Below are 119987 nucleotides of genomic sequence, written 5' to 3' on the forward strand. Positions count from 1 at the left end.
CCCTTCCCATTTTTGCAGACTGTCACTGCCATCAGTGCACTGGACCATTATGGACTATTAGTACGGCATATTTGTCTGGGTGAATCCTGAGGGGCCCGTGTGGTGACCCACAAGGACAGAGTGAGACACAGTCACTATTTGTGAGCCTTTAAAAGGCAAAGGCTGAGTGGATACACCGGTTCTTTTTTCATTTACATTGTTGATGTCTGCATGAGTTTGGATCTTTGATTTGTGTGGGAAGTAAATGCATTTAGCTCATTTTGCTACTTCATTTATACCACGAAATTGTGCAATTTGGAAATGACATGATTTTATGATTATGTTAGATAAGGGTCTACCATTTCATTTAGCTTTTCTACCTAATCTTTACTATTTATTGTACATGTGAGTGAGCTGTCACTCAATAACCCCCTCCACTCACACACACACACACTGAAAATATAAAGTACAACACCTCTTCCTGCATTGACTAAATACTTATTTAATATTTAGCCATAATCTTTTACATTCTTCTCTTATCTTGGGTAAGTTGAAACCATACATTTAAGGGGGATCACAAACAGATAAAATAATGCGTGTTTTGACTGGTACCTGTGAGCGTCCCAGTGCTGTCCTCTATCAGCACCGTCGAGCATGTTGGACGACTTTTACTTCTGCCAGGACAGAATCATGATGACTGTCACAGAACCAAGATAAAAGGCTGAGTTAGACTGAGGTATTCTTACAAATCATTAGACCTGTAGCCAATGTAGGGACACATTCAGATGGCAGGCGTGTAACATGTGGGAAATTAAATTTCATGTCACTGATGCTGTTGAGAGTGTCATAATAACATCAACTCTTGGTCGTAATGTGGATGTGATCAGTGTGAAGGTGGCCTGTGCAGACTGTGCTACAATAATGAAAATGAATCTCAGGCTATGACAACCAATAAACACAATGAGTGTTGATCAATCGAGCCCTTATATTGGTGTTTATCATTAGTGGGCACACTCAGATTAACTATCATTTATTTTATTTACTATAAAACAGAAACAATATAACAACTTCTGCTATGGGAGCAAAATATTTATTTGTTATTGAGGAGAAATCTTTTACATGATTGCCTTATCTTGGGTAAGTTAAAACCGTACATGAAAGGGGTGATCATTGGTTGAAAAATGAGGAGATAAACAGAGAAAATAAGGCGTAATTTAATGGGTATCAGTGTAACATCAATCCTAGCATCAACAAAGTGAAAAGTGCAGCCAATAAAAAGGTTTGACACCGAGACGATCTGAGGAGTGCAGGTGGAGATGGCTTTCTGTGTATTTTCCTTTGAAGCCTTCAGACAAACAGTCAAAATCTTCAGATAGGAAAATAAAATAAGACTAAAAGGAACAAACAGTGTAAAAAATGCAAAAAACAAGTCAGATATTTGTTCAATTAATGAAACTGAACAAGCTAGTTGGATTATTAGGTAATAGTCACAGAAAACTTTATCAATAACATTTCCACAAAGGTTCAGATGGATCACAAATGAGAATAAAACAAAAACATTCATAAATGAATAACCCCACGCAATTAAAATGATCTTACAAACTCTTCCTGTGTTCATAATGAGACTGTATTGTAAAGGATAACAGATAGCAACGTACCTGTCGTAGGCCATTGCTGCTAAACTGCAAAACTCAAGTGATGCAGATGCGTAAATATAACACATCTGCAGGAAACACCAGGGCACAGTGACTTGGTGAGTATCTGAAAGCATTTGAGACAACATAAGAGGATACAACGATGCACTGCCATTCAGTTCATTCACAAAGAGGTTACACAGTAACATGTACATGGGCTCATGCAGCTTTTTGTCCTTGTAAATAATCAGAATTAAAACCGAATTCATCATCCAAATAGACAGAAACCAGAAGAGCATGATGCCGAAATACACATATTTCAACTCTCCAGTATCACCGTAGGCTGCAAGCACAAAATACATGGTCTCAGTTTTGTTCTCCATCTTTCATTCTCTTCTGTGTGTGTGTGTGTGTGTGTGTGTGTGTGTGTGTGTGTGTGTTTGTGCGTGCATCACAATAAACCCTGAAGTTAACAGGAAAATTAGTCCAGTGGTGATGATGCTTTTGATCCCTTTAGATTGAACATCATCTCAGAATTACATCAAAATAAGTTCTTCTTAGAATTGGTTCAGATGCTTTTCCTCCTCTCTGCATGATTTCATGTGTCAAACATATAACATTAAAAAAATTAGATTCTCAAGTGAAATCTTTCCAGTGAGTCTGTCAGACGTGGATGTCTTCATGTGGTGCCCTCCACTGAGCAAGATGAGGCTCCTCTGAATTTATACCCTGATGTGGGTTGGACAGCTCTGCAGAGACACTGAAAAAGGTCTGAAAATAACCTGTTGCTCCACAGGACAACTGTGATAAAGTTCAACTCTGTTTTATTACAATAAGAGAAACAATTCAATCCATCTTTGGTGACTTCAGACATCAAGAAAAAGAACTGCAGGTTGTTACAAGGAACACCATCAAAATCTGGTTCTTGCTTTAATTTCTGAAAGGGATTCTGCAATGATGACTTAAGTGCTGCCCCACTGAGGGTGTTAATGCTCAGGTCTTCTTCAGTCTGGCAAAAGTGGGAATATTAAGTGATGCTACAATACCAAACATGAATCCTTTGTGGAAACAGCCATAGAGATCATTGGCCAGAGGCATGAAGACTAATATGGTTCTTGTTTTATGATGATCTAAATGTATGGATATGAAGTGCACTTCATGTGGGAGTGTTAGATGACAGTCACTTCAGAAATAATCTCTAATAGGACTCAGTGCATGAATTATGATGGTCTGTGTTGTTACATTGTTACCATCAACAAGGGGGTTCCGCAGGACTCTGCCCTATGCGCCCTCTTCTTATAACGTTGACTTGGGTCCCAATGTGTCAGATGCTAATCTGCTTTTCCATGCTAATGACAGTTATTGATGGCTGTGGATCATCTCTTTTTCAGGCTATTGAAACCCAGCAGAAGTCATTACTTCACCTGAAACTTGTTCAGTGCAGATGAGACCAAGTTAATGTTGTTTCCAGTGTTAGGAAGTGTCCATAAATGAGTCCCTCAGAAAAGCGATTGAGATGGACCACGTATAATGAATACCTGCTCGTCTCAAATGATGATATCTTAACTTTCAGGACACATGTGGTAGAACTTGTGCAGCTAAGGTGAAAATTGGATTATCATTTTCGGAATAGCCTTTATGTTTTTTATCCAAAAACGCGGACTGTCTTTTCACTTTTATATAATCTATGTTGGATTATGACGGCCTTTTCTTTATGAATGTTTCATGTCAGTGCCCTTGGATGGTTGACACCTTGTGCCGTGTTTTCCTGAGGTTCATCACTAGCCTTGAAGCAACAACACATCTCTGAGTTTTACTCTCTGGTGGACGGCAACCTAAAGGATCCATCTTATTCATGTATTGTGCTATCATATATAAGCCAATGATCAAGCTAGTTATTTTTATTTGTAGCTTCAGGGCAGAAAAGTGCTGATCTTCATTCTGTCCGAACACGCCATCATTTGTTGCCTTCTGCTCAACATCCTTTGATTGAACTGGGTTAATTGGGATTTGATTACTTGGTACCTTTTTGGTGTTGTATGTTGCAAAAAGACTGGAACATGACTGGGTTAATTTCACTGAGCACTTTTAAAATCCACAATTCAGTTAATGAGTCTGACTCCACAACGTGCTCTTGTTTTCAAAATCTGCTTGTAAATTGTAATCTTTTTTTCTTTTCATCTGTGTTTTGCTCATGTTTTGCTGTGTAATTATTTGATCTTGTCATGATTCCATTGGAAAAGAGGCTTCTTCACTCAGTGTAAATGAAGGTTAGATCAAGAAAAATATATTATTTTATGCAAGTTGGACATGAAATGATTTTATGATTATGTTAGATAAAGTTCTATGATTTCATCTAGCCTGTCTACCTAACTTTTATTACCGTATTTAATGTACATGCGGGCGAACTGCCACTCTATAGTTCCTGTTAACACCACCCACCAAATATAATATAACACCTCTTCCTGTAATAACAAAATGTTTATTTGTTATTGAGACAAAATCTTTTACATGCTTGCCTTATCTTGGGTAAGTTGAAACCGTACATGAAAGGGGTGACCATGGGCTGAAAAATGAGGAGATAAACTGAAAAAATAATGCGTACTTTTACGGGTACCTGTGAACCTGTGAAGTTAGTCCTAGAATCAACAATGTGAAAAGTACAACCAATGAACAGGTTTGACACCGAGACGATCTGAGGTGTGCAGGTGGAAGCAGCTTTGCGCGCATTTTCCTTTGATCCCTTCAGACAAACAGCCAAAATCTTCTGGTAAGAAATTAAAACCAGACAAAAAGGAACAATCACGGTCAAAAATCCCAAACACAATTCAGATATTTGCTCAATTAATGAAACTGAACAGGATAGTTGGGTTATTAGGTAATAGTCACAGAACACTTTGTCAATGATATTTCCACAGAGGTCCAGGTGGATGAGAAACAACAGCAATATAAAAAAATTAATAAATGAATACCCCCACACAGCTGAAATGATCTTACACACTCTCCCCGTGTTCATAATGAGACTGTATTGTAAAGGATAGCAGATAGCAACGTACCTGTCGTAGGCCATGGCTGCTAAACTGTAAAACTCAACTGATATAGATGCGTAAATATAACACATCTGCAGGAAACACCAGGGCACGGTGACTTGGTGAGTATCTGAAAGCATTTGAGACAACATAAGAGGATACAACGATGTGCTGCCACTTATTTCATTTACAAATAAATTACAAACTAACATGTACATGGGCTCATGCAGCCTTTTGTCCTTGTAAATAATCAGAATTAAAACCGAATTCATCATCCAAATAGACACAAACCAGAAGAGCATGATGCCGAAATACACATATTTCAACTCTCCAGTATCACCGTAGGCTGCAAGCACAAAATACATGGTCTCAGTTTTGTTCTTCATCTTTCATTCTCTTCTGTTTGTGTGTGTGTGTGTGTGTGTGTGTGTGTGTGCGTGCATCGCAATAAACCCTGAAGTTAACAGGAAAATTAGTCCAGTGGTGATGATGCGTTTGATCCCTTTAGATTGAACATCATCTCAGAATTACACTAAAATAAGTTCTTCTTAGAATCAGTTCAGATGCTTTCCCTCCTCTCTGCATGATTTCATGTGTCACAGAACAATTTAAACATATAACATTAAAAAAATTAGATTCTCAAGTGAAATCTTTCCAGTGAGTCTGTCAGACATGGATGTCTTCATGTGGTGCCCTCCACTGAGCAAGATGAGGCTCCTCTGAATTTATACCCTGATGTGGGTTGGACAGCTCTGCAGAGACACTGAAAAAAGTCTGAAAATAACCTGTTGCTCCACAGGACAACTGTGATAAAGTTCAACTCTGTTTTATTACAATAAGAGAAACAATTCAATCCATCATAGGTGTTCAAGTTCAAGTGAGAATATTAAGTGATGCTACAATACCAAACATGAATCCTTTGTGGAAACAGCCATAGAGCTCATTGGCCAGAGGCATGAAGACTATTATGGTTCTTGTTTTATGTTTAATATTTAGCCATAATCTTTTACATTCTTCTCCTATCTTGGGTAAGTTGAAACCATACATTTAAGGGGGATCACAATCAGATAAAATAATGCGTGTTTTGACTGGTACCTGTGAGCGTCCCAGTGCTGTCCTCTATCAGCACCGTCGAGCATGTTGGACGACTTTTACTTCTGCCAGGACAGAATCATGATGACTGTCACAGAACCAAGATAAAAGGCTGAGTTAGACTGAGGTATTCTTACAAATCATTAGACCTGTAGCCAATGTAGGGACACATTCGGATGGCAGGCGTGTGGAATGTGGGAAATTAAATTTCATGTCACTGATGCTGTTGAGAGTGTCATAATAACATCAACTCTTGGTCGTAATGTGGATGTGATCAGTGTGAAGGTGGCCTGTGCAGACTGTGCTACAATAATGAAAATGAATCTCAGGCTATGACAACCAATAAACACAATGAGTGTTGATCAATCGAGCCCTTATATTGGTGTTTATCATTAGTGGGCACACTCAGATTAACTATCATTTATTTTATTTACTATAAAACAGAAACAATATAACAACTTCTGCTATGGGAGCAAAATATTTATTTGTTATTGAGGAGAAATCTTTTACATGATTGCCTTATCTTGGGTAAGTTAAAACCGTACATGAAAGGGGTGATCATTGGTTGAAAAATGAGGAGATAAACAGAGAAAATAAGGCGTAATTTAATGGGTATCAGTGTAACATCAATCCTAGCATCAACAAAGTGAAAAGTGCAGCCAATAAAAAGGTTTGACACCGAGACGATCTGAGGAGTGCAGGTGGAGATGGCTTTCTGTGTATTTTCCTTTGAAGCCTTCAGACAAACAGTCAAAATCTTCAAATAGGAAAATAAAATCAGACTAAAAGGAACAAACAGTGTAAAAAATGCAAAAATCAGGTCAGATATTTGTTCAATTAATGAAACTGAACAAGCTAGTTGGATTATTAGGTAATAGTCACAGAAAACTTTATCAATAACATTTCCACAAAGGTTCAGATGGATCACAAATGAGAATAAAACAAAAAAATTAATAAATGAATAACCCCACACAATTAAAATGATCTTACACACTCTCCCCGTGTTCATAATGAGACTGTATTGTAAAGGATAACAGATAGCAACGTACCTGTCGTAGGCCATTGCTGCTAAACTGCAAAACTCAAGTGATGCAGATGTGTAAATATAACACATCTGCAGGAAACACCAGGGCACAGTGACTTGGTGAGTATCTGAAAGCATTTGAGACAACATAAGAGGATACAACGATGTGCTGCCACTTATTTCATTTACAAATAAATTACAAACTAACATGTACATGGGCTCATGCAGCCTTTTGTCCTTAATAATAATCAGAATTAAAACCGAATTCACCATCCAAATAGACAGAAACCAGAAGAGCATGATGCCAAAATACACATATTTCAACTCTCCAGTATCACCGTAGGCTGCAAGCACAAAATACATGGTCTCAGTTTTGTTCTTCATCTTTCATTCTCTTCTGTTTGTGTGTGTGTGTGTGTGTGTGTGTGTGTGTGTGTGTGTGTGTGCGTGCATCGCAATAAACCCTGAAGTTAACGGGAAAATTAGTCCAGTGGTGATGATGCGTTTGATCCCTTTAGATTGAACATCATCTCAGAATTACACTAAAATAAGTTCTTCTTAGAATCAGTTCAGATGCTTTCCCTCCTCTCTGCATGATTTCATGTGTCACAGAACAATTTAAACATATAACATTAAAAAAATTAGATTCTCAAGTGAAATCTTTCCAGTGAGTCTGTCAGACGTGGATGTCTTCATGTGGTGCCCTCCACTGAGCAAGATGAGGCTCCTCTGAATTTATACCCTGATGTGGGTTGGACAGCTCTGCAGAGACACTGAAAAAAGTCTGAAAATAACCTGTTGCTCCACAGGACAACTGTGATAAAGTTCAACTCTGTTTTATTACAATAAGAGAAACAATTCAATCCATCATAGGTGTTCAAGTTCAAGTGGGAATATTAAGTGATGCTACAATACCAAACATGAATCCTTTGTGGAAACAGCCATAGAGCTCATTGGCCAGAGGCATGAAGACTATTATGCTTCTTGTTTTATGTTGATCTAAATGTATGGATATGAAGTGCACTTCATGTGGGAGTCTTAGATGACAGTCACTTCAGAAATAATCTCTAATAGGACTCAGTGCATTAATTATGATGGTCTGTGTTGTTACATTGTTACCATCAACAAGGGGGTTCAGGTGTTCTCCTGGTAAGAAATTAAACCCAAAAAGGAATGAACATGGTCAAAAATACAAAAATCAGGTCAGATGTTTGTTTTATTAATGAAACTGATCAAGTTAGTTGGATTATTAAGCAAGTCACAGAAAACTTTATCAATAAACTTTCCACAAAAGTCCAGATGGATGAGAAATGAAAGTAATACCAAAACATTAATAAATGAATACCCCCACACAGCTGAAATGATCTTACACACTCTCCCCGTGTTCATAATGAGACTGTGTTGTCAATGATAACAGATAGCAACGTACCCGTCGTAGGCCATTGCTGCTAAACTGCAAAACTCAACTGATGCAGATGCATAAATATAACACATCTTCAGGAAACACCAGGGCACGGTGACTTTGTGGAGAACTGGGTCCTGTTAAGCTCGTTCCTTTTTATTGTTAGTAGAACCCCTTAAAAAGAAATTATGTCAAGACCCAATTATTTTCCTCATAAATTTTAACAACACCACACACTCCATATCATTGTATGCAGATGAAACTCTGTTATATTTTGATAGATGTTATGGTTTAGTTTGATCAGGACCCGAATGCAGACAGGAACCAGCCAACTAGGTCTCACAAAAAGGGTTTATTGAAACAAAAAAGCCTCAAACGCAGTAGGGAAAAACACGCTCGGCACAGGGAAAAGATCCTGCTCGTTCCTTTTCCAAAGAAGGGAGGCATGGTGACCACAACACTGATGAAACATTCAGACACTGGTGAACAGAAAGTAAAATAATTTAACAATATTTGTAAATGGCATGCGAATAGTCTACTTTTAACAACTATTCCCTACTCACCATGGTACTTTTATGATCCCCCCAAGTGCAGTTGAGAATGGACTTCATGACTTCAAAGGATTGTCAGTCTTACCACCTACCTGAAAAATCTTTATTTCTGTACATTAAATTATGATCATCTACAGTGTGAAAGCATATGAAGTCACATGGAACGCTCCTCTTTCGACCCACCCACTGCAGTTTATGCTGTAAAATAGAGGACAAAAAAGAGGCTTGTTTTTTTTTTTAACTAGCACACTATATCAGAGGTGATACAATGGACTGGTAAAAGATTTGTTCCTCAATTGACTATGCTTCTAAAAACCTATCTCATCATCAGGTCCATTTCAATTATATCCACAGGACTTGCCTTGTTTCAAGAAAAACCTTTTTATTAAAACGTTGAACATCTCCAATCTGCACTTAGACTCACAGACTCCTATATGCATATGTCCTGCAAATGCAAGGATGTGAGGCTTTCTTTGGTTTGATGTGTGTACTACTCTGTCTAATGTCCTGGATTTCACTGCACCATGTTCTCTCACTGTGCTTCTTTTGAATGATACTACTCAACAAAATGGCATGCTGGAAAAGCCACATCCTTTTGTCAAACATCACTGCATCCAAAATGATGCTGGCTTAATGCTGAATGCCTCCACACATACATTGACATATGGCAAGAATCCATGGTGTTAGAGCTGATACTACTGTGACATGACAATTGATAGCAGATATGTTGCTGAAAACCTTTATTTGCATTTAAAAAAACAAAACAAAACATAGATTCTTAGAGGCCTGGATATAGGGGGGTGGGGGTGGGGTGGGGTGTCACCACTGGGTAGTTTCCCCCTTCTTGTTTTCTCTGTCTTGTTCTTGCTCTTCGTTTTCTTTATTTCTGGTTGTGATGTACCTGTGTTGTTTTCTGCTGTACTTATTTACATTTGAAAATTACATTTGAGCATGGAAAGACAAACAGCCAGTCACATTTACAATCTTCCCTAAAGACACTGTGGATTAGCCATTCCACCCTCTTCCCCAAATGCATGTTTTTTGAATATGGGAGGAAACCGGAGTTCGCGGTGAGAAACCAGGGTGACACAGAAAGAACATGGAAATTTCACACAGAAATGACATTTGAACCCTGCTGGGAGGTAACAGTAATAACCACTGCAAAACTGATTCATCACTGTGCCACTTTTTTCTTTATGAAACAGGAATAGGGGGAAGGAATTGTTGCTACATGAAAATATTTATCTTGTGGCCAAGCAAAAATCTTTTACATGATTGTCTTATCTTTGGTAAGTTAAAACCATACAAGAATGGGGTGATCATTGGTTGGATAAGGAGGAGGTATATAGATAGAATAATCCGTAACTTATCTGGTATCACTGCAGCATCAATCCTGGACTCTGAAAAGTGAAAAAGGGTGCCAAGAAACATGTTTGACAATGAGACAATCTGAGGAGTGCAGGTGGAGACGGCTTTCTGTGTATTTTCCTTTGAGGCATTGAGACAAACACCCATAATTTTCACATATGAGAATGAAATAAGACTAAATGGGACAACTATTGTCAAAAATGCAAATATCAGATCCGATATTTTGTCAATTGCTGAAACTGAACAAGCTAGTTGGATTATTAAATGGTAGTCACAGAACACTTTGTTGATGACATTTCCACAAAAGTCCAGATGGATAAAAAATGAGAATAAAACCAAAAAATTCATAACTGAATACCCCCACACACCTAAAATAATCTTACACACTCTCTCCGTGTTCATAATGAGACTGTATTGTAAAGGATAGCAGATAGCAACGTACCTGTCGTAGGCCATGGCTGCTAAACTGCAAAACTCAAGTGATGCAGATGTGTAAATATAACACATCTGCAGGAAACACCAGGGCACGGTGACTTTGTGAGTATCTGAAAGCATTTGAGACAACATAAGAGGATACAGTGATGTGCTGCCGCTTATTTCATTCACAAATAAATGACACACGAAGATGTACATGGGCTCATGCAGCCTTTTGTCCTTGTAAATAATCAGAATTAAAACCGAATTCACCATCCAAATTGACATAAACCAGAAGAGCATGATGCCAAAATACACATATTTCAACTCTCCAGTATCACCGTAGGCTGCAAGCACAAAATACATGGTCTCAGTTTTGTTCTCCATCTTTCACTCATGTGTCACATAGAAACTCAGAGCTTAGCAGTTCATCTAGTCCAGCAATGATGATGTTCCTTATTTCCTCACACAATACCCCAGTCCAGGATTATACCTCCAATAGAGTTTTCTAAGAAACAATTTCATTGATTCTCCCCATTGTACAGTTTCATACTCAGCAAAGACATTTTCATAAAAATAAAATAGATACTATACTGTTTATAATGTAAAACAAAAATTAGAATTCAGATGTTTTAAAGCTTTCCCAACACGTGAGTAATCAATGGTCTCTGTATGGCGCTCTCAGCTGGGCAGGACAAAGGTTTCCTCTGATTTTGTACTTTTACTGATGTGGGCTGGACAAAACCGCAGAAGTGATCTGCATATTCCACTTCTATGGGTGAATTTAGAAGATTACATACCTATAATCATTATTACAGTTCCATTTTAGCAACCTGATGATCTAAAAGCTACATTTATAAGTAACAATACAATAGGCGCCATGACAACTATGCTACCAGACAACTTTACCTTCCAAACTATATATCAACAACTACAACAAATAGTTATTTTAAGTGTTAAGCACCACACTGATCAGCATATAAAATGAGATGAACTGTGGTTATTGAAAGAACACTAAATCCAAGACTGAGACTAGCAGCCTGGAAAGAAGACCAATAACTGACTGTAAACTTGGACTTGCACTTACATCCAATGTTCCCTCTAAGCTGCGCACTTGCGCAATTGCGCACTGCTTGCACATAGAAAAACTATGCAGCGCACAAAATAAAATTCAACAGAAACGTATTAATTAATATCTAATTTTAGAACTGATATAATCTAGTTAATTAGACCAGTAATATTGTTTTCTTTATTGTTTTTTGCTGCCAATCATAGCATTGACAGTGTTTGCGTATGTGCTCTGCCTTTACTCGCCGTGCACGTTAGCTAGCTAACAACAGTGCAGCGGAATTAAGAGACGCAAATGCTAATCCCTTATCATGGCGAAACGAACGGACAGAGACACATCCACTCATCAAGCCAAAGTAAAAAAGAAATGCGGTTCTTTTAAGCTGGAATGGCTGTCGAAGTATGTACAAATAGAAGAACAAGCGGTGAAACTGAGTGACTCTTCCTATGGTTAAAGCAGGACTCTCATATATAACATAGTACACGTCTCATGAACAAGAAGATTTTTGCCTTTTTCATTTTATGTGCTTCTGTCATTTGATTCTTTTAATAAGCCATGTAACTTGCTATGATCCAAGGTCTTGAACAAACCTGATACTGGTGTGGCCACAGCGTACCCATCTGATGTTGCTCACAGTGGTCCTCAGTGTGCTCAGGGAGCTTGTGTGTCTGCTCAGACACATGAAAAATTAGAGGGAACATTGCTTACATCCACAGAGTCTTCCCAACCAACCAACCAACCAACAACCAATCTTTATTTATATAGCATCTGTTACAATACAAATTGTTTACAATACAATTGTTGGCGCTTTACAGAATTTTAGGGCCTGACCCCCACCAAGCAACAGTGGCAAGGAAAAACTCCCCTTTAACAGGAAGAAACCTTGAGCAAGACAAGGCTCAGATAGGGGGAACCTCCTGCTGATGGCCGGCTGGGTAGAGAGAGAGGAGAAGGGGGAGGACACGTAGAGGAGAGAATAGGTAGAACAAAGTAATACATTATATTAATTAAAATAAGCTGCCGGTAGAGTCGGGTTGGGTGGGTCAGCGGGGTTGGAGGTCAGTAGGTCAGTAAACGGCTTATGAAGGCGTCGATACCTGTAGATGAATGGGGGGGGGTGCAGAGAAACTACTAAACTACTAAATAATATCACTGATCTACTTGGTGAGGAGAGGAGAGGAGAGGAGAGGAGAGGAGAGGAGAGGAGAGGAGAGGAGAGGAGAGGAGAGGAGACCATGACCCAGTGGGGTGACAGAGGCCTGTCAGGTGATCATGTTTCTGGACCCCGGAAGTCTCGGCCTATAGCAGCATAACTAAGATGTTAACCTAATGATTAGACGACCCCCTAAGTATGATCATTTGTCTGTCTAGGATAATAACTGAAACTACAGAATTAGTGATAATAAGCTTTAAAAAGAGGGACCACCACCCCGGTCTGCCAATCCAGCGGCACTGCCCCCGACGTCCACGCGATGTTGCACAGTCGAGTCAACCACGACAGCCCTACAACATCCAGAGCCCTAAGGAACTCTGGGTGGATCTCATCCACCGAGGAGTTTTTTGACTACCTCGGCAACTTCAGCCCCAGAGATATGAGAGCCTATCCCCAGGTCCTACTTCCTCACTGGAAGGCGTGTTGGTGGGATTGAGGAGGTCCTCGAAGTATTCCTTCCACCGATCCACAACATCCCAATGTGAGGTCAGCAGCACACCATCACCACTATACACAGTGTTGACAGTGCACTGCTTCCCCTTCCTCAGATGCCTGATGGTGGTCCAGAACCTTTTTGAGGCCATCCAAAAGTCGTTCTCCATGGCCTCACCGAACTCTTCCCCTGCCCGTCGCCTCTCACCATCGGCAACTCCAGAGTGGTAGAGAGTCCAACCCCTCTCGAGAAGACTGGTTCCAGAGCACTTGCCGTGCGTCGAGGTGAGGCCAACTATATCTAGTCGGAACTTCTCAACCTCGCGCACCAACTCAGGCTCCTTTCCCACCAGAGAGGTGACATTCCATGTCCCTAGAGCCAGTTTATGCAGCTGGGGATCAGACAGCCATGGTCCCAGCCTTCGGCCGCTACCCAAAACACAATGCACCCGACCCCCTTGGCCCCTCCTGCAGGTGGTGAGCCCACGGGAAGGGGGTCCCATGTTGCCTCTTCGGGCTGTGCCCGCCGGACTCCGTGGGCAGAGGTCCGGCTACCAGGCGCTCGCCAACGTGCCCCACCCCCAGGCCTGGCTCCAGGAGGGGGCCCCGGTGACCCGCATCCGGGCAAGGGAAACTTGGCACCAATGTTGTTTTTCATCATGAGGGGGTCCTGGGCTACGCTTTGTCTGATCCCTCACCTAGGACCTGTTTGCCATGGGTGGCCCTACCAGGGGCATATAGCCCCAGACAACGGAGCTCCTAGGATCATTGGGACACGCAAACCGCTCCACCACGATAAGGTGGTAGCCCAGGAGGGGACCTCGACCTGTAACACGAGGAATATGATAATTAAGATGGGTAGGAGGAGTACATTCATTTAAGCTAACATGCTCCTCCTGAAGCCAGGTCTCAGTAAGACAGAATAAATCAATGTGGTGATCGGCTACCAGGTCATGCACTAACAGGGAACGTGGAACGCAGAGTACCTCTACTATAGTGTTATATATGTTATTGTTGGTGGATGAGGGTTCTACGGAAACAGCAGAGAGATGAGTAAGACTACAACTCTGCATCCTGGTCTGGACCCTGGTTTGTCAGGTCAGTTTTGGTCAAATAAATTTGGCCAAGTTACTAGAAATGAGAGAGGCACCATCCCGGAGGCCAGATTGGGGAGGGGACCAGAGAATATCTACGGAGTCCGACATTGTTTTTGCGTAATTGCACACCGACTATATGTTAATTTTGGTGACCTCTGACTGACGAAGCCAGGTGTCCTTTGCTCCGACGTGAACGTTATCGAATACATGTTTACTTCTCGTCAGCAGCTTTAAATTGGCTTCTGTGTCACCCGCTCTGGCCCCCGGAATGCACCTAACTATGGTCGCTGGAGTCGGCTTCACGTAGCGCAAAACAGAGTCGCCAATTGCCAGAGTCGGTTTCTCAGCGGGTGTGTCGCCGAGTGGTGAAAAACGGTTAGCTACGGGAAGTGGTTGGTGGTGCACCGTGGGCCTTTGGTTTGGGCTATGCTTCCTGTGAACCGTCACCCAGCCACCCTGGCTAGCTGGATGCTCGGCTGCTGCCGGGGGACAGCTAGCTTTAGCTACGCTAGTCACCTACCTTCTCCTGGCTACCTGATGCAACTCCAGACAACTCCAAGCTACGGAACCGTGTCTCAAGCTTGCTAAGTTTTGCCTCCAGAGCCATAAATAAAATGCACTTTCGGCACCTATTCCCTTAACTAAAGGAGGCAGAAGAGTAACTAAACATTTCACACACTGAACAGACACAGGGTGAGACACCCAGTGAAACAGATGGTGAGGCCATGCTAGTGCTAATGATCGGTCGAATCGGCAGAGTCCTGTATTTGTTTAATATGAATTATTTCTCCTTGTTATCAAGTATCTAGAATTTCCCGAGTATTCAATTTCAAATAAAGTGAATCCAACACACACCGTGCTCGGTGCACCAACAAATTCTATTAAGAAGACAGGAAGTGATGCAATACGTTACCCGACCCTTATCTGCAAAGATGTCCCTATAATGCTCTCATCTTTTGAATCATCTCTGTCCAGTTACGACTGAAGAAGATTGAATTTAGGTAGAAGTAAAAGCCCATGTTGGTGCTGAAACTGTGAGGGTCAAGTGACCAAATGGTGAGGTTTTTGTAAACAATGCCATCACAAGACTCATCCTCAAGACCAGGAAGCTCTGGTCGAAAGCACATAAGAACAAAACTGCATCAGCTATGGTTTTTCAGAGGTGGCAGAAAATAAAGAGTATAGAGAAGGATGCTGGTGTGATGCCAGCCTGGTAAAATATCTGTATTGACATAGTTATTGACTGATCTCAGCCACAATAGGAATTACAGAGAGAATTGGTGTTTGCAGACCAGTCAAGTTGGTCAGCACAGCCAAGTAAATTTTGGTCTGGTTGATGTGAACACATCCTACATTGATGAAAACAGGCTATAACATAGGTCTGCACTTCTAGAAGGTGACTAACATATCTTTGGTGGTGTTGAGGGGGAAATGGTTTGATCTACCAAATAATAGTTTCTCACAGAGAGCCCAGATTGATGGATAGCTGCAGTGGTGGTTGACCTTCTAGGACTTTTTCCTATGTAAATGCAGGATCTCTGGAGCTCAGCCAGAGCGTCCATTGTGTTCTTGGTTTTGTTTATTACACAACTCCTTCCAATTCCGATTTTTCCATTTGGTCAAACAGCCAGCAATGGTAGGAGTTCTGGTTCTTTTGAACTTATTCCATTTCAGAATGTGGAGGCCAATTTGCTCCTGGGATCCTGTAGTGCCACATAATTTTTTAAAGCTATTCCAATGTGTGCTTCAGCAATCATTTTAATTTGTGGATTACAAAGAGTTGAGATTATTATCCTGTGCAGTGGGCTTGTCAATCTATTCTTACGGAAACGGTTTTGTCTTAAATTAAAACCTTTCTTTGATTAAACCTCCATTGTTTGTGTGCTGAATTTGGGTCCAGATTCGTTATGTGACACCTTTTTAGACTTTTTTTTTGACAATATGGAGTTGAATTTTTCATATCTACATTTCTGACTATTTAACATGTATGTAAAATTTTACATTTCTTCTACCATGTGAGGGCTGGTGTGTGAGGCCCAGTTTATAAAAGGGAAATGATGTGGAGGAACAAAGTTTGGAGTGCAAAATCTTTAATGTTATAGGAAGCTGGTGGATATACACGAAATGGCTAGCCGATTCAGGCAACCAAACAGCCAAGGAGCATTTGAAAATCCAGAAACAAAGAACAAACCTTTATTACACAGAAGGGAAACAAGAAGTAATGTGAAGTAAAAATTTTATGCAGAGCTATACTAATCTGGAACATCATTAGGTTGAATTAAATGCTAAATGTTTTTTGTAAGATTTAGAGCTTCCGATGCTTGAGCAAGAAGAGGAACAGCCCCTTGGGGAACCAATAACTCTGATTCAGTTGAGAGATGCTTTAGCTGGACTGAAAAAAGGCAAAAAGTCTCTGGGATGGAATAGGAGTCTGGGAGAGTTCTATCCCAAGTTTTCGGAAGAGCTGGGACAATCAGTTTTGTCTACATTCATAAAGTCATTGAGGAAAGCCTTTTACAGTGACATGAATGCTGCCTTGATAACTTGAAGGCAAACTCCTGGCAAATGACTAAAACTGTAGACCACTGTCTATCCTAAATGCAGAAGTAAAAATCTTTGCCATATATTAGCCTCAACTTTAGAGCCACAGAACTATGCTACTATGCAAATTATGAGTGATCAGAGGGGGTTTATGAAATCCAGGCTTGCTACTGACAACAAATGGTCTCTGCTTCATGTAATTCATGCTACGGTTGCCACTGAAATCTGTCTCAGTCCACAGTGCTGGAGTTGATACGATTCTAACATGACAATTGAAAGCAGATAAGATACTGTAAATTTTTATTTGCAATTTTCTTTCTTAAAACATAGCCTCTGAAAGGTCCAGATATGAGGGGTGTTGTCATCACTAGGGTTTTGCCCTTTCTTCTATTCTCTGCCTTACTATTCTTTGTCTTTATTTCTATTTGCGATAGGGTTCATCTTGGAGGAGTCATCGTCTCCTCACAGAGCCAGCATGGAAAGACAAACAACCAGTCACATTGAGATTCTTACCTAAGGACACTGTGGATTAGCAATTTCACCTACCAACAAAATACATGGCACATAGAAAAAAAACATTGAAACCCATGATTCATCACTGTGCTACGTTTTTCTAGAACAAACAAAACAGTCATTGCTATGTGAAAATATTTATTTTGTGGCCAAGCACCAATCTTTTACATAACTGTAACAGTAATAACCACTGCAAAACTGATTCATCACTGTGCCACTTTTTTCTTTATGAAACAGGAATAGGGAGAAGGAATTGTTGCTACATGAAAATATTTATCTTGTGGCCAAGCAAAAATCTTTTACATGATTGTCTCATCTTTGGTAAGTTAAAACCATACAAGAACGGGGTGATCATTGGTTGGATAAGGAGGAGGTATATAGATAGAATAATCCGTAATTTATCTGGTACCGCTGCAGCATCAATCCTGGACTCTGAAAAGTGAAAAAGGGTGCCAAGAAACATGTTTGACAACGAGACAATCTGAGGAGTGCAGGTGGAGACGGCTTTCTGTGTATTTTCCTTTGAGGCCTTGAGACAAACACCCAAAATCTTTACATATGAGAATGAAATAAGACCAAATGGAACAACTATTGTCAAAAATGCAAATATCAGATCCGATATTTTGTCAATTGCTGAAACTGAACAAGCTAGTTGGATTATTAAATGGTAGTCACAGAACACTTTGTTGATGACATTTCCACAAAAGTCCAGATGGATAAAAAATGAGAATAAAACCAAAAAATTCATAACTGAATACCCCCACACACCTAAAATAATCTTACACACTCTCTCCGTGTTCATAATGAGGCTGTATTGTAAAGGATAGCAGATAGCAACGTACCTGTCGTAGGCCATGGCTGCTAAACTGCAAAACTCAAGTGATGCAGATGTGTAAATATAACACATCTGCAGGAAACACCAGGGCACGGTGACTTTGTGAGTATCTGAAAGCATTTGAGACAACATAAGAGGATACAGTGATGTGCTGCCGCTTATTTCATTCACAAATAAATGACACACGAAGATGTACATGGGCTCATGCAGCCTTTTGTCCTTGTAAATAATCAGAATTAAAACCGAATTCACCATCCAAATTGACATAAACCAGAAGAGCATGATGCCAAAATACAGATATTTCAACTCTCCAATATCACCATAGGCTGCAAGCACAAAATACACATTCTTAGTTTTGTTCTCCATCTTTCACTTGTGAAATCTTTGCAATATATCTAGTCCATCCAGTTGCTCAAACATTCTCAGCATCAGCATCAGATGTAAACATCTTAGTCAACTGAGGAGGACAAAATCTACCCTGAACTTATACTGTCACTGACTTGGGTTTAGTGGAGGGGAGGGCCTGTTCTTCATAGTGTAAAAATTTTGTTTCAAAAAAATTCCCTTGGCTGACATTATGGAAAAGTTTTTTCAGTGCATTCATGTCATTTGCTGGACCTAGCAGAAAGATACGATGATCATTTTCAAAACAATATAAACTAAGTATATCTTTGTTATTGATCCCAGAGGAAGCAAGTGCAATGATATGAATCATTAGAGGACCTCAGATGCTCAAATAATTAGCCAGGGTAGAAATGAGGACCACATGTTCAAATATTATGTAAAAATGTTGCATTGTGGTTTTTCTGATGTCATGTCTGATGTCATCCAGATCATTGCTACGTGTGGTTGGCAAAAAATTCAAGGCTATGATGATTACAAGACTAAGTCAAACCTTTCTAATACAATCATATGACACATATGTAATTTTAACACTATTATAACAATTTTTTCATTTTCTTGACTGCATTATCCCTTATCCCTTCCAGGGTCATGCAGCGGGCGCTGGAGCCTTGCCCAGTTACATGTGGACTAAGGCAGGGTCTACCCCTGGATGAATCACCAGCTCATCACAGGGCCCTATGTGAGCAATTGTGGGTCCGGTACCTTGCTCAAGGGTACCATGGCATTACTCTGAAGGTGTTCTGGCACTTCACCCTACTAACAGAATACCTGCTACATTTTAGCCCGCTCTGGGTCTTGAACCAGGAATCCTCCGCTTCCCAGACTGAATTACCATCGCCCCAATCAACTTAACATTATTGGACTTGAAACGGCCTGGACATACTTTTTTTTGATTGAAATATATATCTAAGAACAACCCAAAACATTATCACACACAATTACTTCAGGATACAGCTTTTCTTATTGAGTACATTTATCAGTAAAGACTGACAGGACAAATCTGGGTGATGTCCTGTGAGATATCCTGATGTTTTTTTTTTTTAAGCAATGATGATAATGAAACAACAAACATCCCCTGATGTAACTTGATGTCTATTATGACACCATGTCACAGATACACAGAAGGACAAAGGGACAGAGTAAACATGATGATTAAACCTCAGAGTCATTAGTCCACTAGATGTCTGTATCCCCAAGACATCAAATTATTGTTGTTATGCTTTGGGACCAGGAGTCTCTATACAGGACAAAAATGTATAGTAACTCCCACTGACCCCTGACAGAAATCTCTAGTCTCCAGAAATGCAAAACAGAAAAAAACTCACACAAATGAACATGTGTGTCAATGTGACATTTAGATTTAAGCTAGGAAAAAAGCAAAAGTTAGTTAACTTTGTAACTATGGTCTGATATAATCTTTTAAAATATGCACTGTAATCCCATGTATACATCCAACCATCAACTCTACTAATATATGATTATTCCTAATCAGGATCGTAGGAACACTTGAGCCTATCCCAGCCAACAAGAGCTAGATTTGGGTTTCCAACCTTTTGCATTGATGAGATGATCAATAATTATCTCGATCAATCAACCAATCGTTTTATATATAAAGCGTCTGTTACAATCAAAATTGTCTCTAGGCACTTTACAGAATCTCAGGGCCTGACCCCCAACAAGCAACAATGGCAAGTAAAAAAAAAACCTTTAACAGGAAGAAACCTTGAGCAGGAGCTCAATAGGGGGACCTTCAAATAGGGGGACCTTCCTGCTGATGGCTGGCTGGGCAGAGAGGGAGGATAAGGGGATGGGGGCAGGTAGACGAAAGAATAGGTATTGGCATATAGGCAATAGGCATCAGCAATACCTGTAGATGGACACACAGAGGTGGAGGAGAGGGAGAGAAGCAAAAAACTGTCTGCAGTTTACATTTATATTGTGAAATATTTACATCTCAAATCTAAAGACAAATACTCAAGAATTGATTTTAAAGTATTTTGGTTTCATTAGCCAGTTTTAGTAATAGAGGACCTCCCCTACCTCACCCATAACAAAACAGCGGACTTTTGTCATCCTGGGTCCATTGGAAAAGAGAACTCCTGACAGTAGACACTGGTAGATAGCCCTTCTCTACAGGCCTGGTTCCTAACCCTCAGTGCTTTTCCACAACACAGTGCAGGCTCAAGGTTGACTTGATACGATATGGTACAGCCACGTCTATTTTCCATTACACTATGGTACCTTTTGACATTGGTGGTATCTTCAAAACACAGAGCTGTATCGGTTAAAGACAAGATCTACATTCGGCCTGCCACCAGGCTCATCCAGTTACCCGAGATCAGCGACATGGAGGATCAACCGACAGGCTTCCCTTCAGAGTTCAAATGTCTTGAAGACACATATTCGGGGGTGGCTGTCAATGTTTGTTTGTACTCTTGCAAGAGCCTTAATGCAAAAGAAAGAAATCGTATCTCCTAAATCCTATCTTACCATAAAATCTTCCTTACAGTTGGGGGCACCTCCATATGTTTTACAGTCTGCAAAATCAAAATGTAGCAAGGCTTTATGGACAATACACACTGATTATACACACAGAACTTAAAATACTCACACGGCACAAAACTGTGGCACGTAAAAAGCAACATTAGCTTAGTTTATCGAATGTTACTGACAGGCTGAATTTATGTTTTTCCTGAGAAACTAAGCAATCACAAAATACAAGGGGAAGATGGAGTTAGCACTGGGGGTCAATAGTCAGCTCATTGTTTATAGGAAACAATGGTACTATTCTTTAAGGTTGCTTGCCGTTCGGTGCCACAAAATAGCCTCTATTTGATCAAAAATGTCCAGTCCTTTTTCACCTAATTTGTTGATTGTCTGGTAATCATCAATCATGTTTTTAGGTTTTTTGAGCTTTTTTGTCGTATGAATGCAATGCGCGAGCACCCATCAGGGACCTCCAAATAAACCTCATTTTGAGTCTCAACATTTAGCTCCATCTTCTCAAATCTGCCACACACAGCTAAAAATACAGTATCTCATTGTTTGACCGGGGTACCATTTTGCATTTTTTTCTGTAAAGTTAAGAAATTACAAAAGTTTTGAGCTTCCTGAAACCCATTAATCTGGTGATTCTTCGGTGAAGTCAAACCTCTAGTCAATCAGACCATTGACTGACAATAACAGAAAAGTACCTACTCAGCACGCTTGTAACCGCAGCCAAATAGGTCCTAAAAAGTATCTACTCGGCCCCAGTAGCCATAGTGGAAAACCCTCCAAACCATTCCGTGTCAAGTCTTGCTGAGTAGATACTAATGGAAAATTGACAAGAGTAAGAGGGAACTTAAATATCAAAGAGTCACTCAAAAAAAACATAGTTGGCTCATTACAGCCTTACAAGTACTGTAACACTTTGGTGTTCTGAAGTACCTGGCAGAGGCAGCTAGATGGATGCAGGTAGATGATGGTCCTAGATGAAATCATAAGACCTGAGGTCATTGAAAAGCAAACAGTGATTTGTATAAATACATAACCTGAAGACTAGCATCATGAATATTTCTGGAATTTAATACCAATAATCCAATCTTTAAGGCTGCCCTTGTGGTTTCTGGCAGTAAAATATTGCAAATACTGTACTACAATATTCTAATGCATTGAGGACCATCATCTACCTGGAGCTCATAGGCACATGTATATCATAAAATTTTAAGTGATCAAAAATTACAGTACCATTATGTCTGTAATTTGTGTTGATCTCTATTACTATCACATTGAAAATTAAAAAGTTTTACTTCTTTTATACTGATATTGAGACACAACAGAAACAATGTTGTTGTCCTTTTTTAAAATTTCGGCAGGGAATTGATCTCTGGAGCTCTAATACATTCTGATTGGAGTTTAGCAGTGCTGAACCAACAATAAAAGCAGTTATGCTACCTGTCCAGAGCAGGTAAGGACAAGGCGTTTAAACGACATTAATGTTTTTGACCGAGACGCACAAAATGACGAACAAAACTAATATATTTTACTTATCGGGATTAAACGACCTAACGACAAACAGAGGCCTTATTTTCACCTTCATCTTTTTGTGTTACAGTTTGATTTGGATTGTAAATGGAGCTCTTATCTTGGTCATTATACTGGAGGAAAAACTTCATGAACCCATGTACATATTTCTGTGTAATTTATGCATTAATAGTCTCTATGGGACAGCAGCTTTTTACCCCAAGTTCTTATATGATTTAGTGACTAACAACCATACCATATCTTATGCTGGTTGCATGTTACAAGTCTTTGTTATATACTCATATGCTGCAACTGATTTCTCAATTCTGGCCCTCATAGCTTATGACAGATATTTGGCTATATGTCGCCCGCTGGAGTATCACTCTTTAATGACTAAACATAAGGTTGTTTTGTTGGTGTGTTTCTCCAGACTTGTGCCTTGGCTTTGTCATACCACTGTGACGATAATGACCTCACTACTGCAATTATGTGACTCCCACATCGACAAACTCTATTGTGCAAACTGGTCAATTGTTAAGCTTTCTTGCAATTCAATAATGACAAACAATATTGTAGGATACATTTTCATTTTATTCTATTTCTGCCATGATGTTTTCATTATGTGCTCGTACGTGCCGTTGTTAAAATCTGCTGTGAAATCAAGAGACGGGAGGAAAAAGTTTACGCAGACATGCGTGCCACATTTGTTCTGCCTGCTTAACGTAACAGTTGCTCTGCTGTTTGACCTCATGTATGCCAGGTATGGATCACCCTCTATGTCAGCAGGTGTAAAGAATTTCATGTCTCTGCAATTTCTCTTGTTTCCACCAATTCTGAACCCTCTTATATATGGACTCAAACTGACGCAAGTTCGCAACAGGCTTTTAAATGTGTTTAAAGGTAAAGGCTAATGTTTTATTCATTTATCAGAAAATGTCTCTGCAGTATGATGAGCAGTCAAGAACCGATTTCCTTGGTCTAAATCATCACAGTGTTCACTGTTATAACTGGTTTCTTTCCAGTTGGTTGTGTACTGAAAGGTTTAAAGGTCCTTAAACATCTTTTGCTTGTCTTTAAGTGGCTACATACAAAGAACATGTTTAATATTATGAGATTTTCAGCCATCTAGTTGTGATAATGCAGAACATGTCAGAGAATGGCATGTTAATGTCAAACAATTTCTGGTTTATTAAAAATCTCCCACATGACCTTTAAAGCTGACTGTTACTTTATTTTAAAACTTGTTAAATGTGTCTTCAGGCTTCAACTCATTACTCAATCGTTATGGCTTGGCATTATAAAGGACATGGCAGACGTGGCCAAATGGATAGGTAGAAAATGATGGTCATAGATCGATATCTGAAGTCATCACAAAGCACAAGGTGATCTGTATGAACGCGTAACCTGCAGACTAACCTCCTAAATATGTTGGGAATTTCATAACAACTATCCAATCATTAACACTGTCCTTTGTGGTTTCTAGTATTATTTATACAAGGATTAAAAATATTATTGTTACCACAATAAGCATATAGTATATAAATGATGGTCATAGGCACATTTAAATCATCATACAGGGGACACTGGTGTCTCTACAATTACAGCTATTTTGAAGTCTTAATCATTATTTGAACTTACAAGCACTTGCCAGTGTAGTGGTATGCAGCACTTAGTAAAGATGGTGAAGGAAGGCCGCTTTCTGTTTCACCATAATGTATTATACAACATATATTACAGTAGCGGGACAGTTACGAACAAAAGATGGACGTTTTTTGCTAGCAGGAGAGGTACTAGGACCCCTTTCGAACATTGCCGAGGACATTCAGTCCCTTTTTGGTTGAGGAGGTTGTGTGGAGCGGGTGTCAGACTTCAGATTCCTGGGCATCTACATAAAGGGAAACCTTGACCTGGGACATTCATTTTATGCTGGTCATCAAGAAGGGACAGCATAGTACTTCTTCAGAATACAAAGGCATAACCACCTCAGGCAGTAACTGTTTTCATCATTGCTCCATTGAGAACATTTTAACAAACTGTACGTGTGCTGTGGTTTTCCAGCTGCATGGCTGCAGAAAAGAAAACACTCTAGAGTGTCGCTATGACAGCTGAAAAACTCATCGGCTGCCCTCTCCCACCCATGTAAAATCTATATACCGTATTTTCACGACCATAAGGCGCACTGTATTAAAAGGCGCAGTCTCAGTTATGGGTGCTATTTCTGTATTTAAAACATACATAAGGCGCACCGTATTATTAGGCGCATGCTGAAACATACAGTAAAAAATGACAAAAGAAGTAAAACAGTGAGTTTCAACACATTTATTGAACAAAATATTCATTCTTCCGCCACAGAACCATCAAAGTTTTCATCTTCTGTATCTGAATTAAACAGCTGCACTATGTCAATGTCCAACATCCCGAATTCCTGTTCTTAATCATCTGAATCGGACTCACCGACCGGTTCCGGTTCAGCGTTGATTTTGTGAAAGCTCTTACAATACATGAAGACGGTATCATAGCCCATGCGTCTCCAATCCACCTGCATATGGTGGCATAACTTGCCCGCCGCTGCCTCATAGTCTTTGTGAAGGAGTGTTAGCCTTCCGTCATCCAGCAGATTGTCCGTTTCTGTGGCAGCCGAGAACCATGGTGAACGACGACTTCTCGTGTCCCGTTGTGCGTATCGCCACCGTGCCGGTCCCTTTTTCTCCTCTTTGTGGTCAAAGGGATGTTAAAAGTCAGAGGGATCTCATCCATGTTGGTGATGTGGCTGGGCGTGGTTATCTTGTCGCGGCAGTAGGTGCGGAAGATGGCCGCCCTCTCCTGGTTAGGGTTAGGGAAGATGGCCGCCCTCTCCTGGTAATCCGCGGGCAGCCACTGCGCAACAGTTGTCCTCGCGTGTATGGAGAGATGCCGCCTCCTCATAAAGCGAAAACACTAAGATTGCTCGATTGCCATTTTTCAGCCGCATATTCGATGGCCTGCAGTTTAAAGTAAGCCTCATTCATACGCGTCTCGCTTGACCGGCGCCATTTTAGGGGATCCTTACGCGGAGGTGTGCCGCTAATCGATTGGCGGAGCGTTTACCGTCGTGCACCCACCAAAGACGCACAGCAGATTTTGGAACTCAGTGCACACACAAGGCGCTCCATATTATAAGGCGCACCATCGATATTTGAGAAAATCTCAGTGTTTTAGGTGCACCTTATAGTCTTGAAAATACGGTACTTCTCGCAGTCTCAGAAAGCCACACTGTATCTGCAAGGACCCATCCTAAAAAGAACACTTGCTCTTTGAACTGCTGCCTTGGCGCAAAAGTTTTAGGTCACTCAAAGCAAAAACAAACAGGCAATAAGGGAGTTTCTGTGCCAGAAACATAATTATACTCTACTCTGAGAAGACTTGAAGATATTCTCATTATGCAACTAACATGAGAATTCATGTAAAAACTGGCTGTGAATGCAGAATGTTTGGCCTGTGCTGTTTTCCTATTTTAGTTTTTAACCTTTTAGAAAACTGCTATTTTGATTGTATTTTATAATTATAGTCATGTACTTTAATGATTTCACTTTCAAATGATTTCACTTTCAAATTTCCCAACGACAATAAAGGAATTCTGATTCTGAATGAGCAAATGAGCAAATCCCCAAATGCTCAGATAGGGTCTAGCGATGAGCTGACGACTTGTCCACCCTGCCTTTGCTCATTTGCTGCTAGGATAGGCTTCAGCATGCTCCCTTCGACCCCACAAGGGAAATAGCATCAAGAAAAAAGTACAGTGACATCATGTCTGTGTTGTGTATTGATCTACGGTATATTACTATCACAGTGGGAGTTAAAAAGTTTTACTTCTTTTATACTGATATTGAGACACAACAGAAACAATGTTGTTGTCTGTTTCTTTACATTTCGACAGGGAATTGATCTCTGGAGCTCTAATACATTCTGATTGGAGTTTAGCAGTGCTGAACAAACAATAAAAGCAGTTTTGCTACCTGTCCAGAGCAGGTAAGGACAAGGCGTTTAAACGACATTGATGTTTTTGACCGAGACGCACAAAATGACGAACAAAACTAATATATTTTACTTATCGGGATTAAACGACCTAACGACAAACAGAGGCCTTATTTTCACCTTCATCTTTTTGTGTTACAGTTTGATTTGGATTGTAAATGGAGCTCTTATCTTGGTCATTATACTGGAGGAAAAACTTCATGAACCCATGTACATATTTCTGTGTAATTTGTGCATTAATAGTCTCTATGGGACAGCAGCTTTTTACCCCAAGTTCTTATATGATTTAGTGACTAACAACCGTACCATATCTTATGCTGGTTGCATGTTACAAGGTTTTGTTATATACTCATATGCTGGAACTGATTTCTCAATTCTGGCCCTCATGGCTTATGACAGATATTTGGCTATATGTCGCCCGCTGGAGTATCACTCTGTAATGACTAAACATAAGGTTGTTTTGTTGGTGTGTTTCTCCAGGCTGGTGCCTTGCCTTTGTTTTACCGTTTTGATCATAATGACCTCTCTACTGCAACTATGTGACTCCCACATCGACAAACTCTATTGCGCAAACTGGTCAATTGTTAAGCTTTCTTGCAATTCAATAACGGCAAACAATATTGTAGGATACATTGTCATTTTATTCTATTTCTGCCATGTTGTTTTCATTATGTGCTCGTACGTGCCGTTGTTAAAATCTGCTGTGAAATCAAGAGACGGGAGGAAAAAGTTTACGCAGACATGCGTGCCACATTTGTTCTGCCTGCTTAACGTAACAGTTGCTCTGCTGTTTGACCTCATGTATGCCAGGTACGGATCACCCTCTCTGTCAGCAGGTGTAAAGAATTTCATGTCTCTGCAGTTTCTCTTGTTTCCACCAATTCTGAACCCTCTTATATATGGACTCAAACTGACACAAGTTCGCAACAGGCTTTTAAATGTGTTTAAAGGTAAAGGCTAATGTTTTATTCATTGATCAGAAAATGTCTCTGCAGTATGATGAGCAGTCAAGAACCGATTTCCTTTCTCTAAATCATCACAGTGTTCACTGTTATAACTGGTTTCTTTCCAGTTGGTTGTGTACGTAAAGGTTTAAAGGTCCTTAAACATCTTTTGCTTGTCTTTAAGTGGCTACATACAAAGAACATGTTTCATATTGTGAGATTTTCAGCCATCTAGTTGTGATGATGCAGAACATGTCAGAGAATGGCATGTTAATGTCAAACAATTTCTGGTTTATTAAAAATCTCCCACATGACCTTTAAAGCTGACTGTTACTTGTTAAATGTGTATTATGCATTCATCTCCTTACCTAACCTGAGTCAGATGATCAGGCTTTTTGGCACTTCATTTTCAGCCAAACTATTCACGTGTAAAGTATTATTCCACCCATGCATAACCACACACTAAGACTTCCCTCTTTTGAAAATAGTGGGAAATAACGTCTGTCATGTTTCTCATTTCCAGCTGTTAAAAGACCAACATTTCTGTGTTCTCAGAGGAACAGTGGTCTTGTCAGACAATGCTACAGACCATCAAACTAAAAGGAGTAAACAGGAAATTAGTGAAGTAAAAGATTGATAAAAATTCGATGCATTTTTAAAAGCATCAGAACATTCATTAAAAAAGATGGTAAAACTATAAATAGCCCAGTCCACAAATCTCTGTTGATGTGTGGGTACTGACAGTTCCACTCAAGGTCAAGATACAATTAGAAGCCCTGAAGAAAGTGCTTAACTTTCAACCATGTGTCTGCTTAAAACATTAAATTATATAAAGGTATTATATATGTAAATTATATAAGTATAAAAACATACGTATTTGTAGAATATAACATTAAATCCTGCTTAAATCTAGCTGTTACCACTGCAATTGTTACACTGAACGTAGGGTTAAAAACATTATCAACCAGATTACAAAGTCATACAGTTAAATTAGTAGCCTCATGTTAAACAGTAACAAAGATAGACATTACTTCTCAGTCTTGACAAGTGGTGTTTTTTTTGTCCTGAGCTTTGAGCCAATAGCATTCTTTCTTTAGTATGGCATATAAGGGCCAGGCTAATCCTCCCCACTCTCCAGGAGAACTGCAGATTTGCATGATCACGTAGAAGAGCGAAGACTTCAGGATGCCCAATAGATCCAGCATAGTTGTATTTTCACTCTCGGGGTTTAATGCAACAGTCAAATACAGAAATACTCTTTTTGCTCTCACTTTTCTCTGTTATTTTCTGATTATAGTGGTAAACATATGTTTGATTTTAACCATTATAATAGAAAAAAAGCTACATGAACCAATGTACATTTTTTTGGGCTCTTTGTGCTTTAATGGGCTTTATGGAGCAACTGGATTTTATCCCAAATTCCTCTCTGACCTTTTGTCTGATGATCATCTAATATCACGTGTGGGGTGTTTTGTGCAAATCTATGTTATATACTCCAATGCTATAATAGACTACTCTATTCTCGTTGTTATGGCTTATGACAGATACGTGGCTATATGTCGGCCGCTGGAGTATCACTGTGTGATGTCAAAGCAAAATATTGTGCTGTTACTGGGATTGTCCTGGCTCGTGCCTCTATGTTGTGAGACACTTGTCATAAGTCTGTCATCTTCTCTGGAGTTATGCGGCTCCCACATAGATAAGCTCTACTGTGAGAACTGGGCTGTTGTTAAACTTGCTTGTGGTGCCACGACAGCAAATGACATTGTTGGAATGGTCCTCATCGTTTTTTACTTCTGTCACGTCCTTCTCATTGCGTCCTCCTACGTACAGCTTGTAAAGGCAACATTAAAATCCACAGAGGGCAGGAAAAAGTTTATGCAAACCTGTTTACCACATCTATGTTGTCTATTCAATGTGACAGCATCTTTGCTTTTTGATCTAATGTATTCCAGGTATGGATCTGTGTCACTGCCCCAGCATTTAAGGAATTTTATGGCGATACAATTCCTCATAATAACGCCGGTGTTAAACCCTATTATTTATGGACTGAAGCTTACTAATATTAGAAACACAATGAGAGGTTATATATGTCAATGATGGTGTTATATAGCAGGAATGCATCCTCAAGTTACAGTATCAGAGTTAAACTGTAGAGGTTATTGGCAGAAAATCCAATATCTTAGCTGTTTTTTGAATATAGACATGGATGTGTTTTTACTGTGGTTGAATATTAACCCATGCATAATGAAAAGAATCGCAAAGAAGGTGATCATTTATATATCCACAACCTATCCACCTAGAAAATAACAGTTAGTATGTTTTTGGTAGGATAGGTTTCAGCATGCTCCCTTCGACCCCACAAGGGAAATAGCATCAAGAAAAAAGTAGTGACATCATGTCTGTGTTGTGTATTGATCTATGTTACTATCACAGTGGGAGTTAAAAAGTTTTACTTCTTTTATACTTGTGACAATGCAGAACATGTCAGAGAATGGCATGTTAATGTCAACCAATTTCTGACAATGGTTTATTAAAAATCTCCCACATGACCTTTAAGGCTGACTGTTACTTTATTTTAAAACTTTTTAAATATGTCTTCAGGCTTCAACTCATTACTCAATCAATACGCCTTGGCGTTATAAAGGACATGGCAGACGTGGCCAAATGGATAGGTAGAAAATGATGGTCATAGATCGATATCTGAAGTCATCACAAAGCACAAGGTGATCTGTATGAACGCATAACCTGCAGACTAACATCCTAAATATGTTGGGAATTTCATAACAACTATCCAATCATTAACACTGTCCTTTGTGGTTTCTAGTATTATTTATACAAGGATTAAAAATATTATTGTTACCACAATAAGCATATAGTATATAAATGATGATCATAGGCACATTTAAATCATCATACAGGGGACACTGGTGTCTCTACAATTACAGCTATTTTGAAGTCTTAGTCATTATTTGAACTTACAAGCACTTGCCAGTGTAGTGGTATGCAGCACTTAGTAAAGATGGTGAAGGAAGGCCGCTTTCTGTTTCACCATACTGTATTATATAACATATATTACAGTAGCGGGACAGTTACAAACAAAAGATGGAAGTTTTTTGATAGCAGGAGAGGTACTAGGACCCCTTTCGAGCATTGCCGAGGACATTCAGTCCCTTTTTGGTTGAGGAGGTTGTGTGGAGCGGGTGTCAGACTTCAGATTCCTGGGCATCTACATAAAGGGAAACCTTGACCTTGGACATTCATTCTATGCTGGTCATCAAGAAGGGACAGCATAGTACTTCTTCAGAATACAAAGGCATAACCACCTCAGACAGTAACTGCTTTTATCATTGCTCCCACCAAAGACGCACAGCAGATTTTGGAACTCAGTCCACACACAAGGCGCTCCATATTATAAGGCGCACCGTCGATATTTGAGAAAATCTCAGTGTTTTAGGTGCGCCTTATAGTCTTGAAAATACGGTACTTCTCGCAGTCTCAGAAAGCCACACTGTATCTGCAAGGACCCATCCTAAAAAGAACACTTGCTCTTTGAACTGCTGCCTTGGCGCAAAAGTTTTAGGTCACTCTGTGCCAGAAACATAATTATACTCTACTCTGAGAAGACTTGAAGATATTCTCATTATGCAACTAACATGAGAATTCATGTAAAAACTGGCTGTGAATGCAGAATGTTTGGCCTGTGCTGTTTTCCTATTTTAGTTTTTAACCTTTTAGAAAACTGCTATTTTGATTGTATTTTATAATTATAGTCATGTACTTTAATGATTTCACTTTCAAATTTTGTTGGACCCCGACAACGACAATAAAGGAATTCTGATTCTGAATGAGCAAATGACCAAATCCCCAAATGCTCAGATAGGGTCTAGCGATGAGCTGACGACTTGTCCACCCTGCCTTTGCTCATTTGCTGCTAGGATAGGCTTCAGCATGCTCCCTTCGACCCCACAAGGGAAATAGCATCAAGAAAAAAGTACAGTGACATCATGTCTGTGTTGTGTATTGATCTATATTACTATCACAGTGGGAGTTAAAAAGTTTTACTTCTTTTATACTGATATTAAGACACAACAGAAACAATGTTGTTGTCTGTTTCTTTACATTTCGACGGGGAATTGATCTCTGGAGCTCTAATACATTCTGATTGGAGTTTAGCAGTGCTGAACAAACAATAAAAGCAGTTTTGCTACCTGTCCAGAGCAGGTAAGGACAAGGCGTTTAAACGACATTGATGTTTTTGACCGAGACGCACAAAATGACGAACAAAACTAATATATTTTACTTATCGGGATTAAACGACCTAACAACAAACAGAGGCCTTATTTTCACCTTCATCTTTTTGTGTTACAGTTTGATTTGGATTGTAAATGGAGCTCTTATCTTGGTCATTATACTGGAGGAAAAACTTCATGAACCCATGTACATATTTCTGTGTAATTTGTGCATTAATAGTCTCTATGGGACAGCAGCTTTTTACCCCAAGTTCTTATATGATTTAGTGACTAACAACCGTACCATATCTTATGCTGGTTGCATGTTACAAGGTTTTGTTATATACTCATATGCTGCAACTGATTTCTCAATTCTGGCCCTCATGGCTTATGACAGATATTTGGCTATATGTCGCCCGCTGGAGTATCACTCTTTAATGACTAAACATAAGGTTGTTTTGTTGGTGTGTTTCTCCAGGCTGGTGCCTTGCCTTTGTTTTACCGTTTTGATCATAATGACCTCTCTACTGCAACTATGTGACTCCCACATCGACAAACTCTATTGCGCAAACTGGTCAATTGTTAAGCTTTCTTGCAATTCAATAACGGCAAACAATATTGTAGGATACATTGTCATTTTATTCTATTTCTGCCATGTTGTTTTCATTATGTGCTCGTACGTGCCGTTGTTAAAATCTGCTGTGAAATCAAGAGACGGGAGGAAAAAGTTTACACAGACGTGCATGCCACATTTGTTCTGCCTGCTTAATGTAACAGTTGCTCTGCTGTTTGACCTCATGTATGCCAGGTATGGATCACCCTCTCTGTCAGCAGGTGTAAAGAATTTCATGGCTCTGCAGTTTCTCTTGTTTCCACCAATTCTGAACCCTCTTATATATGGACTCAAACTGACGCAAGTTCGCAACAGGCTTTTAAATGTGTTTAAAGGTAAAGGCTAATGTTTTATTCATTTATCAGAAAATGTCTCTGCAGTATGATGAGCAGTCAAGAACCGATTTCCTTTCTCTAAATCATCACAGTGTTCACTGTTATAACTGGTTTCTTTCCAGTTGGTTGTGTACGGAAAGGTTTAAAGGTCCTTAAACATCTTTTGCTTGTCTTTAAGTGGCTACATACAAAGAACATGTTTAATATTATGAGATTTTCAGCCATCTAGTTGTGATAATGCAGAACATGTCAGAGAATGGCATGTTAATGTCAACCAATTTCTGGTTTATTAAAAATCTCCCACATGACCTTTAAAGCTGACTGTTACTTTATTTTAAAACTTGTTAAATGTGTCTTCAGGCTTCAACTCATTACTCAATCGTTATGCCTTGGCGTTATAAAGGACATGGCAGACGTGGCCAAATGGATAGGTAGAAAATGATGGTCATAGATCGATATCTGAAGTCATCACAAAGCACAAGGTGATCTGTATGAACGCATAACCTGCAGACTGACATCCTAAATATGTTGGAAATTTCACAACAACTATCCAATCATTAACACTGTCCTTTGTGGTTTCTATTATTTATACAAGGATTAAAAATATTATTGTTACCACAATAAGCATATAGTATATAAATGATGGTCATAGGCACATATAAATCATCATACAGGGGACACTGGTGTCTCTACAATTACAGCTATTTTGAAGTCTTAATCATTATTTGAACTTACAAGCACTTGCCAGTGTAGTGGTATGCAGCACTTAGTAAAGATGGTGAAGGAAGGCCGCTTTCTGTTTCACCATACTGTATTATATAACATATATTACAGTAGCGGGACAGTTACGAACAAAAGATGGACGTTTTTTGATAACAGGAGAGGTACTAGGACCCCTTTCGAGCATTTCCGAGGACATTCAGTCCCTTTTTGGTTGAGGAGGTTGTGTGGAGCGGGTGTCAGACTTCAGATTCCTGAGCATCTACATAAAGGGAAACCTTGACCTGGGACATTCATTCTATGCTGGTCATCAAGAAGGGACAGCATAGTACTTCTTCAGAATACAAAGGCATAACCACCTCAGGCAGTAACTGTTTTTATCATTGCTCCATTGAGAACATTTTAACAAACTGTACGTGTGCTGTGGTTTTCCAGCTGCATGGCTGCAGAAAAGAAAACACTCTAGAGCAGGGGTGGGGAACCCCCGGCCTCCGGGCCATATACGGCCTACGAGACCATTTCTACCGGCCCGCAACGCAATAAGATTTTTATATTTTATATGTGCACTTATACAGTGGGACCGTTCACTAAACTCCGCGAGCTGCGAGTATCAGCGGTAGCGTAGTTTTGCCTTTCGTATCCTGAAATTTCTTTCGTAACAAGAGGAAACATTTTCCCGTGTTCTGAGATAAAACAGACGGTTATGTTATGTATGAGTCAAGGTCAGGGTCAGTGAACACAGCATGTGATGTACGTAATGGGCTGGACTGATTGACACGGACGAAAAATGCATAGCGAAACACGCTAAACTCGACGAGTTGAAAGGACAGATGCGTTTGGATAAAATTAACGCTCTTCGTCGGCGTTTGGAGGCTCAACAAGCAGCTTTCACACGACCATGTACCGACAGAGAGAATATTACGCGTGCAAGTTTTGTGGTGAGTGAATTAATAGCCACAAAGCTGAAACCTCACGCCGAAGGAGAGTTCATGAACGTGCCTCGTAGCCGCCGCTGAGGCGCTCGTGCCGGACAAAGCAAAAATGTTTCAAAGCGTGAATTTCTTTTCGTGAATAACTATTAAACTAAGACATATATTGTTATGATTCCAGTGGCTAACGGTATGTTTTTATGGTCAAGGAATCTAAATATGTAGTCAAAGTATATGTGGCACTAATATTTATGGTGGAAATCACAATATGCCAGGAATTGTTGCGCTTGGCGGAGGTCTGCGCTCTCAGAGTGTTTTCTAGTTGTTATTATTATTGTCTTTATCTTTCTTTCTTTTCATTTATTTTCTTGATTATCTTGTTGTATTGCAGTTTTTGTGAGTAGAGGCCTCGAACAGGCCCTTACGGGTCTCTTGCCTCAACTCTGCACCTCTTTTTTTTATTGTTTTGTATGATCATGAAAACATATTTTACTTGTTTGTCATTTTATTCTATTTTTTTGGTGATTTTATATGCATGTGTGCGAAATAAACAATTCAAACTCAAATGCAGCAATCATGAGACTTAGTAACACAGTGGTTATAGACTTTTTTTTGTATCCCTAGGTATGTGTTCATAATAGTATGGCCCTCGGAGGACTTTATAAAAATTGAAATGGCCCTCGATATGAAAAAGGTTCCCCACCCCTGCTCTAGAGTGTCGCTATGACAGCTGAAAAGCTCATCGGCTTCCCTCTCCCGCCCATGTAAAATCTATATACCGTATTTTCACGACCATAAGGCGCACTGTATTAAAAGGCGCAGTCTCAGTTATGGGTGCTATTTCTGTATTTAAAACATACATAAGGCACACCGTATTATTAGGCGCATGCTGAAACATACAGTAAAAAATGACAACGGAAGTAAAACAGTGAGTTTCAACACATTTATTGAACAAAATATTCATTCTTCCACCACAAAACCATCAAAGTTTTCATCTTCTGTATCTGAATTAAACAGCTGCACTATGTCATTGTCCAACATCCCGAATTCCTGTTCTTAATCATCTGAATCGGACTCACCGACCGGTTCCGGTTCAGCGTTGATTTTGTGAAAGCTCTTCCAATACATGAAGACGGTATCATAGCCCATGCGTCTCCAATCCACCTGCATATGGTGGCATAACTTGCCCGCCGCTGCATCATAGTCTTTGTGAAGGAGTGTTAGCCTTCCGTCATCCAGCGCTCTGTCCGTTTCCATGGCAGCCGAGAACCACGGTGAACGACGATTTCTTGTGCCCCGTTGTGCGTATCGCCACCGTGCCGGTCCCTTTTTCTCCTCTTTGTGGGTCAAAGGGATGTTAAAAGTCAGAGGGATCTCATCCATGTTGGTGATGTGGCTGGGCGCGGTTATCTTGTCACGGCAGTAGGTGCGGAAGATGGCCGCCCTCTCCTGGTTAGGGTTAGGGAAGATGGCCGCCCTCTCCTGGTAATCCGCGGGCAGCCACTGCGCAACAGTTGTCCTTGCGCGTATGGAGAGATGCCGCCTCCTCATAAATCGAAAACACTAAGATTGCTCGATTGCCATTTTTCAGCCGCATATTTGATGGCCTGCAGTTTAAAGTAAGCCTCATTCATACGCGTCTCGCTTGACCGGCGCCATTTTAGGGGATCCTTACACGGAGGTGTGCCGCTAATCGATTGGCGGAGCGTTTACCGTAGTGCACCCACCAAAGACGCACAGCAGATTTTGGAACTCAGTCCACACACAAGGCGCTCCATATTATAAGGCGCACTGTCGATTTTCGAGAAAATCTCAGTGTTTTAGGTGCGCCTTATAGTCGTGAAAATACGGTACTTCTCGCAGTCTCAGAAAGCCACACTGTATCTGCAAGGACCCATCCTAAAAAGAACAGTTGCTCTTTGAACTGCTGCCTTGGCGCGAAAATTTTAGGTCACTCAAAGCAAAAACAAACAGGCAATAAAGGAGTTTCTGTGCCAGAAACATAATTATACTCTACTCTGAGCAGACTTGAAGATATTCTCATTATGCAACTAACATGAGAATTCATGTAAAAATTGGCTATGAATGCAGAATGTTTGGCCTGTGCTGTTTTCCTATTTTAGTTTTTAACCTTTTAGAAAACTGCTATTTTGATTGTATTTTATAATTATAGTCATGTACTTTAATGATTTCACTTTCAAATTTTGTTGGACCCCGACAACGACAATAAAGGAATTCTGATTCTGAATGAGCAAATGACCAAATCCCCAAATGCTCAGATCGGGTCTAGCGATGAGCTGACGACTTGTCCACCCTGCCTTTGCTCATTTGCTGCTAGGATAGGCTTCAGCATGCTCCCTTCGACCCCACAAGGGAAATAGCATCAAGAAAAAAGTACAGTGACATCATGTCTGTGTTGTGTATTGATCTATATTACTATCACAGTGGGAGTTAAAAAGTTTTACTCCTTTTATACTGATATTGAGACACAACAGAAACAATGTTGTTGTCTGTTTCTTTACATTTCGACAGGGAATTGATCTCTGGAGCTCTAATACATTCTGATTGGAGTTTAGCAGTGCTGAACCAACAATAAAAGCAGTTATGCTACCTGTCCAGAGCAGGTAAGGACAAGGCGTTTAAACGACATTAATGTTTTTGACCGAGACGCACAAAATGACGAACAAAACTAATATATTTTACTTATTGGGATTAAACGACCGAACAACAAACAGACGCCTCATTTTCACCTTCATCTTTTTGTGTTACAGTTTGATTTGGATTGTAAATGGAGCTCTTATCTTGGTCATTATACTGGAGGAAAAACTTCATGAACCCATGTACATATTTCTGTGTAATTTGTGCATTAATAGTCTCTATGGGACAGCAGCTTTTTACCCCAAGTTCTTATATGATTTAGTGACTAACAACCGTACCATATCTTATGCTGGTTGCATGTTACAAGGTTTTGTTATATACTCATATGCTTCAACTGATTTCTCAATTCTGGCCCTCATGGCTTATGACAGATATTTGGCTATATGTCGCCCGCTGGAGTATCACTCTGTAATGACTAAACATAAGGTTGTTTTGTTGGTGTGTTTCTCCAGGCTGGTGCCTTGGCTTTGTCATACCGTTTTGATGATAATGACCTCACTACTGCAATTATGTGACTCCCACATCGACAAACTCTATTGCGCAAACTGGTCAATTGTTAAGCTTTCTTGCAATTCAATAACAACAAACAATATTGTAGGATACATTTTCATTTTATTCTATTTCTGCCATGTTGTTTTCATTATGTGCTCGTACGTGCCGTTGTTAAAATCTGCTGTGAAATCAAGAGACGGGAGGAAAAAGTTTACACAGACGTGCATGCCACATTTGTTCTGCCTGCTTAATGTAACAGTTGCTCTGCTGTTTGACCTCATGTATGCCAGGTACGGATCACCCTCTCTGTCAGCAGGTGTAAAGAATTTCATGGCTCTGCAGTTTCTCTTGTTTCCACCAATTCTGAACCCTGTTATATATGGACTCAAACTGACGCAAGTTCGCAACAGGCTTTTAAATGTGTTTAAAGGTAAAGGCTAATGTTTTATTCATTTATCAGAAAATGTCTCTGCAGTATGATGAGCAGTCAAGAACCGATTTCCTTGGTCTAAATCATCACAGTGTTCACTGTTATAACTGTTTTCTATCCAGTTGGTTGTGTACGGAAAGGTTTAAAGGTCCTTAAACATCTTTTGCTTGTCTTTAAGTGGCTACATACAAAGAACATGTTTAATATTATGAGATTTTCAGCCATCTAGTTGTGATAATGCAGAACATGTCAGAGAATGGCATGTTAATGTCAACCAATTTCTGGTTTATTAAAAATCTCCCACATGACCTTTAAAGCTGACTGTTACTTTATTTTAAAACTTGTTAAATGTGTCTTCAGGCTTTAACTCATTACTCAATCGTTATGGCTTGGCATTATAAAGGACATGGCAGACGTGGCCAAATGGATAGGTAGAAAATGATGGTCATAGATCGATATCTGAAGTCATCACAAAGCACAAGGTGATCTGTATGAACGCATAACCTGCAGACTAACCTCCTAAATATGTTGGGAATTTCATAACAACTATCCAATCATTAACACTGTCCTTTGTGGTTTCTAGTATTATTTATACAAGGATTAAAAATATTATTGTTACCACAATAAGCATATAGTATATAAATGATGGTCATAGGCACATTTAAATCATCATACAGGGGACACTGGTGTCTCTACAATTACAGCTATTTTGAAGTCTTAATCATTATTTGAACTTACAAGCACTTGCCAGTGTAGTGGTATGCAGCACTTAGTAAAGATGGTGAAGGAAGGCCGCTTTCTGTTTCACCATACTGTATTATATAACATATATTACAGTAGCGGGACAGTTACGAACAAAAGATGGACGTTTTTTGATAACAGGAGAGGTACTAGGACCCCTTTCGAACATTGCCGAGGACATTCAGTCCCTTTTTGGTTGAGGAGGTTGTGTGGAGCGGGTGTCAGACTTCAGATTCCTGGGCATCTACATAAAGGGAAACCTTGACCTGGGACATTCATTTTATGCTGGTCATCAAGAAGGGACAGCATAGTACTTCTTCAGAATACAAAGGCATAACCACCTCAGGCAGTAACTGCTTTTATCATTGCTCCATTGAGAACATTTTAACAAACTGTACGTGTGCTGTGGTTTTCCAGCTGCATGGCTGCAGAAAAGAAAACACTCTAGAGTGTCGCTATGACAGTTGAAAAGCTCATCGGCTGCCCTCTCCCACCCATGTAAAATCTATATACCGTATTTTCACGACCATAAGGCGCACTGTATTAAAAGGCGCAGTCTCAGTTATGGGTGCTATTTCTGTATTTAAAACATACATAAGGCGCACCGTATTATTAGGCGCATGCTGAAACATACAGTAAAAAATGACAACGGAAGTAAAACAGTGAGTTTCAACACATTTATTGAACAAAATATTCATTCTTCCGCCACAAAACCATCAAAGTTTTCATCTTCTGTATCTGAATTAAACAGCTGCACTATGTCAATGTCCAACATCCCGAATTCCTGTTCTTAATCATCTGAATCGGACTCACCGACCGGTTCCGGTTCAGCGTTGATTTTGTGAAAGCTCTTACAATACATGAAGACGGTATCATAGCCCATGCGTCTACCATCCACCCGCATATGGTGGCATAACTTGTCCGCCGCTGCCTCATAGTCTTTGTGAAGGAGTGTTAGCCTTCCGTCATCCAGCGCATTGTCCGTTTCTGTGGCAGCCGAGACCCATGGTGAACGACGACTTCTCGTGTCCCGTTGTGCGTATCGCCACCGTGCCGGTCCCTTTTTCTCCTCTTTGTGGGTCAAAGGGATGTTAAAAGTAAGAGGGATCTCATCCATGTTGGTGATGTGGCTGGGCACGGATATCTTGTCGCGGCAGAAGGTGCGGAAGATGGCCACCCTCTCCTGGTTAGGGTTAGGGAAGATGGCCGCCCTCTCCTGGTTAGGGTTAGGGAAGATGGCCGCCCTCTCCTGGTAATCCGCGGGCAGCCGCTGCGCAACAGTTGTCCTCGCGCGTATGGAGAGATGCCGCCTCCTCATGAAGCGAAAACACTAAGATTGCTCGATTGCCATTTTCAGCCGCATATTCGATGGCCTGCAGTTTAAAGTAAGCCTCATTCATACGCGTCTCGCTTGACCGCGCCATTTTAGGGGATCCTTACGCGGAGGTGTGCCGCTAATCGATTGGCGGAGCGTTTACCGTAGTGCACCCACCAAAGACGCACAGCAGATTTTGGAACTCAGTCCACACACAAGGCGCTCCATATTATAAGGCGCACTGTCGATTTTCGAGAAAATCTCAGTGTTTTAGGTGCGCCTTATAGTCGTGAAAATACGGTACTTCTCGCAGTCTCAGAAAGCCACACTGTATCTGCAAGGACCCATCCTAAAAAGAACAGTTGCTCTTTGAACTGCTGCCTTGGCGCGAAAATTTTAGGTCACTCAAAGCAAAAACAAACAGGCAATAAAGGAGTTTCTGTGCCAGAAACATAATTATACTCTACTCTGAGCAGACTTGAAGATATTCTCATTATGCAACTAACATGAGAATTCATGTAAAAATTGGCTATGAATGCAGAATGTTTGGCCTGTGCTGTTTTCCTATTTTAGTTTTTAACCTTTTAGAAAACTGCTATTTTGATTGTATTTTATAATTATAGTCATGTACTTTAATGATTTCACTTTCAAATTTTGTTGGACCCCGACAACAACAATAAAGGAATTCTGATTCTGAATGAGCAAATGACCAAATCCCCAAATGCTCAGATAGGGTCTAGCGATGAGCTGACGACTTGTCCACCCTGCCTTTGCTCATTTGCTGCTAGGATAGGCTTCAGCATGCTCCCTTCGACCCCACAAGGGAAATAGCATCAAGAAAAAAGTACAGTGACATCATGTCTGTGTTGTGTATTGATCTATATTACTATCACAGTGGGAGTTAAAAAGTTTTACTTCTTTTATACTGATATTAAGACACAACAGAAACAATGTTGTTGTCTGTTTCTTTACATTTCGACAGGGAATTGATCTCTGGAGCTCTAATACATTCTGATTGGAGTTTAGCAGTGCTGAACCAACAATAAAAGCAGTTATGCTACCTGTCCAGAGCAGGTAAGGACAAGGCGTTTAACCGCACAAAATGACAAACAAAACTAATATATTTTACTTATCAGGATTAAACGACCGAACAACAAACAGACGCCTTATTTTCACCTTCATCTTTTTGTGTTACAGTTTGATTTGGATTGTAAATGGAGCTCTTATCTTGGTCATTATACTGGAGGAAAAACTTCATGAACCCATGTACATATTTCTGTGTAATTTGTGCATTAATAGTCTCTATGGGACAGCAGCTTTTTACCCCAAGTTCTTATATGATTTAGTGACTAACAACCGTACCATATCTTATGCTGGTTGCATGTTACAAGGTTTTGTTATATACTCATATGCTGCAACTGATTTCTCAATTCTGGCCCTCATGGCTTATGACAGATATTTGGCTATATGTCGCCCACTGGAGTATCACTCTGTAATGACTAAACATAAGGTTGTTTTGTTGGTGTGTTTCTCAAGACTGTTGCCTTGGTTTTGTCAGACCATTGTGACGATAATGAACTCTCTACTGCAATTATGTGACTCCCACATCGACAAACTCTATTGCTCAAACTGGTCAGTTATTAAGCTTTCTTGCAATTCAATAACGGCAAACAATATTGTAGGATACATTGTCATTTTATTCTATTTCTGCCATGATGTTTTCATTATGTGCTCGTACGTGCCGTTGTTAAAATCTGCTGTGAAATCAAGAGACGGGAGGAAAAAGTTTACACAGACGTGCATGCCACATTTGTTCTACCTGCTTAATGTAACAGTTGCTCTGCTGTTTGACCTCATGTATGCCAGGTATGGATCACCCTCTCTTTCAGCAGGTGTAAAGAATTTCATGGCTCTGCAGTTTCTCTTGTTTCCACCAATTCTGAACCCTGTTATATATGGACTCAAACTGACGCAAGTTCGCAACAGGCTTTTAAATGTGTTTAAAGGTAAAGGCTAATGTTTTATTCATTTATCAGAAAATGTCTCTGCAGTATGATGAGCAGTCAAGAACCGATTTCTTTGCTCTAAATCATCACAGTGTTCACTGTTATAACTGGTTTCTTTCCAGTTGGTTGTGTACGGAAAGGTTTAAAGGTCCTTAAACATCTTTTGCTTGTCTTTAAGTGGCTACATACAAAGAACATGTTTCATATTGTGAGATTTTCAGCCATCTAGTTGTGATAATGCAGAACATGTCAGAGAATGGCATGTTAATGTCAACCAATTTCTGACAATGGTTTATTAAAAATCTCCCACATGACCTTTAAGGCTGACTGTTACTTTATTTTAAAACTTTTTAAATATGTCTTCAGGCTTTAACTCATTACTCAATCGTTATGCCTTGGCATTATAAAGGACATGGCAGACGTGGCCAAATGGATAGGTAGAAAATGATGGTCATAGATCGATATCTGAAGTCATCACAAAGCACAAGGTGATCTGTATGAATGCATAGCCTGCAGACTGACATCCTAAATATGTTGGAAATTTCATAACAACTATCCAATCATTAACACTGTCCTTTGTGGTTTCTAGTATTATTTATACAAGGATTAAAAATATTATTGTTACCACAATAACCATATAGTATATAAATGATGGTCATAGGCACATTTAAATCATCATAAAGGGGACACTGGTGTTTCTACAATTACAGCTATTTAGAAGTCTTAATCATTATTTGAACTTACAAGCACTTGCCAGTGTAGTGGTATGCAGCACTTAGTAAAGATGGTGAAGGAAGGCCGCTTTCTGTTTCACCATACTGTATTATATAACATATATTACAGTAGCGGGACAGTTACAAACAAAAGATGGAAGTTTTTTGATAGCAGGAGAGGTACTAGGACCCCTTTCGAACATTGCCGAGGACATTCAGTCCCTTTTTGGTTGAGGAGGTTGTGTGGAGCGGGTGTCAGACTTCAGATTCCTGGGCATCTACATAAAGGGAAACCTTGACCTGGGACATTCATTCTATGCTGGTCATCAAGAAGGGACAGCATAGTACTTCTTCAGAATACAAAGGCATAACCACCTCAGGCAGTAACTGCTTTTATCATTGCTCCATTGAGAACATTTTAACAAACTGTACGTGTGCTGTGGTTTTCCAGCTGCATGGCTGCAGAAAAGAAACCACTCTAGAGTGTCGCTATCACAGCTGAAAAGCTCATCGGCTGCCCTCTCCCGCCCATGTAAAATCTATATACTTCTCGCAGTCTCAGAAAGCCACACTGTATCTATAAGGACCCATCCTAAAAAGAACACTTGCTCTTTGAACTGCTGTCTTGGGGCAAAAGTTTTAGGTCACTCAAAGCAAAAACAAACAGGCAATAAAGGAGTTTCTGTGCCAGAAACATAATTATACTCTACTCTGAGAAGACTTGAAGATATTCTCATTATGCAACTAACATGAGAATTCATGTAAAAACTGGCTGTGAATGCAGAATGTTTGGCCTGTGCTGTTTTTCTATTTTAGTTTTTAACCTTTTAGAAAACTGCTATTTTGATTGTATTTTATAATTATAGTCATGTACTTTAATGATTTCACTTTCAAATTTTGTTGGACCCCGACAACGACAATAAAGGAATTCTGATTCTGAATGAGCAAATGACCAAATCCCCAAATGCTCAGATCGGGTCTAGCGATGAGCTGACGACTTGTCCACCCTGCCTTTGCTCATTTGCTGCTAGGATAGGCTTCAGCATGCTCCCTTCGACCCCACAAGGGAAATAGCATCAAGAAAAAAGTACAGTGACATCATGTCTGTGTTGTGTATTGATCTATATTACTATCACAGTGGGAGTTAAAAAAGTTTTACTTCTTTTATACTGATATTGAGACACAACAGAAACAATGTTGTTGTCTGTTTCTTTACATTTCGACAGGGAATTGATCTCTGGAGCTCTAATACATTCTGATTGGAGTTTAGCAATAAAAGCAGTTATGCTACCTGTCCAGAGCAGGTAAGGACAAGGCGTTTAAACGACATTAATGTTTTTGACCGAGACGCACAAAATGACGAACAAAACTAATATATTTTACTTATCGAGATTAAACGACCTAACGACAAACAGAGGCTTTATTTTCCCCTTCATCTTTTTGTGTTACAGTTTGATTTGGATTGTAAATGGAGCTCTTATCTTGGTCATTATACTGGAGGAAAAACTTCATGAACCCATGTACATATTTCTGTGTAATTTGTGCATTAATAGTCTCTATGGGACAGCAGCTTTTTACCCCAAGTTCTTATATGATTTAGTGACTAACAACCGTACCATATCTTATGCTGGTTGCATTTTACAAGTTTTTGTTATATACTCATATGCTGAAACTGATTTCTCAATTCTGGCCCTCATGGCTTATGACAGATATTTGGCTATATGTTACCCGCTGGAGTATCACTCTGTAATGACTAAACATAAGGTTGTTTTGTTGGTGTGTTTCTCCAGACTTGTGCCTTGGCTTTGTCAGACCGTTGTGATGATAATGACCTCTCTACTGCAATTATGTGACTCCCACATCGACAAACTCTATTGCGCAAACTGGTCAATTGTTAAGCTTTCTTGCAATTCAATAACGACAAACAATATTGTAGGATATATTGTCATTTTATTCTATTTCTGCCATGTTGTTTTCATTATGTGCTCGTACGTGCCATTGTTAAAATCTGCTGTGAAATCAAGAGACGGGAGGAAAAAGTTTACGCAGACATGCGTGCCACATTTGTTCTGCCTGCTTAATGTAACAGTTGCTCTGCTGTTTGACCTCATGTATGCCAGGTACGGATCACCCTCTATGTCAGCAGGTGTAAAGAATTTCATGGCTCTGCAGTTTCTCTTGTTTCCACCAATTCTGAACCCTCTTATATATGGACTCAAATTGACGCAAGTTCGCAACAGGCTTTTAAATGTGTTTTAAGGTAAAGGCTAATGTTTTATTTATTCATCAGAAAATGTCTCTGCATTATGATGAGCAGTCAAGAACTGATTTCCTTGCTCTAAATCGTCACAGTGTTCACTGTTATAACTGTTTTTTTTCCAGTTGGTTGTGTACTGAAAGGTTTAAAGGTCCTTAAACATCTTTTGCTTGTCTTTAAGTGGCTACATACAAAGAACATGTTTCATATTGTGAGATTTTCAGCCATCTAGTTGTGATGATGCAGAACATGTCAGAGAATGGCATGTTAATGTCAAACAATTTCTGGTTTATTAAAAATCTCCCACATGACCTGTAAAGCTGACTGTTACTTGTTAAATGTGTATTATGCATTCATCTCCTTACCTAACCTGAGTCAGATGATTAGGCTTTTTGGCACTTCATTTTCAGCCAAACTATTCACGTGTAAAGTATTATTCCACCCATGCATAAACACACACTAAGACTCCCCTCTTTTGAAAATAGTGGGAAATAACGTCTGTCATGTTTCTCATTTCCAGCTGTTAAAAGACCAACATTTCTGTGTTCTCAGAGGAACAGTGGTCTTGTCAGACAATGCTACAGACCATCAAACTAAAAGGAGTAAACAGGAAATTAGTGAAGTAAAAGATTGATAAAAATTGGATACATTTTTAAAAGCATCAGAACATTCATTAAAAAAGATGGTAAAACTATAAATAGCCCAGTCCACAAATCTCTGTTGATGTGTGGGTACTGACAGTTCCACTCAAGGTCAAGATACAATTAGAAGCCCCGAAGAAAGTGCTTCACTTTCAACCATGTGTCTGCTTAAAACATTAAATTATATAAAGGTATTATATATGTAAATTATATAAGTATAAAAACATACGTATTTGTAGAATATAACATTAAATCCTGCTTAAATCTAGCTGTTACCACTGCAATTGTTACACTGAATTTAGGGTTAAAAACATTATCAACCAGATTACAAAGTCATACAGTTAAATTAGTAGCCTCATGTTAAACAGTAACAAAGATAGACATTACTTCTCAGTCTTGACAAGTGGCCTTTTTTTTTGTCCTTAACTTTGAGCCAATAGCATTCTTTCTTTAGTATGGCATATAAGGGCCAGGCTAATCCTCCCCACTCTCCAAGAGAACTGCAGATTTGCATGATCAAGTAGAAGAGCGAAGACTTCAGGATGCCCAATAGATCCAGCATAGTTGTATTTTCACTCTCGGGGTTTAATGCAACAGTCAAATACAGAAATACTCCTGCCCTCACTTTTCTCTGTTATTTTCTGATTATAGTGGTAAACATATGTTTGATTTTAACCATTATAATAGAAAAAAAGCTACATGAACCAATGTACATTTTTTTGGGCTCTTTGTGCTTTAATGGGCTTTATGGAGCAACTGGATTTTATCCCAAATTCCTCTCTGACCTTTTGTCTGATGATCATCTAATATCACGTGTGGGGTGTTTTGTGCAAATCTATGTTATATACTCCAATGCTAAAATAGACTACTCTATTCTCGTTGTTATGGCTTATGACAGATACGTGGCTATATGTCGGCCGCTGGAGTATCACTGTGTGATGTTAAAGCAAAATATTGTGCTGTTTCTGGGATTGTCCTGGCTCGTGCCTCTATGTTGTGAGACACTTGTCATAAGTCTGTCATCTTCTCTGGAGTTATGCGGCTCCCACATATATAAGCTCTACTGTGAGAACTGGGCTGTTGTTAAACTTGCTCATTGCGTCCTCCTATGTACAGCTTGTAAAGGCAACATTAAAATCCACAGAGGGCAGGAAAATGTTTATGCAAACCTGTTTACCACATCTATGTTGTCTATTCAATGTGACAGCATCTTTGCTTTTTGATCTAATGTATTCCAGGTATGGATCTGTGTCACTGCCCCAGCATTTAAGGAATTTTATGGCGATACAATTCCTCATAACACCGGTTGTTACGTGTCAGGGGAGTTGTTGGTGTTTCTTTTTGTGTTCTTTGTTTTCCGGTGACCTCACAGAGTGGCGCCATCTAGAGGCTGAGAACTGGCGGAACACCGAAAGGCAGGCAGTGCTGGTGACGAGGAAGATTGACACCACCTGTGGACTCCCGGGGTAGTTTAGGATTGGCTCCCCTGTGTCTATCTGACCAATCACCAGCGGATTCCCGCTTTACAGGCTCTCCCCCAGCCTGTAAAGGGGGGGTGGTCGCTCTCGCTCAGTGTTGGACAGGAAGAGTTTGTGGAGGGCAGGTGGGACTAGGTAAGGACGGGGTACCCCATACATTGCCACACGTAGATTTTCTGATTGTTATTTACACTAGGTTATGGGCTGTGGCCACCGTTGTGTTTTTGATGTTTCAAGATGCCCTGTTTTTTGACTTTTGTTTTGGCACAGACCCGTTTGTTCCACCTCTCCCTCCACTCCTGATATATGCACGTGTGTTCTGTTAAGAAATAAAGCACAATCTTGACAGTCTGTTTCAGTCTTTCCCTGGTGGTTTGTTAGTCTCTACGTTAACCCCCTCAAAAGGGTTGAACGTAACATGTGGGGGCTCGTCCGGGATTTGAACCCGGGACCTCTCGCACCCCAAGCGAGAATCATACTCCTAGACCAAATGTCCCTGTTGCAAGCAATGCCCCTAGTGAAAACAAAACGTCTCCTGAGGTTTTTCCAGCCTGTGCAGTCACGAGGGCCCAGGCTAAGGAATACGGAGAGGATCTGGCAAACGTCTTCTTCTTCGCAGATTGACCAATCAGTTCTGAAGCTACCGAGTCAGATTGGTCATCAGCGTGCAGCCAGCCTCAGCACCACAGCTATGGAGCTGCCGGCCACGAGAGAGGAGTTCATCAAGGCCCAGCAAAATGATGAAACCCTGCAAAACTGCTCATCCTCTGTCCTTAGTGTTGAGCAGGTAAAGGGACAGAAAGTGGTCTACTTCATGGATCGTGGGCTACTCGTTCGCTGTTGGAGACGGGATGCCTCGGGTGATGGGGACTGGAGGACAGCCTACCAAGTCGTGGTCCCAACGGCGTACCAACCTCAGGTACTTTCTCTTGCCCATGATAACCTGTGGGCTGGGGATCACAAAGACATATGATAAGATCCTTAGGCATTTTTTCTGGCCTGGACTGAAAGCCGATGTGGTGCGCCATTGCCGCGCCTGCCATGTGTGTCACGTAACTGGGAAGCCCAACCAAGTGGTTCCTCCAGCCCCACTCTGTCCTATACCCGTGATGGGGGAGCCATTTGAGAGAGTGATGGTCCACTGTGTGGGATCTCTGCCAAAAACCAAATCTGGCAACCAGTTTTTGTTAACTATCATGTGTGCTTCCACTAGGTTCCCTGAGGCCATTCCTTTGCGGAGGGTCACTGCTCCAGTCATCAGTAAGGCACTTGTGAAGTTCTTCTCAGTGTTTGGCCTTCCTACGGTGGTCCAGACTGATCAGGGGACTGACTTCATGTCCCGTGTGTTTGCTCAGGTACTGAAATCTTTGGGCATTAAGCATATAACTTCCAGTCCCTATCATCCTGAAAGCCAAGGGGCATTAGAAAGGTTTCACCAGACCACGAAGACAATGCTCAAGAAATGCTGCTTTGAGAGCCAGAAGGACTGGGATGATGCTGTGCCATTTGTTCTGTTTGCGGCTCGGGAAGCTGTACAAGAGTCACTGGGATTCAGACCTGCTGAGTTGGTGTTCGGGCATGAAGTCCGTGGTCCCTTGAAGCTCTTAAAGGAGCATTTTCTTCTTCCAAGGGGTGGGGAAGGTTGCGGCATTCCAGAGTATGTTCTGAGACTCAGAGAACGTCTTCAGACAGCCTGCACCTTAGCCAACAGCTCACTCACCTCTTCACAGAAGAAGATGAAAAGACGCTACGACCAAAAAGCAGTACCACCCTCATTTCAGCCTGGCGATAGAGTTTTAATCCTCTCCCCTGTCCCTGGTTCTGCCTTGTCTGCCAAGTTTTCAGGTCCCTATGTCGTGGAGAAGAAGGTGAATGACACCAACTTCATCATTCAAACTCCGGACCGCAGGCGCAGAAATAGGTTGTGTCATGTGAACATGATGAAACCTTACTACTCGCCTGGGAAGGATGGGGGAAGCGACCCAGTTTCAACTACAAGTGATGTGGGCTTGCCGGTATCATCAGTTGACAGTGAGCTGCCCTGAAGAAGATGGGTTAGTTATGCGTGGTGCTACACCCCCAGGGGTCCGGCTAAAGAATTCGGAGTTTCTTTCTGATTTGTCTCACTTTTTGTCCCACCTCTCAATTGACCATAGTAATGATATTAGAGAGCTGATATCCGATTTCCCCAGTTTGTTTAATGACATTCCTACTCAGACTACTGCCATTACACACGACATTGTCTTGACTAATTCAAGACCTATTAAGCAACGTGCCTATCAAGTAAGTCCTCCAAAGAGGGAGTGCATGAGGAAGGAGGTGGACTACCTTTTGCAACATGGGTTCGCTGTGTCCAGCTCCAGTCCGTGGAGTTCACCTTGTTTGCTGGATAAGAAGTCAGATGGCAGCCCAAGGTTCTGCACAGACTTCCGAAAGGTGAACTCTGTCACAGTCCCTGATCCACATCCCTTGCCACTTATTGATGACTGCATTGATGAGATTGGTCCAGCTCGGTACGTCAGCAAACTGGATCTACTGAAAGGCTACTGGCAAGTTCCATTGACCCCTCGGGCATCTGAGATCTCGGCATTTGTGACACAAGACAGCTTCCCTCAGTATACTGTTATGCCTTTTGGTCTCTGCAACGCCCCTGCTACCTTTCAGAGGCTCCTGAACAAGGTCCTGGGTGATGTTCCACACTGCAAAGCCTATTTGGATTACATCGTTGTGTACTCGGATGACTGGACGTCTCACATGGCCACATTGAGGAATGTTTTTGCACGTCTGGCAGGTGCTTCGCTAACCCTTAACCTTCCTAAATGTGAGTTTGGAAGAGGTTCTGTCTTGTACCTTGGTCAGCAGGTTGGCGGAGGACAGGTGCGCCCTGCGGATCTGAAGATTGCAGCCATTACTGCGTTTCCTGCCCCAACAACCAGGCGGGACTTGCGCCGATTTCTTGGTATGGCTGGATTCTACCGTAGGTTCTGCAAGAATTTTTCCATCGTGGCAGGCTCATTGACTGCACTAACCAGTCCTCAAAAGCCATTTGCTTGGTCCAGGGAGTGCCAACAGTCCTTTGAGGATCTCAAGAGTCTCCTCAGCTGTAACCCCATCATGTCTGCTCCCAATTTTTCATTGCCATTTAAGTTGGAAGTAGATGCCAGTGCTGTCGGGGCTGGAGCCGTCCTTCTACAAGAGGATCCCCAAGGTGTCGACCATCCTGTAGTCTACTTCTCAAGGAAGTTCGACAAACATCAGCTCCGGTACTCGACAATCGAAAAGGAGACGCTTGCACTGTTGTATGCTCTGCAACATTTTGAGGTCTATCTTGCCTCTAGCGCAAAGCCTATAAAGGTTTTTAGAGACCATAACCCTCTTTATTATTAAAGAGAGTGAAACCCACTTTAAAGGCTCTCCCCCATTTCATGGGGGGGGGGTCGCTCTGGCTCAGTGTTGGACAGGAAGAGTTTGTGGAGGGCAGGTGGGACTAGGTAAGGACGGGGTACCCCATACATTGCCGCACGTAGATTTTCTGATTGTTATTTACACTAGGTTATGGGCTGTGGCCACCGTTGTGTTTTTGATGTTTTAAGATGCCCTGTTTTTTGACTTTTGTTTTGGCACAGACCCGTTTGTTCCACCTCTCCCTCCACTCCTGCCCATCAGTGAGCACTACAATTCAGATTTATATGTGGGCCTATATGCAGATAGTTTGGGGTTTAATTAAAGGTAGAAATCTGAAGAACTCTTGATCTGTCAGTAACACACTTGAAACACGTGAATCACTAAATGTGCAGAGGATTTCAAATATCAGATACAATGATGCCAAACATACACAGACCAAAGATAACTGAAAGAAACTAGAATGCAGAAGGCTTAACTGGTGTAAAGAAAGCCCAGAATGTGAATAAAGTGGATGAAAGTAGAAAGTGACCTCCTGAATGTTACAGATGTCTTAAAACAGGTAGGTAAGGAGTACAAGTTTCTGGGGCTGTGTTACTGCCCCCCAAACTGATGCTAAATAAGAAAGTAAATGAAAAACTGTAGAACAATTAATAGCAATAAAGCAAATATACTCAACACTTACCACTGTGTGTTATCATGAAAAATGCAATACACACTACCGTAAATGCTAAAAAATAAAAAAGTCATTCAAGTCAAAGGCAAAACACATCAGTAAGCAAGCAAAGGTGGGCATTTGGTGCATTAAGTGAATCTATCTATTGATCTTGAAATCAGCCTTTAATGAATTAAAACCAAGTCTGTCCAAAGTGATGGTCTTACTGCTTCTGGGCACCACAACATACCAGCAGGAGGTAAAACAGGGTAGTGTTTAAGATTATTTCATGTTCTACAGAGAAACTACCACACTTAAGTTAAAACCTTATGCTCAACCTCAGTGCCAGACAGAATTTCCTGCATTTCATTTTCCTGTATTTTATTACATTGAATTCAAGAGTTTCCACCTGAATTCCCTGCCTAGCACAACACATAAATAAATCTACTCTGTATAGAGCTTTGAATGGTCTTCACTGCACTGAGGCAGTAGTAACTCAGTTTGCAGGGGACTGAGCTGGGAGTTTGAGTCCTAGCATTGGACCAAGACAATTACAAAGTGCACTAGTAGCATGCAAAGTGCTGGGAGTATTCCAGAGCAGGTACCAAATGCAAAGATGCTTAGAGTGCCTGTTGAGGCCAGCTTACTCACAATGACAGCTCACATGCACACCTGTTCTTTGCTTCAGGCCCTATGTACTTGAATGACATTGACCACACACACATAGTCTTTTGCTTTTGGTGCCAAAATCTCATTTTGTCCACAACGTCTTATGTTTTACCTGTGGCTGATAAAAGAAAAAAATGACTGATTAAAACAAAGAAGCAAAATAAATCAATGAAATATATCCTTCATCAGATCAACTCTGCATGTAAAAAACATGCAAAATTCTTTGGGGATTGACTGACTTGCTCTAATGTTGTGGTGTAATTTTAGTTCAGAAGGTCATAATGTGTTTTGATGTGTGTTTATCTCTTTGGTCTCAGAAGGTTTAATGGACAACAAGTTACAGTCCTAATTATTAAACACAAGAGAAGTAATTAGGAGTCCCCCTGACAAACTCACGTAGGTTCACTGTAACCGTTGTCAGAGTGGACATCATTATTGGTACTTCCCTGAAGGACATCTGAGGAAAACAACAGGTCTCAGGGGCTGGTCTGGTTCCATCCACCTAATGATGAGTCAGTACGTACGGGACAGTGGACACGGGCCTCATGAGACCACATCCTGAACAAATTTTTGTGTAATTACAGTAAGGGCAATCTGAAAGAAAAACATGAATACATTGCAGTGGTGTGTTTTCATGACACAGACATTCACCAACAGCTCACCTGTGTTTCTTCCATCTTCACATGTTCAAGGATGACAAATGCTCTACCCTGTCTTAACAGATTTCCTTGCTATTGTTTTCTTCTTGATGAAAAAGGAAAGAAATATTTTTAAAAAAATGTGTTTGCACATGCTGTCTATCCTTCATTAAATTTGCCACATTTAATTGAGGAAAACATACATATTGAGAAGAGAATCTTGTGTAGGAATACATTTGTTTTGCCATATTTGGCAGTAAAAGAGTCATGAAATAACCTGTTTGTAGTCCTAACCTGTAAACCCTGGAATATAGGGTTCTGACAGTATTCACTGCCAGCGCTAAGTGCTAACGTAACCACCTAGAAATAGGTTAGATAGAAAGTGAGGCCATCTTTTCATTTGTTAATGTGCTTTGGTTGGGTCAAATTTTTCAGTTTGGAACAGAGATCAGAGTACAGCTGCTGTTCTCATACCTCCGCAGACAGGTTCCGATCCCGGACGAGCCCCCATATATCATGGCCACTTGGCTCAGAATGACCACAACATAAAAGGGGAGACCACACACGTTTTAAAGATTTTAACAAAATGGGATTTATTAAATAACTAAAGTGCAAAGTCAATGCTGAAGGTGAACTGAAGAATATAATGCAGTATCAGCAAGGGGAAAGTGTAAGGTGCAAAAAGGTCTAACGAGATTCCAAACAAAGGGGGTAAGCCAACGAGGCTTTAGCAATGAGACTGGCACTCTCAAGTTGACGCGTTCGGCAGGTTTTCCAATTGCACACAGCCGCAGCTGACCCTCGCTCTGATCAGCCCGACCTCCGTCTCCCTCCTTCACACCAGATCAGAACAGTGGTTTTAAGCCATCGCCTGGCTCATCAGGTCAACGAGCCACACCTGGAGTGGTGGCCACCCAACAGCTCCAGACAGCTCCATCTGCAGGCCATACACAACACAGGACCAAGCGCAGCCAAAAACACCATTTCCAAATATTGACCCAGACGTGAGGCTACCTAGTGGGCCGTCACACAAGAAATACAGAATACCATCTCTGATTGTACAGCACCTCCAACACCAGATGCCACTCCTGTTAGACAACAGAAGTTCAGAAAAACGTTAGCTGGTCTGACAAGTCTTGGTTTCAGCTGTGACATTCACATTGTAGGATCAGAATTTGGCTTCACCAACATGAAAGCATGTAATGATGTTGGGGTTATTTTCTTAGCATGCTTTGGGCACCTTAGTACCAATTGAGCATCAAATAAAACCATGAGTTTTTCAAGTATTGCGACGGACCACACTAATCCCTTTATGACCAGTGTGTCCATCTTCTGATTGCTACTTTTAGCAGGTCAATGCACAATGTCCAAATCTAATCTCAACTCCAAATGATTTCTGGAACATGACAATGACAATGTACTCCAATAGCCCTGACAGTTCTTTCTCCAGGGGCCGTGGTGGAGCCACTTGACTGCAGGTGCTGCTGGTGACAGTCACACCTGCGGCCAATTGTTAATGAACTGGCTATTTAGGCCCTGTTGTCATTGTTGTGGTAAATGTTGGGTCTGTCTGCATTTGGGTCCTGGTTAGACTAACCCCTAACAAATTGGTGACTCTATCATGCTGACGTGCTAATATAGGTCAAAATCTATGAAGAACTTTTAAAAACATATTGTTGAAAGTATGCAATAAAGAATTAAGAAAAACCTAAAGACAAAGGCGGTACAACCTTTTGCCTTCAACCAGTAAGTGAATTTTATGAAAAGCTCAACAACTGAAAACATGTCATCTGGCAATTCTGAAGCAGGTGATTGAAGGCAGGACTGAGGGATGGAGCGAAGGAAGGAGGAGTCAAACCGAGAGAGGGACTGACCAAATGCTGAACAGAATCTATTTTAATGAAAGTTCATCACTGATATCAAGAAACTATATAAAGAAATAAAGAAACAGCAGAGAGAGAACAGCTTTTCTGACATGAGGCTGAATACAGAGAGAGAGCTGAGAGCACTTATCAACATAATTCAGTTGTGAGGATGGTAACATGATTAACTTACATGTTGTGATGGATAACGCTTCAGAAGTGATGATATTTACTCTGTCTGGATTCAATGGCATTGTAAATTACAGATTTACTTTATTTGCTATCACTTTTGTTTGCTACTGTGTGATTGTTCAGGTAAATGTGACCCTCATTGTGGCAATTATCGTGGATAAAAGTCTTCATGAACCCATGTATATCTTTCTCTGCAACCTCTGCATAAACTCACTTTATGGGACAGCAGCATTTTACCCCAAATTTCTGATAGATATTCTGTCGACCTCTCATGTCATCTCTTATGCAGGATGTCTTGTGCAGAGTTTTGCAGTCAACTCCTCTGCTTGTGCTGATTTTTCTCTTTTAGTGCTGATGGCCTATGATAGATATGTGGCTATATGTCGACCTCTGGTGTATCACTCTGTGATGAATCCTCAGAGAGTTTCTGCTCTTGTGTTTGCTGCTTGGATTCTCCCTTTGGGCCAGATATTCATAACCACAACATCAACATCAACTCTCACGTTATGTGGCTCACATTTAGTAAGAATGTATTGTATTAACTATGTCATACGTAGATTAGAATGTACTATGTCAATAACAACTGCATTCTTTTCAGTTTTTATTATTACGTTTTATTTTTGCCATTTTCTCCTTGTTACTTACTCTTATTTCTATATCATGAGAACATGCCTAACAGGTAAAGAAGAAAGGATGAAATTTCTGCAAACGTGTTTGCCACATTTAATGTCTTTCATAATCGTGGCCATGTGCTTACTTTTTGATGTGTTGCATGTCAGACTTCGGTCAGAAAAAATGTCTGAGAGTGCCCAAAATTTTATTGCAATACAGTTTCTGCTCTTTCCTCCTCTAATCAATCCTTTAATCTATGGTTTAAAACTGACCAAAGTTAGAAACAGAATTGAAAGATTTCTGTGCAGGAAGAGTTGAGAGTTTTAAAGAACGTTATCAAGTGGTCTGCGACAAAACAAACGTAGGTCTGAAAACATGATCTGCCTGAATTGGTTTTATTCATAAGTTCTTGTTCAAACTTTTACATGCCAAGCCAGACCATACTGGGGCGGTTTGCTTCACCACCAAGGTTTCTTTGAGGTTTTACAATTTATCACAGATTGTTGTCTGTCACTGTTGCAAAGAAATATAATTCATGCCCAATTTAATGTAATTTCAATGTCAGCAAACATTTTCCCCACTTTTTAAATCAAATTGTGAGTGCAACTAAAATGTAAAGGCTGCAAATTTAGTCCTGTCTTCTGGCTTGTTCATAAAATGAAATGAAGAAAAAACAAAAACTTTGATACTCAGTTTTATTACTTAAACCTTCCCATATAGTTAATTATCACTTCTAACTGTTGCATGAGCAGTCTAGTTTTTAGAGGATTTTCATTGTACTTTGACTTATCTGTACCACAGGCTCTTTCGTCAGCTCAACACTGCTAATCTATAAATTCTCGGGTGGCTTATGCTCACAAATAGAAAGCTAAAATTTACACAATGCATTACTGATACAACATGGACAATGGTTTTAAAAAAAAATAAACAAGCCATTTATACAAAAAAAATTCCAACACTACAGGTTGTTGGTCCTTGAAGTTTGGTTACGATCAGTTAAATGAAATTAATTGAAACAAGGTTTTAGGTTTGTTTTCAATGTCTCTGTAAAATCTTGTGATCAGTCATCCCATCACATTGCATACCGTATTTTCACGACCATAAGGTGCACTGTATTAAAAGGCGCAGTCTCAGTTACGGGTGCTATTTCTGTATTTAAAACATACATAAGGCGCACCGTATTATTAGGCGCATGCTTAAACATACACTAAAAAATGACAACGGAAGTAAAACAGTGAGTTTCGACACATTTATTGAACAAAATATTCATTCTTCTGCCACAAAACCATCAAAGTTTTCATCTTCTGTATCTGAATTAAACAGCTGCACTATTTCAATGTCCAACATCCCAAATTCCTCTTCTTATCATCTGAATCGGACTCCCCGACCGGTTCCGGTTCAGCATTGATTTTGTGAAAGCTCTTCCAATACATGAAGACGGTATCATAGCCCATGCGTCTACAATCCACCCGCATATGGTGGCATAAGTTGCCCGCCGCTGCCTCATAGTCTTTGTGAAGGAGTGTTAGCCTTCCGTCATCCACCGCTCTGTCCGTTTCCGTGGCAGCCGAGACCCATGGTGAACGACGACTTCTCGTGCCCTGTTGTGCGTATCGCCACCGTGCTGGTCCCTTTTTCTCCACTTTGTGGGTCAAAGGGATGTTAAAAGTCAGAGGGATATGTTGTCCTCGCGCGTATGGAGAGATGCCGCCTCCTCATAAAGGGAAAACACTAAGATTGCTCGATTGCCATTTTCAGCCGCATATTCGATGGCCTGCAGTTTAAAGTAAGCCTCATTCATACGCGTCTCGCTTGACCGGCGCCATTTTAGGGGATCCTTACGCGGAGGTGTGCCGCTAATCGATTGGCGGAGCGTTTACCGTCGTGCACCCACCAAAGACGCACAGCAGATTTTGGAACTCAGTCCACACACAAGGCGCTCCATATTATAAGGCGCACCGTTTTGAGAAAATCTCAGTGTTTTAGGTGCGCCTTATAGTCTTGAAAATACGGTACTTCTCGCAGTCTCAGAAAGCCACACTGTATCTGCAAGGACCCATCCTAAAAAGAACACTTGCTCTTTGAACTGCTGCCTTGGCGCAAAAGTTTTAGGTCAAGCAAAAACAAACAGGCAATAAAGGAGTTTCTGTGCCAGAAACATAATTATACTCTACTCTGAGAAGACTTGAAGATATTCTCATGATGAAACTAACATGAGAATTCATGTAAAAACTGGCTGTGAATGCAGAATGTTTGGCCTGTGCTGTTTTCCTATTTTAGTTTTTAACCTTTTAGAAAACTGCTATTTTGATTGTATTTTATAATTATAGTCATGTACTTTAATGATTTCACTTTCAAATTTTGTTGGATCCGGAAAACGACAATAAAGGAATTCTGATTCTGAATGAGCAAATGACCAAATCCCCAAATGCTCAGATAGGGTCTAGCGATGAGCTGACGACTTGTCCACCCTGCCTTTGCTCATTTGCTGCTAGGATAGGCTTCAGCATGCTCCCTTCGACCCCACAAGGGAAATAGCATCAAGAAAAAAGTACAGTGACATCATGTCTGTGTTGTGTATTGATCTATATTACTATCACAGTGGGAGTTAAAAAGTTTTACTTCTTTTATACTGATGTTGAGACACAACAGAAACAATGTTGTTGTCTGTTTCTTTACATTTCGACAGGGAATTGATCTCTGGAGCTCTAATACATTCTGATTGGAGTTTAGCAGTGCTGAACAAACAATAAAAGCAGTTTTGCTACCTGTCCAGAGCAGGTAAGGACAAGGTGTTTAAACGACATTAATGTTTTTGACTGAGACGCACAAAATGACGAACAAAACTAATATATTTTACTTATCGGGATTAAACGACCTAATGACAAACAGAGGCCTTATTTTCACCTTCATCTTTTTGTGTTACAGTTTGATTTGGATTGTAAATGGAGCTCTTATCTTGGTCATTATACTGGAGGAAAAACTTCATGAACCCATGTACATATTTCTGTGTAATTTGTGCATTAATAGTCTCTATGGGACAGCAGCTTTTTACCCCAAGTTCTTATATGATTTAGTGACTAACAACCATACCATATCTTATGCTGGTTGCATTTTACAAGTTTTTGTTATATACTCATATGCTTCAACTGATTTCTCAATTCTGGCCCTCATGGCTTATGACAGATATTTGGCTATATGTCGCCCGCTGGAGTATCACTCTGTAATGACTAAACATAAGGTTGTTTTGTTGGTGTGTTTCTCAAGACTGGTGCCTTGGCTTTGTCAGACCATTGTGACGATAATGACCTCTCTACTGCAATTATGTGACTCCCACATCGACAAACTCTATTGCTCAAACTGGTCAATTGTTAAGCTTTCTTGCAATTCAATAACGGCAAACAATATTGTAGGATACATTGTCATTTTATTCTATTTCTGCCATGATGTTTTCATTATGTGCTCGTACGTGCCATTGTTAAAATCTGCTGTGAAATCAAGAGACGGGAGGAAAAAGTTTACGCAGACATGCGTGCCACATTTGTTCTGCCTGCTTAACGTAACAGTTGCTCTGCTGTTTGACCTCATGTATGCCAGGTACGGATCACCCTCTCTGTCAGCAGGTGTAAAGAATTTCATGGCTCTGCAGTTTCTCTTGTTTCCACCAATTCTGAACCCTCTTATATATGGACTCAAACTGACGCAAGTTCGCAACAGACTTTTAAATGTGTTTAAAGGTAAAGGCTAATGCTCAAAAAAATCATCACAGTGTTCACTGTTAGAAATGGTTTCTTTCCAGTTGGTTGTGTACTGAAAGGTTTAAAGGTCCTTAAACATCTTTTGCTTGTCTTTAAGTGGCTACATACAAAGAACATGTTTCATATTGTGAGATTTTCAGCCATCTAGTTGTGATAATGCAGAACATGTCAGAGAATGGCATGTTAATGTCAACCAATTTCTGACAATGGTTTATTAAAAATCTCCCACATGACCTTTAAAGCTCACTGTTACTTGTTAAATGTGTATTATGCATTCATCTCCTTACCTAACCTGAGTCAGATGATTAGGCTTTTTGGCACTTCATTTTCAGCCAAACTATTCACGTGTAAAGTATTATTCCACCCATGCATAAACACACACTAAGACTTCCCTCTTTTGAAAATAGTGGGAAATAACGTCTATCATGTTTCTCATTTCCAGCTGTTAAAAGACCAACATTTCTGTGTTCTCAGAGGAACAGTGGTCTTGTCAGACAATGCTACAGACCATCAAACTAAAAGGAGTAAACAGGAAATTAGTGAAGTAAAAGATTGATAAAAATTGGATACATTTTTAAAAGCATCAGAACATTCATTAAAAAAGATGGTAAAACTATAAATAGCCCAGTCCACAAATCTCTGTTGATGTGTGGGTACTGACAGTTCCACTCAAGGTCAAGATACAATTAGAAGCCCTGAAGAAAGTGCTTAACTTTCAACCATGTGTCTGCTTAAAACATTAAATTATATAAAGGTATTATATATGTAAATTATATAAGTATAAAAACATATGTATTTGTAGAATATAACATTAAATCCTGCTTAAATCTAGCTGTTACCACTGCAATTGTTACACTGAACTTAGGGTTAAAAACATTATCAACCAGATTACAAAGTCATACAGTTAAATTAGTAGCCTCATGTTAAACAGTAACAAAGATAGACATTACTTCTCAGTCTTGACAAGTGGTGTTTTTTTTGTCCTGAGCTTTGAGCCAATAGCATTCTTTCTTTAGTATGGCATATAAGGGCCAGGCTAATCCTCCCCACTCTCCAGGAGAACTGCAGATTTGCATGATCACGTAGAAGAGCGAAGACTTCAGGATGCCCAATAGATCCAGCATAGTTGTATTTTCACTCTCGGGGTTTAATGCAACAGTCAAATACAGAAATACTCTTTTTGCTCTCACTTTTCTCTGTTATTTTCTGATTATAGTGGTAAACATATGTTTGATTTTAACCATTATAATAGAAAAAAAGCTCCATGAACCAATGTACATTTTTTTGGGCTCTTTGTGCTTTAATGGGCTTTATGGAGCAACTGGATTTTATCCCAAATTCCTCTCTGACCTTTTGTCTGATGATCATCTAATATCACGTGTGGGGTGTTTTGTGCAAATCTATGTTATATACTCCAATGCTAAAATAGACTACTCTATTCTCGTTGTTATGGCTTATGACAGATACGTGGCTATATGTCGGCCGCTGGAGTATCACTGTGTGATGTCAAAGCAAAATATTGTGCTGTTACTGGGATTGTCCTGGCTCGTGCCTCTATGTTGTGAGACACTTGTCATAAGTCTGTCATCTTCTCTGGAGTTATGCGGCTCCCACATAGATAAGCTCTACTGTGAGAACTGGGCTGTTGTTAAACTTGCTTGTGGTGCCACGACAGCAAATGACATTGTTGGAATGGTCCTCATCGTTTTTTACTTCTGTCATGCTCTTCTCATTGCGTCCTCCTACGTACAGCTTGTAAAGGCAACATTAAAATCCACAGAGGGCAGGAAAAAGTTTATGCAAACCTGTTTACCACATCTATGTTGTCTATTCAATGTGACAGCATCTTTGCTTTTTGATCTAATGTATTCCAGGTATGGATCTGTGTCACTGCCCCAGCATTTAAGGAATTTTATGGCGATACAATTCCTCATAATAACGCCGGTGTTAAACCCTATTATTTATGGACTGAAGCTTACTAATATTAGAAACACAATGAGAGGTTATATATGTCGGTGATGGGGTTATATAGCAGGAATGCATCCTCAAGTTACAGTATCAGAGTTAAACTGTAGAGGTTATTGGCAGAAAATCCAATATCTTAGCTGTTTTTTGAATATAGACATGGATGTGTTTTTACTGTGGTTGAATATTAACCCATGCATAATGAAAAGAATTGCAAAGAAGGTGATAATTTGTATATCCACAACCTATCCACCTAGAAAATAACAGTTAGTATGTTTTTGTCAACGGGACATTCAAGTGGTCAGTGGTCCTAAAGAGTAAGAAAGATGATATGTGATAAACAGCCACATCTATTTCTGGAAGCTGCAGTGCCCATCAGTGAGCACTACAATTCAGATTTATATGTGGGCCTATATGCAGACAGTTTGGGGTTTAATTAAAGGTAGAAATCTGAAGAACTCTTGATCTGTCAGTAACACACTTGAAACACGTGAATCACTAAATGTGCAGAGGATTTCAAATATCAGATACAATGATGCCAAACATACACAGACCAAAGATAACTGAAAGAAACTGTAGAATGCAGAAGGCTTAACTGGTGTAAAGAAAGCCCAGAATGTGAATAAAGTAGATGAAAGTAGAAAGTGACCTTTGACCTCCTGAATGTTACAGATGTCTTAAAACAGGTAGGTAAGGAGTACAAGTTTCTGGGGCTGTGTTACTGCCCCCCAAACTGATGCTAAATAAGAAAGTAAATGAAAAACTGTAGAACAATTGACTTCAAATTCTTTAGGAAAATCTAAAATTACCAAAAGCTTTACAGGACAGCAGAGGACTGGGAAAATTTCCAACGGGAAAATTAACACACTCAAATACAACAGAGTGCAAATTGCCTTGACAAGGTGAAACATTATATTAAAACTATCAGGTCTGTCAATAAATATACAGTGTAAGTAATCACAAAGGAATAAAGCAAATATACTCAACACTTACCACTGTGTGTTATAATGAAAAATGCAATACACACTACCGTAAATGCTAAAAAATAAAGAAGTCATTCAAGTCAAAGGCAAAACACATCAGTAAGCAAGCAAAGGTGGGCATTTGGTGCATTAAGTGAATCTATCTATTGATATTGAAATCAGCCTTTAATGAATTAAAACCAAGTCCGTCCAAAGTGGTGGTCTTACTGCTTTTGGGCACCACAACATACCAGCAGGAGGTAAAACAGGGTAGTGTTTAAGATTATCTCATGTTCTACAGAGAAACTACCACACTTAAGTTAAAACCTTATGCTCAACCTCAGTGCCAGACAGAATTTCCTGCATTTCATTTATCTGTATTTTATTACATTGAATTCAAGAGTTTCCACCTGAATTCCCTGCCTAGCACAACACATAAATAAATCTACTCTGTATAGAGCTTTGAATGGTCTTCACTGCACTGAGGCAGTCGTAACTCAGTTTGCAGGGGACTGAGCTGGGAGTTTGAGTCCTAGCATTGGACCAAGACAATTACAAAGTGCACTAGTAGCATGCAAAGTGCTGGGAGTATTCCAGAGCAGGTACCAAATGCAAAGATGCTTAGAGTGCCTGTTGAGGCCAGCTTACTCACAATGACAGCTCACATGCACACCTGTTCTTTGCTTCAGGCCCTATGTACTTGAATGACATTGACCACACACACATAGTCTTTTGCTTTTGGTGCCAAAATCTCATTTTGTCCACAACGTCTTATGTTTTACCTGTGGCTGATAAAAGAAAAAAATGACTGATTAAAACAAAGAAGCAAAATAAATCAATGAAATATATCCTTCATCAGATCAACTCTGCATGTAAAAAACATGCAAAATTCTTTGGGGATTGACTGACTTGCTCTAATGTTGTGGTGTAATTTTAGTTCAGAAGGTCATAATGTGTTTTGATGTGTGTTTATCTCTTTGGTCTCAGAAGGTTTAATGGACAACAAGTTACAGTCCTAATTATTAAACACAAGAGAAGTAATTAGGAGTCCCCCTGACAAACTCACGTAGGTTTACTGTAACCGTTGTCAGAGTGGACATCATTATTGGTACTTCCCTGAAGGACATCTGAGGAAAACAACAGGTCTCAGGGGCTGGTCTGGTTCCATCCACCTAATGATGAGTCAGTACGTACGGGACAGTGGACACGGGCCTCATGAGATCACATCCTGAACAAATCTTTGTGTAATTACAGTAAGGGCAATCTGAAAGAAAAACATGAATACATTGCAGTGGTGTGTTTTCATGACAGACATTCACCAACAGCTCACCTGTGTTTCTTCCATCTTCACATGTTCAAGGATGACAAATGCTCTACCCTGTCTTAACAGATTTCCTTGCTATTGTTTAAGGAGGAACTTGATTTCTTCTTGATGAAAAAGGAAAGAAATATTTAAAAAAAATGTGTTTGCACATGCTGTCTATCCTTCATTAAATTTGCCATATTTAATTGAGGAAAACATACATATTGAGAAGAGAATCTTGTGTAGGAATACATTTGTTTTGCCATATTTGGCAGTAAAAGAGTCAGGGTCCTGTTTGTAGTCCTAACCTGTAAACCCTGGAATATAGGGTTCTGACAGTTTTCACTGCCAGCGCTAAGTGCTAACGTAACCAGGTAGAAAGAGGTTAGATAGAAAGTGAATATTCGCTGGATGGCGCCAAAATAAAAGTCAGAGGCCATGTGAGGCCATCTTTTCATTTGTTAATGTGCTTTGGTTGGGACAAATTTTTCAGTTTGGAACAGAGATCAGAGTATAGCTGCTGTTCTCATACCTCAGCAAAGAACCTTATATAAATTATTTAAAGAAATACCACTTGATTACAAATGTTGTATGCAGCTTGCTCCTCCTGTATTGGCTATCTGATTATCAAATGTCACTTCCATTGTCTTGAAAAAGTTATGGATTTTGCCATTACTTGCCATTTTTTCAGAACCTCCTCTCAAGGGAGCCTGAAACTAACAGGAAGAAACAACTGTGTGCCTCTAGGTCAGTTGTCCCCAACCACCGGGCCGCGGACCGGTACTGGTCTGTGGATCAGTTGGTACTGGGCCGCAAAACAAATAATTAAATATTTCCGTTTTATGCATTATCTGAGTCTGAATGATCTTTTGTTTTGAAAAACATTTTGGGAAATGACCGGATTCTCTTGGTTACGTCTTAAGCGCCAAAACTGAACCCACAAGCGAGCAAAATGAGTAAGAAACAGACGTCTTAAAAAAAATAAATTGTGAACCCTAGTTTAAAAGACAAGCCCGTGGAGTATTTTGAAAGGAAAAAAAAAAACAGGAACACGATGGGCAGAAGAAGGGCCACCACATCAGTAAATGTGAACGCACTGAGAGCATCGTAACTTGTGGTCCAATATTCTGGATTAAAGTCATGGCAGAATACCCTGAAATCGCCACCACAGCACTGAAAACACGCTTGCCATTTCCAACATTCTATCTGTGTGAAGCGGGATTTTCTGCAGTGACAGCAACTAAAACAAAATAATGGAGAAGACTGGGCATAAGCAACACATTTCGGGTGTCATTGTCTCCCATCACTCCCAGATAGGACTGTCTCGTTGCAGAGAAACAAGCGCAGGACTCCCATTGATTTGTCGTTATGGTGAGTTAAAATTTTCAGAGACTAAATGTCCAGGGAGTTCCTGCCCTTCTTTCAAGAACTTTGGATGGGGAGGGTATCCGTATTGCATTAGACATTTGTCTATCAGATTCTCCTGGGGCCAAATGTTGGACGAGATAAAAGACAGGTAGTTCTACGTAGAACATTTATTCATTGGTTGACCTGAACCTCAACCACCGACGAATCATAGTTGGGAATCATTTTCTAAACAGGCTCTGAAAAACGCATTCAGAATATGGGAAATGAAACTGTCCTTTACTTTAACCTGACCATGTTCATCATGATTGGAAATGTTCGTTATTTAGCCTTTGCCTTTTGTCTCTTGACCTATGCATTAATTGTATTCTCAAATGTCACTATGATATGGATTATAACACAGGAGAGAAGCCTGCATGAGCCCATGTATATTTTCATTGCATTTCTATCAGTCAACTCTCTATACGGTTCTGCTGGTTTCTTCCCCAGGTTTCTCATGGATCTTTTGTCTGATGTTCATTTAATCTCATATGCAGCTTGTTATTCACAGATTTATGTGATATACACATACGCCACTTATGAAGTGACCATCCTGAGCATCATGGCGTACGACAGATGCATCGCTGTGTGCCAGCCACTACACTACAGCAGAAAGCTGACACCCAAAACTGTGTGTGCGTTGTCGGTTTTTGCCTGGGTTTTTCCTGCTTTTAACCTGTCAGTAACAATTATTATGCTAGTCAGAATTCCTCTCTGTGGTAATAATGTGCAGAAGGTTTACTGTGCCAGCTGGAACATTGTAAAATTATCATGTTTTTCTAATTTTAACAATAATACAGTTGCTATGATGTGGGTTGTGCTTTTAATGACCGTTTCCTCTGGATTTATATTGTACACTTATGCCAGAATTGTGATCGCATGCTGGAGAAAGACATTGAATGTTCGGGGAAAGGTTGTGCAGAGCTGCCTTCCACATCTTATTTCTTTTATGGTTTATATAATCACGTCGTTTAGTGATACGGTGTTGAGTCGTCAAAATGTGGAGGAGATCAATCCGTTCCTGGCTGTAATTCTGTCTATAGGATTTGTCATCATTCCACCAGCACTGAATCCTTTTATCTACGGTCTGAAGTTACCAGAGATCAGAAGACAGATCATCAGGATCTTGCGCTTGAAACACTGAAATAAAATCAGCCCCAGTAAGACATTTTGACAGGAAATAAACGAGGAATTTGAGGCAGACAGAAAAGGATCGCTTTTAAAGTGAACTATGAATAATTCACTGAGATTGTGAATTATATTTTATATTCTAAAAATACTGTAACCCAACATCTTTAGTCATCCTGCAAACTGCCATTTACAGGAACTTTTACAGGGTCTATCCTCAGTCACTGATCCAGGGTAGGTACTTACATTGGCCCTGAGAAAGTCCTGGGTTGAGACTTAAGGTTTGCTAAGTGCTGATTGACTAAACCGAGAACAGGCTGTGATGTGGAACCAGGCAGAAGAGGAGAATTATCTAAGCAAACACATCCACCACCATTTTTGACGTGCACAAACCAGAAACACGGCAACATCCTACATTGTTTTGTATTTTATAAGTTTCACAACACGTGCTATTTACTTATATATTTTAACACAGATGCAGCTTGCAGCGCCAGATTGGAACAAAAAACATACCCTGCAGACAAACCTCTGTAGCTGCTTGTTTCACAGAGGTGAAGGAAATCATATTCTCTTAATATATTACACCGCCTCAGCTCCTTTCATATTTATCTTCTTCCTCATTGTTTTCATTTTTTTTATTATTTCTTATTTGTCCTGGTGACGTCACAATCGAAACTCATTATGATGCCGAGGGGCACTACCCTGTAGTGGAGAAACAACCATGGAGAGGACCAAGTGAGAAGGGTTCCTGTGAAGTTCCTGCTTCCAATTTTTAAACCCTCCTGTTGTTCCACTTCCCTTGTGCCCCTTTCTGAGCACATTTACCGGTAAATACCAAATTGTATGCATCTTTCCTCCATTAGAATGTATTTTTCAACACAGGTCTAGTAGATAAATCAGCAAATCGGTAATATCAGCAAACCCAATAATGCGACAAAACCAAGGCAGCCTATCCCAGCTTTGTGAGAGAGGGTGTTACATCCTGACTCACCCAACCCGACTCTAGCAGCAGCATATTTTAATTAATATGTGTGTTCTATATATTCTGTCCTCTACCTGTCCTCCCCCTTCTCCTTTCTTTCTACCCAGCCGGCCATCAGCAGGAGGTTTCCCCTATATGAGCCTGGTCCTGCTCATGGTTTCTTCCTGTTAAAGGGGAGTTTTTCCATGCCACTGTTGCTTGTTTGGGGTCAGGCCCTGGGATTCTGTAAAGCACCAAGAAACAATTTTGATTGTAGCAGACACTATATAAATAAAGATTGATTGATTGATTGGTTGATTGATTAATTGACAAGCATCTGCTAATCACAGGGCTAATATAGAGAGAAAGAAAACATTTACACTCACATTAACTCCTATGGGCAATTTAGACCAGTTCAACAACTGTCATCCCATGTAAGTGCATTAAACATCATCAAACTATGCAATTTCTAAATTTAATGATGGATCTGGCAGTTTGGGGGTGGCAGTTTAATCGAACTGATTATATGTGTTTTTAACATCCTTCCTTTATCCATGCTTTCAGTTACCTTATGCACCATCGGTTGTACAACTGCTGGTTTATTACTTCTTGGACTTTTTTTATTTTGAACATGAATACAAAGATAGAAATGCAGTTGTAACTTAATGGAGCTAAGAGAACTACTTTCCCATCATATTATTTTTTTAGAAAAGTGAAGTTGTCATGTACCTACCCCCCACCCACAAAATGAAAACAAAAATCATATACCTTAATGCAAAATTATTAGGGGTGTGGCCTAAAGCTCCTAGCTCCACCCTCTGCAGGTGACCTAATCTCAAACCACACGATGATGATGATAATAATAATCTTCCACCACCTACAGTTGTTGTCTTGATCAACACACCTGACAACCATTCACTGTAAGTTTGGTGAATTCAATGAAGTGATCGGTATGCTCGTGATCTGTGTTCCAGTAATTATGCTTCTGCTGCTTACGCTGATCTAGGCACGGTTTTTCACAACAGCAGTAAGAGATAGAAGACAAGAGAAATCCTGAATTTTCCTCTGTTTTTTGGATGGAAAACAACTCAGCGTCTTTTCACTTCAACCTCACGATGTTCGTGAACATTGGGCACTACCGATACCTGGCCTTTGTTTTCTGCCTACTGCTCTACAGCTTCATGATCTCTGCTAACTTTGTCATAATCTTGGTGGTATCACGAGAGAGAACTCTGCATGAGCCAATGTACATATTCATAGCTCTTCTATCGGTCAACTCTCTGTACGGTTCCACCGGCTTCTTTCCCAGATTCCTCATGGACCTTCTTCTTGATACTCACTTTATGTCACGTAGTGCATGTTTCACTCAGATTTACATTTTCTACACATATATTTCATTTGAAATGACCATTCTAGGTATTATTGCTTATGACAGACATGTTGCTATTTGTAATCCTTTACATTACCACAGAAAGATGACACATAAAACTGTTGTGCTGCTGGCATCCTCAGCTTGTCTCATTCCAGTTTTTACTATAGCAGTTGGCCTGTATCTGTCCGTCAGGCTTCCATTATGTGGCAATGAGATTAAAAGGGTATTTTGTGGCAACTGGAACGTGGTAAAATTGTCATGTGTTTCCACTATTGTAAACAATATTTATGGCATGTTTGTGACAATATTGACAATTATTTTCCCACTTTTGTATGTTCTGTACACCTATATACAGATTGTGGCTACTTGTTGGAAAGGTTCTGCAGGATTTAACCAAAGAGTGTTTCAGAGCTGTGTCCCCCACATTATTTCATTTGTCATTAATTCTCTAACAGTTTTTTGTGATATAGCCCTGAGCCGCAATAATATCGAGGAGATAAATCCATTTTTGGCTGTCATTTTTTCACTGGAGTTTGTTGTGATTCCACCAGTTTTAAACCCTCTTGTGTATGGGCTGAAGTTAGAACAGATTAGAAGAGAAATATTAAGACTGTTCACAAGGCATAACATAATTATTTAAACTGAATTTCATGATTTTGGGCATCATCTAATATATATATACATATAAACAAAATTCTACTGTAAAGCAAAATCTGATTATAAAGTAAATGTATGATCAAACTACTGATATTTGATACTACTGGAAATTGATCACACCATATGACAACAAACAATTTTTTCAATATTGCATTCAAGGTTGAAAACTGACCCACGCACATGGTGCATTTAACCAATTTTAATTCTTTAGGTATCAATTTTGGAATTTATGTCCCTGGAGTACATGTCATTTCCCTCACTCACATGTTCTCACTCATCTTTGAATTTTTCACTTTTGCTGTTGTGGTTGTTTTCCTACAAATCCTTTTGTTATTATGATTCAAAGAAATACTCAGTATGATGTCCTTAAACCTTGTTTGTGAGTCTTGCATTACAATGACAGATGGCAATAGTGCTAATGCATTTTTGAGTCACCGTCACTCACATTTTTAGCTAAAGCAACTTTCTTTTGAAACAGTCAGATCATGTAATAGTAGAAAAAGTTTGATCTAAGAGTGTTTTTGCTTAAAGGAAGAATACAACTCTGTCATAAACATGATGTCTCCAGCAATGTCCAAACATGAATGCATAACTTTTAATAAAACCCTCACCATCTCTTATGTCTTTTATATATTTAATTTTACTTCCCCTTTATTTATTTAAAATAATTCTGTGAGCAAGCAGCTCACATCAACTTTTTGCTTCAATATGGAAGTCCATAAATAAATAAAAGTCTCACTTCCTTGTTCTGAGCTGACAGGAGTGGAACCCATTCTCATCTGGCCTCTCACATAAACAAGGCATTTTTGTCCAAAAAACTGCTGCTCACTGGATATCTGCTCTTTTTTGGACCACTCTCTTTAAACCATAGCGAAGGTTGTGCCGGAAAATCTCAGCAGATGAGCAGTTTCTGAAGTTCTCAGACCAGCCTATCTGGCACCAACAACCATGTCACAAAAATCCCCATTCTGCTCCATTCTGATGTTCAATTTGAACTTTAGTAAGTTGTTCAGACCGCGTCTACATGCCTAAAGGCACTGAGTTGAGGCCATATGATTTCTCCAAATAGGTATTTTTCAACTAGCAATTGAACAATTGTACCTGATAAATTGACCACTGACAGTATATCCTTCTCTTCAAACCCTGCACAAACAGACTTAATAGGACAGCAGCTTTTTATACCAGATTTCTGATAGATATTCTGTCAACCTCTCATGTCATCTGTTATACCAGATGCCTTGTGCAGGGGATTATTTGTGGAGGGGACTATCTGGAGGCAGTTTGGCTGGGGTGAGTGATGAACCTTTGCCTCAGTGGGGGAGGTGGGGGGGGGGGGGGTATTCTCTCCTATAATTAGTGATGTCTTTCAGCCCTTTCTACAAGCATGGTCTTTAGCTGAAAACTAGCATGCCTTTGCCACTCTTATGTCCTTATCTCCTTATTTAGAGTGTTCCTGGAGTGACCTGTCAATTCCTAAATCATCAATCATCTTTTTTTTATCCCCTTCTTTATATATAACTGTGGTTGAAATTTCATCACCACTGATTCCTGCTAGAATTCAAAAAGCAGCTAATATGAGCTAAAACAAGCACCCAAAAAGATTTAAGATTTTAGAGTGAAGCACTTGTCGCAAGCAACTTAATGTCTCGGAGGAGGGAGAAGGTGAAGAGGGAGGGGTTTACCCTAAACTGATTAACAGCTGCAGCTTTGTTGCCATCCAAGGATGCACATAAAAATGTTGACTAACCAGCAACAAAATGGGCAGACATGAAAGAGAACCCCTATTTTAACAGTGAGTTTTACACTGAAGATGGTAACATGATTAACTCATATTTTGTGATAGATAACACTTCAGAAACAGACAGAAACTCAAACTAACAAAGCCATCCGTGAGCACCACGAAGAGATGGACCAGTGAGGCTGTGGAGGAGCTGCGCACGTGCTTGGACACAACTGACTGGGACATGTTTAAAGGGGCCACACATGATCTGGATGAGTACACGGACACTGTGACCTCATATATCCACTTTTGTGAGGAGCGCATTCTACCAACGCGCACTAGGGTGAGTTACTCCAATGACAAGCCCTGGTTCACACCGAGACTCAGACAGATCAGGAAAGAAAAGGAAGCAGCGCTGAAAAGTGGAGACAGAGACTGCTACAGAGAGGCCAAATACCGGTTTAGCAAGGAACTGAGGAGAGCTAAATCTGTGTATTCGGAGAAACTTCAGCAGCAGTTTACTGCTAACGACTCTGCTTCTGTGTGGAGAGGCCTGAGGCAGATCACCGACTACAGGCCTCAGGCTTCAAAGGGTCAGGACGACAAAGCCCTTTGTCAGAGTCTGTCCCTCCACTATGCCCGCTTTGACACCTCGTCAGCCATGCCCAACACCTCCCCTCCCCCCAGTGTCACTGCCCCCATGGACCTTACTCCATCAAAGGCAGTCCCCTCCTCCTCCCCCCCCTCCACTCACCATCAGTCCCCCCCCCCATCACTTACCACCAGTTCCCCCCTCCTCCCCCCCTTCATTCACCATCAGTGAGCAGGATGTGCGCAGGCAGTTCGCCAGGCTGAACCCGCGCAAGGCCCCTGGCCCGGACGGCGTGTCTCCCTCCACCCTGAGGCACTGCGCAGAGGAGCTGACTCCTGTCTTCACAGACATCTTCAACTCCTCCCTGGAGTCGTGCCAGGTGCCAGCCTGCCTCAAAACCTCAACCATCGTCCCTGTCCCCAAGAAGCCACGGATCACTGGGCTTAACGACTACAGACCTGTGGCGCTCACCTCTGTAGTCATGAAGTCCTTAGAGCGCCTGATCCTGCCACACCTCAAGTCCATCACCACCCCCCTCCTGGATCCACTGCAGTTCGCCTACAGAGCTAACAGATCTGTGGACGACGCGGTCAACCTGGCCCTTCACTCCACCCTGCAGCATCTGGACTCCCCGGGAACCTACGCGAGGATCCTGTTCGTGGACTTCAGCTCTGCATTCAATACCATCCGCCCCGCTCTGCTACAGGACAAGCTGTCCCAGCTTAGTGTGCCTGACTCCCTCTGCAGGTGGATCACTCACTTCCTGACGGATCGGAGGCAGTATGTGCGGCTGGGGAAGACTGTCTCCGACTCCGTCACCATCAGCACCGGATCACCCCAGGGCTGTGTACTTTCCCCCCTCCTCTTCTCCCTGTATACTAACTGCTGCACCTCAAGCCACCAGTCTGTCAAACTGATCAAGTTTGTGGATGACACCACCCTCATCGGTCTCATCTCCAATGGTGATGAGACTGCCTACAGGAGGGAGGTGGCTCGACTGGTGTCCTGGTGCGGACACAACAACCTGCAGCTGAACGCTCAGAAAACAGTGGAGATGATTGTGGACTTCAGGAAAGTTACAGCCCCTTTGCCCCCCCTTGCCCTTATGGACTCCCCCATCACCATCACGGACTCCTTCCGCTTCCTGGGCACCACCATCACCCGGGACCTTAAGTGGGAGCCAACCATCAGCTCCCTCATCAAGAAGGCCCAGCAAAGGATGTTCTTCCTACGGAAGCTGAGGAAGCTCAAACTGCCTCCCAGGATGTTGGCGCAGTTTTATACGGCCATCATCGAGTCCATCCTCACCTCCTCCATCACCGTGTGGTTTGCTGGTGCCACTGTCAGGGACAGACTGAGGCTGCAGCGCGTCGTGCGCGCTGCCGAGAAGGTGATCGGCTGCAGGCTTCCATCCATCCAGGACCTGTATATCTCCAGGACCCGGAGGTGTGCAGGTCGGTTCACGGCCGACCCTTCCCACCCTGGTCACGGACTGTTTTCCCCCCTCCCCTCAGGCAGGAGACTACGGTCCATTCGGACCAGAACCTCCCGCTACACTAACAGCTTCTTCCCCTCTGCCATCAGGCTGCTGAACACCAAGTGACTTATCACTTAAGCACCATGATCAGCAGCCAGCCGGACTCATAAACAATACATTACTCCTCATGGACCTGCACTATTTCTTACCACTCACTATTTATGTATATACTGTATATAAGTCTTATTTTATTTTAGATTCAGATTCAGATCCTTTATTGTCCCACACGGGGAAATTTACAGTGCAACAACAGCAACAAGAGCACTCAGGGGAAAAAATAAGATAGAATCAAATGGAATATACAAAGAGGGTGGATATTTACTATAATCCAGATAAATGGATACTCGGCCTCTGTGTACCTGTACATAGTACAGAGGGTGAATACAATATACATATCAGAATATATAATATTCAGATTGTGTTAGCGGTTGTTCTGTTTATTGTGCAGTCTGACAGCAGCCGGCAGGAAAGATCTACGATACCTCTCCTTCACACAGCGAGGGTGGAGCAGCCGCTCACTGAAGGAGCTGCCCAGTGCTGTCAGGGTGTCCTGTAGGGGGTTTATTTATCTTATTCTAGTGTGGTGTTGATGTCTAGTGTTATGTTGAATGTCGCAGCGGCACACCATGACAAATTCCTAGTTTGTGTAATACTGTGTATTACATGAACAATGGCAATAAACCTTCTTCTGATTCTGATTCTGATTCTGAGAAGTGACGATATTTACTCTGTCTGGATTCAATGGCATTATAAATTACAGATTTACTTTATTTGCTCTCACCTTTGTTTGTTACTGTGTGATTGTTCAGGTAAATGTAACCCTCATTTTGACGATAATAATGGATAAAAGTCTTCATGAACCCATGTTTATCTTTCTCTGCAACCTCTGCATCAACTCACTTTATGGGACAGCAGGTTTTTACCCAAAATTACTGATAGATATTCTGTCGACCTCTCACGTCATCTCTTATGCAGGATGCCTCGTGCAGAGTTTTGCAGTCAACTCCTCTGCTTGTGCTGATTTTTCTCTTTTAGTGCTGATGGCCTATGATAGATATGTGGCTATATGTCGACCTCTGGTGTATCACTCTGTGATGAATCCTCACAGAGTTTCTGCTCTTGTGTTTGCTGCTTGGATTCTTCCAGTGGGCCAGATGCTCATAATAACAGTATCAACATCAACTCTGAGGTTATGTGGCTCACAGATATCAAGAATGTATTGTGTTAACTATGTCATACGTAGATTAGAATGTACAGTTTCCATAACAACTGTAATTTTTCCTGTTTTTATTCTCACATATTATTTCCCTCATTTTCTCCTTGTTATTTGCTCTTATTTTTATATCATGAGAACATGCCTAACATGTAAAGAAGAAAGGATAAAATTTCTGCAAACATGTTTGCCGCATTTAATGTCTTTCATAACTGTGGCCCTATCTTTACTTTTTGATGTGCTAATTATGAGACTAAGCTCCGAAAAATTATCTGAGAGTGCCCAGAATTTTATTGAGATGCAGTTTCTGCTCTTTCCTCCTCTCTGTTTTCTGTGCAGGAAGAGTTGAGAGTTTTCTAATAATGCTAATAATGTTATCACCCCCCCCCCCCCAAAAAAAAAAACAAAACCAAAATAGAAGTCTGAATTGGTTTTATTTATAAATCCTTGACTACAAAATGATGTTCAAATCTGTACCCCTTTTTTCGGCCCAGGTTCAGTTGTTTTGTCACAGTGAGCCTTGCTGCACTCAAGATGAGCCTTCTCTATAGTGGGGCAATGTTGTGCCAAATCAGCCCAAATTAGGCCATGTTTATGCCATTTTTAAAAAAGATTTTTTTTTTTAACCTAATAAAATTTAAATATTAAATGCAACGTCATACGACCGGAAACTATGGTTGAACCCTGCAGATGGAAAAGCAACATTGTACTTTAGTTGATAATAGTCATCCTCATAATGTTATTACTACATCAACAGATTTGAATGTTCCTATTTAATAAAAGGGAATTGTCATAAACAACAGACCATACTGTTTATGCTGAGAAAAAGTGAAACACCTGCTCATTAGTTTGATTATGAATTTCATAAACTATAAAAGTTGTTGATATTCTCATACTTCTTAAGTTAGAAATTAGAAAATAATTATTGTATTAAACTGATCTAATAATATATTTTTTTTCGATTCTTGTCTGTCACTGTGGTTATGTTACGTTAATGTTATTTTAAAGGAATGATGTCATTTACTCCAACACAATCTTTTTATTTTATCAAATAGCAGAATTTAAAATGTTAAAGGCTCGAAACATGACTTGGTCATATTTGCTGGTTTTTCTATAAAACAAGAAAAATGTAAAACACACACACACACGCACCCACACACACAAACCACTATCTGATCACCTGCACCTCCCTCAGATCAACATCATGCTTGATTCAGGAGGTGCAGGATGGAACGTCACCAAAATGCTGCTGCTCCTCAAGCAGACGGTGAACAAGAAATCCAGACGATACCAAGACTCAGAATTCCTATGTGTCCACACTGAGTACTGGACACCTATCATCTTTAATGGCCCCCTTACCCCGCACACTGATAATATGATTTTAAAAATTGAATGAGATACATCTGAGATGACTTTTAATGACCATTTCCTCTGGATTTATATTGTACACTTATGCCAGAATTGTGATCGCATGCTGGAGAAAGACATTTAATGTTCGGGGAAAGGTTGTGCAGGGCTGCCTTCCACATCTTATTTCTTTTATGGTTTATATAATCATGTCGTTTAGTGATACGGTGTTGAGTCGTCAAAATATGGAGGAGATCAATCCGTTCCTGGCTGTAATTCTGTCTGTCATCATTCCACCAGCACTGAATCCTTTTATCTACGGTCTGAAGTTACCAGAGATCAGAAGACAGATCATCAGGATCTTGCGCTTGAAACACTGAAATAAAATCAGCCCCAGTAAGACATTTTGACAGGAAATAAATGAGGCATTTGAGGCAGACAGAAAAGGATCACTTTTAAAGTGAACTATGAATAATTCACTGAGATTGTGAATTATATTTTATATTCTAAAAATACTGTAACCCAACATCTTTAGTCATCCTGCAAACTGCCATTTACAGGAACTTTTACAGGGTCTATCCTCAGTCACTGATCCAGGGTAGGAACTTACACTGGCCCTGAGAAAGTCCTGGGTTGAGACTTAAGGTTTGTGCTGATTGACTAAACCGAGAACAGGCTGTGATGTGGAACCAGGCAGAAGAGGAGAATTATCTAAGCAGACACATCCACCACCATTTTTGACGTGCACAAACCAGAAACACGGCAACATCCTACATTGTATTGTATTTTATAAGTTTCACAACACATGCTATTTACTTATATATTTTAACACAGATGCAGCTTGCAGCGCCAGATTGGAACAAAAAACATACCCGGCAGACAAACCTCCGTAGCTGCTTGTTTCACAGAGGTGAAGGAAATCATATTCTCTTAATATATTACACCGCCTCAGCTCCTTTCATATTTATCTTCTTCCTCATTGTTTACTTTTTCTATTATTTCTTATTTGTCCTGGTGACGTCACAATCGAAACTCATTATGATGCCGAGGGGCACTACCCTGTAGTGGAGAAACAACCATGGAGAGGACCAAGTGAGAAGGGTTCCTGTGAAGTTCCTGCTTCCAATTTTTAAACCCTCCTGTTGTTCCACTTCCCTTGTGCCCCTTTCTGAGCACATTTACCGGTAAATACCAAATTGTATGCATCTTTCCTCCATTAGAATGTATTTTTCAACACAGGTCTAGTAGATAAATCAGCAAATCGGTAATATCAGCAAACCCAATAATGCGACAAAACCAAGGCAGCCTATCCCAGCTTTGTGAGAGAGGGTGTTACATCCTGACTCACCCAACCCGACTCTAGCAGCAGCATATTTTAATTAATATGTGTGTTCTATATATTCTGTCCTCTACCTGTCCTCCCCCTTCTCCTTTCTTTCTACCCAGCTGGCCATCAGCAGGAGGTTTCCCCTATATGAGCCTGGTCCTGCTCATGGTTTCTTCCTGTTAAAGGGGAGTTTTTCCATGCCACTGTTGCTTGTTTGGGGTCAGGCCCTGGGATTCTGTAAAGCACCAAGAAACAATTTTGATTGTAACAGACACTATATAAATAAAGATTGATTGATTAATTGACAAGCATCTGCTAATCACAGGGCTAATATAGAGAGAAAGAAAACATTTACACTCACATTAACTCCTAAGGGCAATTTAGACCAGTTCAACAACTGTCATCCCATGTAAGTGCATTAAACATCATCAAACTATGCAATTTCTAAATTTAATGATGGATCTGGCAGTTTGGGGGTGGCAGTTTAATCGAACTGATTATATGTGTTTTTAACATCCTTCCTTTATCCATGCTTTCAGTTACCTTATGCACCATCGGTTGTACAACTGCTGGTTTATTACTTCTTGGACTTTTTTTATTTTGAACATGAATACAAAGATAGAAATGCAGTTGTAACTTATCATAATGGAGCTAAGAGAACTACTTTCCCATCATTTTTTTTTTTTTAGAAAAGTGAAGTTGTCATGTACCTACCCCCCACCCACAAAATGAAAACAAAAATCATATACCTTAATGCAAAATTATTAGGGGTGTGGCCTAAAGCTCCTAGCTCCACCCTCTGCGGGTGACCTAATCTCAAACCACACGATGATGATGATAATAATAATCTTCCACCACCTACAGTTGTTGTCTTGATCAACACACCTGACAACCATTCACTGTAAGTTTGGTGAATTCAATGAAGTGATCGGTATGCTCGTGATCTGTGTTCCAGTAATTATGCTTCTGCTGCTTACGCTGATCTAGGCACGGTTTTTCACAACAGCAGTAAGAGATAGAAGACAAGAGAAATCCTGAATTTTCCTCTGTTTTTTGGATGGAAAACAACTCAGCGTCTTTTCACTTCAACCTCACGATGTTCGTGAACATTGGGCACTACCGATACCTGGCCTTTGTTTTCTGCCTACTGCTCTACAGCTTCATGATCTCTGCTAACTTTGTCATAATCTTGGTGGTATCACGAGAGAGAACTCTGCATGAGCCAATGTACATATTCATAGCTCTTCTATCGGTCAACTCTCTGTACGGTTCCACCGGCTTCTTTCCCAGATTCCTCATGGACCTTCTTCTTGATACTCACTTTATGTCACGTAGTGCATGTTTCACTCAGATTTACATTTTCTACACATATATTTCATTTGAAATGACCATTCTAGGTATTATTGCTTATGACAGACATGTTGCTATTTGTAATCCTTTACATTACCACAGAAAGATGACACATAAAACTGTTGTGCTGCTGGCATCCTCAGCTTGTCTCATTCCAGTTTTTACTATGGCAGTTGGCCTGTATCTGTCCGTCAGGCTTCCATTATGTGGCAATGAGATTAAAAGGGTATTTTGTGGCAACTGGAACGTGGTAAAATTGTCATGTGTTTCCACTATTGTAAACAATATTTATGGCATGTTTGTGACAATATTGACAATTATTTTCCCACTTTTGTACGTTCTGTACACCTATATCCAGATTGTGGCTACTTGTTGGAAAAGTCCTGCAGGATTTAACCGAAGAGTGTTTCAGACCTGTGTCCCCCACATTATTTCATTTGTCATTAATTCTCTAACAGTTGTTTGTGATGTAGCCCTGAGCCGCATTAATATCGAGGAGATAAATCCATTTTTGGCTGTCATTTTTTCACTGGAGTTTGTTGTGATTCCACCAGTTTTAAACCCTCTTGTGTATGGGCTGAAGTTAGAACAGATTAGAAGAGAAATATTAAGACTGTTCACAAGGCATAACATAATTATTTAAACTAAATTTCATGATTTGGGGCATCATCTCATATATATGTATACATAAACAAAATTATACTGTAAAGCAAAATTAGATTATAAAGTAAATTTATGATCAAACTGCTGATACTTGATACTTCTGGAAATTGATCACACCATATGACAACAAACAATTTTCTTTTTTTTTTTCAATATTACATTCAAGGTTGAAAACTGACCCACGCACAAGGTGCATTTAACCAATTTTAATTGTTTATTTATGGACTTCCATATTGAAGCAAAAAGTTGATGTGAGCTGCTTGCTCACAGAATTATTTTAAATAAATAAAGGGGAAGTAAAATTAAATATATTTTATTATCACATTTTATTTCGCTCATTTTCTCCTTGTTATTTGCTCTTATTTTTATATCATGAGAACATGCCTAACATGTAAAGAAGAAAGGATAAAATTTCTGCAAACATGTTTGCCGCATTTAATGTCTTTCATAACTGTGGCCCTATCTTTACTTTTTGATGTGCTGAATATGAGACTAAGCTCCGAAAAATTATCTGAGAGTGCCCAGAATTTTATTGGGATGCAGTTTCTGCTCTTTCCTCCTCTAATCAATCCTATAATCTATGGTTTAAAACTGACCAAAGTTAGAAACAGAATTGAAGGTTTTCTGTGCAGGAAGAGTTGAGAGTTTTCTAATAATGCTAATAATGTTATCACCCCCCCCCCCCCCCCCAAAAAAAAAAAAAAACCTAAAACAAAAACACAAGTCTGAATTGGTTTTATTTATAATTCCTTGTCTAAAAAATGATGTTCAAATCTGTACCCCTTTTTTCGGCCCAGGTTCAGTTGTTTTGTCACAGTGAGCCTTGCTGCACTCAAGATGAGCCTTCTCTATAGTGGGGCAATGTTGTGCCAAATCAGCCCAAATTAGGCCATGTTTATGCCATTTTTAAAAAAGAAATGTTTTTTTTAACCTAATAAAATTTAAATGTTAAATGTAACGTCATACGACCGGAAACTATGGTTGAACCCTGCAGATGGAAAAGCGACATTATACTTTAGTTGATAATAGTCATCCTCATAATGTTATTACTACATCAACAGATTTGAATGTTCCTATTTAATAAAAGGGAATTGTCATAAACAACAGACCATACTGTTTATGCTGAGAAAAACTGAAACACCTGCTCATTAGTTTGATTATAAATTTCATAAACTATAAAAGTTGTTGATATTCGCATACTTCTTAAGTTAGAAATTAGAAAATAATTATTGTATTAAACTGATCTAATAATTTTTTTTTTTCGATTCTTGTCTGTCACTGTGGTTATGTTTCGTTCATCATCGGCATCGCAGTCTCGGAAGAACATAGATTTCTTGTGCCTGGGAGTTAGGTTTTAACACAGCGTCTTCTGTGGCTGAGAAGGCCAATGTGTGAGGCGCAGAAACGGCCGCAGATGTCGCAAGTGTGGGCCACACCCGAGGATGGAAACGGTGAGGAGGAGACCTGTTGTTGCTTTCTCTTTATCCTCTTAGTTTCGTGGTGTTTGGCCAGAGTGTTTTCATAATTGAGCAGCCCGGTGCGGAGCACCTTCTGCCACTTGAGGCGGTCCTGGGCAGTGACTTCCCAATTGTCAAGGCTGATGTTGAAGCTCTTGAGGTCTTGCTTGCAGACGTCCTTATAGCGTAACTGGGGGCGTCCTGTTGTGACTCCTACTCTGGCCCCACCTCCTCCTGGGCAATCAGCTCAACCACCACCACCTGGGCCCTCTCCTGCAGCTGCACCCAATCCGCCCAAACGACTCTGCACCCATAAAAGGCCCCTATGCACTCAGGCCAGTGCTTGATCTTACTGATGTTTTTGGCAACACGTCCCGTGGACCCAGCATCTCTCCAGGCTCCCCAGCGACTCCCTGCGTCTCCCTGCATCTTCCAGAGACTCCTCTGCAACCTTCCTAGCCCCTCTTCCTCTGACCTCTTCCCCTTCCTCGGACGGATTTCTCCTATCCTCTGGACACTTGGACTCTCCCACAGATTCTCGCCCCTGGATCTCGAACTTGGTTCGTCTGCCGCATCACGCACCTATAGTTTGTCTCGGCCTCTCTCATTTTGTTTCTTCCCTCCTGGTTTTTTTTTGCTTCATTAAACCTTCAGAGTTTACTTTTTTAATTCCTGTGTCTGTCTGCCTTCTTTGGGGTTCCGCCACACTTGACCGCCAGTCCTCTTGAGCGTAACAGAAAGATCAAGCCAAGATGAGTCAAGGTGGAACCCCGGGGCAGCCGGGCGACCCTAGGACCCCCACGTTACCCTCCCCCCTCGAAAGAAGAGTGGAGGCCCACTCTGCCCAGCTCTCCTCCCTTCAGTCGGAGCTAACCAAGGCCTTCCCCACAATCCAGGGGGAGATTTCCGAGCTCCAGAGCTCCTTCCAGACCACCTCCAGTACCCTGTCCGCCCTCTCCAACCAGATGTCCGCCATGGCAACCGTTTTGGCTTCCATTATTCAGAAGCTAGGCAGCGACCCCGGTGGGGCTGCTCCATCAGAACCATCTCTCCCGCTTTCTCCCCGAGCCGAGCCCAACCTTGCCAGCCCCCGTGTGTTCGGCGGGGATTTCGACCTGGGCAAGGGGTTCCTCCACCAATGTGAGCTGCTCTTCCGCCATCAGCCCTCCAGATTTGTTTCCGACGAGGCCAAGGTTGGATTTATAACCTCCCTCCTGGCCGACAAGGCATTGAGCTGGGCCATAGCTGCCGTCGACCTGGACCCCCGCCTCTCCTCAGACTACAGCGCCTTTCGACGGGAGTTGAAGGCTGTGTTCGAGCACCCCACCTACGGTGAAGACGCCGCGAGTCGTCTGCTCGCTCTCCAGCAGGGGTCACGGTCAGTTGCGGAGTACACCCTTGAGTTCCGCATCCTGGCTGCAGAGAGCCGCTGGGGCGAGACCGCGCTCCGTAGCGTCTATCGACGGGGCCTGAGTGAGGCAATCAAGGACCTGATTGTGAGAGACCGCCCCTCGTCACTCAACGAGCTGATCACCCTCTCGCTCCAGATGGATGAACGACTACGGGAGCGCCGCCAGGAGCGCGCCCAACGTGCGGGCGGTTCTACCCGCCAACTCTCCCACCGCACTTCCTCTGTCCCTGACTTCTCCCTTACCAGCACTGCCGCCCCGCCTCCTCACATCCTCTTGCAATCCCCAGCTCACTCCTCCCCCAGAGTCGGAGAGGAACCCATGCAGATCGGCCGGTCCCGTCTCTCACGGCAGGAGCGGGAGCAAAGACTCCGAGACCAGTTGTGCCTGTACTGCGGAAACAACGGCCACTTCATCCAAGCCTGCCCCGTCCGACCAAAAGGGCCTGCTCACCAGTAGGGGGAGTACTGGTGAGCCGAGCTGTGATTCCCCAACCCACCGAGCAACACAACCGCCTCTTCCCCGCAACCCTCTCCTGGGATAAGGAGTCTATTCCGGTGAGTGTTCTCATTGACTCTGGGGCTGATGAGTCCCTGATGGACTTTTCTCTCGCGCGTCAAGCTGGCATTCCCCTGGTTCCTCTCGATCGCTCCCTGTCCCCCCAGGCGATCGATGGCCGCTCTCTGGGTAACATCACGCATCGCACCATCCCACTCACCCTAACACTCTCGGGTAATCACATAGAGAGTACACCTTTCCTGGTTTTGCACGCCCCCACCGCTCCACTCGTGTTAGGAAGACCGTGGTTGGAAAGGCACGACCCCCACATCTCATGGACTTCGGGTCGGATCCTGGGGTGGAGCGTGGCCTGTCACGCCAACTGCCTTCGCTCCGCCCCCTCTCCATCCAGTAATCCCAGGCCCGCGCTCACTCCCCCGGATCTCACTGGTGTTCCCCCTATCTACAATGATTTAGCCCCAGTGTTCAGTAAGGACAATGCTCTGTCCCTTCCCCCTCACCGGCCCTATGATTGCCCCATCGACCTCCTCCCCGGGGCTCCCTACCCCACGGGTCGACTTTACAATCTCTCCATCCCAGAGAAGGAAGTGATGCGCAACTACATCACTGAATCCCTTGCCTCTGGGATCATAAGACCATCGTCATCCCCCTTAGCTGCAGGTTTCTTCTTTGTAGCCAAGAAGGATGGCGGCCTGAGGCCCTGCATCGACTTCCGCAAACTTAACAACATCACCGTTAAGAACAAGTACCCTCTTCCCCTTATGAGTTCCACGTTCGAGCCTCTCACTCATGCCCGGGTGTTCACTAAGTTAGACCTCCGCAACGCTTACCACTTGGTGCGGATCAGGAAAGGGGACGAATGGAAGACCGCCTTCAACACACACCTCGGGCACTTCGAATACCTGGTCATGCCCTTCGGCCTCTCCAACGCCCCCGCCGTCTTCCAGGAGTTGGTCAACGATGTGCTCCGGGACATGATCAACGTCTTTGTGGTGGTCTACTTGGACGACATCTTGATCTTCTCCCGCACCATGGAGGAGCACCACCAGCATGTTCGCCTGGTCCTACAACGGCTTTTGGAGAACCGACTATTCATCAAAGCCGAGAAGTGCGTCTTCCACTCCGCCTCAGTGGGGTACCTCGGCTACATCGTGGAGGAGGGGCGGGTGCGCGCAGATCCGGCCAAGATCCAGGCTGTGGTGGAGTGGCCACGCCCCACCGACCGCACTCAGCTTCGCCGGTTCCTTGGGTTCGCCGGGTTCATCCGGCGGTTCATCAAAGGGTTCAGTCAAGTGGCTGCCCCTCTCTCCGCTCTCACCTCCACCTCGCGCCCTTTCGCCTGGACACCAGAGGCTGAGACCGCCTTCTCGGCCCTCAAGGACAGGTTCACGATGGCTCCGGTGCTCGCCCATCCAGACCCCGCTCGGCAGTTCATCGTCGAGGTCGATGCTTCGGACGCGGGCATCGGGGCAGTCCTCTCCCAGCGGTCCGAGGCAGACCAGAAGATTCACCCATGTGCCTACTTTTCCCGCCGTTTTGATCCGGCTGAACGAAATTACGATGTGGGCAACAGGGAACTTCTGGCGGTCTATGGAGCCTTGGTGGAGTGGAGACACTGGCTGGAGGGAGCAAAGCACCCGTTCCTTGTGTGGTCGGACCATAAGAACTTGACCTATGTGAGAACGGCCAAGAGACTCAATCCCAGACAGGGCCGCTGGGCTCTCTTCTTCAGTCGGTTTGATTTCACCCTCACTTTCCGTCCTGGTTCCAAGAATATCCGGGCTGATGCCCTCTCCCGCCAGTTTCCGGAGGAATTCCCCGGCGCCCCCAGGGACCCTGACACCATCGTTCCCCCGGCCCGGGTCATAGGGGTCATCTCCTGGCCGATCGAGACGGCCGTCGAGCAAGCCCAGAGAGACGAGCCAGATCCTGGGAACGGGCCTCAGGGCCGAATGTTCGTGCCTTCCTCCGTCCGGCCGCAGGTGCTAGAGTGGGGCCACTCCAGTTGTTTCGCCTGCCATCCGGGCGTGCGTCGGACGGCGGAGTTTGTGCAGCGGCGCTTCTGGTGGCCCAACCTCCAAGAGGATGTTCGGGAGTTTGTGGGCGCCTGCACGGTCTGTGCCCGCAGCAAGGCCTCCCATCGCTCGCCAGCAGGCCTTCTGCACCCCCTTCCCGTCCCCAGTCGACCCTGGTCTCACGTAGCCCTGGATTTTGTGACGGGCCTCCCCGTCTCGCAGGGGAACGACACCATCCTGACCATTGTGGACCGCTTCTCCAAGGGGGTCCACTTTGTCGCCCTCCCCAAACTCCCTTCTGCTCCAGAAACAGCTGAACTCCTGGTCTCCCACGTGGTACGTCTCCATGGGATCCCCCTTGACGTGGTCTCTGACCGTGGCCCCCAATTCACTTATAGGGTGTGGCAGGCCTTCTGCAAGGGGATTGGGGCCACGGTCAGCCTGTCCTCTGGGTACCACCCCCAGTCCAACGGACAAGCCGAACGGGCCAACCAGGCTTTGGAGGCGGCCCTGCGCTGCGTGACCACCAGCAATCCTGCCTCCTGGTCCAAGTTCCTGCCGTGGGTGGAATACTCCCTCAACGCCATGGAGAGCTCTGCTACTGGTATGTCCCCCTTTCAATGTTTCCTGGGCTACCAACCCCCTCTGTTCCCCCAGCAGGAGCTGGAGATCGCAGTGCCGTCTACCAGGGCCCATCTCCGCCGATGTAGGCGCATCTGGAAGACTGCCCGCAAAGCCATCTTGCGGGCCACTGAGCAGTCCCGGCGTTCGGCCAACCGGCGAAGGAGGCCGGCCCCTGCTTACCGGCCTGGCCAGAAGGTCTGGCTGTTGGCCCGGGACCTGCCCCTCCAGACCTCGCAGACTTCCTCCAGAAAGCTGAACCCCCGCTACATTGGTCCATACACCATCTGCAGCATCGTCAACCCCTCTGCAGTCCGTTTGGATCTCCCTGCCGCCCTCAAGGTCCACCCGGTCTTCCACGTCTCGCTCATTAAACCCTTCTCCACCAGCCCCCTGTCCCCTCCTGCTCCGACTCCACCTCCCCCACAGGTCCTGTCGGACGGAGAGCCGGTGTGGAGCGTTAACAAGCTGCTGGCGGTCCGCCGACGGGGAAGGGGCTTCCAGTACCTGGTGGATTGGGTGGGTTACGGCCCCGAAGACCGGAGCTGGGTGCCCCCATCCTATCTCGCTGACCCCTCCCTCCTCGAAGACTTCTACCGGGAGCACCCGGATGCTCCTGGGCGGTCGTCCGGTGCCTCCCGTAAGGGGGGGGGTACTGTTGTGACTCCTACTCTGGCCCCACCTCCTCCTGGGCAATCAGCTCAACCACCACCACCTGGGCCCTCTCCTGCAGCTGCACCCAATCCGCCCAAACGACTCTGCACCCATAAAAGGCCCCTATGCACTCAGGCCAGTGCTTGATCTTACTGATGTTTTTGGCAACACGTCCCGTGGACCCAGCATCTCTCCAGGCTCCCCAGCGACTCCCTGCGTCTTCCAGAGACTCCTCTGCAACCTTCCTAGCCCCTCTTCCTCTGACCTCTTCCTCTTCCCCTTCCTCGGACGGATTTCTCCTATCCTCTGGACACTTGGACTCTCCCACAGACTCTCGCCCCTGGATCTCGAACTTGGTTCGTCTGCCGCATCACGCACCTATAGTTTGTCTCGGCCTCTCTCATTTTGTTTCTTCCCTCCTGGTTTTTTTTTTGCTTCATTAAACCTTCAGAGTTTACTTTTTTAATTCCCGTGTCTGTCTGCCTTCTTTGGGGTTCCGCCACACTTGACCGCCAGTCCTCTCGAGCGTAACACGTCCTTTCTGTCTCTTACCAGACGACAGTTCGGCAAACAGGATGTCCTTTGGAATATGACCATCATCCATCCGGCAGACATGGCCCAGCCAACGTAGACGTCTTTGCCTCATTAGGGAGTACATGCTTGGAAGCTGTGCTCTCTCTAAGATTGCCGTGTGGGTGACCATGTCTTTCCAGGTAACGCCCAGTATACGCCTAAGGCAGCGAAGGTAAAAACTGTTTAGCCTCCGTTCTTGGTGGGAATATAGGGTCCAGGTTTCGCTACCATAGAGGAGTGTACTAATGACACAGGCTCTGTACACCTGCACCTTTGTATGTGTAATGAGCTTTCCATTGTCCCATGCCCTCTCTGTCAGCTTCCTGAAAGTTGAGGCAGCTTTTCCAATGCGTCTACTGAGCTCAACATCAAGGGACAGATTGTCAGTGATGGTGGACCCGAGGTAGGTGAAGGTGTTTACGGCTTCCAATGTGTAGTTGTTGATAGTGATAGACGGAGGATTTTCAGTGCCCTGTCCCATCGTCTTGGTTTTGTTCAGGCAGATGACCAGGCTAAAGTCCTGGCAGGCTTGGGAGAAATGGTCCATGAGGGTTTGCAGGTGCTCTTGGGAGTGTGCTACCACTGTTGCATCGTCGGCAAACAGCATGTCCCTGATGACAAGCGGCCTGACCTTTGTTTTGGCTTTCAGACGGGCAAGGGTGAAAAGATTGCCATCTGTCCTTGTGTGAAGGTAGACTCCCTCACTAGCTGTACCGAAAGCTTGGCGCAGAAGCAGGGAAAAGAATATCCTGAACAGGGTGGGCGCCAGCACGCATCCCTGCTTGACACCGCAGCAGATTTTGAAGGGGTCCGAAGTGGATCCATCAAACTGGATGGTGCCATGCATGTCGGTGAGTGTAGGATGCGGAGAAGTTGAGGGGGGCAGCCTATCCGTTCGAGCAGCTGGAAGAGACTGCTCCTACTCACAAGGTCGAAGGCTTTTGTAAGGTCAATAAAGGCCATGTAGAGTGGCTTTCTCTGCACTTCTCCTGCAGCTGTCTCAAAGAGGAGATCATATCGGTGGTGGACCTTCCTACTCTGAACCCAGCCTGTGATTCTGGGTAGATCTTCTCAGCGAGAACCTGGAGTCTATTCAGCACAACTCTGGCAAAGAGTTTGCCGGTAGTGCTGAGAAGAGAGATGCCTCGGTAGTTGTTACAGTCGCTCCTGTCTCCCTTGTTCTTATACAGGGTAATGATGGTGGAGTCCCTCATGTCATGTGGGACAGCGCCTTCACGCCAGCACTGGCAGAGGAGCTTGTGCAGTTTGTCGAGAAGAGCGGGCTTACCACACTTGAGGACTTGAGCTGTGATGCCATCGCTGCCTGGTGCTTTACCGCAGGTTAGGCTGTCTATAGCTTTGCTTAGCTCCTCCGTTGTTGTTTCCATGTCAAGCTCTTCCATTACAGGTTGTCGCTCAACATAGCAGAGGGCTGCATCCGAGACAGTATTGTCGCTGGCATAGAGCACGGAGTAATGTTCTACCCAGCGGTCGAGTTGTTTAGAGCGGTCTGTGATGGTTTCACCTAAGGCAGATTTTAGTGGGGCAATTTTGTGATGTGTTGGTCCAAGCTCCTTTTTAATGCTGTCGTACATGCCTTTGGTGTTACCAGAGTCAGCAGCTGATTGGATGTTGCTGCAAAGCTGTAGCCGGTAGCTGTTGGCGCAACGTCGTGAGGTTTGGAGTATCTTCCTTGATGATCTGAGGGCATGCAGGGTCTTATCATTTGGCGTGCATTTGTAGTTGGTGAGGGCAATACGTTTTTGTTCCAGGATCAGAGTCAATACCGATGCATTGGCTTCGAACCAGTCATTGGACCTTCGCAGCTTTTTGCCAAAGACCGTCTGGGCCGATCTGTGGATGGTGTCCCGTAAGCCATCCCAGTACTGCTGGGCAGAGCAGCACTGGGGTAGACGGGGGAAGGATTCCTCAAGGGCACTGAGGAAGGCAGCAGCTTTGGTTGGGTCAGCTGCTTTGCTGCTGTCCACGCGAGGGGGTCCTTTTGGTCTGGCTCTGTGGAAATTTTTTACCTGCAGTTTGATTTTACAGCAGACTAAAGAGTGATCTGTGTCGCAGTCTGCACTGTGAAAGCTGCGTGTTTGGAGGACATTTCGGAGGTCAGAGCGCCGTGTTATGATCAGATCCAATTGGTGCCAGTGGCCAGACCGTGGATGCCTCCAGGAGACTTTGTGATGGGGTTTAGACTGAAAATATGAGTTGGTGACGCACAGGTTGTGATATGAGCACAGCTCAAGGAGACGCTGCCCGTTTTCATTCATTCTGCCGATGCCATGGGAACCTAGGCAGGATGGCCAAGCGTCGTGGTCTGCACCAACTCTTGCATTAAAGTCTCCAAGCAGGAAAAGCTGATCTTGATTGGGGATGTTTTTTACTGTCACCTCCAGCTCGTCATAGAATTTGTCCTTCACTTCTTGGGGGGCGCTTAATGTTGGCACGTACACACTCACCAGGTGGACAGAGCCACTGGTGGTGTTCAGCCTCTGCCTGAGATTCTCTCTGATCCACCAGTGGGTGGTATTAATGCTCCCAGTAGCATGTTCTTGACTGCAAAGCCAACCCCATATTCCCTGGTTTCACCAGGGGGCTTCCCTTGCCAGAAGAAGGTGTAGTCCCTTTCTCTCAGTGAACCTGAAGAGAGGAGTTGGGTTTCCTGAAGGGTACAGATGTCAGTTTGTCGCTTCAAGAGTTCGTTGTTAATGACTGCAGTCTTGCGGGCATCTTCTATGGCTGGGGTGGGGAACCTTTTTTATATCGAGGGCCATTTCAATTTTTATAAAGTCCTCCAAGGGCCATACTATTATGAACACATACCTAGGGATGCAAAAAAAAAAAGACAAAAAAAAGTCTATAACCACTGTGTTACTAAGTCTCATGATTGCTGCATTTGAGTTTGAATTATTTATTTAGCACACATGCATATAAAATCACCATAAAAAAATAGAATAAAATGACAAACAAGTAAAATATGTTTTCATGATCGTACAAAACAGTAAAAAAAAAAGGTGCAGAGTTGAGGCAAGAGACCTGTAAGGGCCTGTTCGAGGCCTCTACTCACAAAAACTGCAATACAACAAGATAATCAAGAAAATAAATGAAAAGAAAGAAAGACAATAATAACAACTAGAAAGCACTCGGAGAGCGCAGACCTCCGCCAAGCGCAACAATTCCTGGCATATTGTGATTTCCACCATAAATATTAGTCCCACATATACTTTGACTACATATTTAGATTCCTTGACCATAAAAACATACCGTTAGCCACTGGAATCATAACAATATATGTCTTAGTTCAATAGTTATTCACGAAAAAAAATTCACGCTTTGAAACAATTTTACTTTGTCCGGCGCGAGCGCCTCAGCGGCGGCTACGAGGCACTCCTTCACGAACTCTCCTTCGGCGTGAGGTTTCAGCTTCGTGGCTATTAATTCACTCACCACAAAACTTGTACGCGTAATATTCTCTCTGTCGGTACATGGTCGTGTGAAAGCTGCTTGTTGAGCCTCCAAACGCCGACGAAGAGCGTTAATTTTATCCAAACGCATCTGTCCTTTCAACTCGTCGAGTTTAGCGTGTTTCGCTATGCATTTTTCGTCCGTGTCAATCAGTCCAGCCCACTACATAGATCACATGCTGTGTTCACTGACCCTGACCTTGACTCGGACATAACATAACCGTCTATTTTATCTCAGAAAACGGGAAAATATTTCCTCTTGTTACGAAAGAAATTTCAGGATACAAAAGGCAAAAATACGCTACCGCTGCTACTCGCAGCTCGCGGAGTTTAGCGAACGGTCCCACTGTATAAGTGCACATATAAAATATAAAAATCTTATTGCGTTGCGGGCCGGTAGAAATGGTCTCGTAGGCCGTATACGGCCCGGAGGCCGGGGGTTCCCCACCCCTGTTCTATGGCAAGCAGGTTGTCAGTTTGTCCGGGCGTCAAGGTCCTGACATTCCAGCATCCCAGACGTAGTGCTGGTGTCTTTGCTTTAGTTTTGCTTGGTGCGCAGTTTACAGCCCACTTGTCGTGCTACACCTTGCCCAAGGGTGACCCGGAACCATGTAAGGCAGGGGCGTTCAGCTCCCTGAGGCACATAAGGGCCCACATACCCGAATGTTATGTTAATGTTATTTTAAAGGAATGATGTCATTTACCCCAACACAATCTTTTTATTTTTATCAAATAGCAGAATTTAAAATGTTAAAGGCTTGAAAAATGACTTGGTCATATTTGCTGGTTTTTCTATAAAACAAGAAAAATGTAAAACACACACACACACGCACCCACACACACACAAACCACTATCTGATCACCTGCACCTCCCTCAGATCAACATCATGCTTGATTCAGGAGGTGCAGGATGGAACGTCACCAAAATGCTGCTGCTCCTCAAGCAGACGGTGAACAAGAACTCCAGATGATACCAAGACTCAGAATTCCTATGTGTCCACACTGAGTACTGGACACCTATCATCTTTAATGGCCCCCTTACCCCGCACACTGATAATATGATTTTAAAACTTGAATGAGATACATCTGAGATGACTTTTAATGACCGTTTCCTCTGGATTTATATTGTACACTTATGCCAGAATTGTGATCGCATGCTGGAGAAAGACATTGAATGTTCGGGGAAAGGTTGTGCAGAGCTGCCTTCCACATCTTATTTCTTTTATGGTTTATATAATCACGTCGTTTAGTGATACGGTGTTGAGTCGTCAAAATGTGGAGGAGATCAATCCGTTCCTGGCTGTAATTCTGTCTATAGGATTTGTCATCATTCCACCAGCACTGAATCCTTTTATCTACGGTCTGAAGTTACCAGAGATCAGAAGACAGATCATCAGGATCTTGCGCTTGAAACGCTGAAATAAAATCAGCCCCAGTAAGACATTTTGACAGGAAATAAACGAGGCATTTGAGGCAGACAGAAAAGGATCGCTTTTAAAGTGAACTATGAATAATTCACTGAGATTGTGAATTATATTTTATATTCTAAAAATACTGTAACCCAACATCTTTAGTCATCCTGCAAACTGCCATTTACAGGAACTTTTACAGGGTCTATCCTCAGTCACTGATCCAGGGTAGGAACTTACACTGGCCCTGAGAAAGTCCTGGGTTGAGACTTAAGGTTTGCTAAGTGCTGATTGACTAAACCGAGAACAGGCTGTGATGTGGAACCAGGCAGAAGAGGAGAATTATCTAAGCAAACACATCCACCACCATTTTTGACGTGCACAAACCAGAAACACGGCAACATCCTACATTGTATTGTATTTTATAAGTTTCACAAAACGTGCTATTTACTTATATATTTTGACACAGATGCAGCTTGCAGCGCCAGATTGGAACAAAAAACATACCCTGCAGACAAACCTCCGTAGCTGCTTGTTTCACAGAGGTGAAGGAAATTTATCTTCTTCCTCATTGTTTACTTTTTCTATTATTTCTTATTTGTCCTGGTGACGTCACAATCGAAACTCATTATGATGCCGAGAGGCACTACCCTGTAGTGGAGAAACAACCATGGAGAGGACCAAGTGAGAAGGGTTCCTGTGAAGTTCCTGCTTCCAATTTTTAAACCCTCCTGTTGTTCCATTTCCCTTGTGCCCCTTTCTGAGCACATTTACCGGTAAATACCAAATTGTATGCATCTTTCCTCCATTAGAATGTATTTTTCAACACAGGTCTAGTAGATAAATCAGCAAATCGGTAATATCAGCAAACCCAATAATGCGACAAAACCAAGGCAGCCTATCCCAGCTTTGTGAGAGAGGGTGTTACATCCTGACTCACCCAACCCGACTCTAGCAGCAGCATATTTTAATTAATATGTGTGTTCTATATATTCTGTCCTCTACCTGTCCTCCCCCTTCTCCTCTGTCTCTACCCAGCTGGCCATCAGCAGGAGGTTTCCCCTATATGAGCCTGGTCCTGCTCATGGTTTCTTCCTGTTAAAGGGGAGTTTTTCCATGCCACTGTTGCTTGTTTGGGGTCAGGCCCTGGGATTCTGAAAAGCACCAAGAAACAATTTTGATTGTAGCAGACACTATATAAATAAAGATTGATTGATTGATTGATTAATTGACAAGCATCTGCTAATCACAGGGCTAATATAGAGAGAAAGAAAACATTTACACTCACATTAACTCCTATGGGCAATTTAGACCAGTTCAACAACTGTCATCCCATGTAAGTGCATTAAACATCATCAAACTATGCAATTTCTAAATTTAATGATGGATCTGGCAGTTTGGGGGTGGCAGTTTAATCGAACTGATTATATGTGTTTTTAACATCCTTCCTTTATCCATGCTTTCAGTTACCTTATGCACCATCGGTTGTACAACTGCTGGTTTATTACTTCTTGGACTTTTTTTATTTTGAACATGAATACAAAGATAGAAATGCAGTTGTAACTTAATGGAGCTAAGAGAACTACTTTCCCATCATATTTTTTTTTAGAAAAGTGAAGTTGTCATGTACCTACCCCCCACCCACAAAATGAAAACAAAAATCATATACCTTAATGCAAAATTATTAGGGGTGTGGCCTAAAGCTCCTAGCTCCACCCTCTGCGGGTGACCTAATCTCAAACCACACGATGATGATGATAATAATAATCTTCCACCACCTACAGTTGTTGTCTTGATCAACACACCTGACAACCATTCACTGTAAGTTTGGTGAATTCAATGAAGTGATCGGTATGCTCGTGATCTGTGTTCCAGTAATTATGCTTCTGCTGCTTACGCTGATCTAGGCACGGTTTTTCACAACAGCAGTAAGAGATAGAAGACAAGAGAAATCCTGAATTTTCCTCTGTTTTTTGGATGGAAAACAACTCAGCGTCTTTTCACTTCAACCTCACGATGTTCGTGAACATTGGGCACTACCGATACCTGGCCTTTGTTTTCTGCCTACTGCTCTACAGCTTCATGATCTCTGCTAACTTTGTCATAATCTTGGTGGTATCACGAGAGAGAACTCTGCATGAGCCAATGTACATATTCATAGCTCTTCTATCGGTCAACTCTCTGTACGGTTCCACCGGCTTCTTTCCCAGATTCCTCATGGACCTTCTTCTTGATACTCACTTTATGTCACGTAGTGCATGTTTCACTCAGATTTACATTTTCTACACATATATTTCATTTGAAATGACCATTCTAGGTATTATTGCTTATGACAGACATGTTGCTATTTGTAATCCTTTACATTACCACAGAAAGATGACACATAAAACTGTTGTGCTGCTGGCATCCTCAGCTTGTCTCATTCCAGTTTTTACTATAGCAGTTGGCCTGTATCTGTCCGTCAGGCTTCCATTATGTGGCAATGAGATTAAAAGGGTATTTTGTGGCAACTGGAACGTGGTAAAATTGTCATGTGTTTCCACTATTGTAAACAATATTTATGGCATGTTTCTGACAATATTGACAATTATTTTCCCACTTTTGTACGTTCTGTACACCTATATACAGATTGTGGCTACTTGTTGGAAAGGTTCTGCAGGATTTAACCGAAGAGTGTTTCAGAGCTGTGTCCCCCACATTATTTCATTTGTCATTAATTCTCTAACAGTTTTTTGTGATGTAGCCCTGAGCCGCATTAATATCGAGGAGATAAATCCATTTTTGGCTGTCATTCTTTCACTGGAGTTTGTTGTGATTCCACCAGTTTTAAACCCTCTTGTGTATGGGCTGAAGTTAGAACAGATTAGAAGAGAAATATTAAGACTGTTCACAAGGCATAACATAATTATTTAAACTGAATTTCATGATTTTGGGCATCATCTAATATATATATACATATAAACAAAATTCTACTGTAAAGCAAAATCTGATTATAAAGTAAATGTATGATCAAACTACTGATATTTGATACTACTGGAATTTGATCACACCATATGACAACAAACAATTTTTTCAATATTGCATTCAAGGTTGAAAACTGACCCACGCACATGGTGCATTTAACCAATTTTAATTCTTTAGGTATCAATTTTGGAATTTATGTCCCTGGAGTACATGTCATTTCCCTCACTCACATGTTCTCACTCATCTTTGAATTTTTCACTTTTGCTGTTGTGGTTGTTTTCCTACAAATCCTTTTGTTATTATGATTCAAAGAAATACTCAGTATGATGTCCTTAAACCTTGTTTGTGAGTCTTGCATTACAATGACAGATGGCAATAGTGCTAATGCATTTTTGAGTCACCATCACTCACATTTTTAGCTAAAGCAACTTTCTTTTGAAACAGTCAGATCATGTAATAGTAGAAAAAGTTTGATCTAAGAGTGTTTTTGCTTAAAGGAAGAATACAACTCTGTCATAAACATGATGTCTCCAGCAATGTCCAAACATGAATGCATAACTTTTAATAAAACTCTCACCATCTCTTATGTCTTTTATATATTTAATTTTACTTCCCCTTTATTTATTTAAAATAATTCTGTGAGCAAGCAGCTTACATCAACTTTTTGCTTCAATATGGAAGTCCATAAATAAATAAAAGTCTCACTTCCTTGTTCTGAGCTGACAGGAGTGGAACCCATTCTCATCTGACCTGTCACATAAACAAGGCATTTTTGTCCAAAAAACTGCTGCTCACTGGATATCTGCTCTTTTTTGGACCACTCTCTTTAAACCATAGCGAAGGTTGTGCCTGAAAATCCCAGCAGATGAGCACTTTCTGAAGTTCTCAGACCAGCCTATCTGGCACCAACAATCATGTCACAAAAATCCCCATTCTGCTCCATTCTGATGTTCAATTTGAACTTTAGTAAATTGTTCAGACCGCGTCTACATGCCTAAAGGCACTGAGTTGAGGCCATATGATTTCTCCAAATAGGTATTTTTCAACTAGCAATTGAACAATTGTACCTGATAAATTGACCACTGACAGTATATCCTTCTCTTCAAACCCTGCACAAACAGACTCAATAGGACAGCAGCTTTTTATACCAGATTTCTGATAGATATTCTGTCAACCTCTCATGTCATCTGTTATACCAGATGCCTTGTGCAGGGGATTATTTGTGGAGGGGACTATCTGGAGGCAGTTTGGCTGGGGTGAGTGATGAACCTTTGCCTCAGTGGGGGAGGTGGGGGGGGGGGGGGGGTATTCTCTCCTATAATTAGTGATGTCTTTCAGCCCTTTCTACAAGCATGGTCTTTAGCTGAAAACTAGCATTCCTTTGCCACTCTTATGTCCTTATCTCCTTCTTTAGAGTGTTCCTGGAGTGACCTGTCAATTCCTAAATCATCAATCATCTTTTTGTATCCCCTTCTTTATATATAACTGTGGTTGAAATTTCATCACCACTGATTCCTGCTAGAATTCAAAAAGCAGCTAATATGAGCTAAAACAAGCACCCAACAAGATTTAAGATTTTAGAGTGAAGCACTTGTCGCAAGCAACTTAATGTCTCGGAGGAGGGAGAAGGTGAAGAGGGAGGGGTTTACCCTAAACTGATTAACAGCTGCAGCTTTGGTGCCATCCAAGGATGCACATAAAAATGTTGACTAACCAGCAACGAAATGGGCAGACATGAAAGAGAACCCCTATTTTAACAGTGAGTTTTACACTGAAGATGGTAACATGATTAACTCATATTTTGTGATGGATAACGCTTCAGAAGTGACGATATTTACTCTGTCTGGATTCAATGTTATTGTAAATTACAGATTTACTTTATTTGCTCTAAGTTTTGTTTGTTACTGTGTGATTGTTCAGGTAAATGTGACCCTCATTTTGGCAATTATTGTGGATAAAAGCCTTCATGAACCCATGTTTATCTTTATCTGCAACCTCTGCATCAACTCACTTTATGGGACAGCAGGTTTTTACCCAAAATTACTGATAGATATTCTGTCGACCTCTCACGTCATCTCTTATGCAGGATGCCTCGTGCAGAGTTTTGCAGTCAACTCCTCTGCTTGTGCTGATTTTTCTCTTTTAGTGCTGATGGCCTATGATAGATATGTGGCTATATGTCGACCTCTGGTGTATCACTCTGTGATGAATCCTCAGAGAGTTTCTGCTCTTGTGTTTGCTGCTTGGATTCTTCCAGTGGGCCAGATGCTCATAATAACAGTATCAACATCAACTCTGAGGTTATGTGGCTCACAGATATCAAGAATGTATTGTGTTAACTATGTCATACGTAGATTAGAATGTACAGTTTCCATAACAACTGTAATTTTTCCTGTTTTTATTATCACATTTTATTTCGCTCATTTTCTGCTTGTTATTTGCTCTTATTTTTATATCATGAGAACATGCCTAACATGTAAAGAAGAAAGGATAAAATTTCTGCAAACATGTTTGCCGCATTTAATGTCTTTCATAACTGTGGCCCTATCTTTACTTTTTGATGTGCTGAATATGAGACTAAGCTCCGAAAAATTATCTGAGAGTGCCCAGAATTTTATTGGGATGCAGTTTCTGCTCTTTCCTCCTCTAATCAATCCTATAATCTATGGTTTAAAACTGACCAAAGTCAGAAACAGAATTGAGCGTTTTCTGTGCAGGAAGAGTTGAAAGTATTCTAATAATGCTAATAATGTTATCATGGGGGGGGGGGGGGGGGGGGTCTGAATTGGTTTTATTTATAAATCCTTGTCTACAAAATGATGTTCAAATCTGTACCCCTTTTTTCGGCCCAGGTTCAGTTGTTTTGTCACAGTGAGCCTTGCTGCACTCAAGATGAGCCTTCTCTATAGTGGGGCAATGTTGTGCCAAATCAGCCCAAATTAGGCCATGTTTATGCCATTTTTAAAAAAGAAATGTTTTTTTTTTAACCTAATAAAATTGAAATATTAAATGCAACGTCATACGACCGGAAACTATGGTTGAACCCTGCAGATGGAAAAGCAACATTATACTTTAGTTGATAATAGTCATCCTCATAATGTTATTACTACATCAACAGATTTGAATGTTCCTATTTAATAAAAGGGAATTGTCATAAACAACAGACCATACTGTTTATGCTGAGAAAAACTGAAACACCTGCTCATTAGTTTGATTATAAATTTCATAAACTATAAAAGTTGTTGATATTCTCATACTTCTTAAGTTAGAAATTAGAAAATAATTATTGTATTAAACTGATCTAATAATTTTTTTTTTTCGATTCTTGTCTGTCACTGTGGTTATGTTACGTTAATGTTATTTTAAAGGAATGATGTCATTTACCCCAACACAATCTTTTTATTTTTATCAAATAGCAGAATTTAAAATGTTAAAGGCTTGAAACATGACTTGGTCATATTTTCTATAAAACAAGAAAAATGTAAAACACACACACACACAAACCACTATCTGATCACCTGCACCTCCCTCAGATCAACATCATGCTTGATTCAGGAGGTGCAGGATGGAACGTCACCAAAATGCTGCTGCTCCTCAAGCAGACGGTGAACAAGAACTCCAGACGATACCAAGACTCAGAATTCCTATGTGTCCACAATGAGTACTGGACACCTATCATCTTTAATGGCCCCCTTACCCCGCACACTGATAATATGATTTTAAAACTTGAATGAGATACATCTGAGATGACTTTTAATGACCGTTTCCTCTGGATTTATATTGTACACTTATGCCAGAATTGTGATCGCATGCTGGAGAAAGACATTGAATGTTCGGGGAAAGGTTGTGCAGGGCTGCCTTCCACATCTTATTTCTTTTATGGTTTATATAATCATGTCGTTTAGTGATACAGTGTTGAGTCGTCAAAATATGGAGGAGATCAATCCGTTCCTGGCTGTAATTCTGTCTGTCATCATTCCACCAGCACTGAATCCTTTTATCTACGGTCTGAAGTTACCAGAGATCAGAAGACAGATCATCAGGATCTTGCGCTTGAAACGCTGAAATAAAATCAGCCCCAGTAAGACATTTTGACAGGAAATAAACGAGGCATTTGAGGCAGACAGAAAAGGATCGCTTTTAAAGTGAACTATGAATAATTCACTGAGATTGTGAATTATATTTTATATTCTAAAAATACTGTAACCCAACATCTTTAGTCATCCTGCAAACTGCCATTTACAGGAACTTTTACAGGGTCTATCCTCAGTCACTGATCCAGGGTAGGAACTTACACTGGCCCTGAGAAAGTCCTGGGTTGAGACTTAAGGTTTGCTAAGTGCTGATTGACTAAACCGAGAACAGGCTGTGATGTGGAACCAGGCAGAAGAGGAGAATTATCTAAGCAGACACATCCACCACCATTTTTGACGTGCACAAACCAGAAACACGGCAACATCCTACATTGTATTGTATTTTATGAGTTTCACAACACGTGCTATTTACTTATATATTTTAACACAGATGCAGCTTGCAGCGCCAGATTGGAACAAAAAACATACCCTGCAGACAAACCTCCGTAGCTGCTTGTTTCACAGAGGTGAAGGAAATTTATCTTCTTCCTCATTGTTTACTTTTTCTATTATTTCTTATTTGTCCTGGTGACGTCACAATCGAAACTCATTATGATGCCGAGGGGCACTACCCTGTAGTGGAGAAACAACCATGGAGAGGACCAAGTGAGAAGGGTTCTTGTGAAGTTCCTGCTTCCAATTTCTAAACCCTCCCGTTGTTCCACTTCCCTTGTGCCCCTTTCTGAGCACATTTACCGGTAAATACCAAATTGTATGCATCTCTCCTCCATTAGAATGTATTTTTCAACACAGGTCTAGTAGATAAATCAGCAAATCGGTAATATCAGCAAACCCAATAATGCGACAAAACCAAGGCAGCCTATCCCAGCTTTGTGAGAGAGGGTGTTACATCCTGACTCACCCAACCCGACTCTAGCAGCAGCATATTTTAATTAATATGTGTGTTCTATATATTCTGTCCTCTACCTGTCCTCCCCCTTCTCCTCTGTCTCTACCCAGCTGGCCATCAGCAGGAGGTTTCCCCTATATGAGCCTGGTCCTGCTCATGGTTTCTTCCTGTTAAAGGGGAGTTTTTCCATGCCACTGTTGCTTGTTTGGGGTCAGGCCCTGGGATTCTGAAAAGCACCAAGAAACAATTTTGATTGTAACAGACACTATATAAATAAAGATTGATTGGTTGATTGATTAATTGACAAGCATCTGCTAATCACAGGGCTAATATAGAGAGAAAGAAAACATTTACACTCACATTAACTCCTAAGGGCAATCTAGACCAGTTCAACAACTGTCATCCCATGTAAGTGCATTAAACATCATCAAACTATGCAATTTCTAAATTTAATGATGGATCTGGCAGTTTGGGGGTGGCAGTTTAATCGAACTGATTATATGTGTTTTTAACATCCTTCCTTTATCCATGCTTTCAGTTACCTTATGCACCATCGGTTGTACAACCGCTGGTTTATTACTTCTTGGACTTTTTTTATTTTGAACATGAATACAAAGATAGAAATGCAGTTGTAACTTATCATAATGGAGCTAAGAGAACTACTTTCCCATCATATTATTTTTTTAGAAAAGTGAAGTTGTCATGTACCTACCCCCCACCCACAAAATGAAAACAAAAATCATATACCTTAATGCAAAATTATTAGGGGTGTGGCGTAAGCTCCTAGCTCCACCCTCTGCAGGTGACCTAATCTCAAACCACACGATGATGATGATAATAATAATCTTCCACCACCTACAGTTCTGTTGTCTTGATCAACACACTTGACAACCATTCACTGTAAGTTTGGTGAATTCAATGAAGTGATCGGTATGCTCGTGATCTGTGTTCCAGTAATTATGCTTCTGCTGCTTACGCTGATCTAGGCACGGTTTTTCACAACAGCAGTAAGAGATAGAAGACAAGAGAAATCCTGAATTTTCCTCTGTTTTTTGGATGGAAAACAACTCAGCGTCTTTTCACTTCAACCTCACGATGTTCGTGAACATTGGGCACTACCGATACCTGGCCTTTGTTTTCTGCCTACTGCTCTACAGCTTCATGATCTCTGCTAACTTTGTCATAATCTTGGTGGTATCACGAGAGAGAACTCTGCATGAGCCAATGTACATATTCATAGCTCTTCTATCGGTCAACTCTCTGTACGGTTCCACCGGCTTCTTTCCCAGATTCCTCATGGACCTTCTTCTTGATACTCACTTTATGTCACGTAGTGCATGTTTCACTCAGATTTACGTTTTCTACACATATATTTCATTTGAAATGACCATTCTAGGTATTATTGCTTATGACAGACATGTTGCTATTTGTAATCCTTTACATTACCACAGAAAGATGACACATAAAACTGTTGTGCTGCTGGCATCCTCAGCTTGTCTCATTCCAGTTTTTAATATAGCAGTTGGCCTGTATCTGTCCGTCAGGCTTCCATTATGTGGCAATGAGATTAAAAGGGTATTTTGTGGCAACTGGAACGTGGTAAAATTGTCATGTGTTTCCACTATTGTAAACAATATTTATGGCATGTTTCTGACAATATTAATTATTTTCCCACTTTTGTACGTTCTGTACACCTATATACAGATTGTGGCTACTTGTTGGAAAGGTTCTGCAGGATTTAACCGAAGAGTGTTTCAGAGCTGTGTCCCCCACATTATTTCATTTGTCATTAATTCTCTAACAGTTGTTTGTGATGTAGCCCTGAGCCGCATTAATATCGAGGAGATAAATCCATTTTTGGCTGTCATTTTTTCACTGGAGTTTGTTGTGATTCCACCAGTTTTAAACCCTCTTGTGTATGGGCTGAAGTTAGAACAGATTAGAAGAGAAATATTAAGACTGTTCACAAGGCATAACATAATTATTTAAACTGAATTTCATGATTTGGGGCATCATCTAATATATTAATATATATATATATATATAAACAAAATTATACTGTAAAGCAAAATTAGATTATAAAGTAAATTTATGATCAAACTGCTGATACTTGATACTTCTGGAAATTGATCACACCATATGACAACAAACAATTTTTTCAATATTGCATTCAAGGTTGAAAACTGACCAATTTTAATTCTTTAGGTATCAATTTTAGAATTTATGTCCCTGGAGTACATGTCATTTCCCTCACTCACATGTTCTCACTCATCTTTGAATTTTTCACTTTTGCTGTTGTGGTTGTTTTCCTACAAATCCTTTTGTTATTATGATTCAAAGAAATACTCAGTATGATGTCCTTAAACCTTGTTTGTGAGTCTTGCATTACAATGACAGATGGCAATAGTGCTAATGCATTTTTGAGTCACCATCACTCACATTTTTAGCTAAAGCAACTTTCTTTTGAAACAGTCAGATCATGTAATAGTAGAAAAAGTTTGATCTAAGAGTGTTTTTGCTTAAAGGAAGAATACAACTCTGTCATAAACATGATGTCTCCAGCAATGTCCAAACATGAATGCATAACTTTTAATAAAACCCTCACCATCTCTTATGTCTTTTATATATTTAATTTTACTTCCCCTTTATTTATTTAAAATAATTCTGTGAGCAAGCAGCTCACATCAACTTTTTGCTTCAATATGGAAGTCCATAAATAAATAAAAGTCTCACTTCCTTGTTCTGAGCTGACAGGAGTGGAACCCATTCTCATCTGACCTGTCACATAAACAAGGCATTTTTGTCCAGAAAACTGCTGCTCATTGGATATCTGCTCTTTTTTGGACCACTCTCTTTAAACCATAGCAAAGGTTGTGCCTGAAAATCCCAGTAGATGAGCACTTTCTGAAGTTCTCAGACCAGCCTATCTGGCACCAAAAATCCCCATTCTGCTCCATTCTGATGTTCAATTTGAACTTTAGTAAGTTGTTCAGACCGTGTCTACATGCCTAAAGGCACTGAGTTGAGGCCACATGATTTCTCCAAATAGGTATTTTTCAACTAGCAATTGAACAATTGTACCTGATAAATTGACCACTGACAGTATATCCTTCTCTTCAAACCCTGCACAAACAGACTCAATAGGACAGCAGCTTTTTATACCAGATTTCTGATAGATATTCTGTCAACCTCTCATGTCATCTGTTATACCAGATGCCTTGTGCAGTGGATTATTTGTGGAGGGGACTATCTGGAGGCAGTTTGGCTGGGGTGTATGAGGAACCTTTGCCTCAGTGGGGGAGGGGGGGTATTCTCTCCTATAATTAGTGATGTCTTTCAGCCCTTTCTAAAAGCATGGTTTTTAGCTGAAAACTAGCATGCCTTTGCCACTCTTATGTCCTTATCTCCTTCTTTAGAGTGTTCCTGGAGTGACCTGTCAATTCCTAAATCATCAATCATCTTTTTTTTATCCCCTTCTTTATATATAACAGTGGTTGAAATTTCATCACCACTGATTCCTGCTAGAATTCAAAAAGCAGCTAATATGAGTTAAAACAAGCACCCAAAAAGATTTAAAATTTTAGAGTGAAGCACTTGTCGCAAGCAACTTAATGTCTCGGAGGAGGGAGAAGGTGAAGAGGGAGGGGTTTACCCTAAACTGATTAACAGCTGCAGCTTTGTTGCCATCCAAGGATGCACATAAAAATGTTGACTAACCAGTAACGAAATGGGCAGACATGAAAGAGAACCCCTATTTTAACAGTGAGTTTTACACTGAAGATGGTAACATGATTAACTCATATTTTGTGATGGATAACACTTCAGAAGTGACGATATTTACTCTGTCTGGATTCAATGTTATTGTAAATTACAGATTTACTTTATTTGCTCTAAGTTTTGTTTGTTACTGTGTGATTGTTCAGGTAAATGGGACCCTCATTTTGGCAATTATTGTGGATAAAAGCCTTCATGAACCCATGTTTATCTTTATCTGCAACCTCTGCATCAACTCACTTTATGGGACAGCAGGTTTTTATCCCAAATTTCTGATATTATTTCTGATAGATTTCTGAGGAACTCATACATAGCAAAATGCTCAACAGGACTATGGCAATGGAACAGATATGAACAATTATGGTGAATTATGATATTTGAGGACATGAACAGCTGTAGAGGATTATGAAATACAAGTGACTGCTACAGGAGGAGTATTCCACAATCGATGTTGTTCAAAACCAGTCCCGCAAGCATTTGAATGAATATGAAAACTCCTGCCCTTTTTACAAGGAAAGTTGGGGTAACGTTTTTTCCCCCTGGATAATTTCAGTGGAAACACAGCAAGGTGTGCTCAAAATCCTGGGTAAATGATAAACGTTCCTGCAGTGGGAAAAGGACTATTGTTTTTACATTTTGTTTTCAGCAAATGATATAAATATTTTGATAGTTTTTTAATTACATCCTTATTGCTGTGCATCATATATATAAAATAAAATACCTTGTTTTACACAATTTAATACTCTACCCAGTAAAGATGCAAAAAATGTCACTTGAAAACACTTCCTTCGAGGAAAAATGAAATGTAATTTATGAAGGAATAAAAATATGTACAGGTAATGTCCTTTTTTCAAAAAGAGCAACCACAAAACATTTGCCAGTTGTGAACTAATATCAATCAGCAGAAGAAAATTGTAATTGACAGAGGCTGCAGCCACATCTTTCTTGGGCCACAGCCAAAAAAAAAATGCTTGAGCACATACGGATGTTTTACACACCCCAAGTGGCCAGATTCATCATGTTCAGTCCTCAAACGTGCAGAGCAAAATTCCTGAACCACCACAATCTGAAACACTGGGCCCCCATGACCTTCTAATCACAAGACAGAAGGCAACCCTGAACTGTTAGACGCCACATCTGATGGCTCAGACAACACAGTTGGCACGGGACTGCTTTACCAGACCCTACCGCCAAAGACATCGATGCCCACAATCATTGAAACACCCGAAAAAGAAAACTTGGTGCATACGCCCACAGAAAACACACCTTTGGCCAGATCTTAATACAACACTACATTATTCTTTAGGACTGGATCTAGGCGAACCTCCATCCATCTCACAACAAAGGAATCTCCTGACTGTGTTTGCAACGAAAAAGAAAGTGCTGACAAAGCAATGAAAGAATGTCAGGCTTCCATATCACACTGTGCCCCATGATGGCTGGCTCGAATCCAGACTTGTCACTAAGCGCGTATGATGATAATGCACGTATGAATACTGACTTCTTGCATTAATTCAATAAAATTTATGGAGATGACTTAGCCTGAATAAAATTAGCCAATAGAAGTTGGAATGTAGCTGGACTAACCCTCCCAGAGAGCTCAGTTATGAATTGACTTACTAGAGTATGCGGATTGGGAGGTGGATTGTCCAATCTGCACATGCTACATTTTGATTATTTTTTGCTGACCTAGAATCCTCGCCAATCGTGACGAAGTAGTTTTGGATTGATGTGGAGACCCCCACAATTCACAGAAGAGCTTACTGACACAGAGAAAGTTGTCAGTCCAGCCAACACTAGCCACTCCAAAAAAGATCATAGGTAAATAGATCTCAGACCAATTTGCCACCCTAGTCTGAAAATACAGACTCATCCTTAAGAGATGCGTCTCATTTGGAACCGATCTGGGAAAATCCAGATTGAGTGATTTTATTAGAATAACATAACAGCTAAACATTTGATGTGACCTGAAAGATTTAGATTCACCGTTTAGAAATCACATTTATATTTTATATTTATATTTAAATTTTCTGTTCATTTTTTGAAGAATTTTCAATTCAGAAATTCAGAAGCCTTTTGGATAAGAGGTAAAACTTCTTTGGAAAATGAAATGAATGAAAGTCTAGTTCAGTTCTCTTAAGCCAAGATTTTTTATAGCATTTAGATTTGTATTTAACATTTAAGTGTAACTTTTAATATTTACATTTACATACATCTATTTTGAACATTATTTTAAATTTTGTCATAAATATCATGACAAGTAAAATCCTGAGCTGCTCAACAAACAGCAGCCCAAAGGAGGAAGAAGAGCGAGAAGACAAAGAGGGAGGTGTTTCTGCTGAATATTCAACCAAATCCTCCTCTCAGGTCAATGGCTGCAGCTTTAATGTCATCCAAGAATGCATATAAAAACATTGACTCATCAACAACAAAATGAGCAGGCAGGATAGAGGATGCCTGTTTCAATTGAATAATTGTTGAGCCCTCTTATCTACACAATCTAATCATGAGGATGGTAACATTATCTCTTATTTACTGATGGATAACGCTTCAGACGTGACCATGTTTACTCTGTCTGGATTTAATGTAATCATAAATTACAGATTTCTTTTATTTGCTCTCACCTTTGTATGTTACTGTGTGATTGTTCAGGTAAATGTGACCCTCATTGTGGCAATTATAGTGGATAAAAGTCTTCATGAACCCATGTTTATCTTTCTCTGCAACCTCTGCATCAACTCACTTTATGGGACAGCAGGTTTTTATCCCAAATTTCTGATAGATATTCTGTCGACCTCTCACGTCATCTCTTATGCAGGATGCCTCGTGCAGAGTTTGGTGGTGAACTCCTCAGTTTGTGCTGAGGTTTCTTTTTTGGCACTCATGGCCTATGACAGATATGTGGCTATATGTCAACCTCTGGTGTATCATTCTGTGATGACCATTCAGAGAATTTGTCTGCTTGTGTTTGTCGCATGGATTCTTCCAGTGGGTCAATTGCTCATAACTACAATGTTAACATCAACTCTGAGGTTATGTGGCTCGCAGATATCAAGAATATATTGTGTTAACTATGTCATACGTAGATTAGGATGTACTCCCTCAATAACAACTGTATTTTCTCCTGCTTTCACAATCACATTTTATTTCTGTCATTTTCTGTATGTCATTTACTCTTATTTCTATATCATGAAAACATGCCTAACATGTAAAGAAGAAAGGATGAAATTTCTGCAAACGTGCTTGCCACATTTAATGTCTTGCATTATCGTGGCCCTATCTGTACTTTTTGATGTGCTGAATATGAGACTAAGCTTAGAAAAATTACCTGACAGTGCCCAGAACTTTATTGCAATGCAGTTTCTGCTCTTTCCTCCACTAATCAATCCTTTAATCTATGGTTTAAAACTGACCAAAGTTAGAAACAGAATTGAAGGTTTTCTGTGCAGAAAGAGTTGAAAAATTTAAATTTTTTATCAAGTGGTCCGCAAAAAATCCCCCAAAACACAGTACATGAACTGTCTGACTCACAAAACCAGAGTGAGCGCTGTGCCTGCAAATATTGGTTGTCCTGAATGAACTTAGCCTCATGTCAGTTGCATGAAAGCAGGTCAAGTTTATCCTGGATAAGTAACTATAGTGATTTAGTCTCTGCAGTTAGCCTGCTCCAGATCAGGCTAACTACTGGGATAAGAGTAATCCTGTGGTGTTTCTGCTGTCAGTACTGTGAGAAATAAACATTTTCTTCTGCATTTCCGGTGTTTGGTTTATTCATGAATTCTTGTTTACAAAGGAATGTTCAAACTTATGCCTGTTTTCCATTAGTCCTTTTTTCCTCACCAAACATGACCACACTTGGTCGATTTGTTTCTTCATCACCTGTTTTGTCATGCTGAACCATGCCGATACATAATCAAGATTGACCTTCTCCAGAGTGGAGCCAAGGCATGCTGACTCTACCCAAGGAAAGCCATATTCTCTGAAAAAAAAAAGGAAAAGTTTATTTAACTTTAAAAATGTTACAACTTGAAATGTCACGTCATACCAATGACAATTGCTGCTCGAAAATGTGTCAGCATTTACGACACACCCTCAAGTGGGAGGCCCAATTGTGATGAAAAATTATTTTCCTTAACAGTGCTGGGCTCATGTACCATACCTCACCAATCCAAAAAAAAAACAGGCCATTACATTAATCTCTCGCTACTAGTTATTATCATAATGATAGTACAATTTAAGTAATTGATCCTATTTAATTAACCTAATTTGTGTTTATACATTAGACCATTTATGTGGAGAAAGAACTTAAACACATGTTCATCAGTTTGATTATGAATTTTATAAACAAAGATGTTAATCATGCTTATGTTAGAAATGCGAAAATAATGAGTCTTAAACTGATCTAATAATAAATTTTTCTTTCTTGTTTGTTACTGTTAGAAAAAAATGTTATTCAATCAATCAATCAATCAATCAATCAATCAATCTTTATTTATATAGCGTCTTTTACAATCAAAATTGTTTCAAGGCCCTTTCCAGAATCCCAGGGCCTGACCCCAGACAAGCAACAGTGGCAAGGAAAAACTCCCCTTTAACAGGAAGAAACCTTGAGCAGGACCAGGCTCATGTAGGGGGACCCTCCTGCTGATGGCCGGCTGGGTAAAGAGAGAGGAGAGGGAGAGGGAGAGGGAGAGGGAGAGGAGAGGAGAGGAGAGGAGAGGAGAGGAGAGGAGAGGAGAGGAGAGGAGAGGGAGAGGAGAGGGGGGAGGACAGGTAGAGGAGAGGAGAGGAGAGGAGAGGAGAGGAGAGGAGAGGAGAGGAGAGGAGAGGAGAGGAGAGGAGAGGAGAGGAGAGGAGAGGAAAGGAGAGGCACAGAACACAGAACACAGAAACACATAGCAGCAAAAATACACTATTTATACAGCAGGTCAGCGGGGCTGGAGGTCATCATGCAGCTCCGAAGGCGGCGATACCTGTAAATTAATACAGGGGGGGGGGGGGGGGGGGGGCAGAAAAACTACACAAGAATCAGCATAACTAGTCTGCTTGATGAGGAGGAGGAAAGGAGAGGAGAGGAGAGGAAACCATGACCCAGTGGGGTGACAGAGGCCTGTCAGGTGATCATGTTTCTGGACCCCGGCAGCCTTGGCCTATAACAGCACAGCTAAGATGTGACCTAACGATTAGACGACCCCCTAAGTATGATAATTTGTCTGTCTATGATAATAACTGGAACTGCAGAATTAGTAACAATAAGCTTTTTCAAAGAGGTAGGTTTTAAGTCTGATCTTATAAAGTAGCGATGGAGTCAGCCTCCCGTACCTGGACAGGGAGCTGGTTCCATAGCAGGGGGCCTGGTAGCTAAATGCTCGGCCTCCCATTCTACTCTTAGAAACTCTGGGAACCACAAGTAGACCAGCATTCTGAGAGCGGAGCGGTCTATTGGGCTGATAAGGTATCACTAGCTCCTCCAGGTAGGATGGAGCTAGGCCTCTGAGGACCTTGTAGGTCAAAAGAAGGGTTTTAAAAATTATTCTAAATTTAACGGGCAGCCAATGAAGAGACGCCAGTACAGGAGTTATGTGATCTCTTTTGTCAATACCTGTCAGAACTCTGGCTGCAGCATTTTGGATCAGCTGGAGGCTTCTTAAAGAGTTGTTTGGACACCCTGATAATAAAGAATTACAATAGTCCAGCCTGGAAGTAACAAATGCATGGACTAATGTTTCAGCATCGTACTGCGTCAGTAGTTTCCTGATCTTTGTGATGTTCCTCAAGTGAAAAAAGGCACTTCTAGAGACTGTTTTAATGTGTGAATTGAAGGAGAGATTCTGGTCAAAAGTTACTCCAAAATTCCTCACAGAGAGACTAGATGTTAATGAGATACCATCTAAAGTGATCATGTGATCTAACTATCCCTGAGAGGTTCAGGACCAAACACCATGACCTCAGTTTTTCCTGAGTTAAGGAGGATAAAATTTGAAGACATCCAGGACTTTATGTCTTTAAGACAGGTCTGAAGCTTCACTAACTTCTCTGTCTCCTCTGGTTTCATGGATAAATAAAGCTGAGTGTCATCAGCATAACAATGAAAATTTACCCCATGTTGCCGAATAATGTTCCCTAAGGGAAGCAGGTACAAGGTGAAGAGGATTGGTCCAAGTACAGAACCTTGAGGAACTCCATGGCTAACCCTACTGTATGAGGAGGGAACACCATGGACATGAGCAAACTGGTATCTATCAGATAAATATGATCTAAACCAGTCTAGTGCTGTCCCTTTAATCCCAATCACATGTTCTAGTCTCTTTAACAGGATGTTGTAATCAACTGTATCAAAAGCAGCACTGAGGTCCAGCAGAACCAGCATAGAGACCAGTCCATGATCTGAAGCTATAAGAAGATCATTAGTAACTTTAAGAAGTGCTGTTTCTGTGCTGTGATGAGCTCTAAAGCCTGACTGAAACATCTCAAACAGGCTGTTCCTCTGCAGGTGCTCCAGTAACTGAGTCACCACAACCTTCTCAAGAACTTTAGAGATAAAAGGAAGGTTGGATATTGGCCTGTAATTTGCTAACACATCAGGATCCAGTGATGTTTTTTTAAGCAACGGTTAATCACTGCCACCTTGTAGGACCGGGGTACATAACCTGTCATTAAAGAACAATGGATCTGGTCCAGGACAGAACTGCCTATCAATGGTAAAACATCCTTCAACAGGTGTGTTGGGATGGGATCTTAAAGACACGTGGTGGTCTTGGATTTCTGAATTAGCGATGACCCCTCAGAAAAATATATAGGGCTGAAGGAGTTTAATGGCTTGTTGGAGAACCTGTATGTTCCCACAGTCAGCACATCTGGTGATGGTCCAGTTGTTGGGATGGCCTGGTTGGCTTTCTCTCTGATAGCTAGAACTTTATCAGTGAAGAAGCTCATGAAGTCTTCACCACTAAGGGAAGAAGGGATACGTGGATCTAAAACACTGTGACTCTTAGTTAATTTGGCCACAGTGCTGAAAAGAAACCTGGGGTTGCTCTTATTTTCCTCAATTAAAGAAGAAAAATAAGCTGTTCTAGCCTTGCGAAGGGCCTTTTTGTAAACTAATAGACAGTCTTTCCAGGCTACATGATAGCTGTCTATTTTACAAGAATGCCACTTCCTTTCTAGTCTTCACACTTTCTGCTTGAGGGTCCTGATATGTGAATTATACCAGGGGGCACACCTCCTCTGATTTACTATTTTCTTTTTCAGGGGGGCAACAGAATCAAGCGTGATTCTTAGTGAGGTTGCTGCACCTTCAGCGATTCAACGATTTAGAGGACAGGACATGACGCAATACGTTACCCAATACGTTACCACACTATTCATATACTGTATACCATAATGTTATTTTGATGTAATCAGCCTGATAAGATTTTTTTTTCCTCAAATTGTTAGGATAATTTAAAATAATGAAGGCTGTAAATGTGACCTGGACCTATCTGCTGGTTTTATAATAATGCAAACAAACAAAAAAACACACACTTTCACATTTTAACTGTTTTTACACCTTACATACACACACAGGCACACACACAAGGGTCAATAGAAAACTCAAAAATTACAAGTTTTTTTTAAGCCCTCTGTACTGGGCAAAAATCACACGTGGCCCTGCGTTGACAATGTTTGTTAGGTACTATGAAGGGGTTGTCGCTGCCTTTCTTTCAGGGTTGATTGCAAGGTCATTCGACCTGGGATGAAATGCAGCGTGACATGGGTCACCCCAATATGAAAGCTGGCCCACATACCTCGCTAAATTACCTGATGATGTTGATGTACCTGCCTATGGTGTTCTGATTTTGTCACTGGACTTTCAACACAGTCTGAGTTGTGAAGGGCAGAGATTTCTCCCCCCGTTTTCTCAATCAAACAAATCAAATGCGTTGCTACACGATCTTTATTGGAGGTGCATACATGAATTACACCATGATCGGGAAATACAACCAATCAGGGATTTTTATATATATATATATATATATATATAGTGGCCACAACATTTTATTGATCATGTCAGCCCACTGGCAAGATCACGAGATCCACAAGCTGCTCAGCTTTAGCTGAGAAGAAGAGATTTGGTGGCCGAGTTCAGCCACTGAGCAAGACATGGTTATCTATGTCGATATTACCAGTCTGGGACGCACTGTCGCCATATTTATATGGTCACCTGGCACTGGCTAAAACCTCCTGAGCATCTCCAGCTGCCCATCTAGCTGCAACACCAGTAACTCCGCATCACCACTGTGGTCATGAATTTCAGAGACAGACGGCTAACATAAATTTATTTCTCTTAGAAAATTCTCTAGACAGTTTCTTTGGAAATCACTTTTTCGCTTAGTAGCCTAATCATTCGAGCAATGCATTTGACAAGTTAATCAAATTTTGTCTGTTACAATCTTTCCAAAAAACCTATCTTGGCCTACAATCTTAGCCAAAAACTCTATCTGCCTTCACTAAATTGATGCTTGGTCATTGATCAACCTCCGCTAAGCTTGTAAACTTTGCAAAATCTAATATTTAATTCTTAATTCATTAATTTAATATCTGCTTTTTATTTATCTGCAAAACAATGTGATTTGGAACACAAATAAAAGTTAACCCTGTTTTGCTCATTAAATGAAACAAAAAAAAATGAAATAAAAATCATTTCTTTCACTAAGAAAAACTGAGGGCACCTTGCACTCTAGTAGCTACCATTTTCCCCATTACCTTTACCCATGAATGCAGAATTCTATTGATCGCACAGCTGAATTTTAGGGGTTCTTACATGCACAGCCTGTTTTAAGTCAACCCACAGCATGTGCCTGGGATTAAGATCTGGCCTCTGACTGTTTCAAGACTCCATTTCTTAGTTTTCAGCCAGTCATTGCGAGATCTATTAGTATATTTTGATTGCTGACATCACTTCAGCTATAATTTCTTTTGTATACACTCAAGCACCGTCTGATCCATGGTCAAATTCATGGTAGATTTCATGATAGCGGCCTATCAAGGTCCTGCTGTAATAAAACATCCAACCAAACAACTAATCAGTTGGTGTTTGTTTTATGTCAAATATGTCTCCTTTTCTGAGGTCACAATAATTCAGTTTCTGGGTTTACTGTAAAAAGAACATTACATCTCTATATTGTCTGACAATTTAGAGTGAAGCAATTGCGGAAAAGCAAGTTTATCTCTGTGGAGGGAGGGAGAAGATAAAGAGGGAGGCGTTTTTGCTAAATGTACTACCGAATCACCTTCTCAGGTAAACGGCTGCAGCTTTAATGCCACCCAAGAATGCATATAAAAACAACTCGCCAACAACAAAATAGGCAGGCAGGACAGAGGACGCCTGGTTCCCTTTATACAGGCAAGCTGGTTACATTGCTGATCCCTCTTATCGACACAATACAATTGTGAGGATGGTATCTTGATTATCTATTATATTTATGATAGATTAGATATATGCTGTGATGGATAACGCTTCAGAAGTGACGATATTTACCCTGTCTGGATTCAATGGCATTGTAAATTACAGATTTCTTTTATTTGCTGTCACCTTTGTTTGTTACTGTGTGATTGTTCAGGTAAATGTGACCCTCATTGTGGCAATTATCGTGGATAAAAGTCTTCATGAACCCATGTTTATCTTTCTCTGCAACCTCTGCATCAACTCACTTTATGGGACAGCAGCATTTTACCCCAAATTTCTGATAGATATTCTGTCGACCTCTCACGTCATCTCTTATGCAGGATGCCTTGTGCAGAGTTTGGTGGTGAACTCATCAGCATGTGCTGATTTTTCTTTTTTGGCACTCATGGCCTATGACAGATATGTGGCTATATGTCGACCTCTGGTGTATCACTCTGTGATGAATCCTCAGAGAATGTGTCTGCTTGTGTTTGCTGCTTGGATTCTTCCTTTGGGCCAGATGCTCACAACCATAATATCAACATCAACTCTGAGGTTATGTGGCTCGCATATATCAAGAATATATTGTGTTAACTATGTCATACGTAGATTAGAATGTACTCCCTCGATAACAACTGTAATTTTTCCTGCTTTTATCATCACATTTTATTTTTGTCATTTTCTCTTTATTATTTACTCTTATTTCTATATCATGAGAACATGCCTAACATGTAAAGAAGAAAGGATAAAATTTCTGCAAACATGTCTGCCACATTTAATGTCTTGCATTATCGTGACCATGTGTTTACTTTTTGATCTGTTGCATATCAGAATTAGTACAGAAAGATTACCTGACAGTGCCCAGAATTTTATTGCAATGCAGTTTCTTCTCTTTCCACCGCTAATCAATCCTTTAATCTATGGGTTAAAACTGACTAAAGTTAGAAACAGAATTGAAAGATTTCTGTGCAGGAAGAGGTGAGAGTTTTAAATAATTTTGTCAAGTGGTTGGTGAATTCTTGTTAATAAAAGGATGTTTAAACATAAGTCCCTTTTTTCCATGTCAAACCATGCTGAGTAGAACTCACGCTGGACTTTATCCAGATTGGGACACTCAAGTTTCATAATTATTTTTAAAATAAATTGAGCTTTATTTCACTTTCAAAGAATTACTTACTATCAATTGGAAATGTAAAATCATACCAGTGACATCAACTGATGGACCCTGTGTCAACATTTTTGACATACCCTTAAACAGGCAGCTCAAAAAGCATTATTTCTGAAAAAGAATTTTCTGTATGCTGACAAAAAACAACTGTTCATCAGTTTGATTCTGAACTTTATAAACTAAGCAAAATATCAATCCTATCATGTTTATTCAGTTAGATTTAAAAAAAAAAAAAAGATTATTGCATTAAATGGATCAAACATTATTTTTTTAGATTGTTGTCTGTCCGTCATAAAGAAGTTTGATTCAATAAAATATTGAACAGTTGCAAAATTGACCTAGTCCTGTCTGCTGGCTTTTCCATAATGCCAACAAAAAGCATATTCCTTGATGCTGAGTTAATTACTTGTACTAGCTCAACTGTTGCTTCAGCAGTCTAATTTTAATAGGATTTTCAGTTAACTTCTGCTCATCGATGTACTGCAGCCCCTCCTATCAGCACTACTAAACTATGTATACATTTTCAATGACTTACAAAATGTTCACAAATAGAAAACTAAAATTTCCTCCATGGCTCATTGATAAAACACAGACTAAGGCTGTAAAAATAAATAAATAAACAGAGTCAATAGAAAACTCCAACATTAAAGGTTTTCTTAAATCCCTTTTATACTGAACAAAAATGTTTTAATGCTGTTACAACATGGGCCAAGGTAGTTAAAAAAAATAAAAATAAAGAGTACATAAAAACTCCCGCACTACAGACTTTCTTAGACGTCTTTAGAGGTTGGTCATGATCTGTCAGTGCCTGCTCTTCTGCTCTGGTGCTGAGGTGGAGAATTCCACTGCCACACCCCTCTTCCACACCCATCTGATTTGGCTTCACCATTTTCACCTGTTGCTTCTGCGTCTGGCTGTATTTAAGCCATGGCAGCGCAGTTCTACTTTGCCAGATTGTTATTGCTCCATGTCCGACTCTCCTTTCTTTGATAGGACTTAATGGTTTTGACCCTGCCTGTCTTGGACTTTTCTTCTACTTCTCTGCCCTGGTAAATCTGACAACCTTCTGTTCCCGATAGAGAGTTTTGCCGTGTGTTTATTCGGACCGTTTCCCACCTGTGGCTGCGGGGTGTTTTCCGCATTCCACAGAGGCCCTTTATTACTTCTGTGCTGACATCTTCTAGTATTCAATAAAACCGTTTATTAAGACTGTCCGGAAGTGTTGTGTTGCGAGTGGATCCCACCACACCCATGTCATGATCAGTCAAAATGAGGGCAGAAAATAACTTGCATTTAGTCTTGCTGAAGAGAATTCAATTTGACTTCTGTTTTTTTTCCAAGGACATTTATTCTCTTGGCCAAGATGCCTCTTCAGTTCTGAAGAAGCCTCTAAAATTGTGTTAAGCCAAGATTATCTTTGACCTGGATGACTGAGAACATTTACTCACAACCTGAATGTAATTGAAACAGTGTTGGCTTTTCGTTACAATTTTGTGATTGCTTATCGCAGCCCATCGCATGCTAAAAAAATCCAAATGTTGAAAGAAAGCAATTCATCTGGTCTCATGTTCTTCTTTTTATCTGGAAAAGAGTCACAGAGACAGTGGTATAAGCAGAGGTGCCCAGACTTCCCTCACTCCGATACCTCTTCCAGCTCTTCTGGGAGGATTCCAAGGTCAGCCAAGAGACATTGCCTCTCCAAGGTGTCCTGGGTCGTCTTTGGGGCATCCTCCCATTGGGACATTCCAAGAACAACTCCCTAGGGAGGTATCCAGGGGCATCCGAAACAGAGGCACATGTTAATCTCACGCCCCATTTTTAAAGAAAACTTGAATTCATTCACTTTAGACAGGACCTCTCCACCATCATTAAGGCATGTTGATGAGGGAAATCCACCATTTTCTTGGCTTTTTTTTAAGGCAGATGGACATTTTCTATGGCCTTCCCGGACTACTCCCAGAACCGAGTTTTTGCCTCCAGGATAGCCCAGGCTTGTTCGGACTGCCAGTACCTGTCAAATGGCTCAACAATTTCACAGGCCAACATATTCCGATAGGACTACTTCTTCAGCTTGAGGGCACACATTGCTTCAGGTGTCAATCACCAGATTTGGGAGATGCTGACACAACAGGTACAACAGATTGTGCCCACAGCGATGAACTGTTGTGTTAAACAATGTAGGAGACCCCCAGCCTCCCTCTGATAGGCTAATTCATGGTGGATGATTTTGTTGAAAGCATCCTGCAGACAACCAAAACAATTGAACAGTTGGTTTTTGGTTTATGGTAAATATTTGTCAATTTTGTGGTGTGGCGGTAGCTCAGTCTGTTCGCATTGGGCTGAGAAGTGGAAGGTGTTCAGTTCCAGACCCGGTGGACACAAAAACATGGAAGGTGTACTGGTACTTGAGCAAGGTAATGAATCCACAGTTGTTCACATAGGGCCCTGTGATGAGCTGGCATCTTGGCCAAGGGTCTACCCTGCCTTGGTCTATATGCAGCTAGGATAAGCTCCAGCACCCTCCCTGTGACCCCAAAAAGGATAAAGTGGTCAAGAAAATGAAATACATGGTGGATTCTCTGATAATAGCCTATACAGGTCCTGCTGTAATAAAAGCATCCTGTAAGATCAATCAAACAACTAGTTGGCTCTTTGGTGTTTGTTTTATGCCAAATATACTGTTTTACTACTGTAAAAAGAACAGTATCCTGGGCTTTGTCGATGTTGCTGTCAAACATCAGCTTGACCTTCTTGCTTCATGCAGAGAACAAAGGTTTACCTTTGCAGATCACATCACAACAGAACTATTTTATCAGACAATTTAGTGTGAAGCAGTTCTTGAAAGACAAGTTCCCTCCCTCCCCCCACCTGGAGAACACTAAGAGGGCGTGGTTTCAGCTGAATGTTCAACTGAATCCTCTCAGGTTAATGGCTGCAGCTTTAATGTCATCTGAGAACGCATATAAAACATTGACTCACCAACAACAAAATAAGCAGGCGAGAGAGGACACTGTTTCCCTTTAAACAGTGAAGATGGTTATACTGCTGATCCCTCTTATCTACACAATATAATTATGAGGATGGTATCATGATTAACTATTATATTTATGATCGATTAGATATATGCTGTGATGGATAACGCTTCAGAAGTGATGATATTTACCTTGTCTGGATTCAATGGCATTGTAAATTACAGATTTCTTTTATTTGCGCTCACCTTTGTTTGTTACTGTGTGATTGTTCAGGTAAATGTGACCCTTATTGTGGCAATTATTGTGGATAAAAGTCTTCATGAACCAATGTTTATCTTTCTCTGCAACCTCTGCATCAACTCACTTTATGGGACGGCAGCATTTTACCCCAAATTTCTGATAGATATTCTGTCGACCTCTCATGTCATCTCTTATGTAGGATGCCTCGTGCAAAGTTTTGTGGTGAACTCCTCTGCTTGTACTGATTTTTCTTTTTTGGCACTCATGGCGTATGACAGATATGTTGCTATATGTCAACCTCTGGTGTATCACTCTGTGATGAATCCTCAGAGAATGTGTCTGCTTGTGTTTGTTGCTTGGATTCTTCCTTTGGGCCAATTACTCATTACTATTCTAATAACATCAACTTTCAGGTTATGTGGCTCACAGATATCAAGAATATATTGTGTTACCTATGTCATCCGAAAATTAGAATGTTCTCCTTCCTTAACAGTAATAACTGTGTTTTCTCCTGCTTTTACTACCACATTTTATTTCTGTCATTTTCTGTACATCATTTACTCTTATTTCTATATCATGAAAACATGCCTAACATGTAAAGAAGAAAGGATGAAATTTATGCAAACATGTTTGCCACATTTATCATCTGCAATTGTTGTAATTGGATGTTTGCTATTTGATTTGTTGCATATGAGATATGACTCAGAAAAGTTATCAGAAAGTGCCCGCAATTTTATGGCAATACAGTTCCTGCTCTTTCCTCCACTAATTAATCCTTTAATCTATGGTTTGAAACTGACACCGATCAGAAACAGAATTCAAAGTTTTCTATGTAGGAAAAGTATGTAATAATTTGCTAAGCTGTTCAGCGGAGGAAAAATGTTTTTTCTCTTCCTAAAAATTCTTCTAAGCTCATTTTTAAAGCTTCTATATTCATCAATAAGTCAACAACAAAATGACAATGATCCTTTATTCATATTTCAGGACAGATAATGCATCAGTAATTTCTGACTGAAATTTCACAAGTTGGAATCAGGTGGTTAGTCCGTTGACAATATTTTGTTTAAGAAATGAGAAACAATGAACTAGTTACAGTGTTTAAGGAGACAATAGAAACAAAAATCAACAATACTGGTTAAGCTGTATTAATAAATTCTTTTGTATTAACCTTTTTCTTGGCCTTTAATAGAAGAATTTGCATTTTGGCTCTTTTCATGGGCACAGTATCTCCAAGAATCAACAAATAAGCTTAATGTTTTACCCCATTGTACAATATAACCTTAACAGGTCACATCCCTCTGAAAGTGCAGGCCAACATTAGGCTGAAAAGCTAAAAGAAAAAAGTCATCAGACCTATCGCAGAAATATTATGTTAACAGTTCTTAAAACATTCTTAAAAAAGAAATAAAGATTGAGCTCAGCAACTACTTACTGATGATATGACTGCTGACAAAAGCAGCAGGATGAATTCTGAAGTGTTCTAGGCAATATTATCTGCTCATATTCAGTCAAATGCTTCAACTTCATTAGATGGTGCTTTACGCTTCAGATGGACAATGAAACAAAACATACTGGGAAAACAGCTAATGAGGTTTTTAGGGAAAAAGTAGCAAGTTAGGCAATGGCTTAATCAATCATTTGACCTGAGTCTGACTGAGCATGTATTTCACTTGCTAAAGGGAAAACACCCCTACTAAAGATAGTTGCAGTCATGGCCTGGCAGAGCATTACAACGAATGAAACCCAGTGTCTGGTAGTGTCTCTGCACCAACATTTCAGGTTGTAATTGTTTTAGTTATTGGTCCTGAAGGCATGAAAGAGAAACTTTTACCAAATCTACAGAATTTTAAACCATCACATTCCTTAAAAAAACCTCGGTTTGATTTTTTTCGACTATGAGCTCAGTTTTAATACAAAAAAGAAGTTTTTACCATCTTAATCTAGCTAGAGTACACACATTTCTCGCAGGTCGACATGCTTTTAATGCATGTTGATGCATGCGTTTATCTCCAGTCGACTAGATTACTCAAATGCCCTGCTCTCTGTTCTTCCCAAAAAGAGTGCTTTTAACATAAAATTATTACAAAACTCAGGTGCTTGAGTACTGACAAGGAACAGCTAGTGACTAAATGCATCTAGGCATGTAGATATGGTCAAGAAAACTTGCTGAAGTTCAAACTGAGCATCAGAATGGAGAAAAGGGTAGATTTAAGTCTCTTTGAATGCAGGATCATTGTTGATGCCAGGCAAACAGAAACTGCTGATCTGCTGGGATTTCCATGCACAGGGTGTGAAGTAAAAATTACTATTTTTCTCAAAATTCTAAATTGTACTGCAGAATTGACATTTACTCTCAATTAGTGTCCGGAGGGACCTTCTGGCTCTCAGTGACCATATCATAAGACCAAATCAGAAGAGTCTGTTGTATCCAAGATTAGCATCTTCTGTTTGGGATAGTGAAAGACAGACTGGCTGGCACCAAACACAGTTGATACAAGCCAATAACTCTACATTTGCCTAAAATACCTCTTGGAATGAATGTCTCATCAGAATTGGTGCTGGCACTGCATAAATGAACTGCTGCTGTGTTGGTATCACTTCTCATGATCAGGAAACTTCATTTCAACGCAAGTCATCTGAGTCTCCAGTGTGTAAGCTCCACCATAAACCCAGTGCTCTCCTGCACTACACTCCTGGCTGCGAGTGACAACCAGGGTAGGCCCTCTTCCCAATCCCGGTTAAACTCAACACAGTAGACTCTCAATAGCGACTTCAGTGACGCGTGAAAACGCTCAAGAGCACCCTGGCTCTGAGGATGGTATGCACTACTGGTATTGTGCTGAATACGTAACTGGCGGAGTGCATCCGCAAAAGCAGCCGACGTAAAATTTGACCCCGTCACTCTGGACGACATGTGGAATACCAAATACGGCTATAAATTGTGTCAATGCCTTTAGAACATTTTTGGTGGCAATCGTTCTTAACGGATAGGCCGCAGGATATCGAGTTGCTTGACACATGATAGTCAAAAGGTAAGCGCTACCCGACTTTGACGGCGCAACGGCCCCACACAATCAATAATTAAATGCCGAAATGATTTGACCACAGACGGATTAGGCTGTAATGGTGCAGGCTCTATTTTTTCATTTGGCTTTCCAGCCATTTGGCACACATGGCAACACTTCACAAATTTCTCGTTTTATCCAAGGCCAATAAAAATGTTCAAGTATTCGCCGATATGTTGACTCCAAAATGCCCAGACGCCTCTCCGTGCGCCGTTTTCAACACTACGTCGCGATAGCCTAAAGGGATCACCACTTGGGTCACCGTACCTGCCACATCCGACTTCCCTGGTGGCGAACACTTGCGTAGCAGGAGACCTTGATCAATGACGTACTCTGCATTAGAGCATGAGGACACTCGCTCAAATAAAAAGGACAAAGATTTGTCTTCTTTTTGCGCCAGGCTCACTTCCTCACACGACAGTGATGGAGGAAGAACTGGAACATATACTTTCCCCCCAGAGGAGCTAGATTGGGTCGACAGATTTTTAGACATAGCCCTCGTTATTGCGCATGCTGTAAAGACCTCAGGAAACGCTGTAGAACAATCGTCCTGCTGTGTATTCAGCACTGGACTAGTTTTAACCATAGGAGGTACAGGCTCGGGGCACACTCGACCGCCTGCTAGATTGTTGCCCAAAAGGACATCCACGCCATCAATTGGCAATGTAGGACGGACACCTACATTTACAACCCCATTAACCAACCCCGAGCTTAAGTGAATTTTATTTATTGGGACTGAAAATGAATTTAGACCAATTCCACGAATTAGCACACTCGTTCCTGTGTCTGACACATCATCAAAAGGCAAAGCTTTTCACTAATGAAACTAACGCAAGCTCCAGTGTCCCTCAAAA

General features: G+C 41.2%; 21 protein-coding genes, 1 long non-coding RNA gene and 2 pseudogenes across 22 annotated transcripts; 21 read left to right on the top strand and 3 right to left on the bottom strand.

The window, feature by feature from the left end:
* Nucleotides 1-1215: 1215 nt before the first annotated feature.
* On the bottom strand, nucleotides 1216-4695 carry LOC115250476 (uncharacterized). Its single transcript, XR_003889029.1, has 3 exons — nucleotides 4670-4695; nucleotides 1638-1740; nucleotides 1216-1345 (listed from the first exon to the last, which is right to left on the bottom strand). It is a non-coding gene; the product is annotated as an uncharacterized lncRNA (long non-coding RNA).
* A 5296-nt stretch (nucleotides 4696-9991) lies between these two features.
* LOC115252489 (olfactory receptor 13C8) lies at nucleotides 9992-11065 on the bottom strand. Its single transcript, XM_029847813.1, has 2 exons — nucleotides 10078-11065; nucleotides 9992-9995 (listed from the first exon to the last, which is right to left on the bottom strand). The coding sequence occupies exons 1-2, from the start codon at nucleotides 10878-10880 to the stop codon at nucleotides 9992-9994; spliced, it is 807 nt and encodes a 268-aa protein (XP_029703673.1). The 5' UTR covers nucleotides 10881-11065.
* An 11534-nt stretch (nucleotides 11066-22599) lies between these two features.
* LOC101078734 (olfactory receptor 11H6) lies at nucleotides 22600-23514 on the top strand. Its single transcript, XM_003978921.2, has one exon. It carries the CDS (start codon nucleotides 22600-22602, stop codon nucleotides 23512-23514), a length of 915 nt encoding a protein of 304 aa, XP_003978970.2.
* Nucleotides 23515-26663: 3149 nt separating this feature from the next.
* LOC115252506 (olfactory receptor 11H6-like) lies at nucleotides 26664-27578 on the top strand. Its single transcript, XM_029847821.1, has one exon. It carries the CDS (start codon nucleotides 26664-26666, stop codon nucleotides 27576-27578), a length of 915 nt encoding a protein of 304 aa, XP_029703681.1.
* A 1168-nt stretch (nucleotides 27579-28746) lies between these two features.
* Nucleotides 28747-29661, top strand: LOC101072672 (olfactory receptor 4E1-like). The gene has a single exon (XM_003979813.2). It carries the CDS (start codon nucleotides 28747-28749, stop codon nucleotides 29659-29661), a length of 915 nt encoding a protein of 304 aa, XP_003979862.2.
* A 2176-nt stretch (nucleotides 29662-31837) lies between these two features.
* On the top strand, nucleotides 31838-32760 carry LOC115250683 (olfactory receptor 11H6-like). Its single transcript, XM_029840345.1, has one exon. The coding sequence runs from the start codon at nucleotides 31838-31840 to the stop codon at nucleotides 32750-32752; it is 915 nt and encodes a 304-aa protein (XP_029696205.1). The 3' UTR covers nucleotides 32753-32760.
* A 4306-nt stretch (nucleotides 32761-37066) lies between these two features.
* On the top strand, nucleotides 37067-38038 carry LOC115250680 (olfactory receptor 11H6-like). Its single transcript, XM_029840326.1, has one exon. It carries the CDS (start codon nucleotides 37067-37069, stop codon nucleotides 37979-37981), a length of 915 nt encoding a protein of 304 aa, XP_029696186.1. The 3' UTR covers nucleotides 37982-38038.
* A 3090-nt stretch (nucleotides 38039-41128) lies between these two features.
* LOC115250685 (olfactory receptor 11H6-like) lies at nucleotides 41129-42330 on the top strand. The gene has a single exon (XM_029840350.1). It carries the CDS (start codon nucleotides 41129-41131, stop codon nucleotides 42041-42043), a length of 915 nt encoding a protein of 304 aa, XP_029696210.1. The 3' UTR covers nucleotides 42044-42330.
* Nucleotides 42331-44101: 1771 nt separating this feature from the next.
* LOC115252575 (putative gustatory receptor clone PTE01) lies at nucleotides 44102-45357 on the top strand. The gene has a single exon (XM_029847911.1). The coding sequence runs from the start codon at nucleotides 44102-44104 to the stop codon at nucleotides 45002-45004; it is 903 nt and encodes a 300-aa protein (XP_029703771.1). The 3' UTR covers nucleotides 45005-45357.
* An 828-nt stretch (nucleotides 45358-46185) lies between these two features.
* Nucleotides 46186-47113, top strand: LOC115252577 (olfactory receptor 1D2-like; annotated as a pseudogene).
* Nucleotides 47114-54543: 7430 nt separating this feature from the next.
* Nucleotides 54544-55469, top strand: LOC115252581 (olfactory receptor 5AN1). The gene has a single exon (XM_029847931.1). The coding sequence runs from the start codon at nucleotides 54549-54551 to the stop codon at nucleotides 55467-55469; it is 921 nt and encodes a 306-aa protein (XP_029703791.1). The 5' UTR covers nucleotides 54544-54548.
* A 2458-nt stretch (nucleotides 55470-57927) lies between these two features.
* On the top strand, nucleotides 57928-58899 carry LOC101072443 (olfactory receptor 11H6-like). Its single transcript, XM_029847941.1, has one exon. The coding sequence runs from the start codon at nucleotides 57961-57963 to the stop codon at nucleotides 58897-58899; it is 939 nt and encodes a 312-aa protein (XP_029703801.1). The 5' UTR covers nucleotides 57928-57960.
* A 1114-nt stretch (nucleotides 58900-60013) lies between these two features.
* LOC115250681 (olfactory receptor 4E1-like) lies at nucleotides 60014-60967 on the top strand. The gene has a single exon (XM_029840336.1). It carries the CDS (start codon nucleotides 60014-60016, stop codon nucleotides 60926-60928), a length of 915 nt encoding a protein of 304 aa, XP_029696196.1. The 3' UTR covers nucleotides 60929-60967.
* Nucleotides 60968-64727: 3760 nt separating this feature from the next.
* On the top strand, nucleotides 64728-65762 carry LOC101076327 (olfactory receptor 51E1). The gene has a single exon (XM_003979299.2). It carries the CDS (start codon nucleotides 64764-64766, stop codon nucleotides 65685-65687), a length of 924 nt encoding a protein of 307 aa, XP_003979348.2. The 5' UTR covers nucleotides 64728-64763; the 3' UTR covers nucleotides 65688-65762.
* A 1778-nt stretch (nucleotides 65763-67540) lies between these two features.
* On the top strand, nucleotides 67541-68644 carry LOC101076555 (olfactory receptor 52E4). The gene has a single exon (XM_003979300.3). The coding sequence runs from the start codon at nucleotides 67709-67711 to the stop codon at nucleotides 68642-68644; it is 936 nt and encodes a 311-aa protein (XP_003979349.2). The 5' UTR covers nucleotides 67541-67708.
* A 1784-nt stretch (nucleotides 68645-70428) lies between these two features.
* LOC115252590 (olfactory receptor 1D2-like) lies at nucleotides 70429-74072 on the top strand. The gene is made up of 2 exons (XM_029847982.1): nucleotides 70429-70474; nucleotides 73225-74072. The coding sequence occupies exons 1-2, from the start codon at nucleotides 70429-70431 to the stop codon at nucleotides 74070-74072; spliced, it is 894 nt and encodes a 297-aa protein (XP_029703842.1).
* Nucleotides 74073-77454: 3382 nt separating this feature from the next.
* LOC115252595 (putative gustatory receptor clone PTE03) lies at nucleotides 77455-78390 on the top strand. The gene has a single exon (XM_029848012.1). The coding sequence runs from the start codon at nucleotides 77455-77457 to the stop codon at nucleotides 78388-78390; it is 936 nt and encodes a 311-aa protein (XP_029703872.1).
* Nucleotides 78391-85633: 7243 nt separating this feature from the next.
* Nucleotides 85634-87937, bottom strand: LOC115252596 (uncharacterized; annotated as a pseudogene).
* Nucleotides 87938-92517: 4580 nt separating this feature from the next.
* On the top strand, nucleotides 92518-93453 carry LOC101079039 (olfactory receptor 52E4-like). The gene has a single exon (XM_003979307.3). The coding sequence runs from the start codon at nucleotides 92518-92520 to the stop codon at nucleotides 93451-93453; it is 936 nt and encodes a 311-aa protein (XP_003979356.2).
* A 1795-nt stretch (nucleotides 93454-95248) lies between these two features.
* Nucleotides 95249-96231, top strand: LOC101078812 (olfactory receptor 1D2-like). The gene has a single exon (XM_003979306.3). It carries the CDS (start codon nucleotides 95290-95292, stop codon nucleotides 96229-96231), a length of 942 nt encoding a protein of 313 aa, XP_003979355.2. The 5' UTR covers nucleotides 95249-95289.
* A 3012-nt stretch (nucleotides 96232-99243) lies between these two features.
* On the top strand, nucleotides 99244-100476 carry LOC115252600 (olfactory receptor 52E4-like). The gene has a single exon (XM_029848073.1). The coding sequence runs from the start codon at nucleotides 99544-99546 to the stop codon at nucleotides 100474-100476; it is 933 nt and encodes a 310-aa protein (XP_029703933.1). The 5' UTR covers nucleotides 99244-99543.
* A 4323-nt stretch (nucleotides 100477-104799) lies between these two features.
* LOC101079269 (olfactory receptor 1D2) lies at nucleotides 104800-105744 on the top strand. Its single transcript, XM_003979308.2, has one exon. The coding sequence runs from the start codon at nucleotides 104800-104802 to the stop codon at nucleotides 105718-105720; it is 921 nt and encodes a 306-aa protein (XP_003979357.1). The 3' UTR covers nucleotides 105721-105744.
* A 5908-nt stretch (nucleotides 105745-111652) lies between these two features.
* Nucleotides 111653-112713, top strand: LOC101079793 (olfactory receptor 1D2). Its single transcript, XM_029840314.1, has one exon. The coding sequence runs from the start codon at nucleotides 111750-111752 to the stop codon at nucleotides 112668-112670; it is 921 nt and encodes a 306-aa protein (XP_029696174.1). The 5' UTR covers nucleotides 111653-111749; the 3' UTR covers nucleotides 112671-112713.
* Nucleotides 112714-115987: 3274 nt separating this feature from the next.
* LOC115252604 (olfactory receptor 7C1) lies at nucleotides 115988-116917 on the top strand. The gene has a single exon (XM_029848093.1). It carries the CDS (start codon nucleotides 115988-115990, stop codon nucleotides 116915-116917), a length of 930 nt encoding a protein of 309 aa, XP_029703953.1.
* Nucleotides 116918-119987: the final 3070 nt, after the last annotated feature.

This window comes from Takifugu rubripes, chromosome 1 (assembly GCF_901000725.2).
Source record: "Takifugu rubripes chromosome 1, fTakRub1.2, whole genome shotgun sequence".
NCBI classification, from domain to species: domain Eukaryota; kingdom Metazoa; phylum Chordata; class Actinopteri; order Tetraodontiformes; family Tetraodontidae; genus Takifugu; species Takifugu rubripes.

Excerpts from the sequence above, each read along its gene's own strand:
- LOC115252575 (XM_029847911.1), top strand. The coding sequence starts at position 44,102 with ATGACGAACAAAACTAATATATTTTACTTATCGAGATTAAACGACCTA.
- LOC115252506 (XM_029847821.1), top strand. The coding sequence starts at position 26,664 with ATGACGAACAAAACTAATATATTTTACTTATCGGGATTAAACGACCTA.
- LOC115252604 (XM_029848093.1), top strand. The coding sequence starts at position 115,988 with ATGGATAACGCTTCAGAAGTGATGATATTTACCTTGTCTGGATTCAAT.
- LOC115252581 (XM_029847931.1), top strand. The coding sequence starts at position 54,549 with ATGGATAACGCTTCAGAAGTGATGATATTTACTCTGTCTGGATTCAAT.
- LOC101079793 (XM_029840314.1), top strand. The coding sequence starts at position 111,750 with ATGGATAACGCTTCAGAAGTGACGATATTTACCCTGTCTGGATTCAAT.
- LOC101072672 (XM_003979813.2), top strand. The coding sequence starts at position 28,747 with ATGCCCAATAGATCCAGCATAGTTGTATTTTCACTCTCGGGGTTTAAT.
- LOC101076327 (XM_003979299.2), top strand. The coding sequence starts at position 64,764 with ATGGGAAATGAAACTGTCCTTTACTTTAACCTGACCATGTTCATCATG.
- LOC101079269 (XM_003979308.2), top strand. The coding sequence starts at position 104,800 with ATGGATAACGCTTCAGACGTGACCATGTTTACTCTGTCTGGATTTAAT.
- LOC115252489 (XM_029847813.1), bottom strand. The coding sequence starts at position 10,880 with ATGGAGAACAAAACTGAGACCATGTATTTTGTGCTTGCAGCCTACGGT.
- LOC115250685 (XM_029840350.1), top strand. The coding sequence starts at position 41,129 with ATGACAAACAAAACTAATATATTTTACTTATCAGGATTAAACGACCGA.
- LOC115250683 (XM_029840345.1), top strand. The coding sequence starts at position 31,838 with ATGACGAACAAAACTAATATATTTTACTTATCGGGATTAAACGACCTA.
- LOC115252590 (XM_029847982.1), top strand. The coding sequence starts at position 70,429 with ATGAAAGAGAACCCCTATTTTAACAGTGAGTTTTACACTGAAGATG. Across the intron at positions 70,475-73,224 it reads TGAGTTTTACACTGAAGATG|TGACGATATTTACTCTGTCT; the intron begins GTAACATGATTA and ends GATTCTGAGAAG.
- LOC115252595 (XM_029848012.1), top strand. The coding sequence starts at position 77,455 with ATGGAAAACAACTCAGCGTCTTTTCACTTCAACCTCACGATGTTCGTG.
- LOC115250681 (XM_029840336.1), top strand. The coding sequence starts at position 60,014 with ATGCCCAATAGATCCAGCATAGTTGTATTTTCACTCTCGGGGTTTAAT.
- LOC101072443 (XM_029847941.1), top strand. The coding sequence starts at position 57,961 with ATGTTTTTGACTGAGACGCACAAAATGACGAACAAAACTAATATATTT.
- LOC101078734 (XM_003978921.2), top strand. The coding sequence starts at position 22,600 with ATGACGAACAAAACTAATATATTTTACTTATCGGGATTAAACGACCTA.
- LOC101076555 (XM_003979300.3), top strand. The coding sequence starts at position 67,709 with ATGGAAAACAACTCAGCGTCTTTTCACTTCAACCTCACGATGTTCGTG.
- LOC115252600 (XM_029848073.1), top strand. The coding sequence starts at position 99,544 with ATGGAAAACAACTCAGCGTCTTTTCACTTCAACCTCACGATGTTCGTG.
- LOC115250680 (XM_029840326.1), top strand. The coding sequence starts at position 37,067 with ATGACGAACAAAACTAATATATTTTACTTATTGGGATTAAACGACCGA.
- LOC101079039 (XM_003979307.3), top strand. The coding sequence starts at position 92,518 with ATGGAAAACAACTCAGCGTCTTTTCACTTCAACCTCACGATGTTCGTG.
- LOC101078812 (XM_003979306.3), top strand. The coding sequence starts at position 95,290 with ATGATTAACTCATATTTTGTGATGGATAACGCTTCAGAAGTGACGATA.